Genomic DNA, 120,802 nt, shown 5'->3' with positions numbered 1-120,802 from the left:
GCTTATTGATTTTACAAATGATATTTTTTTTTGTTCAAAACACAAATTAAATTCAACATGAAAGATGTATGTAATGTTTTTGATTTATATTCAAAAGTTCATAATTGTCATATATTTTTCATAGTGACTTTGATTTTTGTTTTGAAAAAAACGTATATTATTGAATTCGTAAAATTGATCAAAATATAAATATAATTTTTTAAAAAGTTTTGAGACCTATTATTGGACTACAGTGGGGGCTGTTGCCCAATTTTTTTAATACTAATTTTTGCTTTCCCAAGCTTTGGGAAAATATAGTGTTAAGTGTGTAACAACAAACAATTGTTTTTTTTTTTCCAACAAATTAAAGACAAAATTAATTTTTTTTGTAACGTGGAATCCACTAGTTGTCCACCAAATAACTAACTAGTAAATCCCGAACACATGGAAGACCCTACAACTTCTATGGATCAATTGAGACCTGAATCGAGACCCAATAAGTGAAAATGATGCAGGATGTCATTCACACTGCTGGACCGATCATCTCAATATCTTATCTAAAAACCCGTTATTGATAAAATTAATCTTGTTACTATAGTTGACCTTTACTCAAGCATTACAAAGATTTTTTTTTATTGTTTGAATTTGTGATGCTTAATTACATTGCAATGAATGAAGCATTTTTTGTTTATTAAATCCCTAGCTAAATCCTAGATATCATAGGCAAATATATATCAAGGATGGACGGGCCATGAAGGACAATTACCGGGGACCAATAATTAGTTAATTACCAGGCCCACCATGCATAAAGAAAGATATTCACATGCACCGAGGTTACTTTTGTAATTTCACATGTAAACAACCCAAATTCAAGCCTTCTCCATCTGTAAAATAGCCCATGTCAAGTTGAGGCTATTAAAAATTTCAAATTCCTGTTTCCTAAAATACCCCCAAATTCATATCATTATATCACACTAATCGATTACTCCTATTTTCCCCCTTATTTTTCTTATTTTTTTTTGATAACGTAAAACCCAACGTAAACTATCCACCCGACAATTGTCTAATAAATTTCAAGTCATATGAAAGACCTTGCAACCCTATGGGCCAGTTGAGACTTAGGTGACATGAAACACCCCGCAACTCTCATGAACCAGTTGAGACCTAGGCCTAGGCCCAGTGTGAGAGATAACGCAAGGTCGGGTCGCATTCGCACACAATGGGTTGAGCAAAGACTTATTTCGCAAATTATGATAATATAGAAACATCAATGTGACTTTAACTCATGACTTCTCGGTTGTGTTAAGAGTTATCGCAGTCAAATTTACCATTTGATCAGCAAACCACCCGTTGTTGAATCAACACTCGGCCACTTGTGCTAATATATTAGATATCTAAGGACATAAGCACTTACAAGTACTTATAAGCCCTCCTATATCTCACACGTAAACTTTAAACCCTTCTACTTTTACCAATCAATATTAAGCTAGCTCTTATACTAAATCTCAAGCGAACTTTAAACCCTCCTCATTTTACCAGTAAACATTAATTAAACCCTCCTACTATTTATTATATTTGAATTAAATAAGATATTTTTAAACAAAGGTAAGGGCGATTAAGTGAATGAAAGAAAAAAAAGAATAAGGGGGTGGGTGAGCTAGTTGTGGCTTCCCTAAAGGGGAGCATGTGAAAACGAGGATGGGCCAGCAAAGAGAAGGAAGCAAAGCACATGGAGGAAGCCATGAATTAAGAGAGAGAGAGAGAGAGAGAGAGAGAGATGGCATGTGATGTGTGAACATGGTGCCGTGCATACAGACACAGTCAAGCAGCATGCATTGTACATTTGTACAGCATGTTCTGCGCATTCCCTGCATGCAACTCTGCTCATATGCCCGCCCTCACTAATTCCCCTCCCAAACCCCAATAACAATCTCATATCACATATATGATATACATATACATATACATATATATATATATCATATTCTATAATTTTTTTAATATATACTTTATTATGATTATAAGATAAGATTTGCCTGATTTTGATACATAAACATGCATGTTCATATATATTTGCTTTCTAAGCTACAATCTCATGATGGCATGTGCAACACGTGTAGCCTGCATGTGATTAAATTTGTCCAGCTAAAGCGAAACGACGTTCTAAACAAAACCTAAGCCTTTGGCCCCAGGGCCCACCCCTGTTTTGCCAAATTCCATCGTTTTGGATCTCAAACGGGCATTTTCTGTTTTTAAGGGTATTTTTGTAATTTACATTATTCGTTTTAGCTCCTATTAAGGTTATAGCCGGCTCTAGTGGTCATTATATTTTATTCTATCAAATATATCAAAACCATAAAGAGTTTTCTCTCAATTTTCTGATGGATTCTAGTGTGTTTGTTCCCGATCAAACGTTGGTTTGATTCTTTCTTTGTTCTGCGTACGTTAATTGAAGACTAAGTGAAAATAAAATTAATTATTAAGATATTCTTAGGAACAAAAAAAAAAAGAAATAATGGAGAAGCAATTAATTTAAATCAAATCAAATTATATAGTGGCTTTTTATTTCGATCTACACAACCATGCAACCTTGTTTACATGAAGTGTGCCTCTTATTGATGCCATATATATAATAATAGCAATTAAACTCATGCATCAATAACTAATTACCATGCATGATGCAACAATTAAAACTCCTAGAAATTAATTTTGCCTGAAAATGTTTGGCCAAACCTCCAATTAGCAGGCACAACATTATACTCAGTCACCATCCTACCATCGCTAGTCGCCACTTGAAATGACAAACCTTGCCCAACCAATTGAGAGTTAGTCACCCACTTTTGGCCCCAATCGCGCCTCATTGAACTCCAAACACTCTTCGATCCCTTAATATTAACAGCCCTCACAACACCATCGCCGCCAACATTGAAGACCAACACCTTTATGTAATAAGGATTCCCGGTAATCTCATACCTAATCCCACCTTTCTTCACACAAGGTACTCGTCGGTACTGGACGGGGATGATTCCGGCTTTGTAGTTGGCTAGTTTTACAAACATCGGCATGGACAAGTCGAAATGTTGGTTCGGGAAGTTGCACCATTGCGGTGGCTTGTCGCTGGGAGGACAGGAGTTGGTCGCGGTGACGGTGATGGAACCGGCTTTAGGGTAACACCATTGTGGATCATTCACACACTTGATCTCATAACAAGCACCACAAGTTGCTCCATTCTGGAACAGTGCATAACTTAAAGCTGTTGTTTCGAGTCCATACCCTTGGTCGAATAGATTACCATAGCCACAAGCTCCCTCTGCATAACATATATATTCATGTAAACATTAAGCAAAACATAACTGAGAATGCGACATCATAAACTGATAAAAAGATTGTCCTTTACAGATCTTATATAAGCCTAAACTCGAACCATTAGGTCTAAGAGTGTACATCGGGCTTTCAAACGCTGTCCGATCCGATGACCCGAACCGACCTGGAGCTTATCGGGTAGGATTGAAAGCTTTAGTATTGGTCCGGCCTAGACCCGACCCAATATGTTCTTAATAGGCTGTAACCCGAATATTTTAGCCGGGCTGAAACCCGATAACATAATCATGTACACATAAGCAATAATACATTACCAAGAGCGGCACAATACAATATTATTCTTTGGACATCTGATATGGGTTCTAGAAAATTGAAACTACACATATTAGTTAGTATAAATTTATAACAATTAATTGTGTTTAATGAATACACTTACGCATGGTTGCCTTTCCAGACATGTCACCATAGAAAGTTGCATGTGCATTGAACCAACCATCAACTGCATCAACCTCAATTGGATTGCTCATGGTTTTTACAAAAATGAGAGCCATGAACATAATACATAACATTGTAGCAAAATCCCTAGAGCTAGCCATGCTTATAATTTCTTACGTATGAGTGTTAGTACATATTGTACAAGCATTGTGACTGCGTGTATATATATATATATATAGCTTGGATTTAATTACTTGCCAAAAGTAAAAAGATTTAGTTTTTGATAGAAAAGGCAATTTCATCCATTTTCCAGGCAGTGCCTAGCTACTGCCAGGCAACTTACGTTCATGAGCATTTTACCTATTTAAATTCCAAATACACCACATATAGACTAGTAAGACCAATGGTTGGTCTGGTGATAATTATCTGTTAACAGGAACTTTTCATAATATATGCAAATAAAGATTCACCTAACCACTCTATCCATCTATTATATCTATCTATGACTCCGTTTGGTAGAGTGAAAAGTTTGATTTTCAATGTTAGAGGAAATGCTGTAGAAAAAAAAACTGAGCTTAAAGCTGTTAAATATGCTGTGAGGTGTTTAGTGAACTAAAAATAGATGCTAGCGGAAAAGTTATTGAATAAAAGTATTATCTTGAAATTAATAATAAATTTAATCATTTTTAATCATTTTGTTATTAAGTTTAATCTAATAAATATTTTAACATTAAAAATATGATTTTTTTATGTAATATGTGATTAAAAATTGTTAAGTAAAAAAATTTATAAATACAGCCACATCCACTGTCATTTGAGCTTATTTTAAGCTAGCGAAACCGCTACCATTTGAGTACTGGTTCCGCTGAAGACGCTAACCCGTTTGGTAAGGCGTTCGACGCCAAAGGTCCCGCCCAGAGGAACCGTTGACTCCGCCGCTTTACCAAACAAGAACTACATATATATAACATATGGAAGCAAATTCATATATTGGCGAAATTCTTTATGCCCATGTCAATATTTTATTGCTCCGAAACAATGCCACATGAAAAATATACAAATTAATTGTTTTATAAATTTAATGAATCATAAGTTATTACAATATATAACTACAATTACATACCGCGCGAAACGCGAGCATGCAATTAGTTTTCAAACAACTCCCACGCATAATGGGCTTTTCTTTGTTAAGGGATGTCCAGCCTATGTTGGTGGTCTCATATACCTTTCGTAATATGTTGGCATAAGCGTGTTGTATGGTCTCTATGGTCACACGGCCAATTAACCTATCCGAACGTTTATTAGATTCAAGTGTGTTCTCAAATTTTCTAAACTATGTGTTGTCCGTGTTTTTTTTTCCTTTCCAAAATAACATTTCATTTAAAATAAAACATCGGATTGTGATAATTTTTTACCAAACGTTTTGGCAAAGTTTTGTGCGTCCACATCAGCATTCCGAAATGATGTAACATTAAAAATTATATAAACTAATTGTTTTATAAATTTGATGAATCATAAATTAATGAGTTAATATTGTATTTTTGTATTCAAATAATTTTTAATTAATTTAATTCTAGATATGGACATGGAGAGATGAATATGTTTATTCATACTCATCAAGATTATACAAACATAGTAATTAATTTGGAGGAACAAGAAAAATATATGGAATTTAGCCAAATCATTTTATTTATTCAATTATAAAAATAAAGCACATAACAATTTCATTTCCAATCAAGAACAATTAAGTACTCTTGTTTTGAATTCAAAATCTATAAATAACACATAATCAGCTCCTCTAAAACAAATTAAATTTCCGATAATTTTCCTAGAGATTATTTTTACCTTCATATGTTTGGCCGAATTGCCAATTAGAAGGCACAAAATCATACTCAGAAACAGTTTTTCCATCACTACCACTCACTACAAATGACAAGCTTTGCCCTACCAAGTTATTTCCAGTCTGCCAATTTTGGCCCCAATTCCGCGACATTTGAATCCAATCAGTATTCGATCCCTTAATCCGAACACTAACAACATCACCAGCTCCTCCAACGTTGTACACTAACACAAGTAACCAATACGGATTTCCTTTAATCTCGTACTTAATCCCGCCTTTCTTAACACAAGGTACTCGTCGATACTGGACCGGGATGATTCCCGCTCTGAAATACGCCAGTTTTGTAAACATCGGCATGGATAAGTCGAAGTGTTGACGCGGAGGATCGCACCATCCCCCTGGTTGGAAGCTAGGAGGGCAGAAGTTGGATGCTGTGATGGTGATTGAACCGGCATTAGGGTAACACCATTGCGGATCATTCACACACTTTATCTCAAAACATGCTCCGCAAGTGGAACCATTGTTGAATAGTGCAGTGCTTAGGGCTGCTGTTTCAAGTCCATATCCTTGTTTGAATAGATCTCCATATCCACAAGCTCCCTCTGTTTAAATAATGGCATATTTATCAGTTTAAACAAATGGAAAACTAGGGCAAAGAAAGAAAGCACGACTTATGCATTATTGTTTTCGGTTACCAAAAAAGGGAAGAAAAAAAAAGACTTACGCATTGTTTCTCCGCCAGACATATCGCCGTAGAATGTGGCACTTGCAGAGATCCAGTTATTGTCACCATTGTAATTAGGGTTTTTCATGCTCATGGTCTTCACAAGAAGGAGAGCCATGAACATGAACATGAACATGGTAGAAAGACTTCTATGGGCAGCCATTTTTGTACTGCAAATTCTTTTTGTGCTAAGAATGCAAGCAGAAAAATGTTATATATTATATATATAGATACAGAAGTCAATCAAATATTAAATACAAAGGTAAGGCAAGATCAAGACGTTTAATGATTCTATCCAAGTCCAATTTGTGCATTTGATTGATAGAAAATATTTTGGCATAATTAGAGAATAAAAATAATCTCAAATTGAATTTTCTTTTCTTTCCCTTTTCTCCATCACGATTATGGTTATAAATAAATTTTTTTTAAAAAAACCCCTAAAATGACCAACTTTTTATGACTTATGAGTTATGAGCAAGGCATTGCCAAATAAGTTTGTTTTTTAAAAATTAATTGACCAAAATCAAGGATTTCTAATTACGAGGAATGGGTTAATTTGCTGATGATGTTTTTCATAATCACCTTTGGCACATAGATGAAATAATATATGTCAAGATTAATTAATTATTTTTTGACTTTTCAAATATGAATGAAATGAACAACTAATTGCGAGAAATGCGTATAATTAATTAAATATAAAAGTATGAAAATCATCATACTTTTTTTGTTTCCTTTTAAAGTATGGTATTTTCTATTTTGGAGGTATAGAAAGGTAGGTGGCCTTGTTTTACCTTTTATAAATTTTCAAGAATCATTCCAATATTTTTTTTGTTGCCCATTATTTCGTATAATCGCATACCTAAACGGGAATATTGCTTGCAATACATTATTTGTGAATAGTTCATACATTTAGTCAACTAAAATATGTATATATATATATATATATATTATTTTCTTTTGAAACAGGGGAGGGGATGAATTCGAATCTTGGTGACTCGGGTGTGTCAAGTAAAAATTATTGTAAATGTTGAGTTGCTAAAGTATAATCAATTTTTAGTCATTGCCAGTGACCGTTGAGAGATTTTAAAATTTTCACCCTAATATTATCGCGGCGGGATAATTTATATATTGATTTTACTTAAGTTATGTCCAATTTCCTTGTGCAAGACTTGCATAACCAACATAAACAGGCAAGATGTACAAATGCTAAAAGAATTTAAATAAGCCAAAAAATGAGTCATAGTATAACCAACATGGCACCAATCTCATATTTAATATATGTGTGGTCACACGTTGACTTTTGATCCAATTTATCTTATTGTTAAGTAAACAATTTATGTGTACGTAGGTTTGACGGCACAAATTTTTTAAAATTATATCGATTGTTTCTAATGATTTTGTTACCCTCAAGATTTTGCAAACGCTTTTACTTCAACAAAAAATGTAAGCGGAGAGATTATGAGGAGCTTGTTTGACAAGCCACGTCAATTGAAATTGTGAGACTAGAACGTTGTGGAACACGTACTTGAGAAGTCAAGAGGCATGGGGGTATTTACGTAACTTTAGACTTAATTTTGGGTACAACAATAAAACCAAGTCCGCTTTCCCCAAAAAAAAATCCCCAAAAATTTCACTTTCCCCGCCATTTGTTTCTTTGATATTCTATATTCTTAAATCACTCTAGGGCTCAGAATCTCTGCAAAACCTAGTCTTCTCAAATTCTCTCACATATACCCACATTTTCGAACAAATTACCATTCGACGCCACTTACGGTCCATGCTCTTAATCCTCCCGTCGAGAATTCAAAGGTTACTCAATCGATGAGCAATTCAAATATCGGTGGCTCGAGCTCGGCCCCGGGCGCACTCCCGCGGGGTATCGGCCTTTCGAACTCCATACACTCTGACGTTGCCCCGTGCCTCCCTTTGCCTTCGCTTCCGGTGAACTGCGGGGCATCTGATTCAGACCTTCGGTTGTTCGATGAGCCGAGTAGCACTGGTTACGGTGGCGTGCAGTCTTCGAATCAGCGCCAGATTCTTGATCAAGCGAGTAGAATCGCTGATCTTCTTCGTGAAACGGATGTTTCATACTTGTAAGTGTTTATTTTGTTATTTGCAACTCTTTTTTTTTTTTTTTGAATTTACTAGAGTTTTGAATACGGTGTTTTGATTTCAGCTGGTGATTGAATTTTGATGGAAACTATGATTTTAGTTATAACCGTGAGTGTGTAAGTAAAATTTTGTTCACAATTTTGACAAGTAAAGGGAATTGAATGCGAGTGCGTTTGAATTTTGAACTCCAATGTAGTTTGACTAGCGAATTAATTCTCTAATTGCTTCTGAATTTCATGTTGGACTTTTTTTTTTCCGAGTATATTAGGTGTATAAGCAGTTCAGATTTTGTTAAATAGTAATTTTTTATTCAAAAAAGTAGATGAAAGTGAATTAAAATAGCACGCTTAAGTTCACTTCTGCCTACCTTCAGGAACCTTAGAGATGACACAAGGCCGGTTCCTTGTGATCGTGTGGAGCCTTCAGAACTTTATGATCAGGTTATCCGATGCAATCCTGAAGCATTTGAGTATGTAACGACTGGTAAACAAATTACAACAAGTTGTTATTTACATTTAGTTCTTTTACCCTTTTGCTATTCCCTGAGTGTCATTTTACTGCATAAATTGAGAATTGCCTGTTAACTTTCCGGTATAGGTTACAACTTACAAGGAAGCACTCCTTATAAAGTGTTTGAATATTGAAAATTATGGATTGACCATATCTTTCAAGTAGTTCATCGACTGTTAGTATGTGACAAGAGTTAAGTATTTACAATTTCTCATGGTGAAACTGCTTTATTTTGCTGTCTGAGCAGCCACGTGTCTGTGGTTACCTATTGTCAGGTATTGTGGAGAATTTCGAATCATGGATATAATCGGCTTCTTTACCTGTTGCAGAAAGTTGCTTACAATTTGTTTCCATAAGATTCTGCTGAGCTTATTATTTGCTGGACTGGGGTTGATAAACAAGACAATTCCATTTTTTTGATTAGTCTTCCTTGGAGATGGCAATTGTTACTCATAGGACAAGGTTTATACGGACAAAGTGGTTTTAATTTCCGATGCTTTACATTGCGTTTAAAAAAATTGAACAAACAATGGGTATCAAGTGCAATGAATGTTGACTTGTTGAGTCTTTTCCATCACGGTTTTATGTGAAAAAAAGACTAAAGATCAAACACAAAAGCCCAAAAATTGAACGAAGACACAAAATAATACCTAATTTACTAAATTAAAGATTATTTCGAAAAAATCAGAAAATTAAATTATTCCCTAATATGGAAATGCCAAAAACAAAGGTTTGGAAAAAAAACCCCAACCTCGAGTTATGAAATGGTCTACTGTGGTGGATCTTGAACAGAGAACTTGTTTCCATACAAAGAGTTCAAAATTGTAGTCGATTTGACTTCGTCATCTTGGTGGAAAATGCTTAGAATTCTAGTTTGGAATCCATCCTTTTCACAACTGGTTTAAACTTTTCAGCAATTATGAAATCAAGTCTTGGAACCAATTTCTTGTCATCATTTTACTGAATATGATTGTTATTTTCGTCCCTACCTTTTTCATCGCTTTGTTTGCCTCGTGCCTTTGCGATTTTGATTTCTTTGCAGCTATGTGCTTTCTTGATTTAATGAAAATGTATCATAGTTTTCCTCTGAAAGTTTGAAGGAGAATTGGTGTTAACAGCTATGGATTATGGACTATATTGGGTGGATCCTGAGTTCAACCTGGAAAGGACAGATCTCTTGATCAATGTTCTTGCCAAAAACAGAATCCTTCAACTTTAGAATTCAAAGTATCAAGTCCCCTTTATACCGGGAAAACAATTCTTGAAACCATGAAATTCATTCTTTGCAGCCTCAAATTAGGGTTTACCATGGATCGGTCATTACCGGCTAACCTACCCGTTACCGGCCAATAGATAATCAACCATCAACCAACCCATACAGTCGGGCCGATAATTTCATCCGACCCATGTAGAGATGGGTCGGATGGTAGTTGTCAATATACTCAAAATTCAGTTGGCCGATAATTATCGGCCAGCCGACTTTCATAATTAAATATTAAAGTTTTTGTTAATTGTTAACAACTATGGACTGAAACTAGGCTAAGCCCAAAGATTTACCCACCCCAAAACACAAAGGAGACCCAAACCCAAATATTTACCCATCCCAAAGCCCAAACCAACTAATTAAGGTAAAGTGGGTAATAAACAAAAAGGTCGGGTGTACACATCACTTGACCAGAAAGTTGGGTAAGGTAATAATTTTACATTTTAATCAAAGTCGGTTGGATTATCGGCCGATAATCAACTGACCCGACCCATGGTAAACCCTACTCAAAATCTTGAGGAACTTTGAATTCACGTTCGTGTTGTTAACCATGATAGATGATCAAATTCTCCGATATGAAATTGGTGCAAGACATATTTGGAAATTCTGTCCTACGAGATTTTCTCGGCTGATTGTTTAGGGTTTATAGAGGTTTGGAAAGGAAAAACAGTAGAGTTCCTGGTTACTGGAAAAACTGTGGCATTCTGTATCATGCTTATCGCATGGTCTATTTTTTAACGAGTTCACTGCAGGTCTGACCTAGGCTATAAAGGCGGAAATATTGAATACAGATTTCAAAAAGACCTTTAAATGCAGTAAACTATTGGCATGAGCAGGTTTTTCTGCATCATTTTTAGGCCTTGTTGGCCTGTCGTGGAAGGTTTTGCGCTGTATTGTTTTCTTAACAAGTTTGCTCTAAAGCTGAACCGATATTATTAATGTGAAAATAATGTAGTCAACATTTTAAAATACCTGCAAAAGCGACAGTTCATTTTTTGGATTAGCGTTCCTGGGAAATGGAATAAGAAGATGTTGTTACTCATAGGACTTTTTCCCCTCTTGATCCTTATAGGAAATGGTTGGGACGGATGAAGTTGTGTCGCCTTGATAGTTGCCAATTTGGAATGATTGCAAATTTACAAGGTATCTCAGCAATCAATAATTCATCATTAATGCAGAGATGTGTTGTTGGAACCAGGATTAAATGATGAAAAGATAGATTTCGGTAGAATGGTGACAAGTAGTTTCAACAACGGGTGTAATTAATTCTCAGGCTTTTCAATGATGGACATGGTTACAACCTACAAAAATATGTATCCAAATGTATTTGCAATAAATGTTGGTATTTCACAGATGTTTCTGTATTATCTGTAGGCATTGTTGGCCTATTGCTGAAAGTTGCTCAAGATATGGTTTTCTTGATGAGTTTGTTGAGTATACTGCAATATTGGGGTGAGGTTATAAATAAGACACCATTGAAGACAGATTTGAAAGGACCTTCAAATGCAAAGGAATTTCAGTTTTTGACTTAGACTGCCAAGGAGATGGAATCGAAGAAATTGTTACTCATACGACCAGGTTTAGATGGATGCAGTGGTGTTCAACCATGATGCTTTGGAAACGTTTAACTGATATCTCTGGCTCTCTGCTTTTAATAATTAATCTTGAATAGAAAGATTTTGTTGTTGGAGTGATGATGTAAGAATAAAAGATAGGTTTTTGGAGAATAGGTAACAGGGTAATTCATCTGTTGTTTCTCAATGATTGGTATCGAGTGCAACAACTGCTTAGAAGTTTTGATCGTGGTTTTGCTGTCAGACATGTATTTGAATGTATTTGCATTTATGTTGGCATTTCTCAGGTTCTTTCTCCATCAGTCGTAGGCTTTTGTTGTAAGCTGCTTAGAGCATCATTTCATAATGAGTCTACCGAGTTTACCGGAATGTGGACTTAGTTATAAAATAGGGAAATATGAATTCAGATTTTGAAAAAACCTTAGAATCCAACAAATTTTGCAATTTGAATTAGTCTTAATAGGAGATGGGATTGAAGAGTTTGCTGCTCATAGGACAAGGTTTAGGGATAGGTGTATGCTCCAATTATTTTGGACTCCAATTTAGCTTCAATTCTTTGTGTCTGGTTGTATTGATGCCAAATCAGCAATTTGGACTTTAAGGTGTGAAAATTCAAATTGGAAGATTATTTAATCCACAAACAGAGGAATCAGAGCTAAAAAAAATTGAAGCACATCTCAATCCCAAGGATTAGATGGAGGGTGTGGTGTCAAACCTTGATACTTGCCCATTTTGAGTTTGGACGTTTGTGAGGTATTTTTGCAAAGGCTATTATAGTCTTATTATTATTGTTACTTTCTTTTGAATGCAAAAAATGATGTAATATTATCTTTGCAACTAGTAGTTCATCACGCTATTGGAATGTGGATGGAACAATAATAGAGTGATTCTGCTCTTCAGCCAAACCAATTCTATCATTATTCTCTATGTCATGTGCTGGAAACAGCATTGGAATTGTGTGCTTTAGTTTTCTATGCTGCTTAAAGTTGTATCTTGATTGAAATTTTTTTTTGATTGGTTATGGGATGATATTCTTGATGATGATTTTTTTTGAAGTTTTGAAGTTAAATGTTACTATGCTTATGGCTCATTGCATATTTCAAGTTTCTCAGGTCATATCCAGCAGGAAATTTCTGTTAGTACAGTACATGAAAGTAGGCACTTTGAACCCACTATACCTGCCACAAATCAAGTGGAAAAAGACTACAGTGGAAGTCGCAATTTTCCAGTCCACCATGATCTTAGAAATGTATGTATGCTTGTTGATTTATTTAGTAATGATTGTGTTACTTGTATGCCTAATATAGTGGATGTATTGCAGGATATCACATCATCTTCCAGAAAACCAAAGGTTAAAAAGAAAGTCAGAGAAGATATCTCAGCAACAGTTCAACCAGATGCCGTTGAGCTTCAAGGTCTGTCAATGCTCTTTTTGAATGTTGTTGCTGTTGCTCTTTTGTATTTTATTACTCTCCCTGTCTCTGTCCGACTGTCTGTCTTTCGCTGGCTCTCTCTCTCCCTCTTATTATTTGTGCTCTAATATTTGTATTTAGATGCCACCATTGCAAGCTTCTGTGAGTTGTTGGAGGACTTTTGTGGTAAAGCTGAAATATTGGATGATGATAGGGATGAAGCCGAGTGGTTGTCAGTGCCTGCTGCTGATCTTAAAATGCTTGTAAATGAAATAATGACTATACGTGCAAAAGATCTTCTGCATTTGGTTCCTGTAGATGTCCTTGTTAGACTGTTACGGGTTCTCGATCATCAAATACATCGAGCAGAAGGTCTATCGGTTGATGAATGCGACCATGTAAGTGCCTGGTAATTTTATTTTGGTTCTGCGTTCTTGCCATGTGTGCACACATGCACACTTTCATATTTTTATATATGCCTGCCATAGTTGCTCTTCAAGTTTCTCTGTCACTTGATGTTGTCATCCTTTTGATTATTACTACATTGAATCAGTCTGGTGTTTGATTACGTCCTTTCTCAGCTCTATTTACTTATTAAAATGCAAAAGTATGCTTTCCATTTTTTTTTTTGCAATATGAATGGCTTTTTTTTGCTATCAATTTCTGCATTTATGTTTTGGCATTGGCACAGTTTTTGTGAGTGAGTTGCTCTATATTTGTATGGAGTACATTGTAAAAATGTGAATGCTGCAGATTTGTCAATGCAAAGTATGTTATATGTTTTGATAAACCGCAATTAAAGCCCTGAAGTGAATTCTGAATACATGTGTTGAGACCTTAGGCTAATACACGAGTGGGTGAATTGTATAAGACAAGTAAGTTCTAAGCACTCCTTTTATTTTTGCACAGTAGATACCTAATCTCTGCAAGAGTCCAAGCTTTTAGCTTGTATAGTCTGGTGTTTTTGAATTAGTAATTGTCCAGTTCTTCGTAGGTCAATCACTAGCAATGTTTACACACTTTTATCAATGATTCAAAGATCACAGAACTATATAGCAGCACAGACAGGCCCACTACTCAAGGCTCCTCCTTAAGTTTTGGTGAATCCACTATGACAACTTGTTGATGCAGAGACAAGCCAACCTCTTACACACAGCTGGTTTTGGCTCAAGTGCCAGCCACATTCTTACAAGTATGAATTTCTGATATAGCTAGAGGTTTAGAAACTAAGTACAAGTGTATTGAACCTTTAAGAACAGAGTAGGCAATAATTTGCAAAACAGTTGTTTAAGAGTTCTAGAATAAACTGTGTGATCTGGTATGAGTATGTGTTCTTTTTTTCAGGAAGCCTTTGAGAGAATTATATAGCAGGTAGGGTTTCAATTCTTAGGTCTTAGCCGTTTGAACCATAGCTCCAATTCCTGATTCTTGGGATTGAATTATGCCTTGCAGCCTGGATTTCTTTCTCTTTCCTTTCTTTTCTTCTCTTTCCTTTTCTGCAGCCAGTTTCTTCAAAATTTGAATATTTTTATCTTCCAGGAAAATGTTTCCTTTGATTACTCAACCATCAAATCAACTTAGCAATCCTCCATATATATCACAGACTTTCCATATATAGTACTTCTATTCCTAGTTGATCCCTGCAGTTTTTTTTCAGTCTCTAATCCGACTTGGTTATGCCTAAACCGGCTCCTTGACATGTCACTGAAACCTAGTCAGCTAGTGCCAGGTTAGCAGAGTCCTACATTAACTACTGCCATAGTGTATTCATGGAATCCTGCAATCTTGACAGCTTGTCAGCTTATTTTAAGCCTCATGCCTGTGACAAATTTATTAGTCTAGATAAATAATTTATATATAAGACATCATTAGAGTGTGCAGGGAAGCTTTTAGATGGACTAAGAGTCAAGCATATAGTTCACTAAGCTTAAGTTGTTTAATCATAAAGCATATTAAGCATAGGGTAAGCAAAAAAATCATGACATAATATTCATGAAGCATATTTTGTATCGAAATACCTTAGCAACAAGGACCTTTACAATCCGTTTTACTGAATACTAATCCAGCCTTAACTTCATGTCTGGATGTGCATGAAAATGTATTACAAGGAAATTATTGGACCTATATATATGATAAATTTTAGCACTTAGTGTTCTTGGTTTGTCCCTTGAATTGGGTCCTTTGTTGAAAGTAATGGGCATTTGAAGTGGTGTTGCTATGTGGTTATGCAAAGTGAAGGTTTGTTTTAGGCAAATGCCAACTGCCAAGTAAGATCCAAATATGTCTTCAGATTTCAGATCTCATATTTAGTTCTGAAAGGTTTTAGATGTATAATTTTTCACTTCTTCTGTTGATTGTGATTTTTTTTATTCCTTCCTTCCCTTTCTCTCTTGAGTTTAATTTTTACATTTTCACCCAGTAGTTTAAGTTGTAGTAATGATTGTTTTACTGATATGCCACTTTCATGGTCTTTTGATATGATACACTGATATGATAACTTGATAGTTTATTTTTCATTGTTTTGGCTAATTCATTTTCTATTTTCAGCTGGATTCAGATGTTGTTACAGTGGTGATTTGTGCCCTGGAGTCCATTCATGCAGCCTTAGCAATAATGGCTCACAATCACATGCCAAAGCAGCTTTATAAGGAAGAGGTGACATGATTATTCCCCCTCCCCCGCCCTTTTTCTTTTTATTGTTGTGTTGGTGTGCGTTCATCTACTTCTTGTAGTGCAGTTTACTTGGGCTGTGCCATAAATAATTGTTACTTCATTGACTGATTATACTCTCATAACAGATCATTGAAAGAATTCTCGAGTTTTCAAAGCATCAAATGTCAGATGTCATGTCAGCTTATGATCCAGCTTATCGTGCTTTGCATAAACCAAGTGAAGATGGGGCAGTTGACGGTTAGACTTTTAATTTTAGAAACAAAGCTTGGTGTTCTGTTGCCTGTTTCCTTCCTCAGTATCCTGGCTTTTCTTGTAACAACATTTATAACTTCATTTAAATTCGAAAGTCTTTGTCATCCCTTTTACTCTGAATTTCTTCTACCTTGCAAGCAGAGCATAAAAATGAGAGCGACAAAATAATTTGAATGACTCATTCATGGAGTCTAAGGGCAGCTTTAATTATAGATATGTGATGTTGAGCTACAGTATGTACTTATTTTCAGGTAATGAAGAGGAGCCTGATTCTGAGTTTGGTTCAGCAAGCAAGAAACGACGTAGTCTGAAGAGCAATAAAGTGAAGAAATCAGCATTGAACAAGTGCGCTTATTAAAATGCTGTTTTCTTAATTTTGATTATTATGGTGAACTTTATAGTATTGGTATTGAGGTGTCTTCTGATCTATTATTTTTTGCTCTGATAGGGTCTCCGGTGCTGTGCATACTATTCTTCAGAAACTGTGCACTATTCTTGGTTTACTGAAGGATTTGTTGTTGATGGAGAGGCTATCTGATAGTTGCATTTTACAGCTGTTGAAGGCGAGCTTTACGACATTTTTAGTGGATAATATCCAACTCTTGCAACTAAAGGCAATTGGTTTAATAATCGGGGTAGAATTTCGTGCTTGCTTCTTTTTCATTACTTCACTTTTCTTGGTACACATCATATACATGTATGTGAGCATAAATATATGCACTGTTGTGTGTTCTCAAGGGTGTTGTCATTGTTACAGATATTTTATTCATACACACAGCATCGCACGTATGTGATAGATGAAATACTTCAGCTGCTTGTGAAATTACCAATTTCAAAGCGGGCACAAAGAGCCTATCACCTACCTGATGAAGAGCAGAGGCAGATCCAGATGATCAGTGCTCTGCTGATTCAGTTGGTTCACAGTAGTGCAAACCTACCTGAAACTTTAAGGCAAGCATCTAGTGGAAATTCCATCATAGAAGTCTCCTTCGATGCTAGTTACCAGGCCAAATGTCATGAAGCAGCCACAGAAACTTGTTGTCTCTTTTGGACCCGTGTTCTCCAGCGATTTGCATCTGTCAAGACCCAGGATGCTTCTGAGGTGAAATTGATGGTAGAGAATCTTGTTACAGATCTACTGACAACGTTGAATTTACCAGAATATCCTGCTTCAGCTCCTCTTTTGGAGGTGAGTTTCTATGAATCATTTGCTGTTGCAAAAAAGGTTTGTAGGGTTTTTCCTTTCTGGGGATCACATGTTTTAATGTTATGGTGTTGTTCCCTGCAGGTTCTTTGTGTTTTGCTACTACAGAATGCTGGGCTGAAAGCTAAAGATATCTCTGTACGTTCCATGGCTATTGACCTTCTTGGTACAGTGGCTGCAAGGTTAAAGCACGATTTCGTCCTTTGTAGGAAGGACAAGTTTTGGATATTACAGGAATTGGCTAGTGGAGATGGTGTTGAGCAGAGTTATCCAAAAGATGCATGTTCTGTTTGTTTGGATGGAAGATTTGATAAACCACTGCTTAGGTGTAAAGGTTGTCAGAGAATGTTTCATATGGATTGCATGGGTGTAAGAGAACATGAAGTTCCCATCCGTAGCTGGCACTGTCAGATTTGCCTTTGCAGGAAGCAGCTTCTCGTTTTACAATCATATTGCAAGTCACAGTGCAAGAATGATGAGAAGCAGCATACTCGGTCGAAAAACAATTCTGAAGCTTCTGATGCAGTTACGAACGTTGAAATTCTCCAACAGATGCTAATGAATTACCTCCAAGAAGCTGGTTATGTTGATGATATGAATCTCTTTGTTCGCTGGTTAGTAGACATTGAAGCTCCTTCTTACTTGCTATCAGCTTTGCTTCTTTGTAATTCTATTTTTGCACCGCCTTGGTGCCTTAATAAAACCTTTACCATTAAAAAAGAGTTATTTCTTGCTTATATTGTGTTTGTATTGATGCCACTGAGAAAACGTATTTGTGCAGGTTTTATCTGTGTATCTGGTACAAGGATGATCCGCAGTCTCAACAAAAGTGTGATTATTACATTGCTAGACTGAGATCAAAGGCCATAGTGCGTGATTCTGGGCAATCTTCAGTATTGATGAGGGATTCTGCAAGGCAGATTACTTTGGCTCTGGGACAAAATAGTTCATTCTCTCGAGGGTTTGATAAGATTCTTCATATGCTTCTGGTCAGTGAAAAACATATTGCTTGCTCCCTATTTTGTATGCGTAACAATATCTTTTCCTTACATTCTAGTTGATTTCAGGCAAGCTTAAGGGAGAACTCTCCTGTGATTAGGGCCAAGGCTTTACGGGCGGTGAGTTGATTTTTTTCTTTTCTAAAGTTATTGGGCCTTTTGGTTTTCAATGATGTTTTCTTACATTTAATATTTGATGGGAGCAGGTTAGCATTATTGTAGAGGCTGATCCAGAGGTCTTGGGTGACGAGCGTGTGCAATTGGCTGTTGAGGGAAGATTTTGTGATTCTGCAATTTCTGTAAGAGAAGCAGCTTTGGAGCTTGTCGGTAGGCATATTGCTTCCTATCCCGATGTTGGTCTGAAGGTACTTGGATTGACTTTCATCTTTTTCTCTGCTTGAGGCATGCTGTATTAAATACTGTTCATACCTCTACCTTTCCTCTAATTTGTCACAACCTCCTAGAGGTCATGTGTTCTAATCCTGGAAATAGCCTATCAACATTAATGTGGGGTTGGGCTGCATATATCTTTCCCTTGCCCGACCATGCATTCGTTATGTGGGCCTTGTGCATGGGAGTCATTTGACCATTCCCTTTCCTCTTGCCCCCTCTTGTTTTGAACCTCTATTTGGTGCTTTTTTACAGTATTTTGAGAAGGTTGCAGAGAGGATAAGAGATACTGGAGTTAGTGTCCGAAAACGAGCCATCAAAATTATCCGAGACATGTGCACTTCCAATGCCAACTTCTCCGGATTTACGAGTGCTTGTATTGAGATAATTTCTCGTATTAGTGATGATGAATCAAGTATTCAGGTAATTTGAAATGAACTTTTGTGTTTAGGCTATCTTCATACTTGTGGGCTGTGGCAGTAAGCTTCTAATAATTGTTTTGCAGTTTTTCAATATGATTTTACTGCTTTAATAGGTTAAAAGAGGAGTAGAATGATATGTTGCTGCTGCTACATGTACTTTTTTATTATAATCTGCTGGAAATTTTCGTGAACAAGTCGGTTCAGCAATATCATTAGGATGATTATAGTTTGACAAGTTCTTTGTGGCTACTTTTCTTAAATGAAGATTTCCCTTTTTGCCGCTTTATTGTATCGCCTAAACTCTGAGGATGGTGAAAAATCATGACTATCAAGGTAATTATTTCAACATCTGGAGGCTTATTTAGCATTAGGCCAAAAGAGGCAAGATGCTCAAGGTGCTAAGTCCCTACTCGTCACTCTTTAGGTGCTGGCATCAGAAATGAACTCACCTTAAAGTGAGGCACAAGTTGTTAAAGGAGTTGTGTTGACAGTTCATTCTCTGATTCTTTTTGGGTTGTGCTGCACTGCTGCTATTACTTTTTTGGTGAAAACAAATAAATGAGGGACAACCTAACCATACTAGCGAAAGCACCCAATTGGTACACAATCATGAATCAAAAAATAAGAGAAGGAAAATTTTCAAATTTGGAAACTTGCTTAGATTAACATGAACAGATGTATGGCTGAAATGAGGAATCAAATGGTTTTATACAAGTTCATTCTGAGGAGAGAGAGAGTGGCGGAAGTTGCATGAGATAGAAAATTGGGAACCGTGGTCCACATATGGGTTTCCAGGGAGTTATTTATGAAGCTAAAACATTGCTGAGAGGAATTCAAATGGAAGTGTGCTTCTTTATATGCTGAAGTTTAGTGAATTTAGTTGTTCTTGTGGTTTAGACCGCAGAAGGTAAATACAAAGATGGTGATAGAGAGAAGCAATCAGACCATTGAGACAAAAGATGGAGTTTACATTTGTCGCACTTTTTGTATATGTCAGGTCTCACATTTAGCATGTAGGTATTCTTGAAGCTTGGACTAAGTTGGTATGTGTTTTTGTGCACATGAACTGTATATATGTAGGTATTTCTTGAATCTTGGTTATATAACATCTAGCATGCGGCTGATTATATGCTCCCAATTATACCTTATGTGTAGGATCTTGTCTGCAAGACATTTTATGAGTTTTGGTTTGAGGAACCTTCTGGTTCCCAGATGCAATATTTTGGAGATGGTAGTTCTGTACCTTTGGAAGTGTCAAGGAAGACTGAACAGATTGTTGAGATGTTGAGGAGGATGCCAAATCATCAACTCCTTGTCGCTGTGATAAAGCGCAACTTGGCTCTTGATTTTTTTGCACAATCAGCTAAAGCTGCTGGGATTAACCCCATGTTACTAGTATCGATACGGAAGCGTTGCGAGTTGATGTGCAAGTGCTTACTAGAAAGGATATTGCAGGTATTGTTGTCACTCATTGCTGCATTGATTTCCTCTTGTTTAAATTTGTTTCTTTTGACAAAATTATGATTGGTCACATGCGCTTGTTCAGGTGGAGGAAATGAATAGTGTGGAAATGGAGGGGCATACGCTTCCGTATGTGCTGGTCCTGCATGCATTTTGCGTTGTGGACCCAACTTTATGTGCACCATCCTCCGACCCCTCCCAGTTTGTGGTGACATTACAGCCATATCTCAAGAGTCAGGTTAATACATTTATTCAAACTTTCTGGAATTAATCTGGTAGAGTTCTTGTATTACAGAGTAAAAGAAGGTTATAAAGATTCATCATCATGCTAGACTAACTGGAGAATAGGGGTTAAATCACATCAATTTTTTTGTGACAACTGTAGCGAGTGCATTTCTTATAATTAACTGAATTGGTTATATGTACTCTAAAAAAAAGTTACTTTTTATTTCTCCATTGATTGCTCTTTCCAAAAGAAAATGAATAGAAACTTAGAGCAAGTGGTTGGTCTTTTGCGAATCCCTTGGAGTCATAAATTATTGCTTATACATCATTTGTTCTTCAAGTGCACTGTGTAAGTGAGTTCAGAAAAAATAAACTCTTGAAGCTGCATGTATAATTCCTTAATACATCCCTTTTTGTCTCTTTAAGGCTCAAATGATATATGAGTTGGGGATGATTCATGGACATAAATATCTAATGATTGCAAGCATTGCAATTGCACTATGTACTGTTACTTTAGACAAGATATTAAAAAATATATATAAAAGGTGTGAAATACCCCAAACCAACAAGTTAACTTATTGGGTTGAATGGCAAGGTAACTAATCTCAACATGGTATCAGAGCGAGAGGTCTTGGGTTTAAACCTTAGCTTTTGCAATTGAAACCCCCTTTTATTATTGCCCCAAGTGTGAGCCTTTATGTGTTTGTTGTTGCCCTAGTGTTGGGCCGTTAGAGTTGTCCAGCCACACGTGAGGGAGAGTGTTAGAATATATATATATAAAAGGTATGAAACGCCCCAAACCAACAAGTTACTTATTGGGTTGAATGACAAAGTAATTAATCTCAACAGTTATTAAAGAAGGTTTCAGTATATTTTCACATGTTGAGCTGTAGTAAATGAGAGAACCATATGAGTCCATCATGTATTTGGGTGGTGAGAAAGAGAATTTTTATGCGCTAAGGTGTGAAAAAAATGAGACTGACGCAATCAAAGGGCCATTTTTTAAATGAACCAAGTAACCATGTTTATTGCTGCGTTGCCACTTCTCTGTGCATGATCTCAATTTGTTGTCTTTAATGGGGTAGTGTTGTAGTGCTCCTTGATGCCTTGTTATAACAAGCTCTCGTCAAGTGAAAAATCAATATCATTTCTAATTATAAATATATGAGAACGTAAATTATGTCACGACTCATGAACCAAGTTTCTTACAGCTGTCCATGAAAAAAAGAAATTTCTTACAACTGTAGTATTATTATGATTTTGGAAGACCTAGCATTGCAGTTCTGTTTTTCACCTAGGAGGCAATTTGGTAATCTAATTCGATTTTTTTTCCTTGTGCTGGTTTCAGGTTGATAATCGAGCAGTGGCACAGTTACTGGAGAGTATAATATTTATAATAGATGCTATTATACCCTTGATACGGAAGTTACCTCCGAATGTTGTTGAAGAACTTGAACAAGATTTGAAGCAAATGATTGTTCGGCACTCTTTTTTGACAGTTGTTCATGCCTGCATCAAGTAGCATATATTCTCCTTTTTCTTATTTTGGTTTATGGCTTCAGTTTTCAAACTGCAATGCCTTGTTACTTATTCTATGACTATTTTTGCTCATGGTTGAAAGGGAAGTTCTGTAACTGTTCTGACAAAACATTAAAAATTTAAAAATTAGCATTGAGTACTGCTATTATAGAGTTGATGGCAAGCACATGTGAATTTGGTGCTGAAGAATTTTATAACTACATTCTCAAACAAAAATAAAGATGTGGTACTGGACTGCTGGTACATTATTGCTGTAGCTTTCCTTAAAAATTACGTAAATGTCTTTTATGCTAGAATTACATTATACCATTTGGTGACGATAATTGTGATGATTTAGTTGCATGTTCAATATATTTTAATGCATCTGTGTTTATATATGATGCATGCATATGCGTCCATTTTATTCTAGTGTTTTACTCAAAAAACACGTGGTGGATTCCTGTTGATGTTTTCATAAACTCATGTAGCCGATCTCAAACTTTTGGGATAAAGGCTTTGATGATGATGATTTTGTTTTATTCAGAACATCTGTTCAGAAACTGTGTTCTTTTGGATTCTATGCCTAATCAAATCGTCTTTAGTAGGGGGACTTATAATTAAAAAACCTCCATGTTTACATTATCTTGTGATGTGTCCATGTTCCTCTTGTAATAAAATATATTTTGAAGGTGGTATAGATTGTATGGTCAAATTTACTAAGGACATGCTGAATAATATAAAAATAAAGATCACAAGGAATTAGAGGTCCTACAAATGTTAAGAGTGTTATTTAGTGCTCTAGTAACTTCCGTTTATGGTTATGTCTGGTATCACATACTTCATAAGAAGAGGAGTTACTTTCATAACTGATTTCTTTTCTCATTGCAGGTGCCTTTGTTCTGTTAGTAAAGTGGCAGGAAAAGGTTCTACTATAATAGAGTATCTCATTCAAGTATTTTTTAAACGTTTGGATGCCCCTGGGACAGATAACAAGCAGGTTGGTGGCTAGTTTTGAGGTCATTTATTCGTTTTGTTCTTTGGATAGCTTTAATATTAGCATATGGTGTGAGGTATTTTTTTGGATAGCTTTAATATTAACAAAGTTTTATATGTTGCAGCTTTGATCTTATATATATATATACATGTATATGGAATTGAATTATGAGTTATTAATTGTTCTGGGTGCATATCTCAGCTAATGGGACGTTCTCTATTTTGCCTTGGGTTGCTTATCCGGTATGGCAACTCATTGTTGAGCTCTTCTGGTGGAGCTTTTGATGTAAGAAGCAGTCTCAGCTTGTTTAAGAAGTATCTTAGCATGGAAGATTTTGGATTAAGGGTCAGATCTTTACAGGTACATGTCTTGTTGTCATCTTATTTTACCTTTACAGGTACATGTCTTGTTGTCATCTTATTTTACCGGAAATATGATTCAAGATAAAGATATACTGATGTGGTTTTGTAACTTCTATAGGCATTGGGCTTTCTTCTTATTGCTCGGCCTGAATGTATGTTGCAAGAGGACGTTGGAAAGATATTAAATGAGTCTTTGTCCTCTTCTAACGTTCGTCTTAAGGTAATTGTAGCCCTTCTTGATCTATTTTAAGTTATTCAATAGGAACTAAAACACACTATTTTGGCCAGATGCAAGCATTGCAAAATATGTTCGAATATCTTCTCGATGCAGAAAGCCAAATGGGAGATGACAAAGCTAATAATGATGTACAACATTACTCTGTTGAAGGTGTCCACAGTGTACCTGTTGCTGCAGGTGCGGGTGATACTAATATATGTGGGGGTATAGTTCAATTGTACTGGAACAATATTTTGGAGAGGTGCTTGGATTTTAGTGAGTCAGTTCGCCAGACTGCAGTTAAGGTAAGGACATATGTCTACTCATTTCTCCGTAGTCTTCTAGCTTGAAGTCCATGTTAGAATCCCCATCCAGCATAATTTATCAAAAATTAATCTTAGAAACCTGGCCTGAAGCTTGAATATCAAAGGCTGATGGGCCATGCAATACTAGAGTTGAGCATTTCATGCAATACTAGAGTTGAGCATTTCACGTTAAGGAAATTGGGTAAATTGTATTATTTGTTCTTTAGAAAACTGTTTTTAAATTTTCATGGGTGGGTTCTGTGAATTTCTTTGTTACACATTTTCACAAGGGTTGAATTTCAGTAATCTAATTTTTCTTTGTGCCGTTGCTTATTTTGTATTCAGATTGTGGAGGTTGTGCTACGGCAAGGTCTTGTTCATCCCATTACTTGTGTACCATACCTTATAGCATTGGAAACCGATCCTCAAGAGCTGAATTCAAAGTTGGCACATCATTTGCTGATGAATATGAATGAGAAGTACGCTCCTGTTTTTTTATCCTTTTTTCTTTTTGCACTGTGGTGGTTCCTCTTGCTTTTGCCAGCTAACAAAAACATCTTTTCAGGTACCCTGCTTTTTTCGAAAGCAGGATAGGGGATGGCCTTCAGATGTCCTTTGTTTTCATGCAATCTGTTTGCAGTCGTTTGCCTGAAAATGTAAAGCAAAAAGTCCAGACCAAGGCTTCTGGAAATTTGACTGGGAAATCCGACATTTCTTTCACTCAGGCAAGGCTTGGAGTTTCACGAATTTACAGGCTCATTCGTGGAAACCGGTTGTCAAGGAACAAATTTATGTCCTCAATTGTGCGAAAATTTGACAGTCCAGCTGTTAGAGATTCCATTGTCCCTTTCTTGATGTGAGTTATCTCTTCGATATAATTCCCAGTTTCTATTTGGCTTTTAACAATGATAAGTTAGAGCTTGGTTTCTTTTTGCAGGTATTGCTCTGAAATTCTAGCTTTGTTACCATTTACTTCACCTGATGAGCCTCTGTATTTAATTTATGCTATAAATCGAGTTATACAAGTTAAGGCTGGGCCTCTTGAGGCAAATATGAAAGGTCTGATTTTGCATTTGTCACAACGCGATGCCCAGCGGATGCTTCACGGGAATAGGTTGATTCAGCATGAGCCAACTCTGACCGATTTGAATTATGTGATGGATTTGAATCAGAAAAGTCAGCAAGAGCCAGCTATTCAACCTGTTTTAAATTATGCGACATCATTTGATTTGAATGGAATGATTCATCAAGAGCCAGCTGATACCCCTGCAAATCTTATTCCCTCAGAGAAGCTAAAGCCAGATGTGACAAGCTTGGATGAATCTTGTTATATGTCCCAAGATGTTATGCAAAAGATCCAGGTAGGTTTTGAGATGCATCTCATACTTGGATTCTAACTTTGAGTATTGATAGTGTTATGTACCACATGGGTTTTGATGCTATTTGATTGTCTATGATGTTTCTTTTGTATCTAATTCTTCTTAGTGGTGCTTACACAGGTTGATTGTGTTGCGGCTACAGCACTGCAGCTTCTTATGAAGTTAAAGAGGCAACTTAAAATTGTTTATAGCTTAAATGATGCCCGCTGCCAGGTAAGACTTGCTGGATTGGTCTCTGCCTGTTGCTTTTGTTTTTGTAGCTCTCAAGATATAACAATTAACATGTGTACTTTGATGCCAGGCTTTTTCTGCGAATGAACCCCCAAAATCAGGAGAGGTCCTCACTAGGCAGAACGCTCCTTTTGACATCAGTGCAACCCGCACCAGTTTGCCTTCCACACCTCAAGATTTGGTAGAGAGATATCAGGTAGTGAGCACTGATGATGGTAGGATTGATTTTGAATGTTTGGTTGCAATAGCATTTTTAACAAATCAATTGTCTTCTCTGTGTCAACTTTCTAATTATCTCTGCTTTTACTGGTTGGCGTTACCACACAGGAATTCAAGAGGGCTTTAAAAGAAGACACTATTGATTACTCAACGTACACAGCTAATATTAAGAGGAAGCGCCCCACCCCCAGGAAAGGGGGGAAACGTACAGCAGGCGGCTACTTTGAAGAGGATGATGATGAAGACGATGCAGCATGGGCAGGTGGGGTTCGAAGGCTAAGTGGTAGCGGCAGAAAAGGTAACGGCAATAGAGCAAACAGGCAGCGATTGTAGTTTGTATGTAACTTGTAGGCTAAATTGTACATTAATTAGGTTCAAAGGAATACAGATAGGACAAACCAGAGCGAAAAAGAATAGAATTGTTGAAATAGAAAGAAGAAACCTGTAAGGGGGCTGTTATATAATTGGCTGTTGTAGAAGGGGGCGTTTTCTCTTGCTGATTCCATTTTGTAATCCTTTTGGCATTTGTTAAACTGAATTCTTTTGCTTCTAATGAAATTCAATGTTCTTAGTTATAGCGTGCAGAAAAAAAAATAAATTTGTTCCCCTTCACTTATCTTTGGGATATGTGCTGGAGAGGTGAACAATCGTTATTGTAGTCTTTCTTTACCATTTAGATTTCCTTTGTATTCGCTGCTGGAATGAGATTATTCAGCTTCCATTGTATGTTTAGAAGACGTAGAACATAGAAAAAATCGCTTCACTTCGGGAGACCAGAAATTAGAATGCTGAACAATTTAACTCCCTAGCTGTATATTAAAAAGGGGTTAAATAGTGTTTTTTTAATAAAAAAATTGAAGGCAAAATCTTGCACCCATATCCTATATTACGAAGTCTCATTCTCTTCTACGCAGTCAAAATTACCAATACAATGCATGAAACAAAAGGTTTCTAAAGTGGGCTCTTTGGTTTTTTTTTAAAAGCGTATCAACCTTATTCGGTTTTGAAAATTACAGGGCAGTAGAAACAAGAATAGATTTAGGAAACGTTTTGGAAATGAATTCTTAGAAACTGGTGGCACAGCAGAGTTGAAAGGCCCTTGCTAAGTTAGTTATTGCCACCCCCAGCCGTTCATGGTGCAATGACAACAAGAGGCTGCACGGAGCAAGATTAGGGTTTAGAACTTAGACGACAAGATACAGAATCCAAAAAATACATGAGAGAGAGAGAGAGGTATTACCGTGTCAACACTGACTGGTTTCCCATCCTCCACCAGTATCTCTACTATGGTTCCAGACCGATCTGCCTGTAAAGTAAAACTATAAGTTAAAAAGAGAAGATTCTACAAGAAACAGATCGAGAGAGAAGGTTTACAATTATGAGTAAGTAAAGTTATGTCATGGTGGTTGATGGAAAATTCATGGGTGTCACAATCCCCAAAATATCATCAGCCTTTTCATTTGTCTTTCTTTACTGGAAGATAACTATAAAGAGTTTGGGCCATCCAGATACATACTTCATGAAATGGTTTGTGCATATTCATTGCCAAAAGCAAAAAACTTAAACCAGTAAGTAATATCCGTTCTTCTTTGTTTATATTATTCTCAAGATAAAGGTGGCCAGTGGCCCCCTTAACCATTCTGCATAAATCAGCTTATTCTACTCGGACAGATATCATAAAGGCAGCATTAAATCCTTTTATGTCCAAATGATGCCAATTTCCCTTCATTGCGGGATGCAGATGGAATGAAAGCACACCCATGAAGGGGAGTGAGGATAGTCAAAATAATGTACCCCAATTCCAGGAGCTGGTCATTTCATTTGATTCTTCCTAAATGAATCAGCTGACAACAATGTCCTACATTTTTAAGCTGGGGTCTCGTTAAGAAGAGGATAGGGGCAGGAGTTGGGAATGGTCTCTAGTTCTGCTTGTAAAGTTAAATAATATGGAAAGTACATAGAAAAACAAAAAGGGAAATAGAAATGCAAAACACGAGGAGATACATACTTCGATTTCGTTCATCAGCTTCATAGCCTCTATTATACAAATGACCTGGCCCTTCTGCACTTTATCCCCTACCTGAAAATTGTCATAAATGTTAAAGCCTGGAACTCTTTTATATACTTGAGATACTATTCCGATTCTATCATTTTCACGTTGAAGCAAGCAAAGGAAATTCCTTTTATGACGTCTCTATGCATAAGCATTTCTGTTACAGGGAAACTGAGAAAACGACTTACCTTGACAAATGGTGGTTCCCCAGGCGCAGGACACTTATAGAAGGTTCCAGCCATGGGGCATTTCACTGATGGATGAGATGATGTGCTGGTCTTTGCAGGGGCAGGCAAGGCAGGCGCTGGTGCCGAAGGAGGCGGACTTGCAGGAGCAGCGGCAGGAGCAACAACTGGGGCTGCTGGTGGGGGACTTGAAACCATAGTATGGGAAAACATAGGTGGTAAAACAGGGGCTGCAGGTGCTGGCTGCTGCAGTGCCTCCTTTTTCCTTATTATGACCTCACAATCCTGCTGCTTTAGTTGTAGCTCCACTATGTCTCTTGAATCAACAAGCCTGCTCACAAAGATTACATAATTTCCAACAACAAAAATAATGTTTGTTTATGACGTAGCAAAAGGTACAAAAATGGTGTTAATATTATTTTTACTTTGTTTATAGCATATAAAGGCTCGACTTACTTGACAATATCTGATACTTGGGTCATGAATGCCACAATTGACGCTGCATCTGGAATGACTTTTCCATCCTCCTCATCTGATGATGCAGCTTTGGACTTGGCATCGAGCACTTGTGCAGAATCAGACGACTCCTCAGTAGCAACCTTTTATCAATAAAATAGGATTAATAATGTTCATAATTCATTTCTCATTGAGTAGTAAATGATAATGAAAACCAACCTTATTGAGCCTAGCATGTGCTTTCCAGACACTAGGTTGCTTCTCCTTGGGTAACTGGAAGACGAATATCATTTTGCGCAAAAAGTTAAAAACACCCTCTAGTTTCCATGACATAATGACAGATGAATCATGAATCCATTTTTAAGTAAATCTCAATTCCAGATATGAGTACACACGAAAAAGATTTTTGACGTTAGAGACACCAGATCACTATTTCTTGATTTTACCTGAATATCACACCACAAATCATCAAAGAACATGACCCACCCAGAAGGACCAAATTTGAAGTCATGCCAGATACATATGTAACTTTCTTCTACAGAAACAAAATCAGACAACTTACATAGTACAGAACACACCCAAAGAAGCAAAGGTTCATTCATCATAACCACTTAAATTGGACAACCACCTTGATAGAAACACAGAGCCGCTTTTTTTCCTTTTTATGGATTAGATTAAAAAAAATCAAGTCTCAGTAAAAAGAAAACGTTTAAATACATATAATTTAATCATTTCTTCCTAGGTTTCATCCTCCATCACAAACACTTCACATAAACTACAATCACTTAACAGCGCAAAAACCAGGAATCTAATTTCGCAGGAAACCAAAAGAATTCACTCTACCAAATTCATCCTCCATAATTGAAGATCTAAATATCATAGAAACGAAGAATACTAAAAGGGGCAAAAGCTCAAAAATAAAATATATGTTATAGCTAACCTGAAACCCAATATGGGACGAAGATCCGAATGGTCTCGGATTCGAAGACTGTGGAAATGACACCCTCTGGTTTTGCGGGAGACACGGTCCCTGAAGGGAACCTTGGACCGGAGCAAGCGACGAGATTTTGGGACAAGGGACCGAGATTGAAGCCATCGAAAGGAACAAACTTTCACAAATTCAAAGCTAGCAATGTATAGCTGAAAACTAGAAGAGATTTTATGGGTTTTGCGTGGATTGGTGAGAAACGAATTTGTAGAGGAAATGTGACGATTGGATCGAGGAGAAGTAGTGAGAAATCTGAGAAAGGAAAGAAGGCAATGCCGGTGAGGATTGTTGAAATTGTTGTTTTGGGTTCGATACTTACGAGAAAACCATCTACATCGCCGTCTTAACTAACTCCAACAAACCACGCATTATAGTCCTGCCTGCCACCATTACCTCTTCTACACACGCAGATCCTTCAAAGAGAGGAGGCGTTTCCCTCCAACTACTGTTACTAGGGATGGTAAAAACTCTCTGGTACGGATTATGGAATTTGTTTAATTGATTAAATCAAGTTTCAACTTAAATTATATATTTTGATCTTGATTCTGTCTAAATATAAAAAATTTGTTCAATTTACATATGCGGACTTTAATTTGGATTATGTTATTATCCGGTTTATTTGTCCATATTTAAACTAATCTTATTGAAATTCATTCCGAACTGGGTCTAAATATTTCGTAAACATGATGTGAGATTGTCCGACTCAAAATCTATATGGAATCGATTTTTTAACCACCCCTTATTCTTTCCTTGTGTACGGTACCTCAGATTCAGAGGCCTTCTCTGCATTGGCCCATCCATACTTCTAACGTATTGGGCTGGGCAATTTAGGCCCAAGTGTGGAATTCCTAGTGAAAATTTAGGCCCAGTAGCCTCCGAATAAAAACAATTATTTCAAATAATCAATTTATTAAAACGGTTCCCAAACCCTAGAGTAGAGAAGACAGCCTTGACGCTCTTCGTTCGGCTACCGAGTCCAAGGTTCTTTCTCGGTTTTCTTTGTGCGACGATGGCGACGGCAAGAACTGTGAAAGACGTCTCACCCCACGAGTTCGTGAAGGCCTACTCTGCTCACCTGAAGCGATCTGGGAAGGTAAACTTACTTTCAGATTTTTGAAGATTTAAGGGCTATTGTGTGTGACGATTCTTCTAACCTTTTTATTTATTTATTTATTTTTGCTTAGAATTCATGCACTGTAATACGTAGGTATTCGTATTAACGTTTGATTTTCATATTGGTTGTAATTGAGATTGTAGTTTTAGTTGAATCTGTTTTTCTGATCTAAGAGATTATACGAATGCTGGTTGTCGGTATTGTTCCGCTACAGAAGTGATTAGATGCATGATTTGTTTTCTCTCTGCCGTGTACTTGGTTACTCGGGTGCTAATGCACAGAAATGTTAACTTCCTGGATCAATTGTGCTAATAATAGGATTTCTAATTTTATATTTTTCCTCTTTAAATTCCATGTTAGTATGTAGATATGACATGATTATGAGGGATTTTTTTAACCGTGGCTTGATTATGACTTTATGAGAGATTTTGAGGACTGTTAGACCAAGGCATCACCTTGCGTATGAAGCATGGAATGTAGAAGTTGATGAAATCATGGTGTTTTCTATCCTTGGATTTACCGTCCAGTTGATTGAAGTGAACCTGCTGCATTTCTTAGATTCAGCCTGGTTATTTTTTATGAATATGGAAACTTGATTGATTTTCATCTCTCTTTGCAATCGAGATGTGTTATTATGATTACAGTTTTATGCTGTAAATGTTATGGCGCTTTTCTTTTTACAGGTTGAGCTTCCCTCATGGACCGATATTGTCAAGACCGCTCAGTTCAAGGAGCTTGCTCCTTATGACCCTGACTGGTATTATGTCAGAGCTGGTATGTTCAGTATTAATATATGTATTGCATGGATATACTTGTATTATGTGTATTTCTTGCATATTTGCCTATTCATTAGTAACTGATGGATTTTTGTGCTTTTATCTCCTGATGGTTACAGCCTCCATGGCTAGGAAGATCTACTTGCGAGGAGGTCTTGGTGTTGGTGCCTTCCGCAGGATTTATGGAGGCAGTAAGAGGAACGGAAGTCGTCCTCCCCATTTCTGCAAAAGCAGTGGAGCTATAGCTCGTCATATCCTTCAACAGTTGGAGCAAATGAGTATTGTTGAAATTGAGCCCAAGGGGTGAGCTCAAAACCGGTTTATTCCTTATTTTGTTAACTAGTTTTGATGAGGATAGTTAAGTTGAATTGATTGGTTAATTCTGTGTAACATTTATCTTTTATGTCCCCTTTTTCCCCATAGTGCGCATACACGTATTTACATTTCTCCAGGCTTTCTTTGATTATGACTCATGATTGAACCAGTGACTTTCTTGAGTTTAATTGACATGTTCGATGAGGAGATTTTAGTTCCTTTAATTGATTGACCAATTGTGTGGTAAAATTCTTGTTCTATATCCCCCTTAATTCCATGTGTTTACAGATATTTCCTAGGCTTTTGTAGATTATGAACTCATGATTGAACTTGTAACTTTCTATGAGAAAATCACCCATTACATGTAATTGTTTTTGCCATTCATTTATATCTTGGATGATATGCCAGCTTGATGCCCCTGGTAATTACACAATTACGTTCTTTGACATGCTCAATTTATTTGCTGATATGAATTTTGTGTGTGTGTTGCAGCGGAAGGAGAATCACATCCAGTGGAAGAAGGGATCTTGACCAGGTTGCTGGACGCATTGCTGTTGCCGCTTGAATTCATCATCTTACTATTTCGGTATTAGTAGGTTTTTTAGTCCATCAAAGGTAACTGTACGAACAGAAATTATGTGAGGAGTTTTGGTCCATAATGTTGGGTTACTTTTAAAATGAAGTACTTCTGGTTTTGTGCTTTTAGCAGTTGACAGTATTTGCTCCAATCTTATCAGTGTTTTGATATCTTAAATTAGTTGATTTTATCCGATAATTACATTACTTCGTTTGAAATTATGTTTTTTGCATTTGGTTTTTGGCCAAACAATTTGATATGAAGTTCATTGCAAATGACTGATTGTGGCTCCTTATATTTGTTTTGATAAACATTATGACATGAGTTAAATTAGTTTAATTTATAAACCAAGTCCCACTCCCTTCACAACTGTTGTTAAATGTTGATTTTAACATAGATCATTGGGGTGTTAGTACATTAATACGCTACTTACAACATGGGGTGGGGTCCCAAGTCTTGACCCATCTTTTTTAGGGTGGATTTGGAAAATTCCCCTAGTTTGATGAGAATTTTTCCAAATCCTTTCCTATTTTTTTGCTCTAGAAGAGATATTAATGTATTAACACCTCAATGATCTGTGTTAAAAATCAACAGTTGTGAGAGGAGTGGAACGCGGTTGGGTTGGGATTTCGAACAGTGCCTACTTCAGTGAGTGCCAATTGTATTCTTTTGTCTGTCTTAATGAATTGGGGATATGGTTGTAGTTGAAAAAACCTAAAGGCTGTGTGTGGCCAAGTGTGTGTTTGATGTGTATTGACACTGTGTTTATCATAGAATGTCCCACATCGGTTGTGTGAGTCCCTCCTTTACAGTAGATAAGCGTCTCCTACCACTTGACTTTTTGCCTGCGTCCTTCGTAGGTGTCAAGTGTGTAGTGTTGTCTTATCCTGTAATTGGTTGTAGTTGAAAAAAAAGGACGATTTTCTGCACATAATTTAAAACAATCAAGATTTCTACAAGAGATCGTCCTAAGAGCAACTCCAACTCAAGGTATTATAGTGGGTGCTAAACTCTAGTTTAGCACCTTGAATAGTGGTATAATTTTTTGATTCCAATTCAAGGTCCTAAAATGGGGTGCTAAATGGTTATTTTGGGCCAAGCCCATTTAAAACACACCAGCTACATTCTAATCATAGGGGACCATCTTTCGTACACCCCATCCTCAATCCATCCTCGTTAAAGACCGTCCAATTTAAAATATAAACTTTGGAAAAGATCATCATAACCTTCACATATAATTTTAACACCCTTATTCTAATGGGGTGGACGATCCACTCTTTTGTTGAAGGTGCACCTAGTAAAATCCCAATCATATGCTCATGGCTACATTTCCTCCATTTATACCTCCTCTCTCATCCTCTTCAAAAGTGCTAGCACCCCTTGGAGTTGATGAAATCATTCTGGCTAGGGCCATATGAAGGGCACTTTCTTTTAAGAGCGGTAAACCACAAGCATCAGTCAACACAAACAGTTGAGCTATTCAAAGAATCAAATGGGACAAAGTCTTATTCCTTCTCTCCTTTATTTTATTCCTGATAATCATATTGCATTTATTGCAATTAAATAATAGCTTGTCAAGTCAGCATGGATTCAGAATTCAGACAAATAGATGCAATGGACAAAAGCTAACAGACATTCCTAACTTCAAATGAATATGAACAGCTTCAAACACATTACCTGATACGGCAATGCTATCCAAATGAATATGAACAGCTTCAAACACATTACCTGATACGGCAATGCTATCCAGAAAACCTAAAGGACATAAAAACAAAGGATTAAGTTACTGTTCAGGCAAAACATACAGACAATTGCATAACTACAAATTTGCTACATCAGAAAGAGAACAATCTATGGCCTATAAAAGCCATGTTCTACTTACATGTTTCAACACAGAACAATATACATCCATATAGAATTAAGCAAGTGAAAAAAAATGGCATTCCAATCATCCATTTCACTGCCTCTTGTTGCCTTAGCTTTGACAATCCTATTTGTAGGCTCCAATGCAGGAGGAATTGCTATCTATTGGGGTCAGAATGGAAATGAAGGTACCTTAGCAGAGACTTGTGCCACAGGGAACTACGAGTATGCGATCCTAGCTTTTCTTTCAAGTTTTGGCAATGGTCAGACTCCAATGATAAACCTTGCTGGACACTGCGATCCTTACAGTAATGGCTGCACAGGATTAAGTTCCAACATCAGCTCATGTCAGGCCAAGGGCATCAAGGTTTTGCTTTCTATAGGAGGTGGTGCTGGTAGCTATTCCCTTGCTTCCTCTGAGGATGCAAGGCAGGTTGCTACTTACTTATGGAATAACTTCTTGGGAGGTCAATCATCTTCTCGTCCACTCGGACCGGCTGTTCTAGATGGGATTGATTTTGACATTGAAAGTGGAACAGACCAATACTGGGGTGATCTTGCTAGGTATCTCTCAGGTTATAGCAAGAAGGGTAAGAAAGTGTACCTAACTGCAGCTCCACAGTGTCCTTTTCCTGATGCTTCGATAGGAAATGCTCTCAAGACTGGTCTATTTGACTATGTTTGGGTCCAGTTCTATAACAACCCTCCTTGCCAGTACAATTCCGGTGATGCCAGCAGCTTTGAAGATGCATGGAAACAGTGGACTTCTGATATTCCTACCACCAAAATTTTCCTAGGACTACCAGCATCTCCAGAAGCTGCAGGCACTGGTTTCATTCCTGCATCTACTCTCATATCAACTGTGCTTCCAGTTATTAAGGATTCAACTAAGTATGGAGGTGTTATGCTGTGGTCCAAGTACTATGATGATCAAAGTGGCTACAGTTCTTCCATCAAGAATGATGTTTGAATACAGTATATATTTGATGGATGAACGTTAAAAAGTGTTCCTAATACATTTCATATGTAATTATATGTACATGAGAACTTAATGTTGCTTATGATAAATATGATATTTGTGCAGTATAATAAAATGGTCACTTCTTCTACTCCTACAGTAAACATAAAAGCTTCAACTTCTATCTTCTCTGGCAGCAAATCATGTTATGTCAAGGCTGTGCAAATATGCTGGCGAAAAAGAAAAAAAAAACGAACCACCAATTATGCAAAAACATTCTTTCAATATCTTAAAAGCCAAGAACTTAAAAAGTGTTCCAAAATTATAGTTTGGCAAGTACCTTTCTTATCATCTGAACTAATACACACTTCTTGTCCTGATAACCCAGCTGATGTTGAGTGTGTCCTTTCTAGCAAACACAATAACGCCCCAATTGCAGCTCATCTTGAAAATCAAAACATTAACAAGCCATGATGATGGTATTCATGGTAAAAATAGTACAGCAACGTGGACTTCAGTTGATATTGAACCTCAGAATAGGCCAGGTTTCCATTCTGAACAAAGCTAAATGAAGAGAACTGCAGTATTACAAGCCTCATCGTGCAAATTTAGTCCAAAATTTGATTTCTAACATCCTGAATGTCTGAGAAGGAGATATTACTGCAATAAGATCTTGGGTGAAGACTGCCTTCTGTAAAGTCGGAGCTATTCTACTATAACATACTTTCAAGTACTGCAGCAACCCTTAGCTAGTCCAGAGTCCCATACCCTCATATCCTCATCTGAATATTTACTTCCATTGAAGTTATAAAAAAAGCCTTCATCAACATGTTGGTTGGAAATAAAAGGCAGAGAAGTGGCCGTCAAAGGAAGGAAACAATTATAATCAATGATCATACCAATTAGAAGTAGAGTAATTTTTTTCAAGTATTGTTTCATTTGAAGCAATATTATGAATAAGATCAGCTATTAAAATAAACAAGGTTGCTTATAGAACGAAAACAAATTGAGAACTCCATATATTGAATGCACTGCACAAGTAGTAGAAAGAACCATTTCCAGGAAAGTTGCAACCAAATTGGTTGCTTCATATACATTGTTGTAAAACAATTATCATATTTGGGAGTTTGAGGAGTTGGAAAATTCCCCTAGTTTGATGAGAATTTCCAAATCCCTTCCTATTTTCTTGCTCTAGAAGAGATATTAATGTACTAACACCTCAATGATCTGTGTTAAAAATCAACAGTTGTGAGAGGAGTGGGACGCGATTGGGGTGGGATTTCGAACAGTGCCTACTTCAGTGAGTGCCAATTGTATTCTTTTGTCTTTCTTAATGAGTTGGGGATAACTATAAGCTTAATGGACGATTTTCTGCAAATAATTTAAAACAATCAGGATTTCAACAAGAGATGCGTCCTAAGAGCAACTCCAACTCAAGGTATTATAGTGGGTGCTAAACTCTATTTTAACACCTTGAATAGTGTAATGGTAGAGTGGTATAATTTCTTGATTCCAATTCAAGGTCCTAAAATGGGGTGCTAAATGGTTATTTTGGGCCAAGCCCATTTAAAACACACCATCTACACTCCACTCCACTCATAGGCTCACATACCTTTCCTCCATTTATACCTCCTCTCTCATTCTCTTCAAAAGTGCTAGCACCCCTTGGAGTTGATGAAATCATGCTGGCTAGGGCCATATGAAAAGGGACTTTCTTAAGAGCGGTAAACCACAAGCATCAGTCAACGCAAACAGTTGAGCTATTTAAAGAACCAAATGGGACAAAGTCTTATTCCTTCTCTCCTTTATTTTATTCCTGATAATCATATTGCATTCATTGCAATTAAATAATAGCTTGTCAAGTCATCATAGATTCAGAATTCAGACAAATAGATGCAATGGACAAAAGCTAACAGACATTCCTAACTTCAAATGAATATGAACAGCTTCAAACACATTGCTGATATGGCAATGCTATCCAGAAAAACTCAAGGACATAAAATAAAAACAAGGGATTAAGTAACTGTTCAGGCAAAACATCAGTAGCACAGACAATTGCATAACTACAAATTTGCTGCATCAGAAAGAGAACAATCTATGGCCTATAAAAGCCATGTTCTACTTACATGTTTCAACACAGAACTAAATACATCCATATAGAATTAAGCAAGTGAAAAAAATGGCATTCCAACCATCCATATCACTGCCTCTTGTTGCCTTAGCTTTGTCAATCCTATTTGTAGGCTCCAATGCAGGAGGAATTGCTATCTATTGGGGTCAGAATGGAAATGAAGGTACCTTAGCAGAGACTTGTGCCACAGGGAACTACGAGTATGCGATCCTAGCTTTTCTTTCAAGTTTTGGCAATGGTCAGACTCCAATGATAAACCTTGCTGGACACTGCGATCCTTACAGTAACGGCTGCACAGGATTAAGTTCAGATATCAAATCATGTCAGGCCAAGGGCATCAAGGTTTTGCTTTCTATAGGAGGAGGTGCTGGTAGCTATTCCCTTGCTTCCTCTGAGGATGCAAGGCAGGTTGCTACTTACTTATGGAATAACTTCTTGGGAGGTCAATCATCTTCTCGTCCACTCGGAGCGGCTGATCTAGATGGGATTGATTTTGACATCGAAAGCGGAACAGACCAATACTGGGGTGATCTTGCTAGGTATCTCTCAGGTTATAGCAAGAAGGGTAAGAAAGTGTACCTAACTGCAGCTCCGCAGTGTCCTTTTCCTGATGCTTCGATAGGAAATGCTCTCAAGACTGGTCTATTTGACTATGTTTGGGTCCAGTTCTATAACAACCCTCCTTGCCAGTACAATTCCGGTGATGTCAGCAGCTTTGAAGATGCATGGAAACAGTGGACTTCTGATATTCCCACCACCAAAATTTTCCTAGGACTACCGGCGTCTCCAGAAGCTGCAGGCACTGGTTTCATTCCTGCATCTACTCTCATATCAACTGTGCTTCCAGTTATTAAGGATTCAACTAAGTATGGAGGTGTTATGCTGTGGTCCAAGTACTATGATGATCAAAGTGGCTACAGTTCTTCCATCAAGAATGATGTTTGAATACAGTATATATTTGATGGATGAACGTTAAAAAGTGTTCCTAATACTTTTCATATGCAAATATGATATTGCTTATGTACATGAGAACTTAAGGTTGCTTATGATAAATATGATATTTGTGCAGTATAATAAAATGGTCGCTTCTTCTACTCCTACAGTAAACATAAAAGCTTTCAATTCTATCTTCTCTGGCAGCAAATCATGTTATGTTAGGGCTGTGCAAATATGCTGGCGAAAAAAAAGAAAAGAACCACCAATTATGCTATTATGCAAAAACATTCTTTCAATATCTTAAAAGCCAAGAACTTAAAAAGTGTTCCAAAATTATAGTTTGGCAAGTACCTTTCTTATCATCTGAACTAATACACACTTCTTGTCCAGATAACCCAGCTGATGTTGAGAGTGTTATTGCTAGCAAACACAATAAGGCCCCAATTGCAGCTCATCTTGAAAATCAGAACATTAACAAGCCATGATGATGGTATTTCATGGTAAAAATAGTACGGCAACATGGACTTCAGTTGACATTGAACCTCAGAATAGGCCAGGTTTCCATTCTGAACAAAGCGAAATGAAGAGAACTGCAGTATTACAAGCCTCATCGTGCAAATTTAGTCCAAAATTTGATTTCTAACATCCTGAATGTCTGAGAAGGAGATATTACTGCAATAATAAGATCTTGGGTGAAGACTGCCTTCTGTAAAGTCAGAGCTATTCTACTATAACATACTTTCAAGTACTGCAGCAACCTTTAGCTAGTCCAGAGTCCCTCATCTGAATATTTACTTCCATTGAAGTTATAAAAAAAGCCTTCATCAACATGTTGGTTGGAAATAAAAGGCAGAGAAGTGGCCATCAAAGGAAGGAAACAATTATAATCAATGAACATACCAATTAGAAGTAGAGTAAATTTTTTTCAATTATTGTTTCATTTGAAACAATATTATGAATAAGATCAGCTCTTAAAATAAACAAGGTTGCTTATAGAATGAAAACAAATTGAGAACCCCATATGTTGAATGCACTGCACAAGTAGTAGAAAGAACCATTTCCAGGAAAATTTCAACCAAATTGGTTGCTTCATATACATTGTTGTAAAACAAGAGTTTGAAGGGTTGGGGAGGAAAGATCAAAGAAGAGTAGAAGGATTGTTGACATTTATTCAGTGATTAATACTAAAAGAATGTTGATGCCTGGATGAGCTATTGTTCGAAAGTGAAGGTACTCAAGTCACTCCATGATAGGCAGCACTTTATTTTCTTATGTTGAGGTATGTGAAACTTTGGATCACTGGGAATGGTTGGATGCTTCACTGACCTTCATGAAATCAAAGAAACAATATGATTATCAGACAGCTCAAAGAACAAGACAGGACATTTAAATCAAAAGAAATCAAAAATAAGGAAACCAAGCATTACACCAGCTGATTACAGGTATGCAATTAAGGTGCAAGACGACAAAGTATACTGCATCACTGCTCACAGTTTAAAAATGCAACGCAGCAGAAATACTGGAAAACATTGCTAATGCAGGTGCATTGACAAGTTATATCACACTTTTTAAAATAGAAAACCCAAATTAAACTCACACTTCCTTATGCATATTGGAAAAAGTCAAGTTCATCCTGTGCAAACTGAAGGTTCATTGTACCACTACAAATACATGTCACAACATAGAAAATTAATGGACCTTTTGATACCAACTATAAGTTCCAGGTTCAAAAGATGGGTTCTTCCTAGGATTATCTAGCAATAAACTAACTTACTGAGGCTGACCTTAGCACCCTTTTTTTTTGCAATGTTTTTTCCTTAAAAAATGGGCAGAAGCAAGTAAAAAGCAATACCAAACTCATCCTAAATCTTGCAAAGTAGCACCAGTTATAAAGGTGTAAAAGCTAAAGTCAGCGGAAGGAGTTAAGCACCTAAGCTACTTTACAAAAAAAATGCAAGCTTTACCTTCTAGGAACAAAAGGTCTGTCAAAATAAGGCATGGGCTGTGCTTTTGGTACGAGCTCCTTTCTCAACCTTCTTATTTCTTCCTCTTCTGTCAACTATAAGAAGGAACTACCACTATAAGTATTTAAAGCACAAGTTGGCAAGACCAAAAGGCAACAATATTTAACGTTGATAACAATATTCAAGCCATGGACCTTTTGCTGTCTCTCTCTTTCCATCTTGTATTGCTCGATAAGGCTCATCTTCTCCGCAACCTGATAGCACTCCCACAAACATAAGTGAGTAATACTCATTGATAACAACACACAGAAATATACTAATTATGTAATGAAACTGTCATCAGTGAAGAAGAAGGTTTTAGTATAAAAGCATGAAAACTGGAATGGATTCTCCCCTTGGACTACCTTCTTCCATTTCCTTAATATTCCATGAATTACTTCAAATTTCTTAAGGTTTACCAAATCAATAAAATCTTTGAGCAATAGAGTTTCTTAGAACAGTTTAAGCACCTATTTTTACATCAAAGTTTCTCAATAAAAGCCTCACAAGATTTCATGTATGCAACCCTGTAACATGCACAGGAAATGTACATAAGTCAGCTTAAGCTTCAGAGACAAAATTAAGCGCACCTGATGGTCAAATTCAGCACGCTCCTCTGCTCGGATGTCGCTGTGGAGCTTCAGGTCAACAGGCCTTGTACATTCTTTCACTTGAGGTTTAATTAGACACTGAAATATTAAGGAACAAGTTAGCGCAACTGAACTGCACAAACAAATCTGCAAGTAAATTGATTCTCCTGTTGATTGGATAAGTTCATTATGCATTGTCAACTAAACAATGTTCATTGCGCCAGAAATATATATTTTCTGTGTCCCCTAAAAATAGAGAGAAAAATTTCCAAGTGTATGGTGCCAAGTTAAGCACACAACAGATGTGTCCTTCTCGGCTTTCTCAACTTATCAGAATAGCCTTACCTCTGGTTCATCTGTTGTCCATGGAAGGCCTTGTGCAATAGGAATCCGCTGCCTCTCCTGCTCTATCATCATTTCCTGCAACTTCTTCATAAACTCCTCCTCCTTCATTCTTCCCCTTTGCTATAATGAGAATGAAAACACCAAAAACAAAATGACTATTAGAGGAAAACAAGGTGTCCAGTTCATTGATCAATTTTACTTGAACTCAAAGTCTGAAATCTACCTCTGTCCTCAAATTGAAGGGCTTTTGGGATGTGGCTTTGAGCTGCTTTTTCTTCCATCTTCTTCCACCCATTGTTCCACAGGATTCAGAGCTCTGAAGAATCTCCCATGGACGCAAAATTCACCAGTCAAAGAAACATAAACCCAGCCCTTGGTAACTAACAGTCAACACCAACAAGAACCGAGAGAATAAAAATAAAAACTAAATAAAAAATTACATTTCTTTGACTTCTCATGCCCCCATTAGAATTCCTTCTTGAGACCCTGAAACATAAAATTATAGCAGGACAAACCAATGAGAAATCAAAACTTTGTGCTAAATTCAAATCAAGTAATTCATTATAAACACCAACCTTCCTTGGCTGCTATCCCATGAAGTAGATACTGAAGCGCGTGAGCCCAAACCAAGATTCTCTGATGTCAAGATGAACCCAGATGGGCAAAACGACGAAGACATGACCTGTGTCTCGGATACCTTAGGCGGTTGCAATCCTGGTAGTGCCCATTTCATTGGCTTCTTCCTGTCCTCCTCTGGCTCCTCTTCCTCCTTCTTCTCATCGGATTCCTTTGAATTTGGGATTGAAAGAAGCTTCTCAAAGGCCTTGACCAGATTCGACACTTGCCCAGATTCAGGCACGCTACTCCTTGCTTCCTCAAGCAATTTATCTCTTCTTCTCCTAATTGTAGAACTACCTGTTTGACTCAACTGCTCAACCTCAGTTGAAGGTTCAGGATTATCAAATCTATATCCACTGTCAATCTCAAAATTTTGAGTGACTGAACCCTTCTCCGTCGCTACAACTTCACTCCCAGCTCTGTCACAGGCCTTCTCTGAGATCGCCTCATTCTCTTCAATACCATTCCGACGCTTGAAGAACTCCTCCTGTGATGCCCTCAATGTCTCATAAGCCACACACAGACACTTCTTCATATTACCCCCAAATCTCTCTTTGCACTTGCAGTCAACTGCTGAATTTGCCTCGGATTTCACTTTCTTCGAATTCTTCTTTGCCACAACGAATTTCCTCTCCCTGATCTTGTTTCTCGGAGAATAAGGAGCCGGATTAGGATTCCTGGACGCGGATTTCTGTGATTTTGCCGACTTGGTTAATGGAGAACTGGTAGATTTTGGGCCAGGACTTGAATGAGATACATTAGGGTTTGAATTCTCCGAGCACGAATGAATCTTGGATTTCGAACCATGCGGATCTTTCACTGGAGTCACCGATTTTCCGTTCTTGGCCACCGAATCCATTATTTGCTACAAAAGAAACCGAACTCAGAAAATCGAAACTGAAAATTTAGGGTTTAGATGAAGAAATGAGAGAGAGAGAGAGTTGAGTTTGCTGTTCTTGAGTGATATTTTCTCAGTGATGAATTATGAATAGATGTGCGCGAGGAGAAAAAGGGACGTTGAGAGAGTTTTGGACGCTCTCTGCGTAACGGCTAGTTTGCTTACGTTGGGTGATTGTTTGTTCATATTCGTTGGATAAATGTTTTAAAATTTTGATTGGGTATTAACCGTTAGTTAGATTAGGAGGAGACGGTGGTGAGATGTCTTTGATTTAGGCAGGCAAGCCGGATGGGCCGGATCAATATGATAATTTGCCAACCCAAGGTGGGCCCAGCTTTATTTCCACCTCACTCTTTTCCAACTACATCCTTTGTTTATCAAGATTATCCCCCCTCACTAGCGCGATAACACGAGGAAGAAACAGTGCACAACGTCGCTAAGCACGCCTCTCTGCCCTATATCGTCATTTGCTTGTTATGTTTTTTGTCTTTGGGTGCATTTCATAAATGTGTGAGTTTTTGATTACTTATGGTTTGGACTTGTAGTTAGATATTTTTCAATTCATGTGGAGTGCAAAAATATTGGGGTGGAGTTGGAAAACAGTGTACAAATAAAACTATCCCAAAGGTGGACGGTGGTGATGGCTTTTACATTCCAAGCCATGGTTCGGTGATGAGAATTCTATATCTAAATATGGTGTATTTGGAGTTTAGCTTATAAGAAATGGCAAACCTCCTATTGTCAACATAGGTTTTCAATAGAGAGTTAAGCCCAAACTTGTGAATGGTAGATTTGGAACCACATCCCATGTTGTAGGTATCCATCATTGATACTTTCATTGAGAGTCGCACGTGCTTGCAGGCAGACTCGTGAGCTTATATTACCGTAGGAGGACCCATCCCTTACTGAGTTGGGTTAGCAGAGAGTGGGTCATATTCATTGTGGGCGGGTTGGAAAAGAAAAAAATGTAATAAAAAAAAATTTAAGTAGGAAAGCCTTGATCCACTAGATTGGCAAGGCTATATGATCCTCACTCACATGTATGGGGTGGCAAATGGCCCGAGCCCGAGCCCGAGCCCAAGCCATGCATGAGGATGTGCATACTCACAGGGAAAGGATTGATGAGAATCTTACATCGGAAGATAGTGGATTTGGAATCTAGCTTATAAGGGGGGTGCAAACCTCATATTGTCAACATGAGTTTTCAATATAGAGTTAGACTCAAACTTGTGATACTAGACTTGGACCACCATCCTGTGTGACAGATATTCATCATTCGGCCCCTACTTGAGAGTACATGCCATACGTTGCAAAAGCCCAAGCCCCACTGCAGCATTTGATCACATACCTTAGCTCGGTCCACCTTTGGTTGGCACTAATTAGGCCAAAGGGATTGGGCTCAAGCCTATGTTGTCCCTAACCTAACAGTCTCAAACCCTAACATTAGCCCATTGTTTTATCAAAAAAAAAAAATTAGCCCATCGAGACAACTTTTCTGGATGCCCACGGCCCACTCTAAAAAATCAAGTGGGCTTGAGCTATGAACCTCTTCAATATTTTCCTCAAATTGGGTCTTGAGCCTGATTGAGATACTAGAGTCCACCACCACACCAATATTTCGTCATTCTCTTTTCCTCATCATCATCTTCAACGTAAAACCCCAACAAATTGTCTAATAGGATTATTATTTTTTCTCTAAATAATACATGCATTAGGTGTTCAGTGGGTCCAATTAGCTCAATTCATACCTTAATTTTTACTGTACTGATGTGTGCATTGCGATTGGTACTCATTGCTCAAGACTTCAAAATCACTCCACATCTCTCTTATTCTTTTTTATTTTGCAACTAACAACGATATCATATAAGTCAGTCTTTTTGACATATTATATAAAGTAAAACTCCAACTGTAATACAAAGCAGGGCATATCGTGGGATGGCCTAAAGTCAGTATTTGTCCTGTTGGGATGGGCTAAAGTCACAATGCAGGCGCAGTAGCAGGAAAACAAGAAATACAAGTCATAGATACACAATAAAATTAACATTTAATTTTAAGGCTGGTGATTTATAATTGATGAATTGATGGAATGTGTTTAAAGGGTAATTAGTTAATTAAATTTTTTGACGAATATTCAAACGATAAAAAGCAATAAATTGATTACCAAATTTGCTTTATAATAATTGATGAATCACTTGTTTGGCAAGTGTTTAATGGGTAATTATAATTTTTGTTGTACAATAAATACACATGTAAGTGACCAAAAAAAATCCTCTATATTCGAATTCAAGGGGTAAAAATGATTTTTAGACTCTTTTTCTAAATTTGTAAGAACATTATTATCCTAATTTAAGCAGACTTTTCTGTTTTCTTACAATAAAAAGAAAATAGAAAACTAACGGTGGCCGCACAGAAACTGCCTTCCTGTCCAAAAACGCGTAGAATTGGATTATTGTGCGAATCGTTGTTGACTTCTTAACTCGCTCTTCAAGGGCACTCCCGTAAATATACCTTCATTCAGTCCTCAATTCCTCATTACTTGAACCGATGTTACCATTATACCCTCCTGCCTCTCTCCTCCATCTACCCGATTCATTTTTTTTTAAATACAAAAAATATATTTATGGTTGGAATCAAATATTGAAGACATATATGTTTAACCTAATCGATTGTCAACCAAATCACTTCTCGTTGCTCTACCTGCCCAATGTTAATAAGCATAGAAAACGGATTCGAGGATTCCACAATTCTGTAAAGTATATAATTCGTATTTAATAATGGAGAAAAATGAGACAAATTTTAAAAATAGAAAAAGAAAAATGTGATTTGGTGTGATGTGATGTAACTTACCTCTTAAATCATTTGATTCACATTATAAACTATACAATTTAAAATAAATTGCGGAGTCTCCTATCCGAGAAAGGTAGAAAGTGAGTGAACACCAAATGTATTAACAAATTAATTATTGAAATACTGAGGGTCAGATCTGGGATTTGGCCTGTCTGTATAAACCCCCTACACCCCTCTGTTTGGAGCCATAAGGTTACGACATCTTCTCTTCTTCTCTCTCTGGTCATACCGGGAGAAACTGAAGCTATAGCAGGTACATTCATTCTCTCACTCTGAATTCATGATCTGTTATTGTCTACTGTTCTTTTTGTGTTTTGCGAAAAGTCGTGATTCCTTGACAATCAGAGCAAGTTCGTTTTCCATGTGTTAGAGCTGATGGATCGGTTGATTCGTGCGATTTTGGTTCACGATCTGTGATTTGATTTCTTGAATTTCGAATTCATTGATGTTTGATCGTGAATCTAGCTAGGATGATACTGGATCTTCGTTCAAGCAATGTCAATTGTGTATTTGTGTGTGATTGTATGCAACCATTGCGACTTATGTGTGCATGTGGTCGAAATGCTAGATCTGTTGATAATTTGGCTTTGAATATTGTGGATCTGTGATCTTCGTAGCATTTTTAGATCCTGATTTGACTTGATTACATCAGTAGTATTTTCTTTCTGTCAACTAACGTTTAAGTATTCATGCTTTGTAGTTTACTGAGTGTTGCGATAATGCACTTCGAGATTCTTTGAGGTTTGGTTATGTATTTTGATATAAAGGTGCAGACAGCCTTTCAAATTTAGACAATCTTTGCTGTTTCACTTTTCACCTGAAGAGGCGGGTGTTTGTAAGGATTTTCCTTGTTAATGCAAATTTAAGTATTTTTGTCCCCTCTTCTTTGTTTTAGATTGAAATGAAATTGCATGTACGGAGGATCTAGAACTTAGGCTTATATAAAACCAAATTGCATGTATGTATCCATAAATTCGTATGTTTAATCTAGGGAGCAGTCATTTTGTGCAAGTTTGACATTGAAAATATCTTAACAACAAACAGTAAATGAGAATAAAGAAGAAGTGAAGATACATCTGTATCATTTTAGTTCAAATCAAAGAGATCATGCTTAAATCCATAACCATCTTTTGTTCATCTCATAAGAAGATTCTGTGAATTTCGAGTCCCTTTGTAAACAAATTGTTTTCTTTTATGAAATCTTGAAATCATTTAATTTATTTAGTCTTTTTTTACTATTTATATATTTGTCTGTTATCAGGTTGTATTATAAAAGCAAAATGGTGAAGATCTGTTGCATTGGAGCTGGATATGTCGGAGGGCCTACTATGGCCATCATTGCATACAAGTGCCCAGACATCGAAGTAGTTGTTGTTGATATCTCAGTTCCTCGGATTGCCGCATGGAACAGTGAGCAGCTTCCCATCTATGAACCAGGTCTAGATGATGTAGTGAAGCAGTGCCGAGGCAAGAACCTCTTCTTTAGCACTGAAGTGGAGAAACACGTCTGTGAGGCGGATATAGTTTTTGTTTCTGTCAACACCCCAACCAAAACCCGTGGTCTTGGAGCAGGCAAGGCTGCAGATCTAACATATTGGGAAAGTGCAGCGCGCATGATTGCAGATGTGTCGAAATCCAGCAAAATTGTGGTTGAGAAATCAACAGTTCCTGTTAAAACAGCAGAGGCAATTGAAAAGATTTTGACACACAATAGCAAGGGCATCAAGTTTCAGATTCTCTCAAACCCAGAGTTCCTTGCTGAGGGAACTGCTATCCAAGATCTGCTTTATCCTGATCGGGTGCTTATTGGAGGCAGGGAAACTCCAGAAGGCCAAGAAGCTATCAAAGCATTGAAGGATGTCTATGCTCATTGGGTCCCTGAAGAGCAGATTCTGACAACCAATCTATGGTCTGCTGAGCTTTCCAAGCTAGCTGCCAATGCCTTCTTGGCCCAGAGGATTTCCTCTGTTAATGCCATGTCCGCTCTCTGTGAGGCGACTGGTGCTGATGTTACCCAGGTTGCTTATGCAGTCGGTAAGGATTCAAGGATTGGTTCCAAGTTCTTGAATGCTAGTGTTGGATTTGGAGGGTCCTGCTTCCAAAAGGACATCTTGAATCTAGTCTATATCTGCGAATGCAATGGCCTTCCCGAGGTAGCTGAATACTGGAAACAAGTCATCAGGATCAACGATTATCAGAAGAACCGATTTGTGAACCGCATTGTCTCCTCTATGTTTAACACAGTTTCAAATAAGAAGATCGCAATTCTGGGATTTGCCTTCAAGAAGGATACTGGAGACACTAGGGAGACGCCTGCCATTGATGTGTGCAAGGGTCTGTTGGGAGACAATGCAAGGTTGAGCATATATGATCCGCAGGTCACTGAGGACCAGATGCAGAGGGACCTTTCAATGAAAAAGTTCGATTGGGATCACCCTCTTCACCTCCAACCCATGAGTCCTACCACAGTGAAAAAGGTGGCCGTGGTTTGGGATGCCTATGAAGCAACCAAGGATGCCCATGGACTCTGCATTCTTACTGAGTGGGATGAGTTCAAGACTCTTGACTACAAGCGCATCTACGACAACATGCAGAAACCAGCTTATGTGTTTGATGGCAGGAACGTTGTGAACGGTGATGAGCTGAGGAAGATTGGCTTCATTGTGTACTCAATTGGTAAGCCATTGGATGCTTGGCTCAAGGACATGCCCGCTGTTGCATGAGAAGGATGCCGATCAGCTTTATTTTTAGTTTGTCTTCTTGATTTGAGTATTTACTGTGGACCAATGTAATTCCGTGCGCCATGTTTTTGGTTTTATAAATTTAAGTTCATTAAATGAAAATTTTCTTACCAAATTTCTGGGAATGAGTTTCCAAACAAACTACTTAGAGCATACACAATAATAACAATATAATACAGCACTTCAAAATCATTCTCTCGCTTCTCTTCTTTTCTATGTGGCACAATTCAATTGAAAGAGTGAGTCTCACAATAAATACTATTCATCAACACTCCATAAATTCAAACACTCTATTCTCATTTTTTCTATTTTCTCTTTCTTCCTTTTCATCTTCTCTCTTCCTTTTCATCACCTCTCTCTTCCTTTTCATCATCTCTCTGCACTATTCATCAACTATATATGTACTCCAACTTTCAAGTATCCTTTTTCTGCAACTAAATTTTCAAGTGTCATTTTTCACCCATTGTGTGTATGTAGCGCTATACTTATCAAAAAAGTAACATTTCAAGTACTTGAAATACACTCCATTATACCTATTGTGATGGTATAGCACTATATTTATCCAAAAAGTATTGTTAACAATGTTAAATATTACACCATTGTGGATGCTCTTAGATGTACGTGGAGCACTTGGATTTGATTGATCGCATAGTCTTCTCCGGAATATGTGGAACCCAATATTTCCCCTTGCAAACCGACTTACAAGAGAGGGGACACCCCATCTAATATACGAGCCCAACAGTTAAGTACCAAACGATTTGTGGAATTTCGTTTTAACAGTGGGCAATCAAATGTAAAATCACCAAACTCACTCCAGATCCAGTGTTCCCAACACAAGTATAAACTTTGAAAGCATCCGAGGTAAGGTTTTAGATCTTAGAAATCGTCCTACTCCTAAACATCAACATCGTCTGCGAAACCCACTGTAGCAGACGTCGACACGCCAAGCCCTCTTCACCAAAAAACTAGTAGCCCCACGCTCCATAGAACCAACCAAGTGAGCGCGATTTGAGGTTTGAGACATCTAACATCTTCAATGGAGGAGAATGGCCTGATGAAGTTGGGCTACTCGAGATAGTATAACTTAATACAAAAGTGGTTCTTATACGATGCCGGTGCATAATATTAAAACACATCTAACTCGTTTTGATTTTATACGGAGTGCTTAATATAAAAAATAAGATGTCAAATGACAAAAAAGACTCTCACTTTAATTGGGGGTAATCTAGACATATTACCACAAATCTTATACTATACAAGTCTAATATCATATTATTTCCAAACACCGGATATGATTAAATTATATGTCAATTTTTATAGGGATTAAATTATACATTGGATAGGAAAATTATACTATCCCATAAGGAGTTCTAAACGGAGCCTAAGTTCATTAAAAGAGTGAAATATGGAAATTTTGTTACCAAATTTATGGGGATGGGTTTCCAAACGAACTACGTAGATGTACGTGGAGCACTTGGATTTGATTGATCGCATAGTCTTCTCTGGAATATGTGGGACCCAATATTTCTCCTTACAAACCGACTTACAAGAGGGACGCCCCATCTAATAATATACGAGCCCAACTGGAGCTTAGCCTCATTAAGGTGACATATACAAAGAACAAAAATGATATCATTCAAGAGTCTAACTCATGTAACTTGCATAGTTGTTGTGATGGGTTAGGACAAGTGTTGTTTCATTCAAAGGCCCATTCATATCATTTCTTCTATACTAGACTTTTACCATAATTTGGACTGCTATCTTGTTTAGTCTTTACTTAAACCAGCACGACACGATTGCTTCTGTATGTAAAACCACTTATTTCCTTTGACTATAAGAAATTAAATTTAAGAAATAAAAAGCACATAAATGTTCCTTTTTTTTCCAAGCAAAGCAAGTAACTCTTTTCTTTCTTTTCTTTTCTTTTTTTTAATTTTATTTATGCAGCAAACAACTCTTCACTTTCGTAAGCATCGTCATGGTCAGTCAGGTCAACTAACCAAATCAAATATATTTTAATTATATTAGAAACCAGATTAAATATAATAAACGACACCAACATTCTTTTTTTTTTTTTTTACATAAAAAATATAAAATAATCTCATTTTATTCTGATTTTTATTTTATATCCTGTTTCTGTCGGTTCGGAGCATTTAAGTCCATTACAAATACCTTCCTGTCCATTCTATATACGCGTTAAATTCGACTCTATTTTGATTTCTCCTCACCGTAGAAGGGTAACACCGTAAATTCATACCCTATGATCTACCTTGCAGTTCTCTAGTCGATTTTACTATCCTACCCTCGCTGGTCTCCCTAACTGCGGAATAATGGAGACTAAAAATGTGGATAACAAAGGAATTAAAGGAAACTTGGAGGGGCAGATCTCGGATTTGCGTAGCTATTTAAACCCCCAACCCGCCCTCTTTATGCACAAAACAAGGAGCGTCTTCTCACAATTTTGATCATTGAAGAGACAGAGAAAAGCAAGACAAGGTGCATACATACAGTCCAATCTCTCCTTGCCTTCATGGTTTCTTCTTGTGTTTGGTTCACTGATTCACGATTATTCTACTTGTTCTTGTTCTTTGGACGCAAGTGATACAGGATTTTGTCATGCAATTTTGTCGGTGATCTTATTGATGTTTGGTTTTAAATCCCGCGAGCGTGAAAGTTGATATGGTTGGGATAGTGATTGTTTGTCCGCAATTCAATGGCATTTTTTCACGTGCATCAGTTGGAATTGCTAGATCTATTGATGATTCTGTTTTAATTATGCTAGATCTGTGAGCTTCTTGGGAATTTTTTTTTCTTCTGTTTCGATTTGGCTGGAATGCATTTCTGATACTTTCTGTGTGATTATGTATGTGTTCCCTTGGTCGATGTGAGGACTTCGTGAGCTTATTGGCAATTTTTCCTGGTTCATTCACTGTTTTACTTGAATGAAGGAAATGTTTCTATATTTGATTGAGGAATTTTTTTTTAGCTGAAATTGTTTCCAAATGTGAATTCTTTCATAGCAAATCAAGCTTCTTTTTTTTCCTCAATTTTTACCATTTTAGGTTTACTTGGAATACATAAATTTAAGCTGCATGTTCATTCCAATACATATATCATAGGCATTAGCTTGTCTCTCTCAAGTGTGTGAAAGGAACAAATCGTGTGGAAATTTTCTCATTCATTTTCATGGTTGAAGAAATCATAGTTATAGTTAATGCCATAACAATGTTTTTGTTATCTTCATGAGATTGTTCTGCAAATTCCAATTAGGAAACTGGTTGCTTGCTATGATGAAATCTATAAAATTGGGTTTGGTTCCTTTTGTCCTTATCTCACATGTATGCACTTCTCTTGATTCAGCTTGTTTGTAAAACAAAATGGTGAAGATCTGTTGCATTGGAGCTGGATATGTTGGAGGGCCAACTATGGCAGTCATTGCATACAAGTGCCCAGACATTGAAGTCGCTGTCGTTGATATCTCTGTTCCTCGGATCACAGCTTGGAACAGTGACCAGCTCCCAATCTATGAGCCAGGGCTTAATGGTGTGGTGAAGGAGTGTCGAGGGAGGAATCTCTTCTTCAGCACAGATGTGGAGAAACATGTCTCAGAGGCAGATATAGTCTTTGTTTCTGTCAACACCCCAACCAAAACCAGAGGCCTTGGAGCTGGCAAGGCTGCAGATCTAACATACTGGGAAAGTGCAGCCCGCATGATAGCAGATGTATCAAAATCAAGCAAAATAGTGGTTGAGAAATCAACTGTCCCTGTCAAAACAGCTGAAGCAATTGAAAAAATTCTGACACACAATAGCAAGGGTATCAAGTTTCAGATCCTCTCTAACCCGGAGTTCCTTGCTGAGGGAACTGCAATCCAAGATCTGTTTGAACCCGATCGAGTCCTTATTGGAGGCAGGGAAACTCCAGAAGGTCAAGAGGCTGTCAAGGCATTGAAGGATGTATATGCTCATTGGGTTCCTGACGACAGGATTCTAACAACCAATCTTTGGTCTGCAGAGCTGTCCAAGCTAGCTGCCAATGCCTTTTTGGCGCAGAGGATCTCCTCTGTCAATGCCATGTCAGCTCTATGTGAGGCAACTGGTGCTGATGTTAGTCAGGTTTCGTATGCCGTTGGTAAGGATTCAAGGATTGGACCAAAATTCTTGAATGCTAGTGTTGGTTTTGGTGGGTCATGCTTCCAGAAAGATATTTTGAATCTGGTTTACATTTGTGAGTGCAATGGCCTTCCAGACGTGGCGGAATACTGGAAACAAGTCATCAGGATCAACGATTATCAGAAGAGCCGATTTGTGAACCGCATTGTCTCCTCTATGTTTAACACAGTTTCGAGTAAGAAGATTGCAATTCTAGGGTTTGCCTTCAAGAAGGATACTGGAGATACTAGAGAGACACCTGCCATTGATGTGTGTGTAGGGCTGTTGGGAGACAAAGCGTGGTTGAGCATCTATGATCCACAGGTCACTGAAGACCAGATCCAGAGGGACCTTACAATGAACAAGTTTGATTGGGATCATCCTCTTCATCTCCAGCCCATGAGTCCCGCCACAGTGAAACAGGTGGCCGTTGTTTGGGATGCCTATCAAGCAACCAAAGATGCCCATGGAATTTGCATTCTTACCGAGTGGGATGAGTTCAAGACTCTCGATTACAAGCGCATATATGACAACATGCAGAAGCCAGCCTTCATATTTGATGGCAGGAACGTTGTCAATGTGGAAGAGCTGAGGAAGATTGGTTTCATTGTGTACTCAATTGGCAAGCCATTAGATGCATGGCTCAAGGACATGCCTGCTTTGGCATAAAAAGAAAGCCGGTCGATCACTTTCATTGTGGTAAACCAATCATAGTCCGAGGCAGTCATTTTTATTTTTTTACTATATTAATGTTTTTACTTTTCAATCATATTTTGCCTTTCTTCTCATGTGGTCATCCTAGGAGAAAACTATGTTTTACCTTAGATTGTATTTGACTAGATCAGCCTCTGCCTGTTACTTTATTCTTAGAAAATGCCATCCGAATTTTGTTTACTCAATGTAGGATCCTTTATTATATGTTGAATACAAGCAACAATGACAATGAGCATGGTTTTATTATCTGGTGTTTCAACCCTGGCTTCACCTTTTGGTTTATCTTAGCTTTTTGTGTCCTATTTTCCTTTTTCGAGACATGGTCGCGAAGTAGTTCTGATGCCTATCTGATTATAAATAATAAGTAATGTTGCAATACTGCTATTTGATGTCTAGATTTGTGTCTCGATCTTAATTTTGTTTTTAAGATCTCTTTGATCTGAATTTTGCCAGTTCTCCTACTTTAGTTATTTACATTATTTTACATGTAGGTTTACATATATAGATGCAAGTGCTAAAGTAATCCCTAACATATATAATACTTATTTCACTCAAAAGTATTTTTTAATATGACTTTACATGTCACTGACTAAGGTCGTGGGTTCTAGTCTCACCTCCTCTTGAATATTTATAAGGAGGTGTGTGGGCTTGGTTTGTGCCCCTGCGTGGACTTGGTTTGTGCCTCTTGTGTGAAGCCTGTTGACACCTATATTTTCATAGGTTTGATATGGTGATGTGTCGTATATTGTATATGTACTTGATTTTCATAGGTTTGATATGGTGATGTGTCGTATATTGTATATGTACTTGTACTAAAAAAAAAATGAAAATGTTCCTGAATATATGATGTTACATAATAATTAGTCTGACACATTAAACCTTATATATTCATCCACGTGTCATCATAGTAAAAATGGTTCTCCTATCAAATGTTCTTACAGGACAACCGGATTTGTATAACACTACGAAGTGGTGGATTCCATGATCACATTTAGGGGTGACAAAACTCTTTCTAATTCGAATGATTGAATTTGTCTAATTCAGATTAAATTAAGTTTGAACACAAGTTATATGTCCGAAATCCGGATCAAAACACAAAAATTTTGTTTGGTTTATAATGAGTTCAAACACATAAATATTGTCAAATTTACTCATCCAGAACCTAACCCGAATTAGGTTGTTGCTTGCTTTACTTGTCCGATTTTAAATCAATATGGGTTTCATCAATTAAGTATGTCTGAAATTTAATCCGAATTAAGAACTGAACATGTAAATATTTCATAAATACTTCTTGTTGTTCGACCCGGAAGGCTGGAACGAATTTTTTGCGACCGCTAATCCCCGCCCACCGGTGGCATATGCTGTAATTCTCTACAAAATCTTGCCTTTATTCAGAAATTTCACCTTTGAGGGCCAAAACTGTTCCCATCTTCGGATCACCCAACACCTCCCTTTTCGAAAGTTTTTATAAATGGTGCCCTAACTTTACCCGTGTCCGGCCATAATTTCTTTCGCAAATCTTGTTCATTTTGATCCAAAATCAGATCTCTTATCCAGATCCTTAATTCCATCTGTTATTCTTTCAATTTGATCTATTCTCTATTGATCGATTCGAAATTTTTTTTCCTCATTGTGGCCGGATTCGGTTATTGGATTAGGGCTTCGAAGATCTTTTTGAGGGTCTTCGATTTCGAGAGGGGTTTAGTAGTTTGATCTTCAATATAAGATTTTATCTTTATCTACTTTCGTCCAATTCGATCTGGGTGGGTGATTATTTTTTTTGTTCTTTTAAAATTTTGACGATTTATTGTGACCATTTATATTTTTGGAATTTCTTCCTTTCTTTCAACAATTCTTGTATGCTCTAATTTTTTCCGCCGGAGACAAGTTTGGATTCTTTGGCATCATCGTTTTCGTCCATTCTGTGCTATCTATCAATTTCTCGGCGACGATTTCGCGGGTAAGGACAAGTTCATGTAGCTCATTATATAAAATTGAACTCTCTTGGTGGTTGCTTAGATAGATTACTGTTCAATAAGTAAGTCTTACTTTTTTCTTGGTGGTTGCTTAGATAGATAGTTACATAACAAATTAGGCACATTTGTTTAGTTTATCTATTTTTGACTGTGTTAATATGGCACATTTAAAATGGTTCTTTAGAATTTAGATGAGTGTTAGCTGACCTTTCTAGTAGCTTTAGTAAGTATGGAAATGGGTACTTGGTCTTATCAATGACAATGACTTCTATCCATCCGAAGCTTTTCTTTAAAATATGATATTCCGTTTTCTTTCAGATTTAAAAATAGTTTAAATTGGACTTTATGAGGTTAAGAATCCATGTCAATGGCTGCTGCATGCTTGGAACCAGCCAGCCGCATGGGGTGGGGGTGAGGAGGTGTTACATGGGATGATACATTGTTTCTCCTTATGATTTCGGAGGTGTAAAACTGATGTTTTTTAGTAGTTAGTTTAGTTTGCTTGTTCCACATAAACTCTGTTTCAAAATCGAAGTTTTGAATTAAATCCCCATTCTTTTGGTGCATCTTCCATGTTTCATTTAGGTGATATTATTTCCCCTGAGCTGCAGGTGAGTATGGTTCACAAGCGGCCTTTTGGTGACGATAATTCTCTTGATGTTGTTTGTAAGTACGCAAGACTAGGGGAGCATCCCGGTCAGCTTGGTTCAACTATCCCTTCTAGTGATGCACCCCATGAAGGTCAAGCATCAGGTAATATAGGTGATAGTGCCACTAATGTAGAAGAACTAGGTGGTGGTGCATTGAGCCATGAGTTTCCGTTCTTTCCTTTAATTTTTTGACGATAGAAAATGCTTCTGTTTTGTTCCTTTTGATCATGTTTCCTCTCTATTAAATAATCCTTTACAGACTTTCTTGAAGTGTGAGTTCAATTTATCTTAACATACATAAAACGTGGGAAGTAACATTTATTTGACTTTATACTTGATTAGCATGAACAATGCTGACTTTCTTGGGGTCGTTTGAAGTTCACAGTTTAACAGCGCAATGAACTCTTAAAGATACGTTGCATATTAATATGTTCACTCAGACTTTCATTCCATAGTTTATGTAGTCGTACTCGTATACTCTATTTATTCTTCAAACAATTGACCAAATTTCAACCCGGAGATTATGCAGGTGTGGACTTCTATACTAAGGTTCAAGATGAAGGGAGGCTGGGAAGTGCCTCAGTTCCTACAATTTCAAATGCGACTGACAGGGAATTTGACAATAGTTCTTCTGCCTGTATTCCTCATTTCTTTGTGGTTAATAACAGAGTTCCTAAGTCAGATGCAACATTTCGTCTATCATTTTTTCCAGAATTTTTGGAACATGGAGACAAACTAAAGGCTTTAATTCAGTCGGATGAGATCCTTTCATCTGTTATTGATCATCCTCCTCAGATTTCTATTGGACCAGAGCATCAAGCTTATGTTCCAGAGTGGCGCCCACAGGGTTGGACTAGCTCCTCTGACAAGTTGGATGGATCAGATCCTCAAGGTCCTGTTGCACAAGCGCTTGATAATGATGATGATGATGATGGTAGCATGGAGAAGCTGATGGGTAATTGTATCATTCCTATGCCTGAACTGGAAGCATCAGCAAGATGTTACCCTCAAGATGGGGAGACAAAAAGTGATTGTAAGTGCACTGATAGGGGTTCTATCAGATGTGTGGGACAACACGTCATGGAAGCAAGACTGAAACTCAGGGAGAATCTTGGATCTGATATATTTGGGGAACTAGGTTTTTGTGATATGGGGGACGAGGTTACGAAGAAATGGACTGTAGAGGAAGAGGAAAGATTCCATGAGGTTGTCCTTTCTAATCCAGAATCTCTAGGCAAGAACTTTTGGGACCATTTCTCTGCTGTTTTTCCTTCCCGAACAAAGAAGGATATGGTCAGCTATTATTTCAATGTCTTTATGCTTCGGAAACGTGCTGAACAGAACCGATTTGACCCACAAAACATCGATAGTGATAATGATGAGTGGCAATTAAGTGTCGTTGGAGTAATGGAAGAAGACGAAGACTCAATAGTGGAATCTCCAACTATTATTGATTCTCCCGCTTTGCAGGACCCTGTGGGGCATTGCCATGGAAAGTTTGAAGTGAATGATGAAAATGAAACTTCTAATGACGGTGCTGATATTGGTGCTCATCGAATCGCATATGATGAAGACTACGAGGGAGATGTTGAAGATATTTCAGTTTCACATGTTGGGGTTTCTGCGGGTGATGATGGCTGTCAGCATTTTGGTAATTTTAAACGAAGCAATGGCGATAATAATTATATTGAAGATGACTCATGCACTTCATTTGAGTTTCAGCAAGACAAGGTTGATTGCTGCGGAGCTCCTGACATAGGGACTGATGCAAAACAGTTTGATCAGGAGTGATACGGTGGGTGAGTACATATTTGTTCTGGTTCGTTTGTAAATTTTGTTAAAGTTAGATGTTTGGATGTTAATGTGACATGTGAAAGGAGCTGATATTGTTACTGATTGCTTGTGGAATGTAGAGAATTACAGAGGGAAATTTTAGTGCTGATACTAGCAAAACTAAGTTGTTGCGGCTGGTGAATTTAGCGAATGGAAGGCCTTTTGAGTGTCTGATTGTTCTGTTAGACAAAAATAAAATCCTGTAGATGTGTAGGAATGAGTCTGCTCAGGAAAATAAAGAGAGCAGCCCATGTCAACCGGGTTGAAGGCGGGTTGTTCAGCGGAGTCTCAAATTGTATTTTTTTGTGTTGGTAATGTTTGTTACTTGATGCGAAATTTTGTTCTCTATTTATTTGTATACATTTTCTGTAGTTTTTTGTGTTTGGATTCGTCTGTAATCTGTACTGACTTTAAGTTCATTAAGCTGGTATGACCATTTTAGAAATGTAACATTTAGATTTTAGCCACTCTTGCTTGGTATTTTTCCCTTGGAGAAAGAAACCCAGTTTCTGGTGTCCCCAAAACCAGAGCTACTGGAAGAATAATAACCAAAACAATCACATGAACAACAAATGGAATGATGGCAAAAGGACCTCAACAGGACTGCCATTTCACATGGCAATCTACATTGTCCTTGAAAGCAATTGTTAATTGATCCCTGCAAGTACTGGAACTCTCTTGATATGGAGGAATCAAGACCGTTGGATGGTCATACTATCGAAAGGTTTATAATTTTTATTGTATATATCTGACATTTTCTTTTGCCATTCTCTATTGTCATACAATTACGATTTTGCCCAAGAGAGTATATTCGATGGACTGTAGCAGTTATACATGAGAGCAAGTGGCCCACTCCTATATAGCTCTGCTTTCATGCAAGGACTCCTTCCATAAATGGCATCAACCTTGGAAAGAGAGGGTTTTCTTTAGACAGAGAAACAGATCCCCTCTCTGTTGTCTTTCATTTGTTACCATTCGTGCTCATTAGTATCAGCAAATAGTACGCTCTCATGTCTTTCTTTCACAGTTCACGTAATCTCAAATAGAGCGAATAAAGCAGAGACCCACTGGCTATTCGGGTTTTGTACCGGCCCCAGATCTTGTTTTTGCTTATCAAAATACAAAACCGAACATGGAGTACCTCGAATTTTACCTGAATTTTGGTTCTTTATGCTGTGGGTCTTCGCCGACACCTTTTCTTTGAACTTCCTTTTTTTCTGTTTTCGCCGGACTGTGAAAGAAAAATACTAATCATTTGCCAAGACAGTTGTGGTTTATTTTTTTTCCTGGGTATTGTCGTCTTGCTTCCTTCTTCTCTTTTTTGATTGGGGGTTCAAGTAGAATGGAACAAGATCAAGCACAGAAGCACGTTTGCAGGTTGTGCAAGAGAAGTTTCTCAAGTGGAATGGTATTGGGGGGTCACATGAAGAGTCATGCGGCTCTGAATCCTGTCAAAGAAGAGGTGAAACTGAATAATTGCAAAATGGGCTTTGAGGTCAATGAGAATTCTGATCATGGCTTGAGAGCTAACCCAACAAAATTTTCGAAATTCAAAAGCTTGAACAGCACTGCACCGTCAGTTCAAGAAAGGGTTTGCGGAATGTGTGGCAGAGAGTTTAAATCACAGAGGGCTTTGTTCGGTCATTTGAGGCATTGCAACCAAAAGAAAAAGATTCACTGCGAAGATTGTGGCAAAGGGTTTCTGTCATCAAGAGCTCTCACTGGCCACATGAGGATGCACAAGGAGAATCTTACAGTCTCCAAAGAGACAGGAACCAGTTCAAGATGCAATCTTCTTGTGGAGAGCTTATCGGAGACTGAGACTCTGAATCTGGTGAGAAGAAGAATGAGATCAAGTAAAGTGCGATCCAAGATCAGCTTGAATTCGTCCTTATCTAGCTTGAATGGATCATCTTCTATTACTGAAACTGTGGACGATGTGGAAGACGCGGCTAAGTGTTTGATGTTGATGTCCATGGGTTTACACGATTGGGATGAATCCAATTCGGCTTGTGAGTTAAAAGATTACAATTCTGAGTCTTTTGAGCTTAAGCAAATTGCAATGGATGGAAATGTTGTTTTTGATGGTGTTAAGCATCCTAAAATGAAGAAACAAAGAGTAGAGAAATCAGATCCCAAGCTGTATGATGAATCTGAATTTCTGTCATGCTGAGGTTGATGTTGTTTTTGATGGTGTTAGGCATCTTAAAATGAAGAAACAAAGAGTAGAGAAATCAGATCCCAATCTGTATGATGAATCTGAATTTGCGTCATGTGAAGCTGAGGTTGAGAAAGAAATTCATGATGGAATCAAATGCAGCTCCAGTACAGTTGAATCTAGTGACCAGTTGATGGAAGATGTTGATTTGAATGTTACTGGTTTGGAATCCATGAAATTGGGGAAAAATTCTTGCAGCAAGATTCAATGTCTTTCTCCAGATTCTGAGGTCTTAGATGATTCAGCAAAGAGGGGTGAATTTCAGTGCAATTACTGCGATAAGAGGTTTCGTTCTCACCAGGCACTTGGAGGTCACCAAACCCACCATCGAAGGCCAAAAAGCACTGTTGCATTGGAGGTAGATAACTGCTCAGGGAACGGTCATGATGACTGTGTGCCTGAACCTTATGTGAACGCCAAGCTCACTGAACTCGAAGGCATTGATAATTCAATGGAGCAAGAGATGGATGGTGTGATTGTGATGAATAATGGGTCAGTGGATAATAAGGTTCACAAGTGTCCAATATGCTTTAAGGAGTTTGCATCAGGCCAAGCTCTAGGAGGCCACAAGAGAGCTCATTCTGCTAAGAATTCAAGGACTAGTGAAGAACAGATAGCTCAAAAGAAGCAAGACCTGTCTGATATGTCCAGTATGTTGGACCTTAATATGTCGGCCATGCTTCAGGAGGAGGCCAGTGACAATGTTGGCAAGGAAACAACCTCAAGGATGAGCCCGTAATCTTCGGACAACGTTGAAGAAGTGATGCATATATAGCTTCTATGGAGTATGGAGCTACGCGGTGTACAGATGACAAGGGGGATTTAGTTCAGGTTGAAGTCCAATGAATTTCTGAGGTAGAATTTCTGTTCACAGATAAAACTTCATTTTTTTTTGGCTTGTAGCTACACACAGTTACCTTTTCATTTTACTCTCTTGTTTTAGTTTGAAGAATTTTGATTGTTGCAACAGACTTCCACTGATATTTTCAGTAACTCTGTATTGTAGTGGGTTAATTTGCAACTGAAGTTCTCATCCAATGTATCAATAGGACCATTTGTGCAGAATATAGTTTCTGATTCTTGCTGGAGTTCCCTGTGTTAGTGAGTCATTGCTTTGGTCTACATGTTGATATCAGAACTGTAATGGTGATCGGCTTTAGTTGAATGGTGCTTGACATGGTTTCAGAATCTTCATTTAGCATCAGGTCAGATACTCTCCACGACAACTAAGAAAGCTTGATGGCTGATACATATTGCAGATGTTATGTCCTTTCTTGCTGTCTACTTGCTTAGAGATCCATACATAAGCCATTTACTGCTTGGTTGTTGTTAGCTTCTTTCAACTCAAATATGACTTTCAGATGGTTGATCCTAGTTAACATGGTGGAATGACCCTCCTGTAGTGTGCTTGATATGATGAGAGGGTAATGGAGTCAACCACGGAGCAATAGCTTAGTTGGTTATATCTCTTGGTTTAAGGCGGATGAGGCTAAGGGTCGGGAGTTTGAACCAACAGAGAGTATGTACATGTGATTTTCCTGGTTCCGTCGGCCTACCCAATTCCAGGGAGGGATTAGGAGCTTCATTTCTTCCACATGGAATTCGGCTCAATCTGACTTATCGCCAGCGTGTATCAAAATGAACAATGCAACTGAAATGGGGCTCAGGGGTAGCTTTCAGGAAATTGAAACTAACCTTACTTCTGCTCCCCGCTTTGACTGATGTTCACCTGCCACTTTCAGCAAACATATACAAACAACAAACATTATTGCTTCTCCAAGATATCATTGCTAGAGCAGATGGATTGGCCATTAATCAAGAAAAAAAGAAGAAAAAAGGATGCAATCCGTCTTCATCATTTAGGTCTTTTATTTTTAGCCAACTCAAACATTCTTGGTGAATTTTCCCTATCTAACAAAAACCAACGAGAGTTAACTTGGTTGAAAATTGATTGGGTTAGATATATGTGTGTCGAAAGTTCGATTCCAATCACAAGTAAAATTGTCCGTGGTATTTTTTTAAAAATAAAAAGAAGTTAGGGGAACAAAACAAAGGGGAGCGGTTAAATACACCACAATATTTCTTAGTGGGCTTTCGAAACCCTCCGATCTTCGGCCCATAGAGCCTACAGGCTGGCCTGAGTGACTCAAGGTCCAGGACCCAAGTATTAAGTCCACGTACTCCTTAAAGTGGCTTTCAAATTGTCCAATGTTCGGCCCATCCATGCCATTCGTTGTCCCGAGGAATCGAGTCGCCGGAGCCCATTAACGAGTTCTGATTATCCTTCTCCGTTCCCAATTCCTTGTGCCTCTGCAACAACAGGAATGAATTACGTAGTCTGTAGAGACTTCTCTATCTGAGTCTATGAATTAACCATGGACTACAGTAATATTCCTGGAACGCAAGCAAACAATCTGCCTGGAATGCAATCAAACCCTCCAGCAGCAACGATTGACCAATACTCTTCCAATTACAGCAACTTATATTACCCTACGCTCCAAGTATCTCAAAACCCTAATTCTCATCAATTTTACGCTCAACCCGCAACGATACCCACAGTTGCAGTTGACGCTTCTGCCGCCGTCAGCTCTTACACGCATGCCCTTCATCATGGCACCTACGACGCGGCGTTTGGGTACTACTACGATCCCAATTTACAAAATTGGGCAGCTAATGAGGCCGTCCGGCAGTGTGTCTCCGACCCAGCTGCATTGGGAGGCACAGTTGTAAGCGATTGGTTCCTTTTCTTTTAGGTTTTGAATTTTAAGTTTTCTTGTTATTGCGTCTTAATTTTGGATTGGTGAATGAAATATAATTTAGTGGCTAGTAATGGAATCGAGGGTACGTCTGGTTATGAACTAATTTTGGTAGTGGGAAGGGTTAAAGGTTTTGAATCATGAAAAGATTTTTGGATTGCCAGTGCCTTTCAATTTATAGTAACTTGAATTATTGGAGGCATAAGATTGGGGATGTTGCGTTCATAAAATTTCCTGCTTTCAGTTGTATGATATTGTGAGTCATGAAGTGTTGGATTCATAGCAGCCGCCTAGAATCATGACAACTGGTTTTCAAATTTGTGAGCAGATACGTAAACAAATGAACTTACAATTGAATTTTTGTGAACACTGAAGCTCCTTGTGAATGTCTAAGAACTGTCCTGAAAGAAATGTATATCAGAGAAAAAGAATTTTACAGTTTCCAAATCAAGCTAAGTGAGACAAAAGGCAATGAAAGATATGCCAATAAAGCCATGTGTATGCTGGTGATAAAATTGGAACAAAAAGGGACAGGGAGAGGTCAAATTACTCCGTTAGAATTTTATTATCCTACTAAGCATGTCAAGGTGGTTGGATTTAACGGTGCTCAAGTTTTTTTTTTTTTTTTTTTTTTTTTCATTCCTGGTTATAACTTATCCAAACTGAAGTTGAGGAGTTGCTTTGTAAGTTCTTATTTCAATCATGTGAAATACAGGGAATCATCGAAAGCTGAGGAAAGGTTGCATTGTAACACTTGTGCTTGCATGCCATCGAACTTTTTTTTGATATGTTCGGGTACCAGTGGATTGCTTTAGATGGAAACAGTGCTTCTTAAGTTTCATTGTATATGACTAGTGTAGTTCCACCATTGCTTCTTGCTGACCCGTAACCTCTAATCCACAAACTATGATCATTTGTTGGTTTCCTTGAGATAAACCAAAGTATGAAGATAAATAACAAAATAAAATTCTTTAAAAGAGGAAAGCTGCTGGATGTTGGGATTGGCTATTGTTGTTCTCATCATTTCCCTTCTTGCCTTTTGAGACTGCTAGGTATTTCATTTTTTGGGGTTTTTTCACATGTTTTTCTATCTGTTTGTTTGGTATTTTGTTAAATTGTCCTCAGTAAAGCACTGTTATATGAATTAAAATCAAATTTGTTCCCTTTTAAACAAACTGTTGCTTTTGAGCTGGTGGATGGATTGTGGATGCAAACCACAATTCGGAGCCAATGATGTCTGTTCAATCCTCTCTCCAAGTGATCAAACTTTGCATGATTTTAAATTTTGTATTTTTGGCTTGATTCTTCAATCTTCATGCACCAAATGTAAATGAAGGGGGGAGATGTATCATTATTTGAAATAAAAGGTGATTGTCTCATGTTGGTCCCACCAAAATATAATCTTGGGCATGCTAGTTTGGATGAGGTGCTGACCTTTGTATTTTGGATGATTAGTATTTATAGTTTGTATCTTTATTGTTGCTAAAAGATTTAAAACTAAATTTGGAGAAACACTCTTATATTTTGAAATAAATCTATGCGGAAGAGACACCCTGTGGTATGAGGTCAATCTTCTAACTTTTGACCATGAATCATACTCATTGGTTTTTTATTGATAGGGTTGCACTTTTAGCCTTTCTCTTATTCACTAGCTATTAAATTTACATTAGAACACGATTCAAGCATTAGCATTTAAAGAAAATGTGCTGCGTTACTTGTAGTGGTAGGCCTCTGAGCATCAACCCACATGCATGGGTTCAAAACGTATCTTTGCTTACTTTTTTTTTGTAATTTTGGTAGGGGTAAGGGTGCTTTCATGGGATTTAGTAAGCCATCAATGTTCTTCAAAATGTTGTTTCTTACCAATTTTATTAAACCCATGATTTCCGGGTGGAAACCTGAGAATTAGATGGTTGGCTTGCTTTGCGGATCATCCTTTTATTAAAAGGAGCAATTGGCCTGGTGGTAGTCTACTTCTTAGGACTTGAGCCATACAAGGTTGGAGTCCTCTCTCACGCTAATAGTCAAAATTTTTATTTTTTAACGAGGAAAAGGAAGGTGATGGAGAATACTGCCTACAAAGAATCTTTCCAAGTTTCATATACTATATTCACTGCCAATGTTACTTTAAAGTGAGCATAACGTCCAATATTCATCATATTAATTTCTTTAAAATCAAATCCACTGCACAAAGATCTTGGTTTATGCTTCCAAGTTCCAACCCACGAAAATGTAAAATATCTGTTATGCTAGCACCGCCATATTTATGACTTTGCTTGCATACATTACTGGCCTGGTAAGTTGGAGATGTGTGCACTCATTATATGTTTTGATTGTCCTATGTTGGTGAAATTACTTGTACAGACGAATATGATGATATATTTTCACCTTGTTTCTTGCTTGTGGTTCTGTAATTTCTAGTAGTTATTGATTCTTGTATCAAATCTGATCTAGAGAAAATTAAGTTTAAATATTAGGGTTGTGGTGGTGCAGGAAACATGTTATTGATGGAAGATGATAGTTAAACTCCAGGGATAAAACTTATTGACGTTTTTTTGTCACATTACAGTTTCGGGTCATAAGTTGTGAATGTAAAACTCTTTGTAGTGCATCTTTGACTGTGAGAGTGGATGATTTTAAGTTACTTGTGAGCTCAAACCTCTGGCTTTTGTCAGGGGATCGGTTTTCTAGCTCAATAGGGAAGGAAATGTGACTTCAAAGAACAGAGAAAGAGAACCATTATTGATGTATTAATATGTCGAATCTTTTTTATGTTTCATCTTTTGTAATATTGTTGTGCATTCACAAAATTGTCCTGTTATATACGCAGGGTGTTACAACGCCTCTTAACGGAATTGAACAGTCGACTATTGGAAAACCTAGCTCCACCTTGTGGGGCAATCTTACGGTTCAGTCTGGTAAAACCAGCCATTGGAAGAAACAATTAAAGAAGGCAAAAATTGTGCAGTCTGCATACTGTGAAATTTGCAAGGTTGACTGTAACAGTAAGGACGTGCTTGACCAGCATAAATTGGGGAAAAAGCATAAGAAGAACGTGGAGAAATTGCTGATAGCCAGTGCCCCTCCTCCCATTGCTTCAGCAGTATCAAATAATCCAGTTATTGGTCCACAAGAAAACCCTAATAAAAGCAAAAACAAGCGAAAGAGTAAGAAGAAAGCAGCAGACACTGTAGAGGACTTGGAGATCAAGAGAAGGAAAGTTGTTGAAGGTGGGGCTGCCATGGAGGCTGTGAGAACATGTCCAGTTTGTAATGTGGTGTGCAATAGTGAGACAGTTTTCAAATACCATATTGCAGGGCAAAAGCATGCTGCTATGCTGAAAAAACACGCAGCCGGGATAGGCTTGGCTACTGGTACCACCTTAACATCATTTGCCAATCCATAAAATTTTTTTCCCTGGTTAATTACTTGTTATTTTCATTCCTGAGATATATTGAAAAAATAATAGCTTATTATCACTGTAAGAGGATACTGTTCATAGAAGAAATATTTTCCTGTTACCCTGTATAGAGGCTTGATGTTCTTTGATAGGCAAATTTTGAGACTCATTGACAAACTGATTTTTTTTATTTTTTATCATTTTATGTGGTCCTAAACAAGCACACACTTGATCTTTGTATTAGAGTGTTCTGATTTGTTAGAAAATTATGACTTCAGAGTTCAGAAATCTTAGGAGTAATTGACTGTATAGAACTTTTACTCCTGGAAAGATTGCTCTTTTGGAGTGTTTTTTTTGTTGTTATACGGTTCTCAATTTCTACCATATTTACTTTAATTTTGTATTCTTTTGTTATCTTTTCATTTATGGTCTTCCTTAATTACTTTTTTCTTTTTAAAAAAAACACTACTATTTAATCTCCAAAGTCCAAACAATACCTAAACTAAATTACTAAAATTTTTAAACAAAGATTAATTCTATTAAAAAAACTGAAATCTAATAATTTAATCTATCAGTTTTCAATTCGATTTCATGTTCTGCTCAATCAAACTAGATGAACTAATTTGAAATTGTTGTACAAAAGTTATCGATATAATCAAATCTATTGGTAAGTTATTTTCAAAAAAAAATTTACATAATTTCTTAAAGAACCGATCAAAAAATCATCCGATAATCCAAATAATCGATAATGACAAATCGACCTGTAAGTTAAATTCATGTCAAAAATCGACAGTGATAGATCGTTTCCACCCTCACACCCAAAGATGAAAAATAGTTTGTTTAGATGAACACATGGAGCATGACCATTGACCAAAATTAAGTAGAGGAACAAAGATTTGCTTTTGTTTCACTCATCATTACATTGAACACATACACATCAATGTGATTATGGCCCACAAACTCATCCAAATCCGAGTTCTCGGGGGCTGTTGTAGTAATAACTAGCCCTTTTTGGGCTTCAAAATATTTTTATTTTTATTTTTATTTTAAAAAATTATATATGTGTAGTATTTGGAGTAACGATTCCAACGATATATTTTTTGTTTAAAACAAAAATCAAATTTAACGTGAAAAATACATAACAATTCTGAACTGTTGAATATAAACTCAAAACATTCGATATTTCGATCGCGATGAATTTGATTTTTGTTTCGAACAAAAAATATGTCATTGGAATCGTTAGACCGAATACTACACATATATAATTTTTTAAAAATAAATAAAAAATATTTTAAAGCCCAAAAGGGCTACAGCAGTACTACAGCAGCCCCAGGAACCCTCCAAATCCTAATCACCAATATTCTTCTCTTTCCAACTTCAGTCACATTTCCTTTCAAAACCCTCACCAGACCAGAGCGGCAGAGCCCACGCTTCCTCCACGCACAGACTTCAAAAATGGCATCTCATAACCACCACCACTGCTGCCCAAACCCACCTCCCACCACCACTTGTTGCTGCAGTTCTAGCCACTGTTATGTCCAACAACACCAATTTGCACCACCACAAGCGCCCGCAGATCCACTCCTCCAAACTATAGCCACCCTTCTCCAGCAACATCAGCAGCAACAATCACTACCCACATACCAGACAAAACCCCATAACCTTCAGAATCCACAGCTCCAAAAGCAACACTTTCAGCAGCAAAATACTTACTTGAAACAACAAGAGCTGCACAGTCAAACCCAGTCTATTCTCTCTTCACTTCTCGATCGAATCAATGTCCTTGAATCCTCGCTCCACCAGTTTTGCATATCTGGGTTTCATCATGCTCCTTCAAGTCCTGTAAGATATGCAGCTGCTCGGGTTATTCAAGTCCACTTCCGTGCCTTTCTCGTTCGCAGATCAAGAACCCTTAGGCAGCTCAAGGAGCTTGCTTTCATCAAATCGAGTGTCAACTCTCTCAAATCCTCTGTCTCTAATGAAGCCCATTTCAATGTGGAGGTTGTTTATCGTAAAGCCATGGATTTGCTTCTTAAACTTGATTCCATTCAGGTATGTTATTTCTGGGTATTTGGTTTTGTTCCTTAGTTATGTAAAAGTTTCCTTTCTGATCTGGGATTTTTGGTGTGTGGATTTTGATTTCAGGGTGGGGATCCAATGATCAGAGATGGGAAGAGGTCAGTTAGCAGAGAATTGGTTAGGTTTTTAGAGTTTGTTGATGGGTTTGCTGTGAAAAGGCATGCAGTTTCATTCCAGTCTAGAAAAGGAGTGAAATTGGTGCATAAAGTAACCAAATCTAGCAATTTGAGGAAGCCTAATAGTGATAGCGGTCAGTCTGATAAGAAGGAAATCATAGACAATTTGAGAGAAAGAATTGAAAAGATCAGTAATGTTACTAGGGTTTGTGAGAATGATCTGGAAGAGGTGGAGTTTGACGGGTTTCAACAAGTCGTTGATGAAGATGATCATGATCATGATTATGAAAACTCTAGGCCTACCATTAATGGGAAGTCTGGGATTCCCAAAACTCGAGATGGGATTTTGATCCTGAGGAATGGGAATCAACCTAGAGTGAGAAAAAGTGTGAGCTTTCCTGAAAATGGGAGTTTGTCAAGGGTTTTTGGCAATGCTTGTGAACCAGTTTCAGGTGGGGAAGGTATTTCCGCAGATGGGAGTGTTTCTACCGATGAAGAAGAGGCTGTGGACAACAAAGCACACATGGAGAATGGGGGATCTCCTCATAGCAATGGTGGAGTGAACTTCACATTTTCTGCTCCAGCGCCTGTAAGAATGGACAGTAGAGTTGACTTATTGAACAAGAGGAAGGCTGGAAAAGAAGGTATATATAATTAACTAATTAGTAGGCCATAACATTGTGGTTGGCTTGGTTTTAGTTTTGCGGCATTGAGGCCTGTGGGAAGAACTTTTACTGTCTGATTAGATCATAAATCTTCTCAGATTACATTTGTTTTGCCATCATAGTTGTGTTATGGGAGACCTATTCTTTGCCAGTGCAGAACCTTCTGAAACCTGTATTCTTCACCCCCACCCCCCAGTTTCAGTGAATATGACTTGTAATTTTGGTGCTGATTAATTTTTCTTATCTTCTCCCATTTGTCATTCGTTTGAGTTCTATGTTGTCCTCTTTCACCATCTAACAGTTTTGATCTTTAAATGAAGGATTGCTATCTCTACCAGGATCATACTCCATAATTGAGAAATGACAGGTCCTTCAGAGTTTCCTAATGGTGGCATGTTGGCTAATTTGGTTGGAAGGAACAAACGAACTTTCAATGAAAAGGAAGCTGATGTAGACCCTTTTTTTTTTTTTTTATAGATAATCTGCTCTCTACTAGCAGGTTTCTGCTTTCTGTAACTTCATAGGTACAATTCACTTGGTGGGCACTAAATGTTTTTCTTTGGCAGGTTTTGTAGTTTCTCATTCTTTTTCTTTGGATTTCACCTCTTGCAAGTTCATTATCTCAGCCAACCAACGATCCGTTGTTGAAATGACTGTTGCTGTCGGAGATTATTGACCCACCCAATCTGATGACTGCTTAATACGTGTATTTTGTACAAGTTGCAATGCCTTCATAATTTTCAAAACTAAAATCAAAACACCAATATGCCCTAATTATTATTTAAAAAAAAATAATTTATGTTACAGTGTTACCAAAATGTAGGGAATTAATGTCCTGGGGCGGTACAAAATTGTCGATATAAGCGAATTGATCGATAACGGAATCGATGGGTCTATTATTTTTGAATAAAAATACATATTTTTAAATAGAATCGATCGATAATCGAAATAACCGTCAATAATCAATCAATTGGTTAAATTCATGTCAAAATTAAAAAAAAAAAAATCGACCGTAACAGACCCTTTACGCCCCTATCTATTATGAAACAAAATAGGTAACACAGGTAATATAATGAATGATGTGTTTTTAGTTGTTCATATTTATTGTCTTAAATAGGGAAATAAATATATTTAGGTTATTTGATGTGATTGGGCTTAGTGGATCAAATGTGTACGAGTATCTCAAGCAGAAGCGTCAAAGCAACCGTTGGTTTCAAACAACAGTTGATGAATGGTCCATCACGTGCTCTCTTCAAAACAGGAAAGCATCGAACCACCACCACGACGTCATACCAATGCCAGTCCCTCCTGCGTCACTGCGCAGCCACTCGTTCTCTCGCCAGAACGAAGCAGGTTCATGCCCACACCATCACTTCAGGCCTGCTCTCAGGCAACAACGCCACCTACCTCCCCTCTAACGTCGCTGCCACTTATGCATTATGCGGGAACATCTCTTTTGCCCGTAAGATGTTCGATGAATTGCGTCATCGAACCCTGTTCTTGTATAACACTATGATAAGATTGTATGTCAGTAGTGGTTTCTATTGTGAGGCGATTAAAGTGTTCTTCGAAATGATTGGTTCACGGGATTGTGTCCCGGATGGTTATGCATACGTGTATACTATTAAGGCTTGCAGTGACTTGAAGTTTGTTAAAATGGGTGTTCTCGTCCATGGACAGACATTGGTGGGAGGATTTGGTTCGGATACGTTTGTGCAGAATTCTTTGATGGCAATGTATATGAATTGCCGTCAGACGGAGATGGCAAGGAAAGTTTTTGATAAAATGGCGGAGCGTAGTGTGGTGTCTTGGAATTCCATGATAAATGGGTATTTTAAGAATGGTTATGCAGAGGAGGCCCTCAGGATTTATAATTTAATGGAAGATGAGGGGATTGACCCGGATTGTTCTACTGTGGTTTCAGTGTTGCCGATTTGTGGTTATTTGAAGTTAGTAGAGGTTGGTAGAAAGGTTCATGCTTTGGTGGAAGAAAAGGGTTTGTGGGAAAAAATAACAGCGAGGAACGCATTGGTGGATATGTACGTGAAGTGTGGTTGTATGGGTGAAGCACGTTTAGTTTTTGATAGCAAGGTTGAGAGGGATGTGGTGACCTGGACTTCGATGATTAATGGACACATTTTAAATGATGATATGAGAAGTGCATTAGAACTATGTAGGATGATGCAATTTGAAGGAGTGAAACCCAATTCTGCCACTCTAGCTTCTCTTCTTTCTGCTTGTACTAGCTTGCAATTTTTCAAGGACGCAAGGTGCTTGCATGGTTGGTCAGTGAGACATAAAATTGAACATGAGGTCACTGTAGAAACTGCACTGATTGATATGTATGCAAAATGCAACCGTGTTGATCTCAGCTTCCAAGTATTTTCAAAATCTACAAGAAAGAAAATAGTTCCATGGAATGCACTTCTCGCTGGCTGCACTCATAAGGGGCTCACAAGAGAAGCAATAGAACTTTTTAAGCAAATGCTAAAGGAAGAGTTAGAACCTGATGATGCTACCTTGAATGGTCTCATACCCGCCTATGGCACCCTTGCAAATTTGCAACAAACAGATAACATACATTGTTATTTAATAAGATCTGGGTTTCTTTCAATTATTGAAGTTGCTACCGGCTTGATTGATGCATACTCTAAGTGTGGAAATTTAGACTCTGCTCACAAGATTTTTGAAGGGATCCCTGAGAAGCTTAAGGATGTCTTCGTATGGAGTGTGATAATTGCTGGATATGGAATGCATGGACATGGAGAGACTGCTGTTTCACTATTCGAACAGATGATTAAATCTGGGGTGAAACCAAATGAAGTTACTTTTACCTCTTTGTTGCATGCCTGCAGCCATGCTGGTTTAGTGGATGAAGGTCTGGCCTTGTTCAAATTCATGCTCGAAGATAACCAGAAAAGCACTAATGATAATCACTACACGTGCATTGTTGATCTTCTCGGTCGTACTGGTCGACTGGATGAAGCATACGGTCTTATAAGAGCAATGCCATTTCAGCCTAGCCCTACTGTTTGGGGTGCATTGCTTGGTGCTTGTGCAATACATGAGAATGCCGAACTAGGTGAGGTGGCTGCAAAATGTCTTTTTGAGCTTGAACCAGAGAACACTGGTAATTACATATTGATGGCAAAAATTTATTCTGCTACGGGTAGGTGGAGAGAAGCAGAGAAAGTTAGACGTATGATGAATGAAATAGGATTAAGAAAAGAACTGGCCCACAGTTTGATTGAGGTCAGAAATACGTGAACTTCATTCGTAACTTTGATTACAATGGATGCAATGTTGGGGTGTACTAAGAAATGGAAGATTATATTTTAAGATGGATCATGCCAGATTAAAAACTAGAAGAAAAAAAATGAGAGTGCATATACTACATGTGGAAGACAAAATGTGATTGAACCTGATGAAGATTCTTCTTAGATCATCCAATGAAGGCCAACATGCAAATTAAAGTGTGGGATGCCTCATTTATCTGAATTGCGACTTTGATGGTGCGGTTTCTTCAAACTTTGTGAGTATTTATTAATCATCTAGGAGATTTACTGGTCATACCTGCTATGCTACATAATTTGCGCATAAAAACCATTGACCTCTTTTTTTGAATACAAGTACAAATACAATATACGACACACCACCAGATCAAACCATTGACCTCTTTACAAAGTAGTGTCAGTATTCCGCTAAAACTTTGTTGTTGCATGTTCATACTTAGTGTAGATCCATGCCTTTTGTTTAATAATGTTCTTCAGTCTGAATGCAGTCTATATTTTGATCCTTTAATATTGGTGCATCTCTATGATCTGATGTGGAACACTATGTAGTATGTACTGATCCATATCATGAACTTGAACCATCTCCACTTAATGTTTGCATTCTTTTGATTTCATATTTCTTCCCTTTTTGATTTGAACTGAACGTTCCCCAAAAGGACTGGAATTGGTGAAACTATTGGTTGTCTAAGTTTGCCCAGACGGTGTCTCTAGTTGTTTAGTAAACATTCACTCTCTTCAACATATACACAACGTTGAAATTTGGCCTTTTCCTCTGTTTTTTCTTTCCTCAAAGTGTGTATTCCACTTCCCAAAACCAAAAATGTTGTCTGTGTATCCGTATTCTATAGCTTTTCAAGCAGTAGCCCTACCATGTTGCATCCTCTGCAGACAAATGATTGACTAAGACTAATGAAAACAAGTAGATTGGGACAATTGAAGAGTAAGTGAGAAGTGGGAGTTTCAAGTGCAAAATCATTCCTATTTGCCTTAGCATTCATTCATCCACCAGGGTTTAAACCTACTGTCTCCTACTCAGTGCAACAACTCACATGCTTCTGCATATGAAGAGATTCTCTCTGATGGGGCCACTTATAAACATGCGAAAATGCACTTATATGTCCTGCACAGCTGCACTTATATACACACTCAATATTTCTATGCACTTGTATCTTTTATTGGCACATAAAATTTATTTTAATAGGGTTTGACTAAACTCCCCGAACTTAATCGGTCCATGTGATTTACGGGTATTACATATATGGCCATGAGTTTACCATTGAAATCTCAACTTAATTAAAACATAGGATATGACAGGTAACTGTCTTTGGCAAAGACTAATTATTTTTCTCAATTATGAATATATTATTATTAATTAGCTAGTAATTTAGGGCTTGGACTTGACCAAAAAAAGGTCATTTATGGTTTGTAATTTTGAGTAAAATAAAATTTCAATATTTACTTTTTGATGGGAATAAATAAAAATGTGTTAATTGCCAACCAGAAAATTCCAAGGCCTGCCGGAGTTGAATGGAATAATGGATATACAAATACACAGTATACAGTATACTAACTGTCCTTTCAGCTTGGCTGTCCAGCAATTACTAATAAATTGACTGCCATAGTGCCATAGCTTCAATTCAATTTCCATGGCACTAACATTTCATTATAATTTGTTTGGACTTTTCTATTTGATGAGAAATGAAAATGACTTTAAAATTTCAATGTTAATTCACAAATAATTAAATAATTTCAATTCACTATTTTTTTTTTCATGTAATCGTGTGCTTTTGACTATACAATACCATATACACATACTCTTGTGTCTAATAAGACAATCATTTGAGTAACAGGCGAGTTGATAAATATTTCTAGTGACAAATCAAATCATAAGCACTTTGAAAATCCTCTTCTCAAACGTATTGATAACTTAATGGCAATGGGTGTCAACATTAGGAAATTTAATGTGAGTTTTCAATTGAAATCATTCATCTCCGTTCAATTAATCGATGACTAAGGTGAAGACGACCCTAAAAACCAATGAGGCAAGTAGGCGGTTCAAATATTAATTTGTGTTTGATGTTGCACTGAACTTTCTCTTATGTGGACTGTTTTTTTTTTTACGGATTGAAATCTCAACCGTCTAATCTCATCAACGATTGAGATTTCAGTTCAAGAAAATCTCACATTCACTTGCGTTATACCCTTCACCCAGTCCTCTCTCTTTGTCGAACTTCACCTCCGCCTCTCTTTATCGTACTTTACTAGAAATCTCTATCCTTCCAATGATGATTTATATTTTTCACTCGATCAACCTTATATTAAAGTGTGTTAAATCCCTTAAACAAGAAGGATTAACTAAATTTAGCAACCCTATCAAATAAACTAATATCCACATAAATCTCTTACTAGTAAAAAATAAAAAGCTTTGGCCATGAAAATCGGACAAAATCTATATTTAGTTTCCAAAATCTCACTTGTTCGCTGGTCAAACACACCAATTCTCTCCCTCTCTTTTCCCTCTCTTTGCTGAACACGGTTTTGACTCGCAAAAAGCTTTGATTTTTATTAAAAACTTTAATGAATTATTCAAAGAAAACGAAATTTGTCGGGCGATCCGTCAATCAGAAACAGAAAGAAAGGGAAAATAAAAAAACTAGTAGTAGCAGGAAATGAAAATTTAGACATAAAAACCTGATTTTCTCTCTCCTACCCCTTCCTTGTTGCTTGATCTTCCATGGAGAGAAAACAAAGGTCGGAAGGCAAAAATAAGGAGGACCCATTTCGATTCGTGTATTGAAACCCTTGAGCTGAACCGTCAAAATAAAATCTTGTTGCTTGTTTAATCTCCAATGCGAATAAGTGCAATTAGCAATAGATCTAAAGTGATTGGGATTGGAGCTGAGGCCCAGATTCTGAAGCTAATTGCACAAAAATCGTATTTTGTTGGATCTGATGGTGGGTGGTCCATTGGTGGCGCGGTGCGGAGTAGTGAGGAGAAGTGGTTTCTGTTTTTGTATTGGGACTGGTGGTGCCAGGGTTTGCTTTGTGGTGGTGGGGCTGCATAGAAGAGGATGCAGCTTCACTTCTCGCCTAGTATGAGAAGCATCACGATATCGAGCAGCAATGGGTTTATTGACTTGATGAAGATCAAGGTCGCAGCTCGCCACATCTCATATCGAACGCTCTTCCACACAATCCTCATTCTTGCTTTCTTATTACCATTTGTATTCATCCTTACTGCTGTTGTAACCCTCGAAGGTGCCAACAAGTGCTCCTCATTAGGTATTGTTTTGTTCTATTTTCTCTTTCGCCCAACTGTGTCGTTAGGTAGTCCTTTTTCATTCTCTTTATTCATCTACACCGACACGGCTGTTCTTCAGTTGTGATTGATATGCGATGGATCGTGATTTGATGTGGGTTATGCTCATAATATGGTTGATTTATTGTCATACGACACTTTTTTTTTTTTTTTTTTTTGCGTTGGCAATCCCATTTCACTGTCTTGTTGTTCATGTATATCTATATATCTGCAGTTGAGATTGTTTCATGGTTGTTATTGGATTGATCTCAGTTTGTTTTGCTATGTACGGAGAATCTGATTTGTTTGATGGCTGGTGTGATCAATTTAAATTTGGATAATGTCATAATGTGGCATTACTAACTTGATTGTTAGGCTGATGTTTGGATTACGAGTTGTTTTGGATGCTGCTTTCTTTGATTGCGTTGTAGTAAGTCATGTCATTGTACAATCTGCATTCAGTTAAATCTACAATGAATTTCTTTTGGAATACCGGCTGTTAGAGGCTGACTAAATTTAGTACGTTTCATAAGATATGGGTAGTGTATAAATTCATAATGTCAATGCACTCTCTCTATAAATTAATCCATTCTCAGACAATTTAATTTTCATTAAAAAGGAGCAGAAATATTCGACCATCGGGCTGTTGTGGTTAAAATATGATCACATAGAATTTTACCTTTTCTTTAACATGAAATGGGCATTTTTCTTTTTTTTTTGCCCTTTTCATATGTTAAGTTCGAATCTTTTTTTTTTTTTTTATTTATTTTTAAATGTGTTTTGCTTACTTCCAGCCTTGATTCAGTTGTGGGATCACTTGGACAGGGTCTTTATCGTAGTTCCTGCATTTGCAGCTAGAAATTGTAGCATCATTGCCAAATTGATTTAATCGACCATTTATATATGATCTACCTTCTGATGGTTTAAATGAAATTATTGCTCTGTTAATCCAGTTGTGATTTTTATTTTGGTGCTCATTCATGAAACTGATGAAAATGGCTGCACAAGTTCCGGTATCACGTGACTTTGATCATAGAGCAGGTCCTTCCATTGCAAATTACCCCCCCCCCCCCCCCCCAACACCCAAAGGAAAAGGGAAAAAAAAAAAAAAAAGAACAATGAAGGAAAGGAGGCCGGTTTTGACCAATAACTTTTTTCTTAAATTTATTTTAGAATTGGTTTCTTGTAGCCTTGTTATTCTTCATCTTCTCACTGTTTTATACTCCTTGCGTTCATGATGGAGTCATGATTCTTCTTTTCACTCTTTTCTTGTCTTTCAGATTGTTTAGGCAGGCGGATTGGACCCAGACTTCCTTGGAGGGTTGATGATTCAGGGGTACAAATTTTTTCTACGAACTCTGTACTTTTCTTTTTCCATTTTGACAAATGGTTTCTGTTATTTATTGAAACCATCTTGATTTTATCTTGGTCATGATGATCCAGCGATTGGTTAGGGACTTCTATAAGATTCTCAATCAAGTGAACACTGAGAAAATCCCGGATGGTCTGAAGCCTCCAGATTCGTTTGGTCAACTTGTATCTGAAATGAAGAATAATCAATATGATGCTAGGACCTTTGCTTTCATGTTAAGGGCAATGGTATGGTGTCTTTTTTTCTTTCTTTTTGCAAGGTGAAACAATAGGTTCAAATTTTATTATATTTACGTTTTATTTATTCAAGGGGATGTAGGGTTTCTTAGAGTTGTAGTTTTTGTAACGTGGTTTTAACTAAGAGTTATAATTTCTTATTGCTGCATGTTTCATCTTCTTTTTTAATTTTTTTTTTATTTGGACATGATAATGCGGTTTAATGGGGGTCCTCTTCCTTTCTATGGGTTCAACTAAATTGGAAGCGATCTTCTCATTTAGATTTTTTGCATATGTCAATGTAATACTATGAAAGTTGTAAAAAGCTTTGGGTTAGTAATTGGACATGTTACTATAGTACCTTTTTCCTTTTTCTTTACATTGACAAAAATACAGACATGATTGAGAAATAAGTTTATTTGAAGTGAATGATGAGGCCTTAACTTCCCTTAAAGTGAGCAATAGTTCTGCAGTTTTCTATTTGAAACAAAGCTAATTTGGTCCCGGATTTCATAGTTTTTTGGAGGCCCATCGTGTTTGGGTTAGACAAAGTGATTTACTGGTCAGGGTGATAAGACTATTGATTTGTACAGGTGGATTTGGTTAGAATTGTTATCTCTTCCTGCCTATTGCTATCTCTCCTCTCCCATTCACAATCATTTGGTATATAATATGATATATGGTAGTATTATGATTTGGTTAGAATTGTTTCACTTTATTCTTTTTTTTTAATGCTAAATTTATTTATTTATTTTCTCAGATGGAGAAACTTGAAAGAGAGATCAGGGAATCTAAATTTTCTGAATTGATGAACAAGCACTTTGCTGCAAGTTCCGTTCCAAAAGAAATCCATTGTCTGTCACTTCGGCTGACTGATGAGTATTCCTCTAATGCTCATGCACGGAAACAATTGCCTTCTCCAGAGTTACTACCTCTGCTCTCAGACAATTCGTACCACCACTTTGTATTGTCAACTGATAACATATTGGCTGCCGCAGTTGTTGTTGCATCTGCTGTTCAGTCATCTTTAAATCCAGAAAAGATAGTCTTCCATGTAATCACGGATAAGAAGACCTATGCGGGCATGCATTCATGGTTTGCACTAAATCCTGTCACCCCTGCTATTGTAGAAGTCAAAGGTGTCCACCAGTTTGACTGGTTAACCAGAGAGAATGTGCCTGTGCTTGATGTCATCGAAAATCATAATGGGATCAGAAATTACTACCATGGAAATCATGTTGCAGGAGCCAATCTCACTGATACAACTCCAAGAACATTTGCTTCAAAGCTGCAGGCTAGAAGTCCAAAATACATATCCATACTCAACCATCTTCGCATATATTTACCAGAGGTAATGAGATTAGATCTGACATGTGGCTTATCTCTTTTCCTGGATTTGGGGGCTTGAATACTTTGATGATAATGTCATTAAAGAAAGAAAAGTACGTGTTAAAGAGATAAGTCAATAAAATGACATTAAAGGAAAAGAAGGAAAGTGCAAAATGATATAGACTATAGAGGAACAAGGAAACAAAAAATCTGGTTAATGACATTGGACCTAGGTGTTGAGCTCTTGTTTATATAATTAAATTGCAATCTGCGAATCCATTGCATTGTCAAAGCGAGTTTGAAATTTGAACATAGCAAATTTGTCAAAGTGATTGCATTGTGTAATTTTGTTGGAAGATTTAAAATGTACAGAGTTTGTAGAGAATATGTGGGTATCACGGAGCAGGGAATGAAAATGGTAATATTATGTTTCTTATTTACATGTGGTAAGACAGGCAATGCCTCCATGTGCACAAATGTGAAAAAAAGGAAGTAAGGAAATAAAGATTACTAGAAGTAAGGTGACTAATAGGAAAGAAAATAAGGGTTTTCATTCTCGCCGCATGTAAATTGCTGGCAAAGATTTATGAGTTGCTGGAGTGTGCTTTAGCTTTTTTATTTTTTTAATCTTCTTATTAAGGAACTGTGAATGGATTTTATTACACCTCTGAGAGTGGAAAGAATTGTATGTTTTCTTTTTCTCCCTTTGCAATTTTATTGTCTATGCATGCTGACTGTGTATATTGAACAGCTCTTTCCAAACCTTGACAAGGTGGTCTTTCTAGATGACGACATAGTAATTCAGCGTGATCTGTCTCCACTTTGGGAGCTTGACCTTGAGGGACAGGTTAATGGAGCTGTAGAAACTTGTAAAGGTGAAGATGAGTGGGTAATGTCGAAACGTTTCAAGAACTACTTCAATTTTTCCCATCCACTCATAGCAAAGCACTTGGACCCTGATGAATGTGCATGGGCCTATGGGATGAATATCTTCGATCTCCGAGCTTGGAGGGAAACAGATATTAAGGAAACGTATCATTCCTGGCTGAAAGAGGTAAAAAGCTTGATGCTAGTTTGATTTTTATTTTCAACTTAATTATTTGTTTGGCCCATCCTCCTGCTTTGTGGGCTCATCAAGTTAGATTGAGTTTTATGTATATAGGAAATGCCATTTTCTTGCTGCAATGCTCTACACCATTGTTTTTGTGTCTCAAATCAATTTCGTAGTTGTCTTTACTTGTCTTCATAACATTTTCTGTCTCTACTTGTTATTGAGGTCGTGCCCTTGTTGTTTGTTGCATAGGTTTAGCTAATACAACAAACTTAGAGATTGTTTACTCAGTTCTGTTACTTTTAACTGACATAATTCAGTAAGCTTCCAATTACACATTTTCGGGATTTCGCCTGTTTAGTTGTTATAGTGGGATGACAAAGAATCGATAAATCTGTTTCTATACTTCAAGGAATTAAATTCAAATGATGTGGTGCAAATGTAAAATTAGAAATAATGAAACCCGTATCGTTGAGTTGAGATGAATTTTGTTGAATGTTGGACTGCTGATTCATTTTTGTTTTTAAGTTGGGTTTTACTTAGTTTTGAAGTTGATTATATATATTGTCAGCCAATAGATATATTTCACTATTACTGATATGCATTTTCTATGACAGAATTTAAGGTCAAATTTGACAATGTGGAAGCTTGGAACCCTTCCACCTGGTTTGATAGCATTTAAAGGTCATGTTCACCCAATTGATCCATCATGGCACATGCTCGGATTGGGGTATCAGAATAAGACCAACATTGAGAATGTTAAAAAGGCTGCAGTTATCCACTATAACGGGCAGTCGAAACCATGGTTGCAGATTGGCTTTGAACATCTCCGGCCATTTTGGTCAAAATATGTGAACTACTCAAATGATTTTGTTAGGAACTGCCACATCTTGGAGTCGTAATCAGTACTAGAACCGGAGACAACAGATGAATGGGAAAGGAGACAAGTTTGAAATAGTTTCATCTAAGTTCTCTGGCAGTGCGAAGTTTTTGATATGCATTGAGAAGGAAATGAGATATTGCCCAAAGGACATTAGTTTCAGGGTCTAGATTCAGAGTAGTCGTCGTTAACTGGGAGGACTCAATCACCAGCACGGGCATGAAATTCATTCTTTCATTCTGTAACATGGCAATCCCTCTGTTATTTTTTGGTTGGAAAAGAGCATATTATTATTGGTCTTCCTGTGGGGGAAGGTTGTGCCCACTTCCTTAGCACATTATTCAGAATAAGTTAACATACAAGAGATGGAAAGGAAAGTACTTTGTGGATTCGATCCTACCAAACGATGCATGGAAGAGGTAGCTTGGGATTTCTCCTCATGGAAGAGGTAGCCCGGGATTGGTCCTTGGCGAGGCTCCCCAATTCATCCAGGAATGTTTTTACTTCATTTTTTTTTCTGTTTCATTTTTGATAGTGTAATCCCATTTCCCCCATTAATGAGTCCGTTTGGTAGAGCGAAAAGATTGATTTTCTGGTAGTGGAAAAGCTGTGGAGAAAAAAAAAATTGAGCTTAAAGCTATGGAATATGTTATAAGGTGTTTGGTGAACTAAAATCTGTCGTTAGCGGAAAAACAATTGAATTAAAGTATTATAATATTAATAATTATGATTTTTATATTAAAATTTGTTATTAAATTTAATATAATAAATATATTTTTTATTAAAATTAATTTTAGGTATAAATTATTAAATATTTTTATATCAAAATTAAAATGATTATTTTAAATATTAGTAATCATATAAAAAAAATTTTCATTAAAAAACGTTAAGTAGAATAACAATATACATTAAACAAATAAAAATATTAAGTAAATGATTGTTAAGTAGAATAATAAAATACAAAATGTTAAAGCAAACATGTGGGACAAAGTCAAAACATGGGTCCCATCATATTGACACTTTATCAGCTTTAAGCGGGATCCATGTGAATTTTTTGGGAAAAAAAATGAAATAAAAAACGTCATCTCAGAAGCTCCTGTCGAGAGCTTCTAACATTGTGTCAACGGATCCGTTGGCTTGAGCACCTTGTTTGGTGTAGCGGAAACCGGAAGCGAATCCGCTTCCGCTTTCGCTGTGCCAAACAGGCACATTATCATGATGGATTTAGTATTAGCACATGGAGATTGTTCTGTTACAGTAACCATTGATTGAATTGGGGGAAGTGTCGTTAGGTTATATAATCAGTATTTGTTAGATATGACCGACGATAAACATTTGAAATGTGCAGAAAATTCTTTTTGGTCCCTACTTCTGCTCCATTGTTGTTAAGACTGTCAAAATTATTATAAAGTCTTCACCCTTGTGTATTCCCTTGTGCATTACTATCACTATCATTAGCTCTTCAAGCTGATAACCTTGCCTGTCTTCCTTTCTTAGTTTTCTTGCTTACCATTTGATCAGTTCTGTCATTGGCATGGTATTCATAGCACTAGCAGCAGGAGATTTGATTAATAGTCAGAGGTGTCCCTGGGGGCAGGCAAGATTGGCGGTCGCCCAGGTCCCCAAACCCTTAGGGCCTCATATTTTTGAAAAAACACTAGACTATTAATACTATAGTAGTCACAAGAAATGCTAAATGAGCTGGTTATATTGTTTATTAAAAGTGATTTGATGGAAAAAGTTGATTACACAACATAATTAGTGAATTTGTATTTCAAAATGCTACAAGATTCATATTTTTAGCTGATATACGACATTAAATTTTTTTTTCCTCAAGAGGGTCTATTTTTTAAAGTTTGCTCGAGCCTCCGAAAACTCAGGTATGCCATTGTTAATAATTGTCAATAGGGTCATGCCTACTCCTAGGAATCTTGGGAAGGCATGACACCCTCTCAATTTTTTATTTTATTTTTTTTTGGGTTTTGTCTAAAGAGATGATTTGATGATAATGATATTATTAACAAGAGATTCCTATGTCATTTTACAGACTAATAAATTGATAATATTCGTAGATTGTGTCTAATCCCAAAGATTCTTCTTCCTTGAATTTGTTAAGATGACAAGAAACCCACATTAGAATTTGGTTAATCCCTACTTTACAAGTAATCATGCCATTAAAAAATGTAATTGTAATTACTAAGATTGGACTTGTGTCCTCTTCTTTTAGCATCAAAAAGGTTTGTTCTTCCAAAGCTCCAATGCAAGAATCTGACAACTTCTACAACATGCCAACCACTGTCTTATAAACCAAACACATTATCTTATACATGTCCAGATGAAACAAACCTCAAAATTCCCATATTTGATCTCTTGTCACATTTCACTTTCATGTGGTCATCATCCTTAGTTTTGACCCTTTATTCATTGATAATACCATCTTCAAAACGTTTTACTTGACAAATCTTTTTGACAATTTGAGTTTTTTGCTTTGAGCATCTTGTGTGACCATATATGTAGTCACAATTCTAGAAGGGATAGGTGATGGTAAACCAAAGAATATTATTCGCTTCATATTGTGATCTTGTAGACTTAATCCCAATCTCAAGACTAACACGAACAAAAGTTTCCCACCTGATGACATTGTGAATTGTTTAAAATTATGTGCGTGACCATAAGGATATTGATCACCGTGTGAATCAAATTCAAGACTTTTCGAATCCATACGATAATACCTATTTTGTGCCTCAATAGAAATTCGATCTTTATTCCACTACTCTTTAGTTAATACATATGGTTGGATAAACTCACAACGCCCACAAACCCAAACACATTAAGATATTATCTGCCTGTTTCTCTGGGTCTAACGTTCTCGCTTAAGCTCAGAATAACGATTTTAATGTTTTACACTGTGGATTCTCAGTATCTATTGCCACTCTTCCCCTAGTTTTTCAATGTCGAAAGACTCCATAGAATGACACGATTAATGGCTTTGATTATAGATCAACGGCTATGATGGCGCGCGCGCGCACACATTGAGTTAACGAAAGGTCACGTATTGTTTGCAAGAAAAGAAAAATGAGAGAAATCTGTCGATTTCCGTAGGATTAGAAGAGTTGGCAGGAGAAAGGCAAGAATGGATGACTTTGAATACTCCGAAACGGCCTCGTCTCTGGGGATTTATTTGATCTCTTCTTCTCTTCCCCCTTCGTATTCTCTCTCAAAATTTATTATTATTTATTGACAAACGCATCGGTTCTTGCTTCTTTTTCTATTGGATTTTTTTGGTACAAGAGATAGCGACCCAGATCGAGTTTTGAAGTGGGTAAGAACACAGAAAATGGGTTTTTGTTGGTTTGTTCTGGTCTTTTGATTGGTTTGGAGAAAACCCAGTTGAGATTTCAGTTGACTTTTTTTATTATTATTAATTTTGAGAGTACCAATTTGAAGATGAGGTTCGGCCCTTATTGTTGAATAATTGCTGTTGGATAGAATTCACTCTGTCTTAATCTGTTGCGTTTGAAGGTTATTCATTTTTCGTGGTTTTTGCTTCGGTTATCTCTGTTGATTTGATTCACCACAGTTGCCTATTTCGAGATTTTGCGCGTCAATATTGAGCAATTCGAACACTGTTTTAGCTGCTGTCACTTGCCTTTTTCGTTTTTACAAATTTTCCTCTCTGTGATATATTGGACAGTTTTTGTTCTTCTTTTGGAGATTTGTTACCAATTATCTCCTCCGGAATTTCAATAAAATCTGTATCTTTACGACGATTTTAATATTAGTTTAGTTACTGGGTTTAAATGTCTATGAATAATGATGTTTTCTTTTGTGTATTGGTTTCAATTTATGAATTCTCATGTCTGCTTCTTGATGATATGTAACTGAAAGGGGCTCAAAATCTCAATTTACTTATGTTTTTCTGATTGCAGAAATAACTGTTGTTCTTGATGCTTATTGGTAATTGTAAGGACTGGCTTTTAGAAGTTCACGAGGATATCAATTATCAATTTATCCTTGCAAAACCAACTGAGTTTTGACAGAGAGTTGGGAGAAGGACCTGTTTAGGTTTCAAAAGTTTGTGATGGCTGGTGAGCAAGATCAGTTTGAGGTCAGATTCCGCTTGACGGATGGATCAGATATTGGTCCCAAAAGTTTTTCTGCTGCTACAAATGTTGCAACCTTAAAGGAAAGCGTCCTTGCTCAATGGCCTAAAGGTTGGTATAACTTTTGGATTAGATTCCAAGTGTTTTTCAATCTTCCTAATCATCACTTGGCTCAGCGGCTTTACGATTACGCGGCCTGATCTGCGCTTGAATTGTGGAGTCTGGTTTTATTTTGATGCTGAAATTCCATTTGAATTATCATTTTCTTCTGTAAAATAGAGAACCTTTGCTAGGGAATTGAATCATTACACTGTTCATTTGATGTGTGTGTAATAGCATATTTTTTTGAAGATGTACTTACAGGTGGTCGCTTAAACTAGTCTTCTCAATCAAAAACATGTATGCTAGGTTGTCTATGGCATACATATAATATTCCCCACCCCCTAGCCCCCTTTTTTGGTTATCTTACTGTGGTTGAGAATAGTGTTATTTCTTCTACCTGAAATGCAATAAAGTACTCCATTGACGTTAACATGCCTATAACGAATATTGCTTTGAATGTTGCATTGGTTGAATTGACATGTTCAAAGAGTGTAGCCGTTGCTCTTCCTTTAACCATTGCACTTCAAGCATCCATGTTTAAGACATCTAGACGTCTGCAAGAAAATCTTTTTGGATATTAATCGAAGTTTTTTGATGAAAATCATGACTGATGAGTCAGTCCCAAGCTGGGACAGAGCTTACAATTTTATTATTGTTTTGCTGGCGTACTGCTTTCTCATTTCCACTCTTTTTGTCCTCTCTTCCAGTCCCCTGCCCCCCTCTTTGCTCTTCTTTTCCTGGTTTCTCAGATACAATGTAATCCGGGTAACAATAGGAAACCAAGGATTCATGTTTGTTGTTGTTCATATTATGTATTGACCTATAGACTTCTACTCATTCACCTTTAGCACCGTGTGTAAGTTATTGATAAGCGGGCAACTCTTGACCTTTTTTGAACGACTGAAGTTGCTGATGGTAAGTCAATGAAATATTGAGATCTAGCTATCTTCTTTGTCATCGTTGTTATTGGTTGATGCAAATCTTGAAATCCCTCTTCTTTGGTTTTTAGTTTTTTTTGTGGTTTATTTAATGATTCAAGCTATTTCAGTATTTGGATACTAAGCACATTTAATATTTTCTTGGACAGAAAAGGAGAATGGTCCTAGAACGGTCAAAGATGTGAAGTTAATAAGTGCAGGAAAAATATTGGAAAATAGCAGAACACTGGGGGAATGCCGAAGTCCACTATGTGATATGCCTGGTGGGGTTACAACCATGCATGTTGTCGTGCAACCACGTATGGAGAAAGGTATAACTATGCTCTTTGAGGTTCTCAATATTTAAGCCAAAAGTTATTTGAATGAACCTCCCATATTATACTACTCTGGCACTTGTGCTGTTCCAGGAGTTGTTGGAAATAAAAAATATACATGTTTTGTTTTGTTCTGTCTATTAGAGAATTTAAATATTTCGGCTATGAAACTTCAAGGGGACAAGTGAAAAATTAAACTGTTGTAAACTACACCTTTTGGCTGTTTCCCCAACTCCTTGAAGTTTATTTAAACCAATTTTTCTACATGTTTATTACTAGACTGTGTTTAATTCCTTCTCCTTTCCTTGCAGAAAAGAATGCAATGACCCAACCAAAGCAAAACAAGTGTGTCTGCACTATATTATGACTGTACTTCCGAGTTCAGGGATTGCCTGATTTTGAGGTACGAAAAGTTCCTTGATTGTCTTGTCCGTTTTCGCTACATTTGTGTTCGATCTTGGATCGACGACTTCTTTTTCTGTCTTTTGATGAAAAGGGGGTAGAGAGTTATTGGAGCTTGTAAAGGACATTTATGCTGTTGAAATGGCCGATTGAAGAGAGACTATGGCATTCAAAATCTGAAGTTGGGTCGATCATTTCACTCTTTTGCGGGATCGGAACCTCAGAAGTGATCTGTATTTTGTGTCAATGTAAATGTTACAAGCACAAACCTTCAAATTAAGGTGCATGATTATGTCATTTGTGTATGAAGTACAGATTTTTTTTTGTGTACTTGTTGATGGGCTTGGTTGACTGTAGTTGCAGGCCATACTGAGCCCACAATTTGCAGCCGCTGAATACAGGTCCATGATTACTCCATGTTCTTATCATAAGACCAGTTTTTTTTTTTTTTTCATCGCATTGTTCACAGTTAGAACATCAACTAAACCCTAATCGGATGTCTATCAAGTTTTTTTGATTCATGGGTACAAGAGGATACAAGTTAAAATACCAAGTCTCATCCCAAGTAGTTTATAAGGATGAACCTACCTCTTTACATATCAATTAGGCATTTTCTATGGGCTCAAGTATTAGACATTTTCTATGGATTGAAATACTATTAAGTGAGACGGTCAAATAAGATCGAACCGGATTTGTGATTTGAGGGATTAAAACGAACATAGGATTTGGAGTTTCAAGAAGACCCAATTGGATATGACGGTCTAGGGAAGAAGATGAGTGATGAGTGTGTTTATAGTGACATCCGAGCCAATTGAAGTGATAAAGATTATGTGTATTATCATGATAATTAGTATCGGAATCTCCTCCCCGATTTTAAAAATAAATAAATTAATGACAGATGTTAAAGTTAATTTTTTTTAATGACAGATGATGTGGCATATTAATATGCGTAGGACGAAATTGACGGACCAGATTTGAAATAAAAGGAAAGATAGCAAAACTCCAGATTCACCACCAAAATCAACACCGTTCATTGTGGGTCCACCCCTAACTCCTTCCCTGTCATATCCGGCCTCGTCTCTCTCTCTCTCTCTGCATTCCAACAAATTGCGAGTCTTCACGAAGCCTCCACATTCCGCTACAACCTTCTATCGAACCTCTTATCTTTTTCACTCCCTCACTCTCCTATCTTGCTCTTACTACTTTCTCTTCTTTTCCGAATTCCCACGCAAACCCCACTATTTTCCTTTAAATTCCCCCTGTCTCCCCCAATATTTTCTCCAATTTCCTTAAACCCCTCACTTCTTGAAGCCTGTGCGACACCCTTTTTTTTTTTTGCTCCCCGAGGGTACCAGTTGAATGGCGACTACGGCGTTGTTTTGCGGTGTCAGCATTCTCCGTCCTCCGCACTCCGTCTCCAATAGAAACGCCGGGTTACTCTCTCAGTCACGGTTCTCTTTGAGTCGGAATTCTGTTGGGGGATTGAAGTCGCTTCAATTGAAGACAAATAGTGCTTTCACAAGGAGATTTGATAGTTTTGGGAGGACTACAAGGTCGTTTGTTGTTCGATGCGATGCTTCCAGTGGAAGGGTATGTCTATATCTACGCCTTTATCAGAAAAAAAAAACGTCTTTATCTATGTGAACATGAGTTGCTGGTTTGTGAGTATCCGAGTGTGTGAAGGTGTTTGTTTATATGTTATTGTTCAATGGCTCGAATACTTGAGAAATGTCGTAATCGTTCAATCTCTGATTTCTTTGAAACGGAGACATTGCTTCAAATCTAATTAAATGCTAATCTGGATTGCTTCTGCTGTTCTTTTAAATGTGTATTGGTTGGTGAATGATGGGTTTTGATTCAATTGAGTTGCGTTTCTACTAAATAATGGCAGATTACACAACAAGAATTCACGGAAATGGCCTGGCAAGGAATTGTTTCTTCACCAGATGTGGCAAAGGAGAACAAGCATCAGATAGTGGAGACAGAGCATTTGATGAAGGCCCTTTTGGAGCAAAAGAATGGGCTTGCACGCCGGATCTTTTCCAAGGCCGGAGTTGATAATACTCGTCTTCTAGAGGCTACTGATAAATTCATCAAACGCCAACCAAAGGTACACTCTCTCTCAACCATTGTTGCTTATTTTTGGTGTTCATGTGACACTTAAGCTTGTGGATTGGATCAGTCAACCTTTGATACCTTGGATTGTTTATGTACTTCTATTTTAAACATATATCTGCTGTTGATTAGTTGGCTAAGATGTAAATTTGCACCAGTTAAGTGGGCATTCATAACTTCATCCCTGGTCCAGTATCAACTGTCCTTTTCTTTTCTGGCTTTTCTTTTGATACTTGTTGCTAGTTTAACGAGATGGGGATTCGAACAACTGTCCTTAGGCAGGGTGGTGAGGAGCTTGATCACTTCAACTAGTGATACTCCTTAATCCCGTACTAATTACTTAGCTTTGAATTTTGATGATTTTGGCTTTTACCAATCAACATAGATCTAGTATTAGCATTCATTTGCACTAAATGAATGCAAGCATTTCCTCTTTCATGTATTGTCCTAGAATTATTTTTTTTTTCTTTTTAAAGTTGTGGCGTATCTTCCGTTTGGTTCATTTCAGCTGATCGCCTGATTTTAAGTTCATCTTTATGACAATCTCCTAGGTTCTTGGTGAATCAGCTGGTTCGATGTTAGGACGTGATTTGGAGGCCCTGATTCAGCGAGCCAGGGATTATAAGAAAGAGTATGGGGATTCATTTATTTCAGTTGAGCATTTGGTGCTTGGATTCTCGCAGGATCAACGATTCGGGAAGCAGTTGTTCAAAGATTTCCAGATTTCTTTGCAAAACTTGAAAACTGCAATAGAATCTATAAGGGGGCGCCAATCAGTAATCGATCAAGGTTTGTTTCCATCATGCACAAGATGTACTGCTACTTCCATGATTAGGGAAAATTTGTGTGTGGTAATTGGCATGCAACTTCATGGGTTTTTCCTATCATTTTGTCATTCAGGATGAACTGTGCGTTAAGATGATTCTAGTTTAAGCAGTCCATACCTCTTCATAATCATTGTCACGCAAGTTTGACTTTCATGTGTCTTTTCTCTGTATAATGTTTTACGGGTGGAACCTGATGTTTACTAAAATTTGTTGCACACTTCAATTGTTGAAGCTTCTTTTTGCTTTGATGAAACTGGATATTTTCATGCTATAGACTGATGCAACAAGTCTGACATAATGTATTTATTACAGATCCTGAGGGGAAGTATGAAGCTCTGGAAAAATATGGAAAAGATTTGACAGCCATGGCAAGAGAAGGGAAGCTTGACCCAGTTATTGGAAGGGATGATGAAATACGAAGGTGCATCCAGATTCTCTCCAGAAGAACAAAGAACAACCCTGTGTTAATTGGTGAACCAGGTGTTGGGAAGACTGCAATTTCTGAAGGGTGAGTACCGGATGTTGCTTTCATGTGGAAACTGGAAACATATAAATAGAAGTTCATAATGAAATGGGATATTTGACTTTTTTGGACTGGCTACTTAACAAGTTTATAGTGTCTTCAATTTGATTTGAGATTCAAGCTTTAAATAATAAGCGAGTGGATGTTGGCATGAATTCTACTCAGGAGGTTTCCTTGGATATATAGGTAGCTTGAGAAACAACTTTGGAGTGATCCCAAGTGCACTAGAACATTGACTGCTGGGCCGCTGGCTGATGCAGGAAGCCATTAATTTTGTTTTTAAATTTGTTTTTTAAGATTCAAGGAATCCTTTGTGGAAAGGTTTCCCTTTTAGTTAGTCTGTGTAAGTTTTTTTTTAAGTTATTTTGTCTAGATTAATCAGGTTTAGGATTCCTTATGTTTCCTTAAAACAACGGTTGTAAACCTCAATTTAAAGGCTTGCTTGCATCAACAATTAAAGAAGAGAGTTTTTTATGCAAAGTTGCAATATGAGAGACTGATACACACTTGGTGAGAGACTATGAAGGGAAAGTGAGTTTATGTGACCCTACCTTATAGATTCAGGGTGATACTGTTATTCATTAAACTTTAAAGATTCAACCACTGTTCTTGTTTGCTGAATGTGCTGTTTATGTTTATAACATAGGAACTGGGAATTTTTGTCCTAGAGTTCTTGATTTGGGGTTAGGATTTCTGGTTCACTCAATTGTAAAAAAAATCTACATCGGTAGTTTAAAACTACATTGCTGGCTAGTATGTCATTTGGGGCTAGTGTGTTTTTCTGACTTCATCAAGAATCCTATTATGGGATGATGGTTTAGCATTGCTGTGGTTCACCTAATGTTTTGCTTTGCCAGTTTTGCTCCTTTTCCTGTTGGCTTCTTTGTACTAACTGGGTGTCTCTTTATTTCTTCAACAGACTTGCACAGAGAATAGTACAAGGGGACGTGCCTCAAGCTTTGATGAACCGTAAGGTTTGTGTTTCATCTGAATGTTTAGTGACTTCGTGCTTAATGCAAAAGAAATTTTTTTTACAATTAGTATATTCTGCACATTGACATCATATTCTTCTACTTTACAGCTAATATCCCTTGACATGGGTGCACTCATTGCTGGGGCAAAATACCGGGGAGAATTCGAAGATAGACTTAAGGCTGTTCTCAAGGAAGTAACAGACTCAGAAGGACAGATTGTCCTCTTCATTGATGAAATTCACACAGTTGTTGGGGCAGGTAGTCTTTCTATCTTTTTAAGTTTGCTGTCTCTTTGTCCATGAATTAAGAAGCTAACTGAATATTTTTTATTTTTGTTGTTTAGATGAACATTTATAAAGCTTTTTTGTTCTTCCTAGTATCTCTCCCCCTTTGTTCCTTATGAATGGAAACATCTTTTATCTAACCTGTAACTTACAAATAAGTAGTAGCTAAAGAATTGGTTTTCTAATTCTCATGGGGGAATGAGTATTTGATTTCCATTTTAGGTGCTACAAATGGTGCCATGGATGCGGGCAATCTTCTGAAGCCTATGCTTGGTCGGGGAGAGTTGCGATGCATTGGGGCAACTACTCTTGATGAGTATCGCAAATATATTGAGAAAGATCCAGCACTGGAGCGGCGATTCCAGCAAGTTTATGTTGACCAACCTTCAGTGGAGGATACTATTTCTATACTTCGTGGACTGCGTGAGAGATATGAGCTACATCATGGAGTTCGTATTTCTGACAGTGCACTTGTGGAAGCTGCCATTCTCTCTGACCGCTACATTAGTGGACGATTTTTACCTGACAAAGGTAATTATTTGACACACGTACGCATTGCAGTATATGATATGATCATATGGGTGTATGATCTTGGATCTACTGTAGCATGGTTGAGTGTTCCCGACTTGCTTGAATAAATATATTGGAGTGATTAGGACTTGATGGTTTTGAATGGGAGTTATAATATAAAATTATAAATGCCTTTTATCATACTGAAAAGATACAACATAACTTTTGTCCTATCAACATGTTTTGTATATTAATTTTTGAACTCATTTTAAGAAAGTGAACATAATTTTATCTTTGGGACTTTATGTGATATAGTAATTGAAGTGGTAAGCCATGTCCCTTATGGTCATCTAAGCTTATAATTCAAACTTCAAAGGTTAGAATGGCATATCATCCACTTTAGGAATACATTCAGATACAGCTATGTTATTTGTGATGGTTACAATTCTTTTACGACTAATTCCAGAACCAAGCACTGCACCATCTAGCATCTATTACTTGAAGTTTATCTTAATCATGCCGCCGAAAGGGTGCTACATGCCATTGCATATTGAAATAGCACAATAAAGAGCAGAAAGTCTAAGGTCTGTAGGAGCAAACCCTGTTCTGGAAATGGTGAGCAAGGAATGCATTTATTCTTTATCAAGTGTTTAAGACTTCAATGAATATCCATTTAACCTTCCTCTGTTTTCACTTTTTAAAATAAACTTCTCTTTTACTCATGAGGTTGTGGATAATATGCTCATAGTTAGCTGCATACTTTACTTGACATACAATATGTTCATGAAGTCTGTTTCTTAGAATCTACAGGTTACATTGATTGCTGATATGCTTTAAATTGCAGCTATTGACCTAGTTGATGAAGCAGCTGCAAAATTGAAAATGGAAATTACTTCGAAACCAACTTCCCTTGATGAGATCAATCGTTCAGTATTAAAACTGGAGATGGAGAGGCTTTCTTTAATGAATGATACAGACAAAGCTTCAAAGGATAGGCTGAATCGCCTTGAGGCTGAGCTGGCCCTCTTAAAGGAGAAACAAGCCGAGCTGACTGAGCAGTGGGAGCATGAGAAGTCTGTTATGACAAGGATCCAGTCAATTAAAGAAGAGGTATAACAACGTTTGTTTGTTCTCTTTGGTAATATTAATTTCAGAGGTCGGATTGCTGGCCTTCGGTAAATTTGGTGCCTGTTGAAATTTGGCGAGAAAGTAAACTGACAGCCTAGAAAATAGTTGACTAATGCTTTTATAACTTATACAGATTGACAGGGTAAATCTTGAGATCCAGCAGGCTGAGCGAGAATATGATCTTAATCGTGCTGCAGAACTCAAGTATGGAAGTCTGAACTCGTTGCAACGCCAACTTGAAATTGCCGAAAAAGAGTTGGATGAGTACATGAGTTCTGGAAAGTCCATGCTGAGAGAGGAAGTTACAGGAGATGATATTGCTGAAATTGTCAGTAAATGGACTGGTATTCCTGTTTCCAAGCTCAAACAATCGGAGAGAGAGAAGCTATTATATCTGGAGGAGGAACTTCATAAACGTGTTGTTGGCCAAGATCCTGCAGTGAAAGCGGTGGCTGAAGCAATTCAACGATCTCGAGCTGGTCTTTCAGATCCTCACCGCCCTATTGCTAGTTTCATGTTCATGGGTCCCACAGGTGTGGGAAAGACAGAACTGGCTAAAGCCCTTGCTGCCTATTTGTTCAACACGGAGGAAGCTCTAGTAAGGATTGATATGAGCGAGTACATGGAAAAGCATGCAGTATCTCGACTGATTGGGGCCCCGCCTGGTTATGTAGGGTATGAAGAGGGAGGACAGTTGACTGAGACGGTTCGCAGGAGGCCATATGCAGTTATATTGTTTGATGAGATAGAGAAGGCTCACTCTGATGTGTTTAACGTTTTTCTTCAGATTTTGGATGATGGAAGGGTAACAGATTCTCAGGGCAGGACAGTGAGTTTTACCAATACCGTTATCATTATGACTTCAAATGTAGGATCTCAGTACATACTCAATAATGATGATGACACCATACCAAAGGAGTTAGCGTATGATACCATTAAGCAGCGAGTAATGGATGCTGCTAGATCAGTCTTTCGCCCTGAGTTCATGAACCGTGTTGATGAGTACATAGTTTTCAAGCCTCTGGATCGAGACCAGATAAACAGTATTGTCAGGTTACAGGTAAGTTGGTTGAAATTTTCTTTGCCCAGGTTTTTAACTTGTTCACAGTGGCACTTCTTTCAAGCATTTTTCTCTTCTTTCCTTCATATGATTGCATTGAGTGTGCGAGCCCAGTTGTCTTCATCTTATGCTGTGCTTCGGGCATGGCTCTTATTTCATGCTTGCATTTTCGTTGCAGTTGGAACGGGTGCAAAACAGGCTTGCAGAGCGGAAGATAAAAATTCAAGTGACAGATGCAGCTGTGCAGCTTCTGGGGAGTCTTGGGTATGATCCGAACTATGGTGCAAGGCCGGTCAAGAGAGTGATACAGCAAAATGTGGAAAATGAGCTTGCCAAAGGCATTTTGCGAGGGGAATTCAAGGACGAGGACCCAATTTTGATAGATACTGAGGTCACGGCATTTTCTAATGGCCAGCTTCCGCAGCAAAAGCTAGTCTTTAAGAAACTGGAGACTGATTCAGATAAACCCACTGCAGAAGACCAAGAAGCTTTTTCACAAGCTCATTAAGAGAGGTCATATTTTTTCCGACGAGGAACTATGGAGTTCTGGCGTAGTAGGTAAATCCTGGATACTTGGACCTTCCCTCTCTATAAGGTCTTGGGTCCTCCAGCTGAAAGAACTCAACCCCAGTCAGCTCAGTCCTTCCTGGGTAGTTATGGGTTATATTTGGGCTGCTTTAACCCAGGCTTTACGTACTCAAGTTGCAATTTTTTAATCTTGCTTTCCTCAATACCTGAACTTTCTATACATGTAAACAACTCTGTCTTTGTATTTATAATGATAAGCTATGAGAAATGGTATTTTCACTGCTATAATCTCTACTTGGATTTTTTTTGAAGACCAAATACATTTCTCTATTGCTGGTGCTGTGAATCTGTGAAAATATCATTTCAAGAATCACTAACAAAGGACCGAGAATGAATAGCTCTTTCTTTCCTCTGTGCGGCCAGTAAGCGCTTTCTCTCAGCTCTATTTCGTGGTTTATGATCAGATACAATTAAATTACTCAGTCATTTCCATGGTAGAACAACCAGCATAAGCATTGCAAACCAATTGACTTTTGGCAGCACAAATTTTCTTTCCTTCTGATATACCAAGGATTTTGCTCTATCATCCTAAACTTAATTTATCCCATGTATGTGGACTGAAAATTAATCAGCATCAATGAAAAAACAAGAGTGGCAACGACGATCAACATAAAAACAACCAAACACAAAATAGGCAAATAAATAGCAGAGAAAGAAAGAGAGAATTGCCACCAAGCTTGTGTTCTTCTTTAATGTATAGTATAGTGTAGTATAGTATATATAGATAGGCCGGTAGGAACGTTTTAGTCAATTTATAGTTTAACATCCTATTGGACATACCAGGTCTATAATCTCGAAGAAGGTTCGGTGCATAGTGATCTGTATATTGCATAATCAGACACACTCATCTAAATACAGCCATAGGTAAGCTCGTCATTCCCTTGCCCTTGTATTGCATCTTGGTTTGTTGCTTGAGCCTGAAGAAGACTATTCTGCACACTATCTAAGACGACGAGACCACCTTTTCCTTCTACGCAAATCTTTTCGTAGATTCTGTAGCATCAATGAGCGAGTTTTATTATCAGGTTCGAGATTGTATTTGCGCATTTTCATGTACAGCCTCTTTGCCGATTCAGCCTTGCCTCTCAAACACATTCCCTGAATAGCCGTATTATAAATAGATACATCTGGTGGAACATGCTGCAAACCAAGAAACATTGACAAGTTTAAGTCCCAATATTAGGGTAGATAGCCATAACAGAGAAAACAGCAAGCAATTTACCAAAAAACATGACTCGTGAATGTATCACCAAAAAATTGACCCGGTTAAAAATATACGCAACATCAACTTCTGAAACCAAGTGCCCTCAAGAATAATGTACTCCAGAAAGTAATTCCATTTTCAAAATGGCATGCATAGAGTGAGCATGTTCATATTTCACTTCTCCCCAGGTTCAGGTAAGTAACACTAGCCTAATGTGAGTGAGATGTGCAATAGATGAAATTGAAATATATATCATCAAACAAGCTTTTAAAGATAAGACTTAGCACAGAAAAATAATTTTCATCGGTCATGTTTTTGAAATATTGAAGAAAGTGGAGTACATTAACAAATTTTTTAAGATCGGGTGATTGAAGATTAGGACATTCACCAAATGTTGTCATGCTCTTTTATATAAAGATATTAGAACACACTCAGAAGTCACTTATATAGACTTACATCTAGAATCTCTTCTACTTCAGCCCAAAGAGATCCCCATATGCAGCTTCTCAATATAGATAAGTATGTGAATGTGTCTGGAGTGCACTTCTGGTGAACCATGCGGTCATGAACTTCTAATGCAACTTTCGGTTTCCTGGCAATTTCACAAGCACCAATAACTAGATTATAGGATGCAGTCGGAACTGACAGTCCAGAAGTTTCCATCAGCCACAAAAGCTTCAGAGCCTCATCCCATGAACGGAGCTTCTGGCATGACATTAAAGCAGTGTTGTACAATTGCACATTTAATTGAGACGTATGTTCCTTTTTGATACTCACAAAGAGCTGGAGAGCATCAGCATGTCGATTTGCACGATACAAAGCACAAAGCAATGCATTCCATGTATAAGAATCAGGCATATGACCCAAAGACTTCATAATATCGTAGATTTCAAATGCTGACTTGACCTCCCCAGCTTTACCAAGTGAATTGATTAGTGCATTGCATGCAATTAAATTTGGCTTCAATTTACTTTTCAGCATACTCTGAAAGACATTGAAGGCCACTCTCCATTCTCCTTCCTTTGTGCTTGCACCAATCACAGCATGCATTATATCTTCTCCCAGTTCAAATCCATTTTGAACCATCTCATTATAAGCATCAAGAGCCAGCTCGTTCAGACCACAGCGAACAAACATGGTAATTAACAGGCTATAAGTTACCCGAGTTCCAATATAGCCATTTTCCTTCATATTTTTCCATATTTTCTTACCTTCAAGCCACCTGTCAAATCTGCCACAGACAGATATCATTGTGTTATAAACAATTACATCAAGATCCTTCCCCTGTGACCCTTCCAATTCTGCAAACATGTCCAGGGCTGAATCACAATCACGAGAATGAGCGATTGCTTTAAGTATTAAGCTATAAGTGTGGCCCGTAACAATTCCCTTTCTCCTCATGAACTCAAAGACTGCTAAAGCATCATCAATCATCTTGTTCCGTATTAGGCAAGAAATAAGAGAATTGCTTGAATGTGGGTTAGGTTGTAAAGCTGCACATTTCATGGACTCATACAGCTCCAATGCACTCCTCACCTTGTTGGTTCGGCTAAGCATCAAAAGCCTTGTCGATAACTCTCCCTCATCTCTTTCCTCTAAAAAATGTACTTTCATTTTATGCTTAGTGACCATATAAAGAGATGCTTCTGGAGTCCGACTAACACTTTGAGGTTCACACTCCATATCCTGCTGAAGTACCATATCTCCCCAAGGAAGCAAATTCTGCCCCAAATTGTTCAAATCATATTCCTGGTTCCGTCTTTGACTACATTTGTTATCCTCCCCTTCTTCACAAGCCAACCCAGATTCAGAAGTAGCAACTCTAAAAGGAAAACCAAACAAATTATCAGTTCTACCACCCGGCTTCACAAGCATCGAACCTAATCTTCGGTTACAGAATACAAAACCCCTTCTATTTGGCTTAATTGCTAAGCTATTACTCAAGCAACGACACCAACACCTAACATGAATTCTATTTTCATGATTTCTCAATCCATGTGGGTGGTTTCTATAGCCAAAACCGCTCAGGTCAGGAACTGAAATCGAATCCCTCAACAATTTTGCCATTACTGGACCTAAAAGTATATATTCACTGAATTCAAGGAGTTCAAGAGAAGAACCCAAAAATACCCAGTTGTAAGAAATAGTTTAAGGTACCACTAACCTCCATAGAAAAGCGGAATCTGCTTTTGTCCTGAAACTTCAAAGCGTAAATTTTATCTTTCAAAGATCTGAACTTGGAACTTGGAACTTGGAACTTGGAAGCTTATAATTTATCTTGGCAAGGGAGGGAAGGAAGCACGGAACGAATGGAAATCTGTTTACAGGAAATATCAGCGACGTCGTTTTTATGGCCCAGCCCACACCCTTCAAAACGTGTCGTTTCTGTCGCTTCTCTATTATCAAAAAGCCGAAAAGAAAAAATGTAATTATGTATGCTGAAGTTGCGCACAAGCCGTCTTTGCAGAAGAATAGCAGGGGAAGAGTCAGTGTCTAGGAAATTCAAGAGATGGGTAAGAACCAAATTTCATAAACGAGAAATCGATTATAAAAAGTTTTGGATTTTTGTTTTTAATTATGTTAAGAGTTATTATACGTTTTTATTTATTTAACTTGGGAATGTATTATCTTGGTAGCAAGTGAAGCTGGAGAAGAAGAATCGATTAGTAGGAAAATGGAGGATGTGAAGGAAGGAATAGCGTCAATAGCTCTGTTACCAGATGGGTCTATATCTGGCCACTTCATACAACTCCCAAATTCCACATGCTATGGCCTTCACGGAACTGGTACGATTCTATGCAATCACATTGTCTAATAAGTTCTCTCGAAATTCTTGTTTTTCTGTGGTTACTTCATATTATGTCTGCAGTTCAATTAATAGGTACGTAATTATTGGTTTTGGAAATGTGGGGTTCCACCCCCCCACCCCCCCTCACAAAATTGCCATCAATTTCTTCTTGTCCCTTTCTTTTTTCCTTTTTCCTTTTCTTCGTTTTGATACAACTGGGTTTAGTAATTGATAAACCGTTGAAGCACCTCTTTCCAAATGGTATAGTTGATTGTGGATCTATTGCATGGGCACTTAGAAACTCAAATTTTGGAGCTGCTAGACTGTTCAGTTCCAAGTATATAATATATCGATGTAGATATTCTATTTTGTTAACAATAGTGTCTGTGTTGGAGATCAGGAGGCAGGTATATGGATGCTATTATTCTATTGAATATTTATCTATTGCACCTAAAAGAAATTGATGCAAAGTTCAATTTTCAAGTCAATGGACTTGGTTTTACAGGATGGTGCATGAGGATTTTCCTGCTTGAGACGTTTTCTTGACATATTCCCTGCCTGGATATAATAGCTATAAAATATAAATATAGATTTACCTCCGTGAGTTGGTTTTTCTACTGCGGATGAGTTTTCATGACTAACTTCTTCATCTTAATTCAAAGTGTAACTTCGGACACCATCTCTTATAATGCTGTCTGATGTTTATAGAGATAGCTTGTGAAAGGGAGTGCAGCAGGGGTGAGGATTATCGACTAATCAAGCTCTCAATCATAGATTACAATGTATAAAGTGCTTGCCTTCTTTTCTTCTCGGTCAACTTTGATCTTGATCTCGGTTTCACTACAGTAGTTGTTGCCTACAGTTTATATCATTTCTTATTGGTTGCCTATAACAGTTTCTGATGTATGACAGAGTAAGAAAGAACACAATGTAGTAGTTGAGTGCAGAGGCCATGACGCTGCTCGGTTGAACTGCATTGAATGTGCTCATGGGTAAGCCATCTCTGGTGCCTCATCATGAAGATTTTATTCTCAGCAAATTGTAACTCTTGTTTGAATGTTGAGGGAGAAAAGTTTCCAGTTTTGGTTGGAGGAAGATGCGGCGCGTTTGATGGTTTTTCCATGTGTCTTTTCTGGTTGCCTGGTCTATCATGTTCCTTCAAGATTTAATCAAGTACACTACTATATGATTGGACCCTCGTTATCAATTATCTGAAAGATGGAGGAATGGAGCAAGTCTGGTAGAAATAACAGTAGAAAAAAAATTAGCTTAGTTGAAGCTATTGATTCCCACAGTTTCTGTGGATAATTCATGTTGCTTGTGAATTATTATGTGCTTAATAGATAATGCGTTAGCTTCGTTACAGCGATTGACTCCCTCAGTTTCCTGTGGATAATTCATGTTGCTTGTGAATTGTTATGTGCTTTAAGTTTAAATGCTAGATTCCCTTTCTCACTAATGCCCATAGTTAAAGTCGTCATTTACTAATATAATCTCTTATGTCAAGCAGTTGGGAGAAGGATGTTGTAGGTATAGTTGAACAAAAGCATGGAAAGAAAAAAATTGTAGTTTCGTTCATGTGTGAGACGTTGAAAGCTGAGAAAGCCGCAGAAGATCATATCACACAGTTCATGCCTAAATTAGCTGGGTTAGATGCTGTTGGTATGTAATGCATCCTTTTGTTTTCCTCTTATGCAGGCTACTATAAGCTTTTGTTGCAGTTCCTGTTACTTGTTGGGTTTCTTAGTGATTCTGGAAACATGCAACTGTTTTTGATGTTTGTCTTAAATAAACAGAATGTTATACAAATGCTTGAAATGCTAAATGTCTTACAAAAGATTCGTACTGTGCAGTTAACATTGGCCAGATGCGCATCACAGGACTGGACTCTGAAGCAGATGAAGAGGACTTATAAGCTCAATCCAAGACCTGGTCGCGCTACATTGGACTTGTACAAGTTAATATGCATATCTGATTTAGAATCTCTTGAATAATATGTAACCCCAGTTTAGTTGTTTATTGTCTGTTGGAAAATATGTGGTAATTCACATTTGCAAGCAGCTTATGCCACTATGAATCCTTGCTTTCTGAGTTTCTATGTGATTATATATAAGGTTTCCCTTTTGCATCGAAACATACGTGTATCTTCGGGATGGTTCATGTAGATTTGGCAAAAACAACGTCAAAAGTTCTTGCTTCTTCACGTACAATACATGAATAAACAAGCTTCTGATTACTATGCTACAGATTTCACTAATCTACACCTAAATTTGTCTATGAACAAACCCATAAAATATATTCAACCAGATACATAAATCGAATATAAGTTAAAAACAAACCAATTTTGAACCTTTTCAGTTGAGTGTGTGTTCCTTCCTTCCAGTGTTCTCAAGTGCGCAATCTTGACCTCCGCCCTGGGCTTCATTGATGTATTTGAATCTAATGGTATATGGACTTCAAATGGGCCAAGAATCATAAAGTCCAAGCCATATAACAAAAAGGGAAAAACCCATTATAATGCAGCACAACAGAATCCAAAATCAGATGCATCGACTGTTGCAACTTCACATAAATGAATCCCAAATTTTGTATCAAACCCTGCCTCAGCCCTCAGCCACTAAAACCTAATTACTGTTTAGAGATTATTCATACAAGTTTACAACAGATTTAATTAGGTTTTATTATGTCATTTCTTGGATATAGACTCTAAAAGGACTTAAATTTGCTGTATCACCCCATATAAGGGAGTGGTATGCCAAAAACATACTACTGAGCACTGAGCAGGCATGTATCAGAGGGCAACATGCCTTGGGTGAACAAATCATAACACAATCAACGAAGAAAAACTTTCTTTAAGACCAAAGGGATGCTTTGCAGATCACCTCTTGGTTCAATATTTTGGTGAAAGACCAGCCAGACTTCCACACATATTCTAGACACCAGCCTATGAATATGGTGCTAAAGGCAATAATGACTAAAAAAAGAAATACATAAATAGTAGAAAATAAGACAAAAATAGATATCTGAAAAACAAGGACAAGGACTATATTCAAACCAATACAAACCAGATCAGTGTTACATGTGAGGAAAGAAAAGAGCACATCTAGCAGAAAGAAAAATATACAACTAAAAAGCCATTCACAACATCCCAAAAACATAAAATTCACTGTTATTAAAGTTTCTTTTTCCCGCCCTCATCAGTATAATTGGTTTTATTCACAAAATAGAAATCGTTTTGATTAGGTATGAAAACCAAAAACAAAGGAAGAAGAAGCAAACTCCCCAGAAAATGTATTAAGGAGCTCAAGATCAGCACACAAAGGATTATTCCCCCATTCAAATATACATCCAGTCTTCCAAAAGAAAACTGAAGTTATTTGCTTTTGCAAGTTGCAACTCCATAAGTTTAGGATTATTCCCCCACCTTGCATTTTATGAAACCGAATTGCCAACACAAGAAGTTTTCTTCCATTCAACTGACAGGGGCTGCAGAAGGTTTTCTGTCTTGGAGAGAGATTACTGTTTCAAAAGCACCCACCAAAGCCTTAACCTTACTTTTCCGAGTCTCAACAAGTTTATTTGCTGTTTCTTCAATGACATTATTGAACAGACCCTGTGCATCTTTCTTCCCTTGTACATCTTGGTGTCTTAAAACAACCTGTTCTGAATCAGGTTTGCCATCATTTTTATCCCCATCAACTCCTCTCTTCTTGAAGCTTCTGCGGCCATCAGCCTTCATATTTTGGTTGTCACCCAGAACTCTTCCTCGCCTAAATTTGAGCCTCCTTGGACCATTGTTCTCAGAGTGAAACTCAACCACCTTTCCTCTCCTGAAATGCAATGTCACTGGCTGGTGATTCACCTCAGAAGAAACCATCCCGCCTTTTTGCTGCATCTCTTTGTATTCTGGTTCAACAGTCTCATATTCTTTCATGTCGACAGGTTCACTCGAGTCAGAGAGAGAAACATCATCCGCTTCAGTCACTGTATACTCAGATTCCTCTTCCAACTCTTCACTATTGGACAAGGAAGAAGGAGATTCTGGGATGGATGGAGACTTTGATGAAGACGATAGCGTAGGTGGTGATGGTTCAAAAGCATGACTTTCATCTTGAACAGATTCAAGAGGTTCGCTCTCAGTTTCCACCCCGATGACATACAAAGTTTTCTCCTGGACCACCTCGTCCTTTATTTGATCAAGTTTATTGTTCAGTTCCTCAGGTTCAGTCTTTCTAGTCTTCTTCTCATTCTTCAGAGGAGAAATAGCCTTTAAGGTCCTATTCTTTTGTGAATTCAAGCTGGCAACTTTACTGAGAGACGGTCTAGCAAACGACGAACCTCTCGGGGATCCTAGAACTCTGACAGATGGTTTAGGGAGTACAAGAGGTCTCGGGGATCCCAGTACTTTGACAGATGGTTTAGTGTGCACCAGAGGTCTCGGGGATCCCAGTACTTTCACAGATGGTTTTGGGTGCACCAGAGGTCTCGGGGATGCCAGTGCTTTGATAGATGGTTTAGCCTTCACCAGAGGTTTCGGGGACGCTTTTGCTTTGACCGATGGTTTAGCGTTCACCAGGGGTCTCGGGGATGCCGGCACTTTCTTTAAATCCATTTTGGCGGTCCCTCCACTTTCTCCCATCCGGACTTCATTGTTTATTCCACCATTTAAACCTCCTCTGGAAGACTTGGAAAAAGACGGTTTTGGCTTTGATGCATGTCTCGAAGACCAGCTTTCCTCTTTAGCTTTCAAGGAAGCTTGTTTTGAAGAAGCGTCTGTATTCATAGAAGGTGACAGCTCTTCCTGCCTTTTGAAATTAGGAGATAAAGTGGTTTTTGAATCAAGTGAATATCTGGGCTTCACAGCTGATGTCTTCTTATTTTCTGAACGAAATTCACTTTCAATTAGAGTTTTACTGTCGACTGATTTTGCTGACACTTCTTTCTTGATGATGATTGGGGGATCAGATAGGCTGTTTTTAGGATTGGGACCGGGTGAAGATTGGCGCAATACCATTGATGTCTTTTTCCTCTCTGGCTGAATCTGACTCTCTACTGGTTGTTGGCTTTCAGGTGGATCAGATATGCTGTTTTTAGAATTGGGATTGGGTGAAGATTGGCGCAATACCATTGATGTCTTCTTCCTCTCTGGCTGAATCTCACTCTCTACTGATTGTTGGCTTTCAGGTGGCTTGTTTGGCATCCTTTTTGGAAAGGGGCGTCTTGCTTTGGCTTCGAAAGCATGTTCTCTCCCAAATTTACAGAAATCATGACAGGAGCCAGTAGAAGCTCGAAGATAGTGGGGCGGAATCTTATCTCTGCTGTTTGAAGAACTTACTTTTCCCATAGAGTTTCTTCTTGAATTACCTCCTTCGGGCTTAGCTATGTCTTCGGTCACAAGCAAACTGCTACTCTTCCGGGCCATCCTTTGGGATGAGATTACAAAAACAGAACTTTAGAATAGATGACCCTGGAACAAACCAAAAATTCTTTAGAGTCATCAATTTCAGTTAAATTAGACAATCAAAATTCTAACAATAATTAGCCTACATCTCAATAGAACTAACAACAAAGAGACACCTTTATCTATCTCAGACACTTGTGAGCAGTAATAAGCAACTTAAAGATCTTCAACCAGAATAAAAAAACGTTTCATGTATTTGAGATCTAATGAAAACGAAACACAAGAAGTATACTTCAGCAACACAAAACACAAATCTAATCTGCATAACTGACATGAGATACTAAGAGTCATGAATATGATCACAATCCAGAAATAAATGGCAAAGAACCCTAGGCTTCCCAAAGCATTTGTTGTCAGGTCTTAAAACAAAGTAGATGCATGAAAGTTTGATGTTTGGGAGGCCAAAAAGCAATCCGGTGTTTTTTGCAGACAAGGATAACAAAGTAATCAAGAATTGGAAATATTTAAAACTGAAACAGAGTTTCTGCGATATAAATAAACAAGCAGATTGGTAACTCTGGTAAAACATCTGATAAATAAATTAAGGAAGAAAAAAAAAACCCTAAGGAATCTGATAACATTCTATCAACCGCAAACAAAATGAACTGGAGGAAGAATTTACCACAATTGTAAATCACAGAAACCCTGAAACCACAGCTTGTGTATTAAATTCCATCCATTTGATCAAAAAGCAGAGAATTGCATTAGTAAAATGAATGACAATGAATTGAGGATGTTTCTGTAGCATATGCTTCTCAATAACCTATCAGGCACCTCTGATTACAATAATAAAATACTGCCAACATGATGTGACAAAAAAACAATAAAACAGAAAACTCACATCGATGTCTTCCAAGAATAAAGCTTCCAAATCTCAAATGCAGAATCTAGAAATTTCCGATGCATAATATCAAGAAAAAAACGTCACAAGTAGAAGGAGACAAAATCACGATCAAGAAAGAACCTATTGCTCCACAGACCCAATTCAACAAATTGAAAAATAAATTATATCCCACCTAACAACAACAAACAAACAAAAATCTCCACCTTCAACCAAAACGTAATCAAAAAAGAAAAAAAGAGAAAACATGAGTACATAAAGCAAAGCTTCAATGAATCATCATCAATACCTCACCGATGTTCATGGTTAAACCCACCAACAAAATCCCATTTTGAAGCAAACCCTTTATCGCACACAGACATATAACCATAACCCATCTCGCATTATCTCAAAAAGGATCCTTCTAAGAGAGAGAGAGCGAAAAAAAAGCGTGGCAGTTACCTTTTCTCGTTTTGCTAGAGCTCTCTGCAGACTCTGCTTGACCGGAAAGCAAAGAAACGGGAACGGATTATATTCTCTTCACTGCTTTTTTAATTTTTTTTATTAATGTTTGCGTGGATTTTCGCTTCAGAGATCGTGCAAGCAACTGTTTTTGTGGCTTTTCGGTTCTGGGAGGCTTTTCTCTCCTATGCGCGTTTGTTGCAGAGAGAGAGAGAGAGAGGCGTTTTTTCTTTTTGTGGGAAAAGGAAGGAAGAATGGTTGTTTATTTTAGGGCTATTCACGTCATTTAAATATTCTTTTTTTTTTTGTAATGTTATATTTAATTATTTATTGTATTTGACTATTTGTATGAAAATCCTATATTTTTAGGCTTACTTGGTAGAATAATTAATGTCATATCTTATTTTGTTTTTATCAAAACTCTATTTTTTGAAAATTAAATTCGATTTTTCATTTATGGCGTATAAATCCTAGATAATATAATCCCTTATTTGATTGTATAAAGATATGATATTTGATTATGTTTTTTGAAATGAAATTGGTTTTTTCATTTATTTGATAAATGAAGTTAACATAAAGTATTGATTTATAGTATTTTTAATTAAAAAATTAAAAAGAATAATATTTTTGAGAATGCTTGTTTCATTTTGTTTTCAATTTTTTTTTATAAAAAAAAAAGTAATTTGATTCTTGTTTATGTATGAAGGCATCAATTAAAAGGATGAAGTACATTACACTTTTATGAGTGCAACTCTTGTATAAAAATAAAATAGAAATGCAATCTAGGGTTTCAAAAGAATAGGTTGACATGTCAAAGAGAAAGGATAGTGTAATTGATGGAGGAGGCCCTTTTCTTCCTTTAAAAATGTTGGTTGAAATGATGGAGCATTTTGTTTATCCAAAACAAGTTCATGTCAATATCTAAACCCTAATCAAAACAAAAATGCCTAGAATATTCTCTAAAGCTAGGCCTTTTTCATTAAACAAAGTTATTAGTCATGGTTTAATTAAATTAATTGATTAACTAATTAGCTACTATATATCAAGTTTTACACAAGAGCCACCAATTGGAGTGACAAGTATGGCATGTATCACCCTAATAATCAATGTTCGAATTTCCCTCCCCCGTTTAAAAAAAAAAAAATATATATATATATATATAAAGTTTTTCACAAATATAAAAAAATGATGGTATCATTGCATAACTTCATGTGATATTTATCTAAAAAATGATGCTCAAGCAATTAGAAAACAATGAAGTAAAGAGATTAACAAACATCATTAGCCATAATCACCTCTAGTGACTTTCTACAATGTGTAATTATTGTTAGTGGTGAAGGCAAATTATAATTTAAAACAATTATAAAGATGCTGATAAAGATCTTCACCATTTGAAGAAAATTTCAAAAGCAGCATTAGATCTTTGATAGTTATATATGATAAAATATATGGTCTGTTTTGTTTATGTCTTTGGTCGGTCGACGGTTGTAACTAAAATATAGATTGTTGACTAGGTTAACAATATCACTCATATATATATAAAGAACCACTCATTTATTAATCACTAAGAAGTAATATTTATGTCAGAGCTATGTTTTTTAATAGTTTAAGGCTTCTTTTTTAGTGACCGAGAATGTTATCATACAAGTTCGCCATTTGGATATCCGATACGAACCTAAATTCATATCGTTAGGCTCATATGCACAGAAATTTCCTATCTGACGACAGAGAAATTGGGTCGATGGCCAACGCGTGACCACAATGATATTACTCTTAATAAGATTCGAACTTTAAACCTTCCAAATTCAAACGGTTTAATCTCAAAGAGATTTATCATTAGACTATCACGAAAATGATTGTATCTTACGGCTTCATCAACAACCAAAACCCCAATTGATGAATACACAAACAACTTTTTGTGGGTTTAAATTCTAGAGCATGAATCACACATACCTATATTCTTATATTCTAAGAACATTTTGGACTTGTAAGCTAATTAATTTTCACATATTATGATCTATAATGTTTACATTCATTTTCTTCTTCTTCTTCTTCTTTTTCTTTTTCTTTTTCACACAATCCCAATATTACTCTTACAAAATGCAGGAGTTTCTCACATCCAAGCCAATGAAAGGGCATTTTATTGGATTCCGTACCTCACAAACTTAAAGGTGTGGACACCATAAGCTTTTTCCAGGGAAAAAAAAAAGCCTAAGGCAGTTTGCTTTAAGGGGCAAAAAAAGTTAAATGTTATTCAAATGATGTCTAACAAGGAAAGATGGTTGTCCTATCTCCTAAAACGTGTAGGCATGCCCTTAAAGTTAATGCCAAAGTTATGGGTCAGAATGGAAGAGAAGATGAGTAAAAGAAAAAGAAGAAGAAAAAGACAAATCATTTTGGACCCAAATGACCTTGGATTCCCCCCCCTCTCACTCTAAATTGTCAACTATCAATGTTTCATATGCTCCTTCATAAAAATACTTAGCATGTTCTCTTGATGGGTATTTAACATTATCATCAGTGGCTAAGTCTCACAAGACATGAGAATTTAATTTTTATTGGTAGCCAATTTTAGTCATGGGAAGATGACCCTCCAACCAAAAAGTAGGTCTCCAGTATCCATGGCTTTCACTCTTGTTGATTCTTGAACAAGTTTTGGTTTGGAGGGTCATAAAATAAGATAAACACAAAAACACTTCCTCAACTTGAACATTTAATTTGCTAATTTAGATTTCGTAAAACATTTCGTAACAAAAAGATGTTAATAATCTAAGTTTTGTTTTAACTTGCGCATCATTTTGATACGAAACGTTTTACAAAAATTAAATTAGGTGGTTAGACATGTAAAAATTATAAATAAAGTAAAATTGATCGTTTTAATGATTTGAAATTGCTCTACTCTCTTCATGACGACGCATTTCAATGTAGTTATAGTCCATTAATTGTACCTAACATTCAGCAATAATCAAGGTCCCAATAGTCACACCATAGCCTTATAATCATTGTTGCTTATGAACTCCAATTTCTGAATCATCAATACTTTAAAAAGTAGCTAAAGTGGCAATCAAAGGCCATGTGAATCAAAGCCTGCATTAGTCTATATTAAAGAAGCTGTCTTTTCTACTGGTACTGAAACTTAACAACTTTGTAAATTGTAATACAGACAAGAGAGAGAGAAACTTTTATTAGAGGAAGAAGGAAGCATCCTATATCTGACAATGTTGTACATAAATCCCACCTTTTTGATTTGTGGACATGAATGCTCAAATGTCATTGCCACTGTTCCTCAGAAACAAAGAAAAAAACACGTGAAAAAATAGTCTCTCTTGATAAGGGTACTTATGTGCGCTGACTTAACGATTTGAGTTTAAACACATCTCAACTGTCTAAAGAGTAGACGGTCTAAATTCTAATATCGTTCTCGGTTAGCACAAAAAAAATAAAATAGGGCACCTTAACATAGAGGATTGGACCTTTTAATATTATTTGTTTTCACTAGTATATTAAAACTGTCAAGTATATTATGCAGTTGATAAGGATACTTTTGTGCGTTGGCTTAGCGACTTGAGTTTAAATGCATCTCAACTGTCCAAAGAGTAGATGGTCTAATATCGTTCTCGGTTAGCACAAAAAAATAAAATCGGGCACCTTAACATAGAGGATTGGACCTTCTAATATTCTTTGTTTTCGTTGGTATGTTAAAACTGTCAAGTACATTATGCAAAAGACTTTCTTCTTAAAACAGAGTAGTCCAAGAAGAACCATATTTCTACTCAGATCCTATGTTTCTGAATTTCCATTTCATATAAGAACATCTTACACTTGTGGCACTAAAAATATATGCTTGCTTGGTGTAAGCTCAAAGTAGTGGTGCTCCATTATGCACTTGATATACAGATTGTCAACTTTGTTTATTTGAATGAATTATCTTTTCATGTTGAACGTTTCCTTCCAGAGACCGTCTTCTTCACAGCTCCCACAGAGACTAAAAACTGATCAAGGGATGACAGAGTCTTCATGTCATCTGGTGGGAAGTAACTGGCAGCCTTGCCCAGCAGTGTTGCGAAAAGAAGGGAGAGCGAGGGCCGAGTGACATAACGTTCGCCTAGAAGGTCGTCGAGGAATACAAATGCAGCGAGGAATTCGGATCTGCCAGCATTTATTGGAGCAGCAAAATGAGCAGGAATTATTCTTTTGAACCTCCAGTCCCTTGCTATCCTATCAATCCAATCCTTGACCTGAACATCAATGAAGCAATACAAACATGGTCATATATTTGGCACCATAATACACAAAATAAATCTGATTTCAATGCCATTACAGCTCTCTTGGTACGCATTAACCACTCACATTATACCATGTAAAAACCAATCTTGCCAAATCAGGTTGTGTTCATAAGATCATGTGAATCATCCTTAAATGTCGATAAGAGTCCAGGCAAGAAATATCTGCATCAGGATGAGTTCCATACCTTTTCAGGAACTTTGCTGAATACCAGAGTCTTTACAATGGGTGAAACTATCAACTTCTGTGACATCTGAGCAAAACTAGCATTAGGCTCCAATAAGTTTGATGGACCAAGAAACAAGATCTGGAGAACCATTCTCTCCCAACCTGAATCAGAAATTAGGTTTAACATTTTTTTAAATGCCCACAACTTACATAAACAATCTGCTAAGTTTTGATTACTAGTAAAAACAAGTGCTCCTTGTAATAGAATTTGGAATGGATCCCCAACCTTTTTGACGGTTCTTTGGGTTGTCAACAACTGGTCCTTCAGGGACTTTCTTGCCTTTACTGAGAATTTTTACAGCCAAACCATTCTTTGCCGATGCTAACAAGGACTCTTCGCTGATACATTCAGGCGGCTTTCTTGGAACAAAAATTACTGCATCCGTTATCAGTAGAGTTCGAGAACGTTTATGGTAGAAAGCTACCTCTACATATGGTCCGATTCCTGTAATAAAACAATGCAAATGAATTGAGTTGCACTATAATTTTAACAAGGATATTGACATGGTGCATGTTGAACTTACCAACTTCAGGGGAGCTTAGAACTTTTTGTTCAATCTCATCAGCCCATGGAGTAGATAAGTCCTCATCTTTCAAGGTTTTTGCACGAAAAATCCCAAAAAACTCAAGCGGCAGATTCAAGGGCCAGCTCCACTGCCTTGGTGCCACCCATATCTGAGCTCGAGGGAACTTTCTAGAAAATGGGCCCACAAAAATTTTATGCTCATATGCAAATGTAGACAGAACTATGTATTCTACAGGAGCCCCCAACTCTTTTACTAGCTGCCACAAACAATAAAACTTATAAGGAACCCCAACTTTTCTACAGCACAGGTAGTGCAGTATTTTCAGTAATTATAGATTCCAAAGACAAGTAGAAAGACCATGCATGACATAAAATTCTTGAATCTTGATGCATGTTCTGTGCATAGGGTGGGCTTCTCATATTATTATGGTGTGATTAACCTTTTTGGGATTAAATAGTGATCATCCTTTTCATGCTTCAAGATAAAGATGGACAGTCCTTTTCCTCTTAAAATACCTTTATTATGATAAGCAGAAAATTCCTAAACAAGAAATTCCATCTAGCTGTGCTGATTATCAGGCAGGAAAGGCAATCAGACTATCCAACACGTTTACTGTTACCCAATACAGGGATGCTATATAATTCTAAGCACTAACAACTCAGCTTGAACTCTTCCCGACTTATGTTTTTCCAAGGTTTATGTATCTAAGTGCTCATATGTCAAAAAGTAAAAGTTACATTTGCTGTGCTAAGTGCAAAAAAAAATGTACCTAAAAATTTTGAAATACTCTCACAACAAAGTGTAGCACATGATATAGATCTCAAGAAAACCGATTAAGAGATAACGGTTAAAAGATGGACCAACTTTGCCAGCAAAACAAACTAGATGTAGTAAGATCGAAAGACTAACAACCTGTCTAGCAAATCATATCTACAGCAGTAAAAAAAATACAGGAAATAAAACCTGAATGCACTCCCTGGTTGGAGCAATGGGTGCATGAACCCATAACTTTCCAGATTTTAGTTTTATGACTGTCATCCGGATATTTGTAGAGACACTGCTAAAGCCTAAAGCTTGCTCTTGCTCGAATAGCCATATGCAACCTTTCACAACCTGCAGAAGAGAGACCATGTGAATTTAAAGATGGAAATATTTCTATGCTCACTGGAACACTAACTTAGCATACGGATAATTAGAAAATCAGGGAAAGGGATATGGTTATAGTTCGTATTGAACATGCATTTGACTCATGTTAGCCAGGAACTTCGACATTCGGATTACATATAGTTAGTTTGTTTGGTTTTTTTAAATCCTTGATGTTCTTGAAATTGAAATGCAGCTACCTTTATAGCAAGAATAAAGTGAAGCTCCATAAAGTACTATGATGTTGATAAGCTATGTAATCATTTACACTCTATAAAAAAAGGGAAAAGCTCAAAAGGTATCATTCCCCAATTTAGTTGTAAGTTGGTTTCTTTCATTTGTTTCAGTTGCTTTATCCTGGATCCAAAGTAATGATGCTATACTCTAGCACAATTCCAGAATGCATATTAAGGTATAATAAGATATCCAATCAGTTCACACTCCATACAAAGTCGATTATAAGTTCAGTGATTGTGTACAACACACTTCAGAGTTACAACTAGCATTGTGTCTCAAACGCTGCAAGCAAAATGGGGGATTAACTTTCCCATAACCAGTTGTTGGAGAGCCTACATAAAAGTATCCAAGAACAGAAAAGGTTCCCCAAAAGACTTTACAAGCAGAAGAAATACTTCAATTTTGGTAAAACACCAACTTCATTTTGAGCAACTCCAAATCAGTAGAGAAAGTACATGAAACCAAAATGACAATAGACAGGTTGAGAGAACATATATAGTTCTCTGACATGCACATTCATAGCTCTCATAATTCAGAAGGATGAAAAGGTTTTAATTTCACAGAGCGCACATAAGAACATAAACCCAAATAAAAATACAAAACAGTTCAACTAACATTATCAAACACAAAACTACCAAATTGAAATAAAATTGTTAAACAAAATTATTCGTATTAAGCCACATATGCAACGAACAGCAAACCTCACTCCTTATGGTGCGCCTGTTGAGGAAAGGTCCCAGAGGGAAAGGAAACCCAGTGATGTTGAAGTAAAACCTGCCACCACCATTATTGCGGTCACTGGTTGATGATGTCGAAGCGACCACCAAATTGAAGCCATATCTCCTCTGGCTTCTGGGTTTCAGCTCTAAAGGAAAACCCTTTAAAGACCCACCTAAAAAGCAAGATTTTGTAATTGGGTTGTCAAAGATTGAGGATTTCGGGGAAGACGCGGTAATGGCCGCCACCATTTTCTGTGAAACTGTATTTAGCTTATCCCCACTCAGAATCAAAAACTTGTCCAGTATGCAAGGAGTGAGTGGGTACTAGCTTGGGAGGCCCATGGTTGCAATTTCCTGGCCATGCTTGTGACACGTGGACTTCTCTCTTCTTGGATTGGCCTACATGGGATCGCGATGATTTATTGTGGATGCTGGATTTTTGAAATGCCGTAAAAAAAAAACGAAAGAGAGTCTGGGAAAAGAAGAGGCTGGAATCTTATTTTTGGATTGGCATTTTGATTCAAAACGGCACTATTTCAGGCCGTTATAAGCACATTTTAGAAGAGTAGATCAGTAGAGGCATGATTCAATGTCTCATAACCATCAACAAATCCTCACCCGAGACCGAGAAACCTTTGAATTTCATTTCTATTTACTACAATCATCATCACCATCCATTCATCCGAGTCTTTAACCCAAAAGTTTGGCATCCGCTTATGTTTACTACAATATGTACACAAAAACAAAAGAACCAAGAATCGTTGCCAAAGCAAAATAGCACCAGAGGGGCTTACAGAAAATTTACAAATCTAACCAAAGAAATAGGAAGTTCCATTTTGATTTATAAGAGTAGGAAACAACAAACCACTAATAGGAGGCAAACAGCAAAACCAATAAACCAGTCATCAATCCATTCCAACAAAAACAGGGGCTCCAAGATTATACTGTCATAATGTAGATTAAGGATGAGATAAACTTCCCGCCATTACAACACATCCATGTCAAATTGCTTCCAAAACATTCCTGATAGTATAATGATCAAATAACCAAAACAATAACAAGAACCGCAACCGCAACCGCAACCACAACAAAATTGGTCTTTATACAAACAACACTCTTTATCTTTCTGGTAGTAGTTTATACTAAATAACGATAATATTTACAAATATTAACCAGCAACCATTTGCAAAGGATGGTGTTTTTTAAATCAGGGCATTCCAAGCCACCCAAAACCACCAAATTCCAGTAATAAAATCATACCTTTCACACAGCTAAATATACACTGGCTGAAATAATTCCAAACTTCCAAAGCTATGGGAACAGTGAGATCAGACAGCTTGGAATCGAAAGCTACAGTAACATGGAAGCCCTCAGAAGTCCCTCAAATTACAGAGCTCCAGTTTCAGCCAATGCAGCAGTTCAGCAAACATGTTTCAATCGAGAAGCTTATTGCATACTTCTATTCACAGTGCTTACAAACAAAAAAACAAAAGCTAACAGCAATCTCAGGTTATGATTTCCCTCACAAGCCAATCCAAACTAGGATATGCAAAGTACAGTATAAGAAATGATGGAAAAGCAAAAAGAACTGTGACAAGAAAGTACAGGACCAAGATGGCTGCACTGGCAGGTATTGCATATAGGACGATCAGAATAAATATGAGGACCAATGGAAACTTCGCTGTCAGGTGAACAAAGAAAACCAGGGACTTCCGAAGGGAAGCATGGAGTCCTTCTGCATTGAGATAACTGGCATGAGTTCCATTGTGGTTTGGAACTGATGGCTCTGGATTATGAATGTGCCGTCCCCTCCTAACGTTACCATGGGTTACCTGATTTCCCTGGGCTACACTGCAGCTTGATGTCCAATCTGGATCGTAGTGACTTTCACAGAAGCCATCATGAGACTTCAGTCTATCACCATTCATGCTCTCAACCATCGAAAGTAAAAAGTAATTCTTCCGAGGGAACCTGAGGTTCCCTTTGTATACCAGACGAAAGCATAATAGATTGCACCATGGGCAGGATATAAAAAGCGGAAGCTGAATTGGTAGAGTAGGAAATTTCACAACAGCCCATTGTAGTCCAAGGATGCAATTTTTACATAGGGTATGGCCACACCATAACACATAGGGTACATTTTCACAGATATTGAAGGATTCACAGCATATTTGGCACTCCAGACCTTCCTCTCTACTGACAATAGATGACACCTCATCATCTGAGCATTCCGAAGCAACCTGAGTTTGCTTTAGACAGTTGTTTTTCGATCTAACACTCCCAGATAAGCCACTGGATGCAAAACTCCACATCTTGATGGTGATTATACAAAGGACATCACTTGCTAAGCTAGTTGTTGCACCTCAACAACAGACACCATTATATACCATCTGGTACCTTTGCAGAAACATCTTTGAACATACTACAGCCGAGAGCAATCTTCCAGAAAGTAACCTAAAAGTAAGGGCACAGCGTGAGAGAGAATTTCCAAACCAAAGGCAATTTGTTGATCTAGTCCTGTTTTGAGATGCTAGCTTAGAACCAAAAAAACTTGCAAAAAAAGTAGCACCACCTACACAATCTATCTTTAAATAATTTTGGAAAATATAATGCCTATTGCTCATGGTATCTGTGACTAACTTTGGAGATATAGTCACTAGGACCAAGATGTATGTAATCCAACTCATCCATATCCAAATAAATGCTTTGAATTCATGTCAGGCAAGTAAATTTTCATTGATTCATTTGTTATTGTTCAGAAGGATGGAAGGGGAGGGGGTATTTTTAAACCCCTGCAAAGAGGGCAGGGTGACAAGAATCCAACCTTAGAACCAGCTGTGCTGCTGAAAATATAGTAGAATTCTCTAGAGGAACTTGGCTGTGGCTAAAATTTTGCATTCACGGTATGCCAAATTATTTGCAGTTAACAGAGTTATCTCACATGGCAAACAAACCACCCCAACCCACCAAACAAACATAAGAAGCTCGTTAATTAGCTTGTCATCAAACCATTTACCAACAATTCTTGGAATAGTTGATCCATGGACGCAACATCAAAGAAAATTTCTACTAATCATAGACGACGGTATAAATAAAGATCCAAAGTATCTTCATTTCCGCACACAATACTAGCTTTAATAAACAATAAAATGACGAAAAAAATGAAAAACAAAATGTCAGGAAGGATTTGGGAATATGTTGCAGAAAAGAGAAACCAACTCAATTATTATTCTCTTGATGTTCTCTTTTGAGCAAACAATTGAAATTGACCCACTTAACTGGCTCCACAACCTTAACAACCAAAACTTAATTGACTTGAGCATCCATCTAACACTTTTGTCTAACACAAATTTCATTCAGGTGGGCCGACTTCCAGGATCCAGAGACCAAAGTTACGAGTAAGCTAGGCTGATATCAATGATTTACCGTTGGAAAGCCAAAACTTTAGTATATAGCCAACTGTTTTAAGGACATATAACATTCAAAAAAATCCTCTCTTTCCAGAATAACCAGCCAGCCAAAACTCAATGCATCCATCTCACATTAAAAAAATTTAGCCCTAATTCACAGCTCAAATCGAACGAAATAGTAAAAAAGAAACCAAATATGTAGCCCTAATTTAAAAGCATCATCAGAAAAAAAAATAATCAGCCAACAATGACATCAAAATCACCTTTAGTCAATCATCCAAACACATACTATAACTGATATTTGATAAATTTAAGCGCCAATTAAAATGAAGAAAAGGTTAAGACTACAAAGCCCTAAATCCTAAGAATAAAAAAGGTACCCTAACGAAAGTATGAACCGAAATCCATATCAGGAAACAAGAAAGAAAAACCTATTCGTACCCACCCAATCACGAGCAACAACCGTTGATCAAGAAAAGCCCGAGACGAGCCAGATAACCGAGAAAGGATATGTTGGAAGGACACGGAGGCGTTCACGAGAGAGAAGAAGATAAAGAAGAGGGTATCGGAGGACCCTCTCTCTGTCTCTCCTGACCTCTCTGTCTTTCGACTTTCAGGTCTCTTTGGTTGCGGCTTTTTGAAGATCTGAAAACCTCCACCGATATGCATGTAACCTTTCAGTCTCACTTCTTCAATACCAAATTAAACCGACAACGACGTCGTTATCAGTATATTTAAAGTTAATTGATAAATTAGCCGAGCCCACAATTAGTAAAGCCAGGCCCATGGGCTCTAGAGCCTCCTGCAAATTTTATTACAAACAGGCCTATTAACTTTTGGCCCATTCAGTCTAAGCAGGCTACACTGTGATAGTGTGGTTTTGACGTTTTCTTGGTCAGTCGACCTGCAAATATTATTACAAATGGGCCTATTAACTTTTGGTCCATCAGTACGCGTATATTACGCATGTTTCTAACCTCGCCCACTTCAAGAGCCTTGCATACGAGAGTCGTGTATTTTTAACTTGGCTCCTATATTTATTTCGATTGGCATTGAATACAGGAGTTCATTCATATAGAGACATTTACTTCCAAAATCATACATGGAACTTGATTATTAATCTCATAGAGCCTATATATGGGATGGCCCTTGCCATATGAAGATTGTGGCAGAAACATTAACGTAAGCTCTTGTTCATTAAATGAATGAGAGTATTATCAGAAATCACAACCCATTTACTTAATAATATTGTCCGTTATGTAGTTTCGATTCATTGTGGATACATTCGATTACCCTTTAAGACTTCGTTGACTCTTTAAATGATAGATGCTTATAAACCATATGATTGGTACTCCCCAAGTGATTGGGATTACAAGTACTCTTGACAAGTATGAAGCAATAATGGCGTAGACAGTAGTACTTGGTGATCTCTCTTTTCTTATAAACAATAATAATGACTCTCCCATTTACATCAACGATAGTCATCAATTAATGGTCTCTTTCCATAGGAAATCACAAGGAGCAATATAAGGTGGCCTATGAAAAGGCAAACATTTATGATATGTATATGATTTTACAAAAGAGTTGGATTTGTGGGTCCGGTGGGTCCACATCCATGCAAGCATGCAATATAGAAAAAGAAAAAAGTGTTATTCTAACATACACTACATGTATAAATCATGTAAGTAATAACGTGTGTGTGGGTGGGTGGGTGGGTGTGAAATTTACCATGGGAAGCTTCGTTGTGCATAAAGTGTATCTGTATATGTGTAAGTATGCATATGTGTGTGTGTTTGGAAATCCATGATTAACAGCAGTCCAAGATAGCGACAGTGCATATATGTATGTTCATACAATGGATTGTACCTAGAAAGCACGAATTAATGAATTATAATATTATATATCTATCCATTTGTGTGGGTCCTACTAATGGTACTTCCGTACTTGCACGTCATGTAATTCTAAGCTTGTTCTTGAAGACACGAATACTTCTAGTTTATGGGTAACCTCCCTGATTTTTGGTACTATATATATATATATATATAAAGTAGGTACAATTGACATTGCTTACTTTGATTCCTCGACAATCTTACCTAACCCTAATCCAAATTCTCACTTGTGTGGAAGGAATCCATTGTTTTAAGTTTATTCGGGAGGTTCAAAGTCGTATTCAAAACCTACTTAATTACTAAACTCTATAATATTTCTATGTCTTTCGTTGCTTTTATGGATGTATACGGTAATCAATTCAAGTGAAATGGAAATGCATTTCACCAATCGTGGGAACTCACGTTAACAATATTGTCTACTTTGGGTTCACTTTATACATCGAACACTCACGACTTTTTCTTCTTATGAGATATCGCCTATGGTACTTAAGCTCATAAACTGGCATGCCTCGTTTATATGAGATATATTTGAGTTTTTCTTATAAATCACATCACTTGATATTCTAAATGCGATGTGGGATAACAAGTCTCAGCCAAATCCACGGAAATTGACCATGGTTTTAGTGTCACTTAATTATCTCCATTTGCTTTGCTTTATTTTAACTACTGTCGTCTATATATAGTTCTATGCAAGTTGATAGTGCATATAATTAATAATCAACTATTAACATAAAGATCGATTAGCATGGGATTATGCCTTCCGATCCGGTTCCTCCTTTTTGTTTGAATTAAAACTTGGGGTATGTCCCTCGTATTTTCTACACTTTTTTTTTAATTTATGCATTATTCATTTAACTAAAAAAACATTGTGCATTCGATTCCTATCAAACATACATAAAATTTTTGTATGTATTTACCTATCATGTGTTGAGTATATCGTTACTCATTTCGGCCGTCAATCTATGTCTACTTTTTCTTTTTTTTTGTCCTAATTATGATACTCTTAGACGAGAAACCAACTTTACTAATAATTAACTAACTTTAATTAACTTAGACATAAGATTAAACAGCTATTCTCTTTCCCTCTATCAATTATTCAATTTCACTAGAGGTGAAAAGTACCAACCCTAATCCTACATAATAAAGGAAAACTAGTTACATGCTCGCGTTTCGCGTGACCCATAATTAATTTGAAAAATAAAGATTTTTGATAATTTTTAGATACTTTGTTACCATGATAAACAACAGAGCTTGAATTATAAAAAATGGAGATAATTGTGAAATGAACAAATAACTACAATACTTTTTAAAAGATTTTAAAAGGTTTTTAAAAGTGACAAAGTTTGAAGTGCAATTCACTTCACAAAGATTTTAATTATAATGCGAGTACATTCAGTAGCAAGATAATAGCACTGCTATATATAACATGAAATTATTGAATTGTAACATATGGTTGATCACATGAGACGGAAAAGACATGATGATTGAAAGCGTTTCTTAATACAACTTCAATTTAATTTAATTTAATTTTTTTACATGTGGCAAGAGTTTGAGCCATACAGAAGCAAATGTGACAGCTTCTAAAGCACTTCAGTATTTTGTAATACATTTATCGTAATTATATGATTATGATTATGATTGTTCAATTGCTTAGCCGTAACTTTTCATTATTTTACCTTTTTTAATCACTTTTTGTTATTCCTATTAGTATTTATGCACATTTAATTGGTGTTTGGCCATTATTTTACATCTTTTATGACTTTTTGTTGTTCCTAATAGTATTTATGCACATTTAATTGGTTATGATTGAAATAACATTGATTTTTCAGTAATTAACATATTTAATATTATGTTTATTTAATTTTTTAACATATTTAATATTATGTTTATTTAATTTTTGGTGGGTCTTTATTATTAGTATTGATGGTTTTCCTATAATTAAGGGGAAGCATTTTACCCCTCTTTTAGCTATTCTCCACAATTCAAGGAGAGGCATCCTTGAGGCTTCCATTTTATATATATAAATAAAAATAAATTGATGATTGATGATTGATGATCTCATGAATCATAAACTTATTATGATAAGAAAGGGAAACATAACGATTTCCCAAAAATGATCTCCTTTTTTATTATTGTCAAAAGTGAAAACGTGGTGCACGGTGGGGACTATGAATACAAATTAAATTTTCTTTCAATCATTGTATATATATGATCAACACAACTTGTGACTTGTCTACTTTTCTTGTTAATTAATTCCCCCCCCCCCCCCCCCCCCCCCCCCCCCCCTCCCCCCCCCCCCCCCCCCCCCCTCTCTCTCTCTAGCTCACACACATTACTTTTGAATGGGAACCAATATCAAAGAAGTATTGTAGAGAATATATAGACATGGTTTTTCATCTTTTGAATTATGCTCACAAGCCTATGAGGATTCATAGGTCAAGCCATAGTTTAATTAATTCATAGTCTTACAATATGGGCCGCACAGAGTCAATGAACCGGCCTCATTCCCGTTAATGTTTTAGAAATGCAAAATGTACGGAGATTTTTAGAAAGTAGTCTCCTAATTAATATACAGTGGATTTTGTTTGTTGAATATTTATTTTTTTCCAATATTTTTTTCCTGACAAATCAATATTCATCAAGTACGTGCTTGATGATTCTGTTTATTGTAGTATTCATGGAAATAAAACATATATATATAGATTCCTGATGTGAGTATTCATATATATTGATGCATGCATGTCAGCATACATGTGGGATTTGGCAGGCTGAGTGATGGCTGGAATGGCCATAGCCACACACAATAATAATTAATATTACAACCTTCTACAGATCGAGAGAGGCTATGCAAATACAAAGTCATTTGGATTTTGACCCCTTGGACCATGCACATCAACCTGGCTAGCCAGCCACACAGCCTTTACAAACAAAAACACATGCAACTTGGGCGGCTTTGGGACCATCTTCAACATTTTATGCATATATGTGTATATGAGAGGAGAAGTGTTCGCGTTTCTTACCTCATGAGAAAACGGTTCAAATCTTCCTTAACCCTCCCCTTAGCTAGCTTGTGAACAACAACGCTAAGCATTCCTTGAATCTATTATTTGACTGCGGATCAACAATACATCTAGGTAGAAATTAAGGTGATAGAATTAATAAAGGATGGTCTTAATCTAGCTATTTATTAACAAAGTGTTACCAGTGCAAAGGGACAAATTGTCACAGATGGTATATGTGGGTGTGTGGGCCGCATAAGGTGCATGTTTGGCACAACGAGTCCACAAGCGGTTTCGCTTTGCGGAACCGCTATGCCAAACAACATAACGGGAGAAGCTGATCCGTTGACAC

General features: G+C 37.2%; 24 protein-coding genes across 34 annotated transcripts; 16 read left to right on the top strand and 8 right to left on the bottom strand.

Moving 5' to 3' along the window:
- Positions 1-2,675: 2,675 nt before the first annotated feature.
- LOC119979906 (expansin-A23-like) lies at positions 2,676-3,896 on the bottom strand. Its single transcript, XM_038822527.1, has 2 exons — positions 3,737-3,896; positions 2,676-3,289 (listed from the first exon to the last, which is right to left on the bottom strand). Exons 1-2 carry the CDS (start codon positions 3,894-3,896, stop codon positions 2,676-2,678), a joined length of 774 nt encoding a protein of 257 aa, XP_038678455.1.
- A 1,667-nt stretch (positions 3,897-5,563) lies between these two features.
- On the bottom strand, positions 5,564-6,462 carry LOC119979905 (expansin-A9-like). The gene is made up of 2 exons (XM_038822526.1): positions 6,300-6,462; positions 5,564-6,177 (listed from the first exon to the last, which is right to left on the bottom strand). Exons 1-2 carry the CDS (start codon positions 6,460-6,462, stop codon positions 5,564-5,566), a joined length of 777 nt encoding a protein of 258 aa, XP_038678454.1.
- A 1,465-nt stretch (positions 6,463-7,927) lies between these two features.
- On the top strand, positions 7,928-26,596 carry LOC120016586 (sister chromatid cohesion protein SCC2). Of its 3 annotated transcripts, none has more exons than XM_038869423.1 (28): positions 7,928-8,392; positions 8,785-8,880; positions 12,864-13,008; positions 13,081-13,174; positions 13,313-13,569; positions 15,719-15,826; positions 15,970-16,081; positions 16,348-16,441; positions 16,545-16,731; positions 16,854-17,285; positions 17,385-17,914; positions 18,082-18,289; positions 18,368-18,418; positions 18,505-18,663; positions 18,944-19,111; positions 20,266-20,565; positions 20,657-20,809; positions 22,145-22,314; positions 23,203-23,311; positions 23,510-23,668; positions 23,789-23,890; positions 23,959-24,192; positions 24,538-24,671; positions 24,758-25,048; positions 25,130-25,553; positions 25,692-25,784; positions 25,873-25,998; positions 26,130-26,596. In XM_038869423.1, exons 1-28 carry the CDS (start codon positions 8,121-8,123, stop codon positions 26,352-26,354), a joined length of 5,433 nt encoding a protein of 1,810 aa, XP_038725351.1. In that variant the 5' UTR covers positions 7,928-8,120; the 3' UTR covers positions 26,355-26,596. The 3 variants fall into 3 exon arrangements, with proteins under 3 accessions (XP_038725351.1, XP_038725350.1, XP_038725353.1); XM_038869422.1 differs by having other exon boundaries at positions 8,785-8,894; positions 12,872-13,008; XM_038869425.1 differs by having other exon boundaries at positions 8,251-8,392; positions 12,872-13,008.
- Positions 26,597-26,889: 293 nt separating this feature from the next.
- On the bottom strand, positions 26,890-30,170 carry LOC120016585 (biotin carboxyl carrier protein of acetyl-CoA carboxylase 2, chloroplastic). The gene is made up of 7 exons (XM_038869421.1): positions 29,656-30,170; positions 28,935-28,988; positions 28,716-28,858; positions 28,263-28,590; positions 28,030-28,101; positions 27,262-27,327; positions 26,890-27,176 (listed from the first exon to the last, which is right to left on the bottom strand). The coding sequence occupies exons 1-7, from the start codon at positions 29,809-29,811 to the stop codon at positions 27,153-27,155; spliced, it is 843 nt and encodes a 280-aa protein (XP_038725349.1). The 5' UTR covers positions 29,812-30,170; the 3' UTR covers positions 26,890-27,152.
- A 448-nt stretch (positions 30,171-30,618) lies between these two features.
- LOC120016327 (40S ribosomal protein S19-1) lies at positions 30,619-32,686 on the top strand. Its single transcript, XM_038869047.1, has 4 exons — positions 30,619-30,796; positions 31,501-31,591; positions 31,713-31,896; positions 32,401-32,686. The coding sequence occupies exons 1-4, from the start codon at positions 30,713-30,715 to the stop codon at positions 32,471-32,473; spliced, it is 432 nt and encodes a 143-aa protein (XP_038724975.1). The 5' UTR covers positions 30,619-30,712; the 3' UTR covers positions 32,474-32,686.
- Positions 32,687-34,218: 1,532 nt separating this feature from the next.
- Positions 34,219-35,443, top strand: LOC120017281 (hevamine-A-like). Its single transcript, XM_038870455.1, has one exon. It carries the CDS (start codon positions 34,422-34,424, stop codon positions 35,316-35,318), a length of 897 nt encoding a protein of 298 aa, XP_038726383.1. The 5' UTR covers positions 34,219-34,421; the 3' UTR covers positions 35,319-35,443.
- A 208-nt stretch (positions 35,444-35,651) lies between these two features.
- LOC120016082 (hevamine-A-like) lies at positions 35,652-39,218 on the top strand. Its single transcript, XM_038868675.1, has one exon. It carries the CDS (start codon positions 37,486-37,488, stop codon positions 38,380-38,382), a length of 897 nt encoding a protein of 298 aa, XP_038724603.1. The 5' UTR covers positions 35,652-37,485; the 3' UTR covers positions 38,383-39,218.
- Positions 39,219-39,381: 163 nt separating this feature from the next.
- Positions 39,382-42,910, bottom strand: LOC120016081. Of its 2 annotated transcripts, none has more exons than XM_038868672.1 (8): positions 41,887-42,906; positions 41,752-41,797; positions 41,535-41,627; positions 41,312-41,431; positions 40,967-41,065; positions 40,532-40,591; positions 40,338-40,432; positions 39,382-39,699 (listed from the first exon to the last, which is right to left on the bottom strand). In XM_038868672.1, the coding sequence occupies exons 1-8, from the start codon at positions 42,786-42,788 to the stop codon at positions 39,585-39,587; spliced, it is 1,530 nt and encodes a 509-aa protein (XP_038724600.1). In that variant the 5' UTR covers positions 42,789-42,906; the 3' UTR covers positions 39,382-39,584. The 2 variants fall into 2 exon arrangements, with proteins under 2 accessions (XP_038724600.1, XP_038724602.1); XM_038868674.1 differs by lacking the exon at positions 39,382-39,699 and adding an exon at positions 39,718-39,938 and having other exon boundaries at positions 41,887-42,910.
- A 2,901-nt stretch (positions 42,911-45,811) lies between these two features.
- On the top strand, positions 45,812-48,532 carry LOC120016833 (UDP-glucose 6-dehydrogenase 1-like). Its single transcript, XM_038869764.1, has 2 exons — positions 45,812-45,927; positions 46,936-48,532. The coding sequence occupies exon 2, from the start codon at positions 46,955-46,957 to the stop codon at positions 48,395-48,397; it is 1,443 nt and encodes a 480-aa protein (XP_038725692.1). The 5' UTR covers positions 45,812-45,927; positions 46,936-46,954; the 3' UTR covers positions 48,398-48,532.
- A 2,314-nt stretch (positions 48,533-50,846) lies between these two features.
- LOC120017055 (UDP-glucose 6-dehydrogenase 3-like) lies at positions 50,847-53,539 on the top strand. Its single transcript, XM_038870113.1, has 2 exons — positions 50,847-50,911; positions 51,776-53,539. The coding sequence occupies exon 2, from the start codon at positions 51,793-51,795 to the stop codon at positions 53,233-53,235; it is 1,443 nt and encodes a 480-aa protein (XP_038726041.1). The 5' UTR covers positions 50,847-50,911; positions 51,776-51,792; the 3' UTR covers positions 53,236-53,539.
- A 1,154-nt stretch (positions 53,540-54,693) lies between these two features.
- LOC120016941 lies at positions 54,694-58,206 on the top strand. Of its 4 annotated transcripts, none has more exons than XM_038869951.1 (4): positions 54,694-55,240; positions 55,868-56,009; positions 56,436-57,705; positions 57,820-58,206. In XM_038869951.1, the coding sequence occupies exons 2-3, from the start codon at positions 55,874-55,876 to the stop codon at positions 57,695-57,697; spliced, it is 1,398 nt and encodes a 465-aa protein (XP_038725879.1). In that variant the 5' UTR covers positions 54,694-55,240; positions 55,868-55,873; the 3' UTR covers positions 57,698-57,705; positions 57,820-58,206. The 4 variants fall into 4 exon arrangements, with proteins under 4 accessions (XP_038725879.1, XP_038725876.1, XP_038725878.1 ...); XM_038869950.1 differs by having other exon boundaries at positions 54,695-55,240; positions 56,436-57,701; XM_038869948.1 differs by having other exon boundaries at positions 55,842-56,009; positions 56,436-58,206.
- Positions 58,207-59,081: 875 nt separating this feature from the next.
- On the top strand, positions 59,082-59,842 carry LOC119979904 (zinc finger protein 181-like). Its single transcript, XM_038822525.1, has 2 exons — positions 59,082-59,751; positions 59,835-59,842. Exons 1-2 carry the CDS (start codon positions 59,082-59,084, stop codon positions 59,840-59,842), a joined length of 678 nt encoding a protein of 225 aa, XP_038678453.1.
- LOC119980050 lies at positions 59,739-61,118 on the top strand. Its single transcript, XM_038822704.1, has one exon. It carries the CDS (start codon positions 59,884-59,886, stop codon positions 60,694-60,696), a length of 813 nt encoding a protein of 270 aa, XP_038678632.1. The 5' UTR covers positions 59,739-59,883; the 3' UTR covers positions 60,697-61,118.
- Positions 61,119-62,180: 1,062 nt separating this feature from the next.
- Positions 62,181-66,241, top strand: LOC120016143. Its single transcript, XM_038868767.1, has 2 exons — positions 62,181-62,683; positions 65,544-66,241. Exons 1-2 carry the CDS (start codon positions 62,333-62,335, stop codon positions 66,117-66,119), a joined length of 927 nt encoding a protein of 308 aa, XP_038724695.1. The 5' UTR covers positions 62,181-62,332; the 3' UTR covers positions 66,120-66,241.
- A 1,222-nt stretch (positions 66,242-67,463) lies between these two features.
- On the top strand, positions 67,464-69,566 carry LOC120016417 (BAG family molecular chaperone regulator 8, chloroplastic-like). The gene is made up of 3 exons (XM_038869181.1): positions 67,464-68,165; positions 68,259-68,952; positions 69,294-69,566. The coding sequence occupies exons 1-3, from the start codon at positions 67,569-67,571 to the stop codon at positions 69,335-69,337; spliced, it is 1,335 nt and encodes a 444-aa protein (XP_038725109.1). The 5' UTR covers positions 67,464-67,568; the 3' UTR covers positions 69,338-69,566.
- A 594-nt stretch (positions 69,567-70,160) lies between these two features.
- On the top strand, positions 70,161-72,634 carry LOC120016287 (pentatricopeptide repeat-containing protein At5g39350). Its single transcript, XM_038868984.1, has one exon. The coding sequence runs from the start codon at positions 70,201-70,203 to the stop codon at positions 72,238-72,240; it is 2,040 nt and encodes a 679-aa protein (XP_038724912.1). The 5' UTR covers positions 70,161-70,200; the 3' UTR covers positions 72,241-72,634.
- A 2,244-nt stretch (positions 72,635-74,878) lies between these two features.
- On the top strand, positions 74,879-81,085 carry LOC120017016 (probable galacturonosyltransferase 14). The gene is made up of 6 exons (XM_038870055.1): positions 74,879-75,548; positions 76,845-76,900; positions 77,008-77,163; positions 77,912-78,502; positions 79,232-79,534; positions 80,149-81,085. The coding sequence occupies exons 1-6, from the start codon at positions 75,338-75,340 to the stop codon at positions 80,431-80,433; spliced, it is 1,602 nt and encodes a 533-aa protein (XP_038725983.1). The 5' UTR covers positions 74,879-75,337; the 3' UTR covers positions 80,434-81,085.
- Positions 81,086-83,429: 2,344 nt separating this feature from the next.
- LOC120016588 (membrane-anchored ubiquitin-fold protein 1-like) lies at positions 83,430-86,695 on the top strand. Its single transcript, XM_038869427.1, has 5 exons — positions 83,430-83,733; positions 84,341-84,625; positions 85,704-85,865; positions 86,180-86,271; positions 86,365-86,695. Exons 2-4 carry the CDS (start codon positions 84,493-84,495, stop codon positions 86,233-86,235), a joined length of 351 nt encoding a protein of 116 aa, XP_038725355.1. The 5' UTR covers positions 83,430-83,733; positions 84,341-84,492; the 3' UTR covers positions 86,236-86,271; positions 86,365-86,695.
- Positions 86,696-87,359: 664 nt separating this feature from the next.
- LOC120016587 (chaperone protein ClpB3, chloroplastic-like) lies at positions 87,360-94,504 on the top strand. Its single transcript, XM_038869426.1, has 10 exons — positions 87,360-87,860; positions 88,162-88,380; positions 88,937-89,174; positions 89,525-89,720; positions 90,655-90,709; positions 90,817-90,967; positions 91,216-91,524; positions 92,348-92,613; positions 92,765-93,691; positions 93,870-94,504. Exons 1-10 carry the CDS (start codon positions 87,630-87,632, stop codon positions 94,197-94,199), a joined length of 2,922 nt encoding a protein of 973 aa, XP_038725354.1. The 5' UTR covers positions 87,360-87,629; the 3' UTR covers positions 94,200-94,504.
- Positions 94,505-94,944: 440 nt separating this feature from the next.
- On the bottom strand, positions 94,945-97,733 carry LOC120016012 (pentatricopeptide repeat-containing protein At3g29290). 3 transcript variants are annotated; one of them, XM_038868561.1, is made up of 3 exons: positions 97,648-97,733; positions 95,940-97,558; positions 94,945-95,419 (listed from the first exon to the last, which is right to left on the bottom strand). In XM_038868561.1, exons 2-3 carry the CDS (start codon positions 97,548-97,550, stop codon positions 95,219-95,221), a joined length of 1,812 nt encoding a protein of 603 aa, XP_038724489.1. In that variant the 5' UTR covers positions 97,551-97,558; positions 97,648-97,733; the 3' UTR covers positions 94,945-95,218. The 3 variants fall into 3 exon arrangements, with proteins under 3 accessions (XP_038724489.1, XP_038724490.1, XP_038724488.1); XM_038868562.1 differs by having other exon boundaries at positions 95,940-97,305; XM_038868560.1 differs by having other exon boundaries at positions 95,940-97,730.
- A 143-nt stretch (positions 97,734-97,876) lies between these two features.
- On the top strand, positions 97,877-100,517 carry LOC120017213. Its single transcript, XM_038870361.1, has 6 exons — positions 97,877-97,996; positions 98,120-98,269; positions 98,980-99,053; positions 99,184-99,263; positions 99,782-99,933; positions 100,125-100,517. The coding sequence occupies exons 1-6, from the start codon at positions 97,993-97,995 to the stop codon at positions 100,184-100,186; spliced, it is 522 nt and encodes a 173-aa protein (XP_038726289.1). The 5' UTR covers positions 97,877-97,992; the 3' UTR covers positions 100,187-100,517.
- A 774-nt stretch (positions 100,518-101,291) lies between these two features.
- Positions 101,292-105,260, bottom strand: LOC120017147 (serine/arginine repetitive matrix protein 1-like). 2 transcript variants are annotated; one of them, XM_038870259.1, is made up of 2 exons: positions 105,015-105,260; positions 101,292-103,738 (listed from the first exon to the last, which is right to left on the bottom strand). In XM_038870259.1, exon 2 carries the CDS (start codon positions 103,691-103,693, stop codon positions 101,744-101,746), a length of 1,950 nt encoding a protein of 649 aa, XP_038726187.1. In that variant the 5' UTR covers positions 103,694-103,738; positions 105,015-105,260; the 3' UTR covers positions 101,292-101,743. The 2 variants fall into 2 exon arrangements, with proteins under 2 accessions (XP_038726187.1, XP_038726188.1); XM_038870260.1 differs by lacking the exon at positions 105,015-105,260 and adding an exon at positions 104,863-104,988.
- Positions 105,261-108,730: 3,470 nt separating this feature from the next.
- On the bottom strand, positions 108,731-112,439 carry LOC120016319. The gene is made up of 6 exons (XM_038869036.1): positions 112,135-112,439; positions 111,017-111,166; positions 110,051-110,309; positions 109,753-109,971; positions 109,486-109,628; positions 108,731-109,252 (listed from the first exon to the last, which is right to left on the bottom strand). Exons 1-6 carry the CDS (start codon positions 112,399-112,401, stop codon positions 108,947-108,949), a joined length of 1,344 nt encoding a protein of 447 aa, XP_038724964.1. The 5' UTR covers positions 112,402-112,439; the 3' UTR covers positions 108,731-108,946.
- A 785-nt stretch (positions 112,440-113,224) lies between these two features.
- On the bottom strand, positions 113,225-116,232 carry LOC119979975. 2 transcript variants are annotated; one of them, XM_038822606.1, is made up of 2 exons: positions 116,004-116,232; positions 113,225-114,606 (listed from the first exon to the last, which is right to left on the bottom strand). In XM_038822606.1, the coding sequence occupies exon 2, from the start codon at positions 114,462-114,464 to the stop codon at positions 113,658-113,660; it is 807 nt and encodes a 268-aa protein (XP_038678534.1). In that variant the 5' UTR covers positions 114,465-114,606; positions 116,004-116,232; the 3' UTR covers positions 113,225-113,657. The 2 variants fall into 2 exon arrangements, with proteins under 2 accessions (XP_038678534.1, XP_038678533.1); XM_038822605.1 differs by having other exon boundaries at positions 116,008-116,232.
- Between the last annotated feature and the right edge of the window lie 4,570 nt (positions 116,233-120,802).

The sequence above is a fragment of the Tripterygium wilfordii genome, chromosome 15 (genome assembly GCF_013401445.1).
Source record: "Tripterygium wilfordii isolate XIE 37 chromosome 15, ASM1340144v1, whole genome shotgun sequence".
Lineage (NCBI taxonomy): Eukaryota > Viridiplantae > Streptophyta > Magnoliopsida > Celastrales > Celastraceae > Tripterygium > Tripterygium wilfordii.
The sequence above is the reverse complement of the archived record's forward strand: the minus strand, read 5'-3'. Positions and strand labels throughout refer to the sequence as shown.

What these genes read in the sequence shown, in the direction of transcription:
- LOC120016833 (XM_038869764.1), top strand. Translation starts at nt 46,955, where the DNA reads ATGGTGAAGATCTGTTGCATTGGAGCTGGATATGTCGGAGGGCCTACT.
- LOC119980050 (XM_038822704.1), top strand. Translation starts at nt 59,884, where the DNA reads ATGATGAATCTGAATTTCTGTCATGCTGAGGTTGATGTTGTTTTTGAT.
- LOC120016585 (XM_038869421.1), bottom strand. Translation starts at nt 29,811, where the DNA reads ATGGCTTCAATCTCGGTCCCTTGTCCCAAAATCTCGTCGCTTGCTCCG. An exon ending in CACATGCTAGGCTCAATAAG is followed by an intron (nt 28,859 to 28,934) that starts GTTGGTTTTCAT and finishes TATTGATAAAAG; the next exon opens with GTTGCTACTGAGGAGTCGTC. An exon ending in AACCAGTCAGTGTTGACACG is followed by an intron (nt 27,177 to 27,261) that starts GTAATACCTCTC and finishes TGCTCCGTGCAG; the next exon opens with CCTCTTGTTGTCATTGCACC.
- LOC120017055 (XM_038870113.1), top strand. Translation starts at nt 51,793, where the DNA reads ATGGTGAAGATCTGTTGCATTGGAGCTGGATATGTTGGAGGGCCAACT.
- LOC120017147 (XM_038870259.1), bottom strand. Translation starts at nt 103,693, where the DNA reads ATGGCCCGGAAGAGTAGCAGTTTGCTTGTGACCGAAGACATAGCTAAG.
- LOC120017213 (XM_038870361.1), top strand. An exon ending in CTATGGCCTTCACGGAACTG is followed by an intron (nt 98,270 to 98,979) that starts GTACGATTCTAT and finishes TGATGTTTATAG; the next exon opens with AGATAGCTTGTGAAAGGGAG. An exon ending in TGCATTGAATGTGCTCATGG is followed by an intron (nt 99,264 to 99,781) that starts GTAAGCCATCTC and finishes TATGTCAAGCAG; the next exon opens with TTGGGAGAAGGATGTTGTAG.
- LOC120016941 (XM_038869951.1), top strand. Translation starts at nt 55,874, where the DNA reads ATGGTTCACAAGCGGCCTTTTGGTGACGATAATTCTCTTGATGTTGTT. An exon ending in CCATGAAGGTCAAGCATCAG is followed by an intron (nt 56,010 to 56,435) that starts GTAATATAGGTG and finishes GAGATTATGCAG; the next exon opens with GTGTGGACTTCTATACTAAG.
- LOC120016587 (XM_038869426.1), top strand. Translation starts at nt 87,630, where the DNA reads ATGGCGACTACGGCGTTGTTTTGCGGTGTCAGCATTCTCCGTCCTCCG. An exon ending in AAGACTGCAATTTCTGAAGG is followed by an intron (nt 89,721 to 90,654) that starts GTGAGTACCGGA and finishes TTTCTTCAACAG; the next exon opens with ACTTGCACAGAGAATAGTAC. An exon ending in TCACACAGTTGTTGGGGCAG is followed by an intron (nt 90,968 to 91,215) that starts GTAGTCTTTCTA and finishes TTTCCATTTTAG; the next exon opens with GTGCTACAAATGGTGCCATG.
- LOC120016319 (XM_038869036.1), bottom strand. Translation starts at nt 112,401, where the DNA reads ATGGTGGCGGCCATTACCGCGTCTTCCCCGAAATCCTCAATCTTTGAC. An exon ending in TCTAAGCTCCCCTGAAGTTG is followed by an intron (nt 109,972 to 110,050) that starts GTAAGTTCAACA and finishes GTTTTATTACAG; the next exon opens with GAATCGGACCATATGTAGAG. An exon ending in CCCAAAGAACCGTCAAAAAG is followed by an intron (nt 109,629 to 109,752) that starts GTTGGGGATCCA and finishes TTTCTGATTCAG; the next exon opens with GTTGGGAGAGAATGGTTCTC.
- LOC120016327 (XM_038869047.1), top strand. Translation starts at nt 30,713, where the DNA reads ATGGCGACGGCAAGAACTGTGAAAGACGTCTCACCCCACGAGTTCGTG. An exon ending in ACCTGAAGCGATCTGGGAAG is followed by an intron (nt 30,797 to 31,500) that starts GTAAACTTACTT and finishes TTCTTTTTACAG; the next exon opens with GTTGAGCTTCCCTCATGGAC. An exon ending in GTTGAAATTGAGCCCAAGGG is followed by an intron (nt 31,897 to 32,400) that starts GTGAGCTCAAAA and finishes TGTGTGTTGCAG; the next exon opens with CGGAAGGAGAATCACATCCA.
- LOC120016143 (XM_038868767.1), top strand. Translation starts at nt 62,333, where the DNA reads ATGGACTACAGTAATATTCCTGGAACGCAAGCAAACAATCTGCCTGGA. An exon ending in CTGCATTGGGAGGCACAGTT is followed by an intron (nt 62,684 to 65,543) that starts GTAAGCGATTGG and finishes TTATATACGCAG; the next exon opens with GGTGTTACAACGCCTCTTAA.
- LOC119979904 (XM_038822525.1), top strand. Translation starts at nt 59,082, where the DNA reads ATGGAACAAGATCAAGCACAGAAGCACGTTTGCAGGTTGTGCAAGAGA.
- LOC120016081 (XM_038868672.1), bottom strand. Translation starts at nt 42,788, where the DNA reads ATGGATTCGGTGGCCAAGAACGGAAAATCGGTGACTCCAGTGAAAGAT. An exon ending in TGGGATAGCAGCCAAGGAAG is followed by an intron (nt 41,798 to 41,886) that starts GTTGGTGTTTAT and finishes TTTATGTTTCAG; the next exon opens with GGTCTCAAGAAGGAATTCTA. An exon ending in CCTTCAATTTGAGGACAGAG is followed by an intron (nt 41,432 to 41,534) that starts GTAGATTTCAGA and finishes TTCTCATTATAG; the next exon opens with CAAAGGGGAAGAATGAAGGA.
- LOC120017016 (XM_038870055.1), top strand. Translation starts at nt 75,338, where the DNA reads ATGCAGCTTCACTTCTCGCCTAGTATGAGAAGCATCACGATATCGAGC. An exon ending in CAACAAGTGCTCCTCATTAG is followed by an intron (nt 75,549 to 76,844) that starts GTATTGTTTTGT and finishes CTTGTCTTTCAG; the next exon opens with ATTGTTTAGGCAGGCGGATT. An exon ending in GGAGGGTTGATGATTCAGGG is followed by an intron (nt 76,901 to 77,007) that starts GTACAAATTTTT and finishes ATGATGATCCAG; the next exon opens with CGATTGGTTAGGGACTTCTA.
- LOC120016012 (XM_038868561.1), bottom strand. Translation starts at nt 97,550, where the DNA reads ATGGCAAAATTGTTGAGGGATTCGATTTCAGTTCCTGACCTGAGCGGT. An exon ending in AAGTAGAAGAGATTCTAGAT is followed by an intron (nt 95,420 to 95,939) that starts GTAAGTCTATAT and finishes CTTGGTTTGCAG; the next exon opens with CATGTTCCACCAGATGTATC.
- LOC119979906 (XM_038822527.1), bottom strand. Translation starts at nt 3,896, where the DNA reads ATGGCTAGCTCTAGGGATTTTGCTACAATGTTATGTATTATGTTCATG. An exon ending in GTCTGGAAAGGCAACCATGC is followed by an intron (nt 3,290 to 3,736) that starts GTAAGTGTATTC and finishes TATGTTATGCAG; the next exon opens with AGGGAGCTTGTGGCTATGGT.
- LOC119979905 (XM_038822526.1), bottom strand. Translation starts at nt 6,462, where the DNA reads ATGGCTGCCCATAGAAGTCTTTCTACCATGTTCATGTTCATGTTCATG. An exon ending in GTCTGGCGGAGAAACAATGC is followed by an intron (nt 6,178 to 6,299) that starts GTAAGTCTTTTT and finishes TTATTTAAACAG; the next exon opens with AGGGAGCTTGTGGATATGGA.
- LOC120016287 (XM_038868984.1), top strand. Translation starts at nt 70,201, where the DNA reads ATGAATGGTCCATCACGTGCTCTCTTCAAAACAGGAAAGCATCGAACC.
- LOC120017281 (XM_038870455.1), top strand. Translation starts at nt 34,422, where the DNA reads ATGGCATTCCAATCATCCATTTCACTGCCTCTTGTTGCCTTAGCTTTG.
- LOC120016082 (XM_038868675.1), top strand. Translation starts at nt 37,486, where the DNA reads ATGGCATTCCAACCATCCATATCACTGCCTCTTGTTGCCTTAGCTTTG.
- LOC120016588 (XM_038869427.1), top strand. Translation starts at nt 84,493, where the DNA reads ATGGCTGGTGAGCAAGATCAGTTTGAGGTCAGATTCCGCTTGACGGAT. An exon ending in CCTTGCTCAATGGCCTAAAG is followed by an intron (nt 84,626 to 85,703) that starts GTTGGTATAACT and finishes TTTCTTGGACAG; the next exon opens with AAAAGGAGAATGGTCCTAGA. An exon ending in GCAACCACGTATGGAGAAAG is followed by an intron (nt 85,866 to 86,179) that starts GTATAACTATGC and finishes CTTTCCTTGCAG; the next exon opens with AAAAGAATGCAATGACCCAA.
- LOC120016417 (XM_038869181.1), top strand. Translation starts at nt 67,569, where the DNA reads ATGGCATCTCATAACCACCACCACTGCTGCCCAAACCCACCTCCCACC. An exon ending in TTAAACTTGATTCCATTCAG is followed by an intron (nt 68,166 to 68,258) that starts GTATGTTATTTC and finishes TTTTGATTTCAG; the next exon opens with GGTGGGGATCCAATGATCAG. An exon ending in GAGGAAGGCTGGAAAAGAAG is followed by an intron (nt 68,953 to 69,293) that starts GTATATATAATT and finishes CTTTAAATGAAG; the next exon opens with GATTGCTATCTCTACCAGGA.
- LOC120016586 (XM_038869422.1), top strand. Translation starts at nt 8,121, where the DNA reads ATGAGCAATTCAAATATCGGTGGCTCGAGCTCGGCCCCGGGCGCACTC. An exon ending in ATTTGAGTATGTAACGACTG is followed by an intron (nt 8,895 to 12,871) that starts GTAAACAAATTA and finishes CAAGTTTCTCAG; the next exon opens with GTCATATCCAGCAGGAAATT. An exon ending in TCCATTGTCCCTTTCTTGAT is followed by an intron (nt 25,049 to 25,129) that starts GTGAGTTATCTC and finishes TTCTTTTTGCAG; the next exon opens with GTATTGCTCTGAAATTCTAG.
- LOC119979975 (XM_038822606.1), bottom strand. Translation starts at nt 114,464, where the DNA reads ATGTGGAGTTTTGCATCCAGTGGCTTATCTGGGAGTGTTAGATCGAAA.